Source organism: Urocitellus parryii, unplaced genomic scaffold (assembly GCF_045843805.1).
Source record: "Urocitellus parryii isolate mUroPar1 unplaced genomic scaffold, mUroPar1.hap1 Scaffold_40, whole genome shotgun sequence".
Classification (NCBI taxonomy): Eukaryota; Metazoa; Chordata; class Mammalia; order Rodentia; family Sciuridae; genus Urocitellus; species Urocitellus parryii.
In genome coordinates this window covers 7265534-7409712 of record NW_027553586.1, presented here as the reverse complement: position 1 = coordinate 7409712, position 144179 = coordinate 7265534, and the positions used below count along the sequence as shown (strand labels likewise).

Here is a 144179-nt window from a genome sequence, read left to right as displayed (position 1 = left end):
TTTGTATTCTTTTGAGAAATGTCTGTTCAGATCATTGGTCCAGTTACTGATTGGAATATTTGTTCTTTCTGAAGATTAATTCTTGCTGAGGGCCATTGCCAAGTAGGTATGACGCATCGATATTTCCTTGCCAGCGTACCCCATGTTAAATGGACTTGTCTTGGAAATTTGCTGTGACCTTGCATGTGTGTTTGAGAAAGATGACCCTGCTCAAGGTGATCCAGGGTGGATCCAGGTTTGAGGAAGTATCCTGCAGGTTTGAGGAAGTATCCCGGTCCTTGGGTTTAGACAATAGAGGTTTTAGGGAAGTTGGAGGTTGAAGATTATTGCTGCTGGGATTAGGGTGTTCCTGCTGCTTGTTCCCGTTGAGTTCTCGTGAGATTCAAAGGGGATTTGGAAAAAGCCTCGTGGAGTAGGTGATTTGGGGGCAGTGGCATATTGGAGATTGGACCAGAACGTGTTTGTTGGAGGCTGGTGTGAGTTCGGGAATAAAAATAATAACAAGGACTTTGGAAAATGTTTATTTTTTTTCTCTCTCTTTCTCTGATTGATATAAGAGTCTATCTATGTGTTTATCCATTTATTTATTAACATGTTTGATTGGGGATTGAAAAGGCAATTTGATATTATTTATTTTTATATGACAATGGAGGAAAAAGTCACCTTGTCCTCTACAAAGGACTCCAAGATGGGTGTTCTGTCATGAGAAGTCATCAAGATTTGAACCATTTTCTATTTGGGAACTGAGGCAACTTACTTTTTTTCTGTTTCTATTTCTCTATCTAAAAGGTAGCAATAAATATAGTAGCTTGTTTGTAATTTCCATTAGTTTTAAATAAATGACATGGAGACAAGCTGCCATGTAGACAGTGCTCAACAAAAATAGCAGCAACTCTTGCCGCTGGCATCTATCTTGTGGTCCTTTGTTGTCATATCATAACAGTGCTGAAGTACCAGAGAGATTTGATCCCTGACAGTATCATTAATTCTCTGTGATCTAAATAATGACAGCTAATCTTTCTGGGTTTGGTTTGTCATAAATCAGTTGGTGACGAATGGTTCCTTTTCCACACAGATGTTTGAAAAATTTTATGCATTTTTCATACACTGTTGGGTGACATTCTTGGAACACATTCAACTGCAGCTATTTGAAATGTTATTACTAAGAGCCCCCCCCAATTGTCTTCATGACACCTATCTTCTGTAGCTTTTCCTGTTATTTTCACTTACATCAGAAATTTATTTCTAAAAATATTCACTCTTGTCACATTACTTCAGATGTACCTTTAGGATAAAAATACAAACAAAAAAGAAACTAACATAAATATAATGATAATGAGTTCTTTTTGTTAGTTGGTAAGCTAAACATATTATAGAAGTTCTCTAATTTAGTCCTTCCAGTGATTCTTCAATATGGGTGATTGTTTTCCCAAGTTTAACTGCTGAAGAGACTGGCAGAATAAGATGAATCATGTTTTAGTGGCATGATCTTCTCATTGTTATTGAGACTTAATGAAGAATCTGTCAGTTTATTTTCTCCTTCTTGCAACTTAGAACTTAATATGCTTTTATGCACTGAAAATAAATACTAAAAATAAATTCATGTTGCATATCTTTGTTAAGGGAATAGTATACTAAAAATCCTCAGTATCAGCAGTCAGATATAAGGTAAAAATAAAATTTTTTAAAATATCTGCATCAGTATTTCTGAGAATAATTTGAAAAAGTGATCTAAGGTATTTTAATAGATTTTAATAGATATATTCATAACACATGTCAGTAATTTATGTTCCATTTCAGATTGCAGAGGAGGGATCTGCCATTTCATGTGTGGTGGAACGAACCAGGGGAGCTCTGGATTATGTACATGTTTTTTACGTCATCTCACAGATCAAATCTAATGGCATTAATTACCTTGTTGATGATTTTGCTAATGCCAGTGGAATGATCACATTCCTTCCTTTGCAGAGATCTGAGGTAAACCTTGTCTTCTTTGTTTCTTTGAAAGTGTACTGGAAAGGTTTTTCTGCTGTGTTTGTTCTGGAATTTTGTTGCAGCTTTTTTCTATTTAAGCAACTTAAAATACTTAGGATATGAGGTGTATATCATGGCATATATATTCTAGTATATGTGAAAGAAAAGTTAAGAATTTTGAATAATATATGTTCAGTTTTATTGATTCTTTAATCCCAATATAATAAGAGTGGTATAGCTTGAGAGTATATCGTTGTGAGTATTTTGTTATAACTGATACAGAGAGAAACCATTCAGTTCTTAATGGGACTCTTCCAATCAGCCAATGAGAAATTCTTTTAACTTTAATTTCATTTTATTTACATTAAATTTGGAGAAATGAGATACTTGTTTTGTACTTCAAAAGTGGAAGTTACCTCCAGTTTTATTAAAATAGTCTCACTGCTGAATAGATGCTCCATAAATAAATGATACTTCCTATAATGAAACTGGAATGAAATTTCTTCCTTTATCAGAATTTTAAATATTTGGTTAATATATAATGTTAGAATATTCATATCAGTATAATTTTTTTACATTAAAATATAAATAGCTTATAGTTCATCAGGCATTCATACAAATAACTTAAAGCTTATAATTAATAAATAGTCTTTGAGGAGAGTTTGAGGGACTTAACAAATTAATTGGATAACAAAATTGAGAGATCATTTCAACATTTTTAAAGTAACAAAAGCAGAACAGTAGTCAAATCTATATAATTTGAGAGAAGAAAGAAACGATTTAAATGGTTTATAACAAATGTTTCCTATTATCTGCAAATAGGTGTATGAAAAAGAATTTGCTAATCTTTGGTAAAATGAGGACACCAATAAATTTTCATACAGCTAAAATTATTTGATTTGTAGAATAATATTTTATTCTGTTTTTTTTTTTAATATTGTCTTGGATTTGAACTGTTCTTTCTCTCTCTCTTTTTTTTTTTTTTTTTTTGGTTCTAGGAATTGATCCCCGGAGCACTTAATCACTGAGCCACATCCCTTGGACCCCCTTTTTTTATTTTTTTAAGACACGGTCTAGCTAAGTTACTTAGGGCCTCACATTCTGAGGCTGGGTTTGAACTTGCTATGCTCCTGTTTCAGCCTCCCAAGCTTCTGGGATTATAGGTGTGCACCACCATGACCAGCAAGGTGTTCTTTCTTTATGAAATAAGATAGAGTGTGATAACTTTTTGATGCTTCTATTTGACAAAACAGACTTTATACCCCAGATTTTCTTGTGGAAAATTTACCAGCTACATCCCGTCTGATGATGCATATCTGTAATCCCAGTGACTTGGAAGGCTGAGGCAGAAGGATTGCAAGTTTGAGACCAGCCAGGGGACTTAGCAAGACACTGTTTCAAAATTAAAAAACCAAAGATGTAGCTCAGTGTTTTTGTGTGCTCCTGTGTTCAATCCCCAGTACATGGGAAATTTTTACCAATTATGAGATAAAAATGTAATTGGGAACCATTGTTTTATAACATTCATACACAATTTGGAAGAGATAAAATAGTAAATCAAATTTGGTAAGTAAAATAGTTACAAATGTTTTAGTCAAGAATTATTTAAATATTATGTTTTATAATTTTTAAATTTCTTTTTCCCTAAAGAAAATAACCACATGATTCAAGAATAATGATGATATTTAGGTAATATCTGTCATTTTTAGACTGCTTTTTTAAAAAACACATTGATTATTCCATCTATTAACTGTAATCATAAAAATATGATTTAAATGAGATTAGAAACCAAATTTAGAGCATACCTCAGACCTACTGAATCAAAATCTTTGGAAAAGCATTTTTATAAACAAGTTGTCTGGGGTACTTTTAGGCCAGTTATCAGTGATTGGAAACTGTTTGGATTTGGTTTGTTTTCAGACTGTTGCCCCATTTCTTTCTGGGAGATAGCAGGGAGTCACCCTTCATTCCTCCTTTTCCCTCAGTCCTCATCTATTGCCAATCAGTTCTCAAATCCAGCTATTTTCCTTGTCTTTTCTTACTGCATTGGTTCATAATTCCATCCTTTCAGGTCAGTCATTTCTTAAGGCTTCCTCTTGCATCTCCTTTTGCTCTCTGTCCATGCTATGTACATTGTACTGTGGTCCGCCTCTTAAAGCAGATTTCTCATTTTGTCCATCTTCTGCTTAGGATTCTGAAGTTTACCTCTAATCTCTAATGAAATAAATTCTAAATTATTGATGATAGAAGCATAAATATCTTCTATGTACCAACTCCTGGCCATTCATCTGGCTCTTTTAACTGCTCCAGAATTTATGACCTAATTACCATTCCCAGCACATGCCTTTGCCAATATTTTGTCTTTCTCTTGGAATATCCTTCCTGATTATTATTTTCAACTGTAATAAATCCATTAGGTAGGGCTTACTTCAAATGCCTCTTCTGTAAAACCTTTACCAGGTAGAGTTAGTTGTTTCTTTCTCACTTTGCACACAACTCTATCATGACATTTCTACATTACATTTTAAAGGTTTTTCTATATATCTGTCTCCTACAACAGATTATAAGCTTCTTGGAAAGTGGGTCTGTGTTTAAAATCTGGGACACTAGATATATGCATTAATAAAAACGGAGGAATTTTTATTTGCTGTAAATTTTATGGAACATTGTTGAGTTATGGTTACTTCTTTCATAACATTTTTTGGACTAATTGCTTCTGCCAGACTTCTAATTCTCAATGTAAATCTACTTTCTAAAATACTTATTAGTGGTATTAGACTCTAGACACCTGCATACTGCTCTGTCCTTTCTTACCAGCCTACTACATGCTATCATGTAGTTCCTTCATTAGGAACTCTACCCTGAGACTGGCAATACCGGTGACCTTGGTATGAGGATATGATATGATATTGATATCAATATATCTTACATTACATATTACTGCATGAATAGGATACTTTAAGACAGAAAATTTTACTATGCAGCTCCTTCCTTAGTTTGTTCAGACAGCTATAACAAAATGTCTTATAATGGGAAGTTTAAACAACAGATTTATTGTTCAAAGCTCTGGAGCCTGGGAGGTCCAAGATCAAGGTGCTTGTAGAATTGGTGTCTGGCGAGGATCATTCTCTGCTTCATAGTTATGGCACCTTCTCACCACATCTTCTCTCTCCCTCTTTATATAAAATAAAAATATTTATGTACACATGTATATCTATATTCACACACATATAAAAACATATACACATGTTTGCTTTAATTGTGTAAGCTTATGTAGAAATGTTATATTAAATAGAAATTTCAATTAAATTTAATTTAACTGTTTTATTTTCCTCTGGTAAGTAGTTTATCCATGCCTCATTGCTTAATGCCTTTGGATTTATAAATTTATAGGTCCTGAATATATATGTTCTTGATGATGATATTCCTGAGCTTAATGAGTATTTTCGGGTGACATTGGTTTCTGCAATTCCTGGAGATGGGAAACTAGGTTCAACTCTTACCAGTGGTGCAAGCATAGATCCTGAGAAGGAAACAACAGATATCACCGTCAAAGCTAGTGATCATCCACTTGGTAACTCACCCTGTTCAAAAGATTTTCTTTCTACTCTGTGTGTACTTGGTTTTATTATTTTATTTTTTAAGGAACTTTTTGCAAATGATTGAAGCAGAACTCTTTGAGACCTTCTAACTTCTATGGTCTTTAATTTCTAAACTGCCATTTTGAGAGTGATTATTTATGGGAGAAAATAAAAACAGAATTCTGAATTTAAGTAATATATTTTGGAAAGTTTTTCAGGATATTTTAAAATTAAAAAGCAATTCCAGGGGGCTGGGGATGTGGCTCAAGCGGTAGCGCACTCGCCTGGCATGCGTGCGCCCCGGGTTCGATCCTCAGCACCACATACCAACAAAGATGTGTGTCCGCCGAGAACCAAAAAATGAATATTAAAAATTCCCCCCCTCTCTCTCCCCCCCCTCACTCTCTCAAAAAAAAAGCAATTCCATTTATGCCTATCAGAATTACTTTAATTTAAAAATTAGTATATGGTGATATGTAAACAAATTGAAGTATTTTCTAATTTATGTTTTATTAGCCTTTAAGAAGTGAAGTTATCTCTATTTATATTAATTTAGATCATGTGCCTAAAAGTTATAATTTTTTAATTAGGGAACTATCATAGATATCTGTCCTACTAAATTAAGAATACTTTTATATTGAAAAGTAATATAAATCTAAGTAGAAACCTGGGAAACACTGGTTTTTGTAGTTATTTTTTTTAAGTGTACAAATCCTTTAAGGTCCCACTAATCCTGTTCCACAATGGGTTCAAGAATTAATAAGAGACTCCAGTCAAATAAAAGTATGTGTTTGAAAGTGTATTTTTAAAAAACCCATCAGTGTTCCCTTTTCTGATGTTTCTTTTGGAAAAAAAAAACTTTCTTTGAGTATAGACAAGAGAAATTAGCATTTATACTTTTAACATTATTAAAGCTTATAAACATTTTATATCAAAGCATGTTCATCAAATCTTGGCTAGAATCTTTCTATTTATTTATTTATTTATTTATTTATTTATTTATTTATTTATTTATTTTAGTTTGTTGAGGACCTTTATTTTTTTTTATTTATTTATATATGGTGCTGAGAATCAAACCCAGTGCCTCACACCTGCTAGGCAAGTGCTCTACCACTGAGCCACAACTCCAGTCCTTGCCTAAAATCTTTTCTACATTAAGGCCCTCAGAATTTTGGCCTGGTGATTAAAATGATTGAGCAAGATTGCTTCAAATGAAGGAGGAATTGTCTCTTTGCCTCCTCCAGGCTTGCTGCAGTTCTCCACAGGGCTGCCCCCACAGCCTGAGGACTCCATGAGCCTGCCGGCAAGCAGTGTGCCAAACATCACTGTGCAGGAGGAGGATGGAGAGGTCTGGTTATTGGTCGTCCGTGCACAAGGACTCCTGGGGAGGGTGACTTCGGAATATAGAACAGTGTCCCTGACAGCTTTCAGTCCCAAGGACTACCAGGTATGTCATCCTTTGACGCTCCATTCGTCCTTGTAAAATAACTTCTTTAATAACTAAGGCAGAGAAAAAATAAGGATACTATCCTTGGAGGACTGGAAGGGACTTGCAGAATATACTAAACAAAGAAAATGAATGCTGATAGCCTTTTGACCTTTTAACTTTAGGCAAATTAAGATGCTTTATTGTGTTGAAACCTGACACTTAAATAGCTACTGTACTTTTTTGTATTTATATTTGTCATAGTCTTCTTTCGTATTATTTGTTTTAATGTTGTAGGTTTGGATCAGATACATGTAAGATTTTTGTTTCTTGCCAGGTATGTTAGTGCACACCTCTAATCCCACTGACTCTGGAGGCTGAGGCAGGAAGATCCCAAGTTTGAGGCCAGCCTGGGCAACTTAGTGAGAGACCCTGTTTCAAAAAGAAAAAGAAAAAAGTTTCTTAAATAATATTTCAAATCTTGTTATCTCCATCAGACAGAATCGAGATTGTAAAGAAATTACGTGTCTTTTTAATCATTTTTTTCTTCAAGTGGGGAGTGCCATAAAAAAGCTTCGGATTTAGAATGGACAGAACTGGGATTTAACCTCACCTTTAAATGTGTGGCCTTGGGAGACTTAGTTTTTCCTAAGTTCAGTTTCCTTACCTGTAAAAGTGGAGATATATCATATAGCAGGGTCATTCTGAAGATAAATGGCTATGTTGAAATGCCTTGTATTGTACACGATGCACCTGTAGTAATACCCAGTAACCTACCTCTTCTTATTATTGCCAGGATTCTTATTGAGAAAATGCTTTCGGTTTTGGCAGTTCTCCTTGAGAAAGATTTTTATATCCTTCAACAATTTTGTTTTTCCAAAGATTCCTTTTATTTAAATTTAATGTTCATTTTCTTGTTTTTCACCTTCTTCCTAAAAAGACCCACACAAAGGTGCAATGTTCTGTATTTTGTGTCTGTTTTTCCTCCCAACCCCCAGAATGCTGGCTAATTGAATTCCATTAATTTTAACTACAGTCCAATTAGCTAAGTTGTCCTGAATGTCGTCTTCTTCTAATTCTTTCTTAGGTTATATTCTTTTGCCACTGGCATTTATTGTGCCCTTAGGTGGATATGTAATGTATTCCTCAATCCATCTCATCTTGGCTTAATGTGTTCTCTGCATTCTCTTAAAGCAGTGCTTTAGTCCTCATATCAGTGTTTTTAAATTTCTACTTTGAACCTGCCCACTGCTAGTTGTTTTATCATTTTCTTTAATAATTAAAACAAAATAAAATAAGGAACCATCTGTCCCCATCCTTCACGATATGAGAAAGTTCATGCCCTTGGAGGCATTTTTGAGGATTCTCAGGGTACTTAGCTGCCCTATGTGTTACCTGTCACCACTTTATACTGTTACCTTAATCTGTGATAACCTGATAACTTCTGCTGTCACCACTTATTACAATGTGTCAACTCTTTCTGGTGTGTGTTAGCACAAGAGTAAGATTTCTTAGATGAGGTGTGTAAGTGTTTATGCTTATATTGAGGGAGGGGAGGCGACTGGAGGCATCATGTACAGAAGAGGAAACAACTGAATTTTCAGATATCACTGTTGTTAACTGTATTCTCATGTACCAAGTTACAAGTGATCTGCACTACTCAGGTGCATAGATCTCAGCTATCTGTAGTGATTTTAAACAGATAATTACTGAGTTACAGCTGTGGAAAGTATTCAAGATATGAGATCTGTAAGAGGTGGGTGTTGATGCAGACTGGACAGTGAAGGAAGGCTTTCTACTGATCCCTGAGGTTTATAGAGAAGAAAGACAGACGGAGGGGCAAGAAATGCTTGAGACAGGTAAAATATCTTGAGCAAAGGTGTCAATTAGGGAAGGAGCTGTCAGAGGAAATGAAAGAGGAACAGTGCTTCCACAATGTGGAGAGATAGGTGTGGTGATAAAAGACAAGGTGTACACAGAGTGGTTCATTCAGGGCCTTGCAGATCAGCTAGACTTCTTTGGATTTCTTTTTTCTTAAGAAGGTGAAATACTTGAAAGGTGTTATGCATTCATAAAAGATCACTAGACTGAACCATGGAGAATGGATTAGATGGTACAGATATGGATGCAGAAAGACAAGAGAGGAATCTGTTTCATGGAGCAAGGCAAGAAGTGTTGGAGTCTTGAATCAGGTTGGTGGCAAGGTAAATGAAAAGAAGGAAGTAGGCTCAGGAAATATTTCAGAGTTAAAATGGCAGGGTTTGATGGTAATTTACTTAAAAGAATAGGGCTTCACCATTGAGTGCTATGGACAGAACTGGGTGAAACATAATTTTTAAGGAAAGATCTCATAGAGATTCTCATAGAACTTAAGGAAAATTTTCAAATTTAAGTCTGAATATCAGAGGTTGGAGATGAAATTTGGAAGGTGGGAACATATACATGGTAATAAAAACCTAGAGAATGCCGGACTTATTTAGACAGAAAGTCTAAAGAGTCTAATGAACAATGATTTTTAAAGGTCATAGGATAATGTTAAAATTGGCAATGAACTCTGAAAAGGATGAGGTAAAAAGATAAAAAGGAAAAGCAGAGAGTCTGGTTCTGTGGAATACCAATGAAGAATATTTTCCAGAAGAAAAGTGGCCTGTTGTATAAGAGATTGCCGAGTTCAAATAGAATATTTCCTAGAAAGAAAACAACTTTCAGTTGTGTTGTTAAAAATTGTAGAATTATTCCAGTCTACTAAATTATAGGCAAAATTACTTTCTCACTGAGAAACTATATGTGTTGGATAGTTATTATTATTATTATTATTATTATTATTATTATTATTATTCTATTCCAACTTTTTTTGTTAATGTAATTTTAGGAAATTCCTTCTAGAATGTTCTTCATAGAGACAAAGATTTGTCTTGTTTTTCTCTCCCAAGCAATTGTGCTAGCACATGCTATGTGTTAGATTGTGTGGTAAAAGTGAATAAAATGAGGGATCAAGTGAAATTGGTACTTGGTATTGTGAGCAAGCTATTCTATTAACATACATTGGACACATTTGTATCTTTCTGTAGTGTCAGAATTTATTGAATGACAATTCACAAACCACATCCATGCTTGTATAATTGTATCAAAATGGATTCTGCTATCATGTATAACTAAAAAAAAAACCAATAAATAAGAAAAACCACTACATCACTTTCATCACCATCAATTCACTGAGTATTAATGGTACCCAGGACAATCACAAGTTTTTTTTTATTCCATTTCAAACTTTATTATTAATATCTGTAACACTCAAGTCACATATTACACTTTGCACAGTGCTGTGTATGTTACAGAAAGTCTAAGACAGGGGTTATCAATGGCCTCAGGGTTCTGGAGACTGCACTGAGTGCAAAGGCAAGAGCAGATACAAAGGTAAAAGGGTCACTGCAGGTGCTCAGAAGAGATTAGCACCCCTGGGGAACTTGTTTCAGAGCACAGAACTATTCAGGGAATGAAACTTATTCTGGCCATGGTCTGGATGGCAGGCAGTTTTTAAGAGGTCCACATCATGCAGGGACTTCAAGCTGAGCTGAAACATCAGGGACAGAGTTGAGAGTCCATCATCTGTGGACCTCATCTTGCTTTCCCCACATGATCTGATAAGATGATGAGTACGTGTGGGTGAGTTCTGCCTACTGCTGTCTTAGGTGCTTCTCTTTTACGAGTTTCAGGTTGAGGGGGTTGCGTATGGTGAAATGGATAATCTCAGCACCGAATTTCTCTGATACAGGTTTAATATGACCATATGTACATGTGCTTCTGACTTAATTTGATAAGGTCACATGTGGTCATTTTTTATTAACATGATTAATTTATTTATTGGTTTGTGCCTTATGATTGTGCTGGGAAGCTAGGGTTTATGCTTCCCAATAGGTTCTATATATGGGGGTTATCTTTTTGCCCAGAGAAGTTACCAAGACATTCAACGTTAGCACTTGCACTCAAAATGAGGTACTCATGGCAAACTGATGATTTATAAAATGGAATAGCTTAGAGCTAGGCATTCCTGTTCTATATAACATGGAGTTAACTTAGAGCAGGGTACAACCTGATTTTCATACTAGAGTTCTTCAATTTAACTTTAAAATCATTAATAGCTTCACAAGGTGAAATACAATTGCCTAAAGAAACTAACACAGAAGGATTAAACAACTTTAAAACTTATTCTCATAATTTGAGAGGAAAATATTTGTATGAAATAATGGAAGGAATAAGACTTTGATTTGGAATAACTCTTTCTTTGCAAGTATGTGAACTCTTCTGTTTTGAGATCTACATTATGAATTCCAGTTTCAAGTATAATACAGGAAGGATTATTGCCAAATGGACTAATATATGCTATTGCTTGAGGAGACTCTCAGGATGAAAAATGCCATTACTATTATACATTGAGAATATAAAATTCTCAATTATATAATTTGTAATAATTCTAAATATACTTGATCAAGAGAATTCCTTGCATCTCGTTAAAGTAATTATAGGAATTTGTGAATGTTGCCAATGATTTATCATTTGTCTTGACTACATTTTTGATGAATACACAAATTAAAAAATTAGAAGCCCATCTCCTTTATTTAGTTGAAGAATATGTATTTAGAATTTGCATTGAACACCATTAATATCCAATGAAGTTTTTAAATTTTGCATTTACTTATCTTCTTCTGTTTCAGTATCTAACAAGGTGATATAAAGCAAACATTCTCACTTTTTGATTTCATATACAATGATTATGATTTAATTGATTAGCATTTCATTTGTATTTCAGAATGTTGCTGGCACATTAGAATTTCAACCAGAAGAAAGATGTAAATACATTTTTGTCAACATCACTAATAATTCTATCCCTGAACTGGAAAAATCTTTTAAAGTTGAGTTGTTAAACCTGGAGGGAGGAGGTAAGACTGAAAATTTAAAAAAACATCAAATATATGCTTTTCCACATATTGTGGTGACAGCAGATTCCATTAAAGAAGTTTCTTTGAATTAACCTTACTTTTTTTTTCTTTTAATGAATGAATTACTTTCTCTATGAAATTTTAGTTATTTTATAAATTAATATTCAACTCAATTTTCTGTAACCTTTGGTTAGTTCTCAGTAATATCTCAATTTATTATATATTATATGAATACCACATATTGTATTATTCAGTTCACTTTTATTACGCTTTGATCTTTCCCTAAAGTACATGTGCTTTTAGAACAAAATAGTACACTTATTCTAAATCACCAAGTTATAATTGTCACACTAACTGCCCCTAAAACTACCCTTTTTCTTTCTTCCCTTTTGAATTTTCATAATAGCCCTATTAAAGCTATTTCCACATATAAAGCATATAAAAACAAAGGTCATTAATACCTTATTCTCAATCTGATATTCAGAAAGTTCTAATTTTTCAGAGATTTTTGGAGTTAAAACATATTACATATCATGTGCATCCACGTGAGGCTATTTGTTATATTTAGCTGAGTTATTTACATGCTTCTTTACACAAGTATTAATGTGTGTGATTTTCAGGGGCTGCTAGGGTTGTTATAGAATACATGTGGTATGCATTGTATTACATTTGTAAGTATAAGAAATTGAGATTTGTAGGGTATTCACCAGCACAATCCCTTTCATTACAAAACCTGGTATTGTATCATTATTACCATCATCTGCATCATCTATATGAAGAGAGTCATGTTGTATAAGCTATCCAAAGGTAGAGATTGGGTAGCATAGATATATTAAAATTGTCTTTTTGTATAAATAAGGACTTAGGATAACTATGCAAAACCTTTCCTATGTTCCCAAAGGCCAGGGAAAAGCAACAGAGTCTGAGCCAGTGTTTGGAAGTAAGGCAGTGATTAAATAAACAGTGCCTCAGGTTGGTGAATGCATGAAGTAGTAAAAATGTCCTGGATGACCTCTGGCAGGTGGCATATCAAAATGCCAGCTTTGCTTGCTCTCCAGAGACAAGTCCTCACATCTTCAAATCATTAATAAAAAATAAACAAAAAATATTTGAGAAATTTCCCTTTGAATCATTGAGAATTAGAAATACTCATCTACTTAAAAGAAAGAATGTTAGTGGATGTACCCAATACTAATTAATAATGAAACATCAAATATTCCCCTTCTTTGTGTGCTGAGTCTCAAATCTAGGACCTCGCATGTCAGGCAAGTGCTTTACCATGCATGACTTTCAGCTCCAACCCCAAACATCAGATATTCTTGAGATGATATTTATGATCATATAGATATTTGTGTTTTTCCGTAGAAACTTTCCTTCAGGTCTCTCGAATATATATTGTTACATAGTAATTGAGCAGGAATTCTCATTTGAAAACGAATCTTGAAGTTTCTTAATAAATAATAGTGGCAGGGAATCTACTTTTTCTCAGTGAATTAGGATTGCAGGAAAAGGTATCCAAACAATGACTCCTAGACTCATTCACACTTAGGGACTGCTTACTAATCTATTTGTAAAATAGCTTGTGGAGCTAAATTCTTTCAAAGTTCAGGAAGCAGTTCTTATTCCATACTGTTTTTCTCTCTAAAATGATTCTACATAAGGTAGCCACAGTCAGACTAGATGTTTTATGCTAACCAAAATATATGTGGTGCTGAACTTTATACCTGTTTCTTATGACTCCTATATAATCATGTAGAAGTGAGAGCAAGGCCTAGATAGCTTCTGGGAATCCATTTTGCTTCTTACGTCTGTAAGATGGTTGTAGGTCCTGGGTGCTATAAGTTTCCAACTCTATTGAGAAAAAACAGAGAACAAGGTTGACCTTAAACTTGCCTGTCAACCAAGTATATTGGCAGGAGCACATATGTATAGCTGTGGTTTTGCTTTTCTTATTCTGTTTTTTTTTTATTGCTATTATCACTGCCCTTTCCATCATCTTTGTAAACATTTGGCAAATATAATGGTTGGCATATAAGATGTATTGGATCAAAGGTGTATAACTGCTTAATCTTTATTATGATACTTATATATTGCCAAGGTATTTTATATTTTTATCATGTTTTATATTATTTGATTTTACAATATTTCTATTACTTTACAATATTTCTGTCAAAGACAGGACTTTTTGCAGGTGAGAAAACTGAGATGCCACGGAGTTTAGTGTATTGCTGATGGTTTTAAAATGGGGGTCTTTCACAACCAGGGCTGAAGTAGAATGTTTGTCTATTTATCTAAGGCTCTCTCCACAATGTCAGTGGCAAGAGGGTGAACAAGATTGAGATAGGGATTTGAATGTGTGGAAGCAAAATGTTTGATGCATTTCCCAAATTTTGAATTGGTGGTTCTGAGTGGCAAGATGACTGTCATAGGCATATAGGACAAGATATATGATTACAACACACACACACACACACACACACACACACACACACACTTCCCCCCCACCCCAATACTAGAGATTGAATACAGGGGTGCTCTACCTCGAGCTACATCCCTATCCCTTTTATTTCATTTGGAGACAGGGTCATCCTAAATTACCAAGGGTGGTCTCCAATGTATGTTCTTGCCTCAGCCTCCCAAGTATCTGAGATTATGGGCATGTGCTGCTGAGCCTGGTTAATATTCATATTAATAGTTTTAAAAATGTTAGAAAGCAATTTACATTGTTGTAAATAGGTGAAATTTTAAAAGTAGAATCATTTAAATGGTTGGAAATGGGAAATGCCAATCATAATTTTCATGGAGCATTTCCTGAAACCATGAAAAAAGTTTTGATAATTTGGTAGTATGACAGATGTTACAGCATTATCTTTCAAAATGATCTGTATTCTGTGCAAGAATGACTATCATCAAATGATTGTTACTTCATTTTCCTCTTTGCTTGATATTTTTAAGAGCTCTTATTTTTCTCATTGTGTCAATATGTGTTGTGTGGGTTGTGTCTTTGTGTCTCTCCTGTAAAGTGACTGAACTCTTCAGGGTTGATGGCAGTGGTAGTGGTGATGGGGACATGCAATTCTTCCTTCCAACTATTCACAAACGTGGTAAGCAGCTGTTCCAAGGTTCTTTACTAGTATATATTTTTATTTTCACTCCTTTTTCTCTTTTTGGAAACAAAAATACTAATCACTCCTCCATGCTTTGGTAATGGACACTGAACCCATGGCCTTGTTAATGTTAGGCAAATACTCTACTACTGAACTACAACCCTGGTTCTTTTTAACTTTGATTTTGATATAGAGTTTCACTAGATTGCCCAGGCTGGCCTTGAACTTGCAATCCTCCTGCCTTAGTCTCCCACGTTGCTGGTATTACAGGCATCCACCACTGTGTTTGGTACTACTGAATTCTTTATTGGCACCAACTAAGTATAGGTCCTTCACATATTTTATCTCATTGACTGTCAAAGCATCTTTATGACATGTTATTGGCTCTAGGTTTTAGTTATCCAGCTGGAAAGTGATGTAGTCAGAATCATATCGATGTCTGATTCTGATGCCCAGACTTTCCTCCCTGTATGAACTTACTACAATTTCCTGATTCTGATTGGAGAGTTTTGTTTGAATGTTATTTATAAAAATGATGGTTAAAAAATTTAAGGTAGTTTTTTCCAGGCACACTGGCACATGCCTGTAATTCCAGTGGCTTGTTGAGTTCAAAGTCAGCCTCAGCAACAGTGAGGCCCTAAGCAACTCAGTGAGACCCTGTCTCTAAATGAAATACAAAAAAGGGCTGGGGATATGGCTCAGTGGTAGAGTATCCCTGAGTTCAATCCCCAGTACCAAAAAAAAAGATAGTTTTGAATACCTAAAAAGAGGTAAATAGAACACTTTCATGTTAAATGTATCACATTTACTTTCTGTAAAAAAAAGAACCATGAGTCTTTATATGTAACATTTGATCAAAACAAATGGGAAAAAGAAGTTAGGAAGGAAATAGATAAGGAGAATAAATTAACAACTAATTGGGGATAATTGAAAAGAAGATGTCTTTTCAAGTAGATTCACATATAAACATGATTCAGCTTTTTACCTCAAATATTTTTACATATGTGGATAGATGTTTAGAATAATTTTGTTTAGAATGTTTAGAAAGAGAGCACTTTTTTTAAAGAGAGAGTGAGAGAGGAGAGAGAGAGAGAGAGAGAGAGAGAGAGAGAGAGAATTTTTTTTTTAATATTTATTTTTTAGTTCTCGGCGGACACAACATCTTTGTTGGTATGTGGTGCTGAGGATCGAACCCGGGCCACACGCATGCCAGGCGAGCGCGCTACCGCTTGAGCCACATCCCCAGCCCCAAGAGAGCACTTTCTAACCCTCAAATGTTCATTTTTCCATTGTCAGAACTCATATTCCTTTTCCTCATTTCTAACTTCCATCAATGTATCACATAACCTGTACATATAGCCTTTGTATTATTTTTAGAATTGTTCATTTTCTTGTCTGCAAACATTAATAAAACATAAAGAGTGAAAATGTGTATTAGGAAAACTTTAAATTCTTCCTCAGATTTTAGCATGTTCTATTTGGGATCAGAGAGGCAAATCAATATTATAATATGATGCAAAAAATAGAATCAGAGTTAATGCATATTTGAAACCAAGAATCTGTTTAGTCCAGTTGACTAAAATCATAGTGAAACTACTGTTTCATAAAGGTTAGAGTAATTCTGGTTCATGTTCTTTTGAGGTCAGCAAAGGTCATGAGAGACCTTCCTCATATACACTGTGTGAAAGAATGTTCTCTTTCACAGAGACGAAAAAGTAAAACAAGTTTTCCTTATTTATCTCCAAGAGCTTATGCAGCACTTGTATATCACATTGGTGCCAAAGTAGAGAAAGGTCATAAAACATGAATATGTGTGGCAACCATTTGTGTCTGCCTTTCTTTCTAAAACAAATTATGTGTTCAGTCAAAGCAACAGCTCTTTTATGAAGTTATTTCTTGGCTTTTCCTGTTGTTTGTCAATTACTGATTAACATTCATTTATTTTTGCTTTTCATTGGAACTTGTTCATGCAGCCAGTCTAGGAGTGGCTTCCCAGATTCTAGTGACAATAGCAGCCTCTGACCATGCTCACAGTGTGTTTGAATTTAGCCTGGAGTCACTCTTTGTCAATGGAAGGGAACCAGAAGATGGATATAGCACTGTTATGTTAAATGTGAGTACTCCATTCCTACATACATTCTTTTCTTATAAAAATTGTTTTATTCTCTTATGAAGGTGTGTTTTATGCTTTCTTTTTTGTGTATAGGTAAAAGTGAATGAAGCTATAATGTGGACATTATGAATTGTTAATTGAGTAGTCATTTGGCATTTGTGTTTATGTTTAATTTTTCATAAGACTATTTTTCTGAGATTACCTCACACTTCAAAGAATATAATGGAGTGTACTCCAAGTATTTAACTTGCACAGATTTTAGTATTAGTTCAAGCAGGCTGTGATAACAAACATGTCCAAAATCTTTAGTACAACAAAAATTTATTTTTCACTCATGGTATATGTCCAACTTAAATTGAAAAGGGTCTCTGTCACTTTGGGGACCATGGATTACAGTTGGCTATATACCAACCTTCATAAAAGAGACATGAAATGTGGGTGTTGAGAACTGCATACTGACCTTATAGCTTCTTTGTGAATCGGATTAAATCATTTCTACTTAGATTTATATGGTTAAAGAAGGTGCATGGCCATACCTAATGTCATTGGGTGAAGTGCCTTCTATTTTGTCTCTTACTCAGAAAGAAGGAAAATCCAAAACATTTGTGAATACCAATAATAATAATAACAATTCTATTTTATATGTGTGTATGTCCACTCTGCTTTGTTACAAAGAAATTAGTGTTCTGTTGCTTAATGACTCAGCTTCCTCAGCCTTTGTACAAATAATTAAGCACACTAACTCAAACATGTTTGTTTTTGAGTTATTGTATTTCTTTATTATTGTGGCATGTCTTCATTAAATTTTTGTGGAATTAATTTAGCAAGTTCAGAAATAGAAACTACCTAGGAAAGAAAAAAAATTAAGGGAGTGGATCACATTTTTATAAAACTGCTGTCCAGAATTTAACACTATTTTATCTACATAAACATTATTTGGGGAAATAAGGAATAATTTTTAAGTTTTTGATTTTTAATATATTGATAAAAGCATTTCTTGCCTCTTAAATGTATTGTATTATACTGAGTCAAGCATGTTTTTGTATTTGCTATATCAAAGATGAAAAAAATATGACTTCTCTTAAAAATGAATTTTTTGACTAGTTTTTCAGAAAATTTGCACCCATCTGTGTTATGTACAATGAAGCATACACCATGTTTTGCAGTAAATGTTAAAACTTTCAAGAGGACTTGCTTAAATATAATAAGTTTGTAGTCACATTTCGTTCATTACTGTTATATATTATAACTCCATCTGAGATACAGCTAAAATTTAGGCAGAAGTTAAAAATATTCCATCAATTTGTGATTTCATGTAACAATAACTTTTTAAATACTTTCTGTATGACTCTCTGAGATTCTTCAGAGATGCATAATGTATGGTCCCTGACTTTAGTAATCTTATAATCTTGGGAATTTATGTAAAGTTAAAATTTATTATGCACTTGTCATTACGTACTTGTAAACATCTAGGTCAATGGTTTCAATTTCTCTTTTGAAACATTTTAATACTCTATTTTGCAGGTTATGAGGAGTCATGGAGCCCTGTCTCTAGTGACTTTGCATTGGAACATAGACTCTGTTCCTGATGGGGATCTTGCCTTCACCTCTGGCAACATCACCTTTGAGATTGGTCAGAGGAGTGCCCATATCACAGTGGAAATATTGCTGGATGAAGATCCAGACTGGATAAGGTATTTCTCTGTGTCAATCCTGAGGGTCTCCAATGGTTCTTTGGGAGTTCATACTAGTGCCACATTAACAATTTTGGCTAGTGATGATCCTTATGGGGTATTAAATTTTTCTGAGAAGAATAGACCTATTGAAGTTGAGGAAGCAACCCAGAACATCACATTATCAATAATAAGGCTTATGGGAAAAGTTATGGTCTCTTATGCTACAGTAGATGATATGAAAAAACCTCCTTATTTTCCACCTAATTTAGCCAGAGCAAGTCAAGGAAGAGACTATATATCAGCTTCTGAATTTGCTGTTTTTGGATCTAATCAGACTGAGGCCACAATAACTATTTCAATTTTGGATGATGATGAATCAGAAAGGTCAGAGTCTATGTTTATTGAACTATTCAATTCTACTTTAATGTAGAAAGTGCAGGATCGCCCAAGTAAGTATGCATTAGTGTGCTGCCAAAATAATGAATTTTTAGAATTGGTTATAACAGAAAATTTTATAAAAATAGTAAGCTCTCACTTTGAAAAGATCATCTTATAGAAGTTTATCTGTAAGACAACTGGATGTGGAATATATTTTTTTCTTAGAAATCATGTTTTAGAAGTCAGTTACATTCCAAGATTTTAGAAGCTTCTGTATAATCTGTGTAATCTACTACTACTATTATACTTGTAGTGTCAAAGCATTCTGGAGTCTCTCTGGTGAGTCCAGGGCTAATCCTAGTAACAAGAGCCTGAGATCTCTTCACCTTGATCCACTTTTGGGAAATTCATTAACCCACCAAAGCTCTTTTTATTGACAAGAAACATGTATGAAGGAAGGGAACAGGGCTGTGTAGAGGTAGGAATTGTGAAAATTTGTGGAATAACTTAGGCTAAAATGTAAGATTCTAAGATTAGCATATTGACTTAGCTTAAAATGTAAGATTCAAAGTCAGTATGTAAATCTCTTTACAAGTAAGTTTCTTCCCCTGAGTCTCAGCACCTGTGTGAATGTATTATGTATGGGAAGCCACATTCTTAAACACAATAAATATAATTGTAGTCCAGGGTTATAGAGGAAATTTACAATTGCTAACATTAAATCTTAAAATTACAGCCAAGGTTAAAAATTCTTACACAATACCCCTCACTTTTAAAAAAGCTGGAATAGTTATAATAACAGAGAAATTAAAATAATAATTAGCCTTATTGAGTAAGAATTAGAGAATGCACTCTGGTTTTTGAGCACAAAGGTATCAAAATAGAAATAAAACCAAAAGGGATTATTGCACATCATAGTGGTCAGGAGTTGTGTGTGTTGGTGTCAGATAACTTATTTTTAAATTAAATAAGCTATTGGACATAATCATCTAAAGTCCCAGTTTCCCTATTTATAATACAGATGTGTTATAGGAATTAAATATGAGCAAATACACAAGAATTAATATAATAACTGGCACAAGGTAAACATTATCAATAAATATCAGCAATTATTAATAATAAAGTGTTATATATATGCAGAGTATCTGTGTGCTATGGGAGAGGAGAAACAATCAATGTATATTTTATGTTTTCTCTGTTCCCAGAACCATGCAGCATACTTACACATAGCTATAATGTAGGATAAAGAAAGAACAGTTAAGTGAAAATCTGTGATAGTGACTCATTTTTTTTAATTTTTAAAATTTCATCTTTTTAGTTACACATGACAGTAGGATGTATTTTGATATATCATGCATAATGTCTCTCTCTATCTTTCTCCTCCCTCTCTCTCTCTCTCTCTCTCTCTCTCTCTCTCTCTCTCTCTCTCACACACACACACACACACACACACCCCATGGGGAATTCATTTGTATTGAAGTCATTAGTCTCAATGTTTAAATAACAAATTAGAGCAGATAAGTTTGAGAAGGAATTATGCACTGGTAAATAATGATTTATGTTTTTTAGGGGGAATGGATGTTGTCTTTTCCATATTTCAAAGTTTTTTGGACAAGCCAGTTTCTGGCTGGTGTTTCTTTACTTTGGAAGATTCAGTATATGGTATAATGTTAAGAAAATCATCATTTACTATTTACCGATGGCAAGGGATTTTTATTCCAGTAAAGGTAAACATTGCTTATTTTTTTCCACAGTGTACAAATAAAATATACAAGTAAATGTGAGATACATTATGAGTTAACTGTTTTTTGTAATTCTCATTTTCTAGGATTTAAAGATACAAAATCCTAAAACTTGTGAGGCCTTTAAGATTGGTCTTTCCCCCTACTTTGTAATTACTCATAAAGAAAGAAATGAAGAGAAGTCTTCTGTTAACAGTGTGTATACCTTCACATCTGGATTCCAGTTATTCCTGGTAAAAACAAAATCTTCATTTTATATTGCTTTACCTAAAAGAAATTCAGATTTGTAAGACTGATCTAAATGGATGACAGTGTATATTCTATGTTAATGAGTAACAGGACTTTTTGCAAGTTGATACAAATTGTAGCATGTATCTTAACCTGGGGCTATTTTTGCTGGCTTGAAATGATGTATGCTTATGATATATGCATACCTAGTGACCAGAATAGTTTTAAACATCGAGTCTTAAACATCAAATACTAACTCATTGGTATAATATTTAGTGCCTTTCTGAGTTAAACTCTTTCAATTTTTATTCCCACTTTTCTGTCTTCCTTGCAGGTGCAAACAATCATTATTTCTGAGAGTTCCCAAGTAAGATATTTTACTTCAGACAGTCAAGATTATTTAATTGTTGCAAGTCAAAGAGAGGATTTCGAATTAACTCAGGTTTGAATCTTTGAAAATGAAGATCTCCCCAACTTTTAAAAAAATACTGTAATTGAAAGTTATGAGGTAGGGTCTAGAGATTTGGTATAAAAGAAAACCATAGTTTGTGGTAAAGTAGTAAAGGAGAATATGAATATTGATTGGTCCCAATTAACTTTTAAACAACAGTTATGAATATTATATGTTCTTCAAGAGCCAAAGCAAATGTACTCATAAACATGAACATTTAATCAGAATTTAATTGAGTTGGAAAACATTATGGAGGAAAATCACACAGCTAGACAGATGGTATCACTAAAAATTCATGATTAACATTGCCAATTGGGCACTCAGCATCACCCCAGAAATTTCACATTTTTCTAGCACACTACATCTTATAATCTCCTTATTGCTTAATTGATAATTTTTGTCTCTCATGCTTCTGTACATGCTTCTTATCGCCTCATTTTTCAACTAATGACCTCAGTGAAATGAAAGTCACTAGAGGGAGATTACTTATTTTCCCAACACCAAATTCAAAATCCCACTTAAAAGCCAGTGTTGCCCCTCCCTCCTGCTGCAGCAGAGGAGTGTCCTTCTGGAGAAGCCCTTCCTTTCACATGGCTGCCCCTCAGCCTTCATAAGGTTTAGTTATTCCCTCCATAGCTGGCATTTCTTTCTCCATGAAATTATTACAGTTGGCATAAGTAGTTGAGAATTGTTCAGTTTACAACAAAATCCCTTGATCTCTTCCCTAATTTCTTTTTTTTCATTTATTGTCTCTCCTTTGAGGTAGGACGTTGTGAGAGAAGTGTCAGCTAGCTTTGTCTACTTCTCATGCTCACCTATGGCCACTGGGTTGCCAAATCCAGTGGATATGTTTATCACTGTCATATACAACTTCCCACCAGCATGAGACTTAGTCATACCCAAATCTCAACCCCCTCTACTCTTGCTTTATGATACCACAAGGCTTTCCTTCTTAAGAACTCTGTCTGCTCAGTCTCCATTGCTGGTTCCTCCTCCCTTTTCTGAATCAATATGTCTTAGAGTATTCCATAATTCAGTTTTAATTCATATTTCTTCTTTCTTTTCACATACTCTGGGAAATTTCATCAGTTCTGTAGCTCTTCATAGGAACATTAGGCTAGCTTTACATATCAGCTATAGGCTAATGTCTTTCAAATCATATCTGCAACCTTTCCTCTATAGTCCAGACTTGAATGTCTAACTGCCTATTGATGCATCCACTTAAATATATTTTAGGAGTGTGTTATAATGTATATCAAGCTGAACTGTAATTAATTTTCTCTATGAAACTTGTGTTTGAGTATTTGCTTTTATCTTGGGAAATAGTAACCTCAGAAATGCAAGCGCTCAAGGGAGAATTCTGTGATATATTTTGTTGAATTATCCCCTTTTTTTTCTTTCACATCTAATTGATCATTAAGTGTTTTTGAATCTGTGTCTCCATAATATTTTTGAGTATAGACATTTCTTTCCACCTCAGCTCATCTCTGTCTAAGCCTAGTTCTCATCTTTTCTTACCTGAACTGCTAGTCTCCAAGCTAGTCTCTGAAGTTCTCAGATCTCCTCAGATTCATTCTCTATTGGTAGCGGGAGTAATCTTTTAAAAATATTGATTCATATTACTCATTTAAAAAATTTAGTGATTCCCAATGATAATAAATTTAGCATTAGTTAGTATGCTATATATGTAGGATAACCATATTTCTTCTATAACAGGATAGCACTGGATCATGCCATGTCCTTGTATAATTATTATTAATATTTCAATCTCTAAAGAACCCCTATATGAATGGTAATTGTATGGTCACCCAAGAAAGGATACTTCATGACCTCCCCTTTCCTATCTTGACTGTTCAACCTCTTAGCACTGTCAGCTTTCTGGGCTAGTTTTTATTCAGAGCACCATAACCATCTGTATCTTAGAAACGGTCATGTCATTCCTTCTATCTTCATTCCCCTAATACATACATTTCTTTCATCATATCATCCTGACTTTTGGCTTCAGTACCAGTTTTAATTTATGGTCATCATTTGTTCAGTTATTGCTATGTGAGTTTTTGCCTTTTCCTCATCGTTAATAAGAGTGATAAAGGAGGAGGTCAGTGTACCCAGGCTCCTAGCTTAATGCTTGTGTCAAAAGTCCTAACTGTTGACTGCATAATTATTATTTTTTCTTTTTTAAATTAGAGCTTTATAGTTATGCATAGTAGTTGCATTCATCCTGAAAAACTCATACATGCATGGAAATCTATTTTAGTTCATGATATCCATTTTTCCCTCCTCTTTTTCCCTTCCATCCTCCTTCCCCTCTCCATCCCTTTCCTCCACTCTGCTAGACCTCCTTTCACTTGTCTATTATTTAATATTTGATTCATTTGTATTATCCTTTCCTTACCTCCTCCTTTCCTTATTTTACTCTAGCTTCTGCATATAAACTTTGAGTTTCTGAGTTTGGCTAATTTCACTTAATATGATATTTTCCATTTTCATCCATTTACCACCAAGTGCCATCATTTCATTCTTTTTTATGGCTGAGTAAAACTCCATTGTGTGTGTGTGTATGTATCATAATTGTGATACATATTAAGAATATATATATGTATATGTTTATGTGTGTGTGTGTGTGTGTATATATATGTATATATGTATATATATATATATATGTATATACATATATATATATATATATACATATATTTTCATTCTATTCCAGTCATCTATTTATTGGCATCTGGGTTGATTCCATAAGTTACCTATTGAAATTTTGCTGCTATACACTTTGAGGTGGCTATATCCCTGCAGTGTGTCAATCTTATGTCTCTCTGGAAAAATACCAAGGAGTGGTTTATCTAGGTCATAGGGTGGTTCCATCTCTAGGTTTTTGAGGAATCTCCATATTGCTCTTCAGAGTGGTTTAGTAGTCACACCAACCATGTTCAAGTGTACCTTTCCCTGCCAACATCGCCAGCAATTATTATTCATATTCTTGAGCAGTGCCATTCTGACTGGGTTGAGATTATATTGTATTGCAATTTTGATTTATATTTTCCTGATAGCTGTTGAACATTTTTTTCGTATATTTGTTGGCCATTTGTGTTTCATCTTTTGAGAAGTTTCTGTTCAGATCTTTTGCCCATTTATTGATTGCATTATTATTATTATTATTATATTATATTTGGTGCTAAGTTTTTTTAATCTTCTGGATATTAATCCCCTATCAGAAGAATAGCTGGCCAAGATTCTTTCCCTTTCTGTCATCTCTCTCTTCATGTTCTTAATTGTTTCCTTTGCTGTAGACAAGCTTTTTAGTTTTATGGCATTCATTTATTCTTCATTTTATTTCTTGCACTTTGGGGGTCTTGTCAGCATCTATATGATGGACTATGGAGCCTATGTTTTCTTCTAGTAGTTGTAAAGTTTTTGGTCTAATTCCCGAGTCTTTGATCCATGTTGATTTGGGTTTGTATAGGGTGAAATAGAGGGGTGTGATTCATTTTTCTATACATAGCTATCTAGTTTTCCTAGCACCATTTGTTAAAAAGGCTGTCTTTTGTCTGTCTAAAATATAGTTTTGACAGATTTTTCAAATGTCAGATGGCTGTAAGTATGTGGATTTGTCTCTGCGTCTTCTATTCTGTTTTGTTTTCATGTCTATTTTGATGCCAGTACCATGCTGTTTTTGGTACTATAGCTCTGAAATATAATTTCAGATCAGGTATTGTGATACCTCCTGCTTCTCTTCTCTTGCTTAGTATTGCTTTGGCTATTTTGTTTCTCTTATTATTCCAAATGAATTTAAGAATTGTTTTTTTCTAATTTTGTGAAAAATATCATTGTTATTTAAATGAGATTGCTTTGAATCTCTATATTGCTTTTGGTACTGTGGCCATTTTGACAATATTGATTCTGTCTGTTCAAGAACATGGGATGGTTTTCTTCATTTCTTCCTCAGCTGAATTATGGTTAGAGTGTAAGAAAGCTATTGATTTATGAGTGGTGATCTTGTATTCTCCTTCTTTGCTAAACTTATTTACAAGCTCTAGAAGTGATCTAGTGGAGTTTTTTAGGTCTTCTAGATATAGGATCATATCATTGGCAAACAAATAGTTTGACGTCTTTTTTCCCTATTTGTATACCTTTCATTTCCTTTTGTTGCCTGATTGCTCTGGCTAATGTTTTGAGGACTATATTGAATAGGAGTGGTGAGAGTGGACAGCCTTGTGTTATTCCTGTTTTTAAAGCAAATGCTTTTAGTGTTTCTCCACTGAGTATGATGTTGGCTTTGAGTTTGTCATAAATGGCCTTTATGATGATTAGGTAATTCTTTTGATTCCTAGCTTCTCCAGCATTTATTCATGTGAATTGGTGTTGAATTTTATCAAAGGCCTTTTCTGCATGTATTGAGATGACCAAATGATTTGTGTCCTTAATTCTGTTAAAGGATTAATTACATTTATTGATTTGCCTATGTTGAAACAACTTTGTATTCCTGGAATGAAACCCACTTGATCATGGTGTATTGTCTTTTCTGATGTGTTTTTAAATGGTGTTTGCTAAAATTTTATTAAGGAATTTTGCATCTAGTTTATCAAGGATATTATTCTGTAGTTTTCTTTCCTTGATGCATCTTATCTGGTTTTGGCATCAGGGTTATACTAGCTTCTAAAAATGTATTTAGGAATGTTCCCTCTTTTAATTGCATGGAGTAATTTGAGAAAGAGTGTTAGTTCTTTTTTAAAGATCTAGTAGAATTCAGTTGAGAATCCATCAGGTCCTGGGTTTTCCTTTTTTGAAAGGCTTTTAATTACTGTTTCAGTTTCATTAGTTAGTATTGGTCTATTTAGGTTTTCTACATCTTTCTGATTCAATTTGAGTAGGTCCATATGTGTCTAGAAATTTGTCAGTGTCTTTAAGATTTTCCAGCTTATTGGAGTACAAATTTTCAAAACAGGTTTTGATAACTCTCTGGATTTCAAAAGGGTCTTTGCTGGTATTTCCTTTTTTATCTCAGATCTTGTTGATTTGCTTCTTCTCACTCTTTCTTTTGATTAGTTTGGCTAAGTGTCAATCTTATTTATCTTGTTCCTGACTATTGTTTTCTTATTCTCAGCTTTATTGATTTTGGCTCTGAACTTAATTATTTCCTGTCTTCTACTGGTTTTAGGGTTAGATTGTTCATCTTTTTCTAAGGCCTTGAGGTGAAGCATAAGCATATTTATTTGACAATTCTTTAATTTTATAATGGTGCTATAATTTTCCTCTTAGAACTATTTTAATACTGTCCCAGAGATTCTGATCTATTGTATATTTTTCTCTTTTTTCCTAAGAATTTCTTAATTTCTATTCTTATTTCTTCTTTGATATTTTCTTCATTTAAGAGAGTATTGTTCAATCTCCATCTTTTTTGTGGTTTCTATTATTTTTCTTGCTTTGATTCTAGTTTCATTCCATTATTATCTGATAGGATACATGGGATATGTTGATTTTTTTTTGGTATTTGCTAACATTTGTTTCATGGCCTAGAATATGGTCTATTTTGGAAAAAAATTTGTGTGCAGTGGAGAAGATAAATTTCGCTGTTATAGGGTGGAATATTCTGTAGATGTACATTTGATCCATTTGATTTATAATATTGTTTATGATGCACACATGGAAATAATTTTTTAATACTTTTTATAACTTTATTGAATTTTTTACTGTGGTGCTGAGGATCAAACCCACTGCCTCACCCATGCTAGGCAAGTGCTCTACCACTGAGCTACAGCCCTAGCCCCAGAAAGAATTTTTAAAAATTGTAATGAAGAATGAATAATGAAGGACACTTCTCCATTGAATTAGACAAAATAATTGATGACATTGGGTGGTTTTTGTGTATGTCAACAGTCTTTCTTTTCAATTCTTCTGAGTTGTATACAGATAGAGAGAGCAAAGGGTGGGGTTGTTTAGTCCTTCCTGGTTTTGTGTTGCTCTCTGAGCTGCCACTTGGAACAGCCTAAGATTGAAGCTGTTTGATGTAGTATGTAAGACTCAGCTTCCCTTCTCACTAGTATGAGGTGGGGTGGGTTAGGACAAACTGTCAGCTGGTGCTTTGTCCATCTGGACCAGTTTGGTGCACTCCCAAGGAACTGCCTCTGCAGCATCCTGTGAGGGAAGTTCCAGCAGGTAGGGCTGAGGTCTCATTAGGCCTCCTGGGCTTTGTTGGCTGGGGCTTCTTTGGAAAGACTAGATGGACCCACTTCTAGATTAGACAATAGCCAATGTCATCTGCAGGTCTGGTTCTCAAGACCCTCCAAAAATCCAATCATGGGACAGGGGGTTGCTGACCCTTTACTCACTGCTGCTCAAGAGCACTGTCTTCTCTGGTCTAGTCCTTTAGTGTGTTCACCGTGCCAGCTCAGACTTCAGCTGGTCACATGAGCTTCCTGAGAAAAAGGACAAGTGAATTGGACTCCCTTTGCTCTGGGTGTAGTCACTGTTTTACTCACTTTCCATCTGGCCCAGCCTAGGTCCCCAGAAAGCTATGTGCAGGACATTGTGACTTGCCTCATCTCTCCGTAACCAGTTGAAATATAGAGCATGCTTTTCAAGCATTAGCATACAGTACAGCCTCGGGATCAGTTAAGAATAGGTAGCATTTTTGATTTCAGGTTTCTCTCTATGAAGACTGTGTTCTGTTCCCTCTGTCTGTGGTGACTCTGCATAGGTGGTGGGGCTGCCAGGTCTGCTCCAATGTATTCCTTCTTATTCAGTTACTGTACCCAAATTCCTGAGTCCCTGAGCCACTTCAGTGTCTAATGTTAAATTTTATTGAAATTCCTCTTTTACCCACCTTGTCAAGAAGCTGTACACCTATTGCTTTGGTCCCAGGCCACTGTTGTGGGGATCACACACAGAGACATGACACCAAGGTGGTTAATAAGAGTAATGTTTATTTTGTACCAGGACAGACTGGGTGGATTTTCATCCAAAAGCCAAGCCCCTATTGCAGCAGGGATTTGCCTTATATAGCCACTGCTAGTCTCCCTTTCCCCTGTTACATATTAGTTCCTTTGCTCCCCTATATGGAAAAATACACTTCATGTGGTTATTCTATAAGGAAATTTTGACACAGCTGCACAGGCCCACTGGGGGTGTTGGCAGAGTTGCACATGTGCCCTGAGTGTTAGCAGAGTGGCGTTTGCATGGTCAGTGTGCCACACTGCCTTTCTTTGTTCTGGGGAACACATGCATACCTGGTTACTAAAGGCGCCACATTGTTCAACAGAGTTGCATGTGCACACATCTACTAGTTGTGCTGTGCCTCTTGTCTTTGTTTGAAGAGGGCTCCTACCACACCAGGATGCAGCTTAGGAAGTAGCTTTCCTTTACTTCGTTATCTTCTGTCTCCTCCACCATATTCCATCTCCTGAATAAGTATAATTTGTTGTGAAAGTGCTCAAATTATATAGGAAACCAGGTCGATTATACACTTTCTTTTAATTTTAAATATTATGAACACTTACCCTGAAACCTTGTATGCATTGCCACCATGAGGATGAAAATAGTTTAGGCATTTATCTATATGATGTTGATCAAGATGTTGGAAATGATGTGCAACATCAGAAGATCTTGTACTCACTTCTAAGATTTATTTTCAAATAATTTTTCTTTCATTTATTCTGCATGCATGTGTGTACACACACAGAAATAAAAAAGGGGAGAAGGCATTAGGCTTGGTACTTTCCCACTTAATAAAAGTATCATCCTAACTAAATAAAAGGATACAGGAGAATAGACATGTGACATTGGCTAAATTCTTCCTAGTGCTAAATTCCTAGCCATGAAGGTTTTTATATTTGAACATTTCCTACAGGTCTTCAGATGGAATGGACAGAGCTTTGCATTGCAACAGAATCTTCCTGTCCGGGGTGTTTTGACCATGGCCTTATTCAACAGAGGCAACTCTTTTTTCTTAGCAATTTCCCAGGCTAATGTCAGGCTACACGTCCTTTTATTCAGATGGTCTGACAGCACATTTATTTACTTTGAAGAAGTGCCAGTCAGTGGAACGACACAAATTGAAGCTTTGTCTTCAGGAGATGATATTTACTTAATTTTTGCCAAAAATACCTTTTTAGGTAAGATGACATGGTGTTTATAATGCAACTATATTTATTACCCAAATTGTCTAGCCTTCATAATGTTTGTTTTATATGAACATGCTCTTGTAACAATTTTTTAGGTAATCCATAGACTATTTCTTGAGGGATAATGTTAATTATCAGGTATAAATGTAATTTGAGGAAAAAATAAGCATTATGCCAGTACTTTTGTAGTGCCCTGAACCACAAATTTAAAGTTACGTTAAAATAAAATAAGGGGTGGTTGAGTAGAATAGAATGATTTATGAAGATTTCATAGACAAGTGCAAACAGGTAACTATTTATCTGAATATGTTTGGGGTGTCATGAATAATTTATAGTACTAATAAAAAGTGTTCAGCAACTTTTGACAATATTGTTTCAAAAATGTTTTCTAAATAAGAATATGATTTCTTTTGCTTACCAAAAATTTAGATAAAATTTCAACAATGTTAAAAAAAAGAAAATATTTTGCTTCTTTTCTTTCTTTATGGTTGGGTCATGGACAATAGCTAGCTAGTTAACTAACTATTACCAAAGACATTTGAAACATTATCTAAAAAGTTATGTTTTTGTTGAACTAAATGGATTCATATGAAATTTGTTTCTTAAATTAGAATTACCATTTTGTTATAGTCTTACTAGGCAATTTTGCCATTTTCTTTCTGTAACTTTTACTTCAAGATTTGATTATTACTGTATTGTTGTAGGAGATCAGAATTCCATTGATGTTTTCCTCTGGGAGATAGGACAGTCTTCTTTCAGATATTTCCAATCCCTGGATTTTCTTACCGTTAACAGAATTCATTCCTTCACACCAGCCTCTGGAATAGGTAAGGACTTTTCAACTGCTAACTAGTCATCCTAAAGGCAGTGTGAAACAGGATTATTTGAATCTCATTGAATTAGACACAAAATTGTCACATTCCAGAGCCTGGGTATTTTAAAAAGAGTATAAAATCAATATCTGTACAACAATCTTTCCAGAAGTCCTAGAATTTCAAAAGGCTCCTTGAGAATAAGTGACTAAAATATAGGGGAAAATGTTAATGAAGAAGAAAGATAGGATACTTTTTTTGTCTCTTGTCTCTCTTATTTAGAGAAAATGAAAATGACATTAAATATATATATATATATATATATTTAAATATGAAAGTATATATAAGAAGAGAGGAAACATTAGCATTTAAGGAGTTTTTGAAAAGTCAGAAAGTTGGATATATGTGTAGTATATCTGCTGTCTGGAGGAATCACTTGGGCAGGCTGTAGAGAAAGAGAAGCAGCTGAGTCCAGTTGCCATGTGAGCTGGTCAGGTTGCCTTTAGGGAAGGTGTCAACAGTACAGGGACAACACACAATTGGTGAATCATCATGTATGCTGCTGAGGTGCCCAGAGGAACTTGGAAGCCAAGCACAAGGGGCTACACAGGCTAGTCCAAATGAATCACAGTCCTGCTGTTGGGTTGAGACATACCAATTCCATATGAATGAAACAGCACACTTTTACTAATTAAATAGTATATGTAAGTCATTGTTATGTAGATATGAAGAATTCCCTAACTTCATAGTCTTAATGTCTGAGTAGAGAAGCAATAAAAAATATGAAGACACTATTGAGTAATGGATAGAGAGATTGTTAGAGGGTTGGACTTCAGAGATATTGATTTTTGAGGATAATCTAACTCACAAAAGTTAAAACGTATAAAGTAAAGCATATTGAGAGGACTGGAGGATTTGGTGCAAATATAGGAGACAGTCTATATTTGCAGTTTTTCTTAGGTGCCTGACTGCTTTTTTCTCTGTTAGGCTTTGTGACTGTCACCCTAAGTCACCTCAGCACTGACCAGGAATCACAGCTTATTTACCTCTCATTTCTAATATATATATAATACACACACACACACACACACACACACGTCACTGCATCTCCTTTCCGTGTTTTCCACTTCTTCCTCCTCAGCCCTGCATCCATGATATATTCTCCCAGACCCCGCCACTCTCCATCTGGACTATGGCATGGCTTTCAGGTCTCTAGACTTGTCTTCATTCTGCTGTCAAAATCCTGTGCCTGCCTGTTTTCTCCTTATCCCCTCCTCAGATTATCTCTTTACATTGTCCACACACTGATGCAAGTCCTGTGTTGCTGCACTCTCTTATGATATACAGCTTGATTGATTTTCGTGTTTGCTCAGTATGGATTCACTGAATAAATTATGTTTCTTTCATCATATACTTGTTTGTCTTTTTTCAGTTGTCCCTTAATTTTGTGCCTTTTAATTTTTGCTTCTCTTATACCTCAAGTTTTCAAATGGCTTAACTGTGTCTACTTGAGGCACTTATTATTATTGAAAATAGTTGTCTAATTAATTAAGGATGAAGTGTGCTGCGTGAATGGGCCATTAATTAAAGTTATAGAATTGCCTTTAAAGATTTTTTAAAAATATAATAGGCAAACTTTCTAAGAGAATTTGTGGGAAATTCTGCCAGAGGTTTATTAAGGGACCCATTGTGAGGTCTCTTTATTTCTTTTGTTTCTGTGACTTGAGGTTGTGAAAGTATGAATAGATTGTAGGTAATTATTCAGAGAGGCTTATTATAGATCCCCTGAAAGCTGAAATTATGCATTAAAGAATGTTCGGGGGCTTTCTTATTTTGTATGTGTCAAATATATTATTAAAAACATTAGATTGCTGCCATGACTGTGAGGATCACATATTTTATTCTGATTAATGACTTGACAGAGATTATTGGGTAGTGATTGAGTTCTTTATATGGAAGGGGAAGAATGAATATAACAAAGACTGCAAGGACATATAAACTCATATTCCCCTTTACCCTTCTCTTCTTTATTAGTTAATAGATGTATTTTACATGTCAATTATGTGCCAAGCACAGAGGTAGAACCTAGGGAAACAAGGGTAAGCAAAATTATATAGTCTGTCCTTATCCTGAAGAAGTTTAGCACATAGTAGGGAAGAGAGACATCATATGTAGCACACAATTTTCTATCCATAAACAAATAAAAAGAATGGAATATTGTACTTTCATAATACAAAATGGGGAAAACCTGACCTGGTCTAAAGAGAGAACCAGAAAACTTTATTAGTGAAGAATTATTTAGCCGAGAACTATAGGTTGAGTAAGAGTTCATGAGACAAAGAATTGAGCATGAGATGGGCTCCAGGCAAAGGCAGCAGCATGTACAGAGGTCAGGTGGTGATGGTGAGTGGTGCTTTGAGGGAAGGACCAGGAAGACCAGTGTGACCCAAAACAGGCAAGGAGAAGACAGTAGTGTGGGGTGTAACCAAAGATTAAACAGATAAATCATATGGGGACTTGAAAGAGTTTTGTCTTTCTTCTAGAAGTATTGGGGTACTTTTTATGAGAAGGTGATGAAGAAATGTAGGGAGACAAGTTAGAGAGAGAGGGATGGGGAGGGAGTGAGGGAGAGAGAGAGAGAGAGAGAGAGAGACTGTGTGTTTGTTTTAAAGGGGAGCTTTTTGCTGTCATGGTAGAAAAACTTAGAGTCTACTAAGAAAAAGTATTTGAAGACACTCTGGAGACACATACTTTAGACTAGAGCTAGCTTGGAAAGTGGTAGGTGATGCAGGTGGAAAATAGGTTGGTGATGCAGGTGGAGTAGATTGATTCAGATATCTCATGAGTGAAATCCGGAAGAGTTGATGGTCAGCAAGATGTTTGGGGTAGGTGAGAGAGAGGTTGTCAATAGCCTTCATTTCTGCAGGTAATGGAAACATGATACAACACCTATCATGGAGGTGACATGGGGGAGGACTGCGCCTTTCTGGGACAAAGATAATGAATTTGGTTGGGATATGTTGAGTTTGAGATGCCTTTGAGTAAATATTATTGGTTGGAATTTAGAAGAGAATCCTTAGTCACAGATAAACAATGGAAGTCACTAAGTACAGAGGATCATTTTAGTATAGGCTGAGATAGAATGGTTTAGAAAGAGACTATGTAGTATGAGAAAAAGAACTCAAACTGAACCTTGTTGAACTCCACTTTTTTAAAGGGTTGGTAAGGGATTCAGAACATAAGGAAATCTATAGCCTTTAAAGACTGAATGTTTATTGTGTTCCAAGGCCTAGTTAGCACCCCCCCTTTTAAATCTCACTTAAACCTCAAAGCTCTGTATACTGCTTGAAAGGCCCCTTAACCCTCCTGTCTTAGTCCCCCAACTGTTAGCTTCACCAAAACTATGACCTCTGGACATCATCCTTTTTGAAAATCATCTGGAATAGATGGTTGCTCTCTTCATCTCTATTTAGTCTTCATGAGAAATCCAGTGCACATGGAGGTGAAGAGACTTTCATCCTCATTTGGTCTGTACATCCTGTAGACCACACAAACCCTGATGTCTAGGCCAGATGCCCTGCCCCACCTCCCTCAACTCCCCACATGCTCCCATAAGGCCCTGTGGAACAGATAGATTGTTATCTCAGACCTTCCTCAAAATCTTCCCTTCTACTTATGCTGGAACTCAGTTCTCTCCTGATGTTGCTGCTTCCTTTGTATGTAGCTCTTCCTGGCCACACTGTCTCTTACTGTCTTCATTCTTAAAGTCTCACATCTGTAAATGTTAAGAATACTTACTTTCTACCATTCAGTACTCAAACTTCTCTTTATCTACACATCTTAAACTGTCTTATCTGGTTGCCTTTCTTTGAGATAACTTCTGCTTTTTTATTGTTTTGCTAAATGGAAGAGTATGAGTACTAGTTACACTTCCATGTCCCAGAGTAGAGATGTAAGATTTTTTGTTATCAATTCTCTGACCCAATTTCCTGCTTTTGAAATGTTATAAATGTTTACTTTCTTAGGAACTACTCATTATATGTATATATAGATGGTCCTTGACTTAAAATGGCTGTGCTTAGGATTTTCCGTTTTTGACTTGATGATGGTGTGAAAGTGATATATATTCAGTCAAATCCATACTGTATATTTTGAAATTTGACCTTTTCCAAGGCTAGTGATATGCAGCATGATTGCAATGCTGGGCAGCAGCAAGGAGTGCAGCTTCCAGTTGGCCCCATATTCACGGTACAAACAGCACAGATTGCATTCTGTGTGATGTACTGTAGTCAACTAGTTATATGAGACATTCAGTAGTCAATTATAAAATAGACTCTGTGTTAGATGATTTTGCCCAACTGGAGGCTTTTTCTGAGCACATTTAAAGCAGGTTAATCTAAGCTGTGATGTTCAGTGGGTTAACAGTATTGAGTGCATTTTGACTGATGCTATTCTCTACTTATTATGGATTTATCAGGACATAATTTCATTACAAGTTGAAGAGTATCTGTAAGTAGATTTGAGCACCCATATTTTTAATGTGAACATCTCATTATCAACTTGTTTCCTATTCATACCAATCCAATTGAGAAGTGAATAGGGAATATCTATGAAGGTGGAGAACCAAAATCAGTGGTGCTCAGATCACTCTAGTTTTGATCTTGGTTGAGACTGTGTCAGCTAAATTTGAGGGCTTCCAGATCCATTTGAGTTTTATTTTTTTCTGAATATCTCCAGTTTTATAAAGCTTTATGCAAAATATATGGATAGTTAAAGGTCCATGTGTGTTAATAAGACATTTCTTAGTCTTTTACACAACATTTACAAACTATAATAGTACTTAAATTAATTGCTGTAAACAAATATGGTCAGTAGTTCTTGATATGTAGGAGTTAGGATATGGGGTTTGCCACTATAACTTATGGGCTAACAGTTTAGAAGACCCTCATGATTTCTGGTCCCATGTGCTAATTTAACACTCAATCAGTTTTATTTGGGAATTTATGTTCCATTGAGTTTCTCTAAGTGCTGGAATTTGGATGTTTCTATATGGACCCCCTACCCACCTTGGCCAGTATTAAGCCTCAAGATTGTTTAGTATTATATACAACATGTATGCCCTCTTCCTTCCCAACTTCTGTAGATAAAAATGTGTGCCATTGCTTTGAATTTAATAAAAATACACTTTTCTGATAACATTTCAAAAAGCATTGGCAGAATATACTTTAGGAGTCATGAATTTGTTCATACACTTTGGCCTAATAACCTTGAATAATTTATCTATTGAAATAATAAAAATTCTGTCTTTACTTAATATTGGAAATGAAATGTAAAACAACAGATAGCCAATGTAGGGAAATTATTAAATATATCTTGAAGATCAACCCTACATATTATTATCTATGCATTAAAATTATGAATTTATAGACTACACAACAACATATAAACATATAATCCTGTGTAAAACTATAAATATGGGATAAAATTCTTAATTTAGATTTTTTATACAATTTTTTACTATTTATAACTGTCAGATATAAATTAATATAGTGACCAGAGAGGAAAATATAAAAATTAAAACATTTACTGGTGTGATTATGGATATTTTTTACTTTAAAATTACTTATAGGGGCTGTGGTTGTGGCTCAGTGGTAGAGCACTCGCCTAGCATGTATGAGGCACTGGGTTCCATCCTCACACCACAGAAAAATAAATAAATAAAGATATTGTTTTCAACTACAACTAAAAATATATATATTTTTAAAAAGTACTTTATAGATATTGAGATAGATTTAAGAATACAAAACCCATGTCAGTGCTACCAGACAGTGTTTTCATTTCTCTTAAATGCATGTGGGTGCATTGTCCAGCTGGATTGATTATTCCACAGCACTCATAAATTATTGTTTATATTTAGGTACTTTTAGAAATAGCATTATATTTACTTAATTTGAGATGTCCAAATGGAACTTTGGGAAAAGTTTTGCTTTGGAAATGGGGGAGACAGTGTATGAATGAGTTCACTTTTCACCCCAAGATGCCTTTTCTTTCTTTCTTGCAGTCCACATACTTGTACTTGGCCAAGAAGGGTCTGCTCTTTACTGCTGGAATTCAGAGCTGAATCAGTTCTAATTTGTTCTGGAAGCACCTTCTGCTCAGGATGCATATTCTGTTACAGTAAAGTCCCTTAATTCAAGCAAGAATTTAATTGCTGCTGTGGGAGCTGTCCACTCACACATGTATGAGCTGGCCTACATCTCTAGCCAGTCTGACTTTATTCCTAGGTAGGTCCAACACTTATGCAAGGTGTCTGTATGCTCACTAAAATTTCATATGGCATCAAATTTCTAAGCCTCAATGACTGAGGAATATATAAAATATAACAGCTATTTTTAAGCCAGAAATAGAGATGTTATCCATATCTCTAATATGAATTCTATGAAGTTCTTCAGTACTATATACATAATTTTAATTAAAAATTTACTTATGAAATGTGATTCTTCCAAAACTTTAATATTACTCAGTGTAATGTGTTTCATGAGTAATCTAGTATGTGTGTATTTTAAATTTGTTGTCGTTAACTTATTTTATGTACGCTTCTTATGCTAGTTCAGGTGAACTGATATTTGAACCTGGGGACAGAGAAGCTACAATATCAGTAAATATTCTTGATGATGTAGTTCCAGAAGAAGAAGAATCCTTCAAAGTTCAGCTTAAAAATCCCAAAGGTGGAGCAGAGATTGGTAGCAATGGCTATGTGAAAATAACTATTCTGTCTAATGATGATGCCTATGGAGTTGTTGGATTTGCTCAGGTAATGATACTAAGGATTTTATACTCGCAAGTCAAAGTGATTTTGTTCATTCTCATTTATAAATTAGGACTTTTCTGCACTTGGTGAGTGAGTCATACTCCCTGCAGCCGTTCTCTTTTCCTTTGCCATGGCTTTATCCCCTGTTCTGCATTCTAAGGTGAATTCTGCTGGCATCTTGGAATTTGCTGTCTTACACAATGGGGCCTCTGGATCAACTTGTCCTAATTTTTTTGTAGTTATTCTTTTTATTTCAATTTGAAATTAATTATTCTTGGTCCAGGAGTTTGGCTCTGCTGTTAGCCTTTTTACCAGAGGGCAATGATGAGACAGACTGTTTAATACACTATACACTGTGTTGTGTCATACATATCACATAAAATTTTATTATTGTGGGGAGGATGGAAGAGAGATGTAACTATATGTACATTGCACATAGGCAGATGTCTTGTCTTGAGGAAAACCAGCCATGCTAATCTTTTTAAATATATTCCACACACAGCCTTTATCAGCTTTTGCCAGTGAGCAAAAGAACAGCCATTCATGTTGCATCATGTATTATATTTGCTAGGTGTATTCTGACTTTTGAACTAGAGTTATATCTACAGCTATTATCTCTCTTCCTCTGAAATCTTCTACATATAAGTAAAACTTAATTTATATTAGCTTAAATGTTAAGAGCATGTCCACAGAGAAAGAAGTTGGAGATTGTACTGTGTCAATAGAGGTCCTTTCCCTTTCTCTACTTTGTTAGTTCAAAATGGATCCTTCATTGGTTGTTTGAAAACTGATATTATTATTTGGGCTACTGCTTTTTATTCATGTCCAGTTAGGGACAGAAAGATACTTTATATCCCATTTTGATTAAAGAAGAAATTTCCCAAAGCCTCTCAAAAACTTCTTATCTCTCATTGACCAGAACTGGGCAACAAACCTGATCAGTTGGTTTTTCATTTATTCCATAAATGCAGCAGATATTTAATAAACACTATGTTATGGATATTCTGCCAGATGTTAAAGATGTCAGAGAATGAAACAATAAAAATCTCTACCTTCATTATCCTAGAGGAGATCAAGGAGACACTGTCAATAGGCAAAGATACAATAAAACATGTACTATATTGGGCGGTGCTAGTGCTGTTGAGAAGCATCTGGCAGAGAAGGAATATGGAGCATGAAAGAAGGGGTGTGGGTTGTAGATAGGAAATATAAAATAGAATGGTCAGGAAGGGCTGTATGGAGTTACAGAAGGGCATAGGCCTGGAGGGGTTGAAAATTGAATTATATTGACATCTGGGGTAGTAACAGTTCAGACAGGGACCCATTACCAAGAGGAGAGGCCTGCAGTGCCCTCTTGTCCTTATAGAGCAACAAGGAAGTCACTGGCTACAGTCAGTGTAGGAGGGGGAGATAGGTCCAGGAGGCTAGTCAGGGGCCTGTGATCCCAAGACCATCCATAGTTTTGATGATTCACTGGGAGCACTCATATACTTAGTGTTGAATCATACTCATAGCTATGATTCATGAAAGCAAAGGATACAAACTCAAAATTCTCCATGGGGAAATGCTCATGGGTGAAGTCAGAGGAAACCAGGTGTAAACTGCCAAGAATCCCCTCAAAGCAGAGTCTCACAGGACATACTCATTTCCATAGCATCCAGTTGTTACAACGTGGAATTTTGCCAACCAGAGGCTCACTAGAGACTCAGTTCCCAAGGTTTTAATTGGCAGTTGGTCATGTGGTTACCATCTGCCTGGCACATACCAAAATTCTACACTTCCAGAAGGAAAACAGATATTAGTTAATCACATTATTTGTACAAATAGCTTGGGCACAGGGAGCAACTTGAGACCTCTGGGAATAGAGAAGGGTGTGGTGGTGGATATCGTATCATTCTCTCAGGAGATTAAGGCAGGAAGATCAAAAGACAAAGATTCTCCTGGAGATCCTCTCTAGAAATAAAAAACACAAGGGTTTGGGGCATAGATCAGCGGTAAAGTATCTTCGAGTTCATCCTCCAGTACCAAAAACAGAAGTTCTGAGAATGGTGGGAACCCTCCTGAAATTCATATTCCCAAACACTAGCTGAGGACCAGCCTGTGAGCTGGCCTTTTTAGGGACAACAATCAGGACTGCTATGTCAATATTGTTGTACACAAGTCCCTTATTTAGCATCGTACTGAGTTTGCCCTCTTAGGGGTTAGGGTAGAAGAAATGTGTGAACTGATTCATTGTGAAAAGAATGCTCTGACTATAATATTGAACACATACTGTGAGTGGGAAGGACACACCCACAGGAGTGTGGAGACTATTGCAGTAATTCAGGAGACTATTGCAGTAATTCAGCAAATAAGCAGAGCTATGGGAAGCATGAATTTACCCTTCCCCAAGATATGAACAACTGTGAGAGGAGCAAGTTTGGGGGATGTAAGATGACAAGCTTTGGACATTCTAATGTCCTCAGTCAGTTGTTTGCAAGGGTGCTTCAATGATCATGTCATTGCATGTGGAGGGGTACAGAACATTTCTACAGCCTTTGCAGGACAACAGACAAGTATGTAGAGCAGAGCTGCATTACTGGGACAAGAACCCTCATGTTCTGCAGCATGTGTCCATCTTCTTACCTTGAAGCTGTTCTGCAGATAGAGAGCACAGACTATCCTCAGATAGAGAGCACAGACTATCCTCAATTGTATGGGCACGGTAGATTCCACTTTAGGAACCTTGTTTAAAAATTGTCTAGAGACACTAAATCACTGTGGTGTCACCATGCCAAGGTAAGTACCCTGGATTCCTTTAGTCCTTTCAGAATTTCTCAACACAGCTCTTTTTTGTCTGGACAGTCTCCTTTCAAGATGAGGTGTAGTAGATGACAAGAACATCTTGAATATTTCTGGCTGCATGAAGACCTCATTTAACTAACCTTCCTTTATGGAAAATATAGAGCCAGAGAGGATGTTTTTTCTTTTAAAAAGGCATTGTCTTTTCTGAATAAATTATATGCATATTTTAAAATCAAGGCGTTTTCTTCAGGAATGTTTGCCTTGAGCAAGATTTTATTACTCTGTAACATCTGTAACAATTTGTTAAAATACTGTGTGAAGTATCATTGTAGGATAGGATCTTTACTGAAATTAGCATTCTAAATAGAAGCTTTCATAAGCTTTAAGAAATTAATGGGGGGGGTCTCTTTTCAGATTATCATAGTAAAAAGACATGAAAAATCTTACTGGAAAGAAAAAATCTTTAAAACTCCATATTTTTTTCTTATTACCCTTGAGAAGCCAAGGATATATTGTAAGAAGGGATTATCTAAAATATTCATTTGAAGGAAATTTCATTAAATGGCTGGCAAGAGATCTTCTGTTGTGTGTTCAGTGAAGAATATTAAGTCACAGAGGTACAAATTAATTTGGAAAAATGATAAGAGGCTAGGAAGCATAGGTGAGAAGAAAAAAATTCTAATATAAAGCAAAGGAAGATTTCTGGCTGGTAAAGTAGTTGTAAGGTTTGTTAGGTAGATATGAAACACCATGAACAGAAATAGGTTAGAGGATGTGAATTTAAGCATAAAGTTACATTTGCAAATGATTGGAAGGGGCACCTTCATTCTTATGATGTGCTGCACTGGGGTGGGAGCTGGAGACCTTGTAGGTCCAACACATTTTACCATTAGGAAGAACAGACCTAGAGGGATTGCCAGACCTTACTCTGGGGGAAAGGCTTCTTGCTCACCTGACTCCATGTCCTTTCCATTCTACAAACTTTTTACATGTTATATGTACTATTTTATAAAAGAACATGCTTTCTGATTATCAAATTAATAATATGTTCACTCAACAAAATTTGAAAAATATAGAACAAAAATAAAAATAATTCTATAAAATTAAATCTTTATTGACTAGTATTTTATTTACTTAAACCTGTATGTTTAAAAATAAAATTATAGTCATTCTTACTTTACTATTTTTAACTGTTATTTTAATTTACTATTTCACATTGCTTATTACCATGAAATCTACAAAAGCAAAATAACATGAAATAAAGAAAAGACTATATTTAGGTGATTTCAAGTCAATCCATGTGACTTTTGGTGTATTTTTCAGAATTCATTATTTAAGCAAATAGAAGAAATGGATCAAGATAGCCTGGTAACCTTGAATGTTGAGCGCTGAAAAGGCACATATGGCCTTATAACTGTAGCATGGGAAGCTGATGGAAGTATTGATGACATATTTCCTACCTCGGGAGTGGTATGTAATGTTCAAAAATTGTAGAAGACACATACAAATTATGATTACTGTTGATATATGAGACCAGCTCCTGCCTCAGTGATGAAATGCTATGATTTGTGTTTCTCTCTCTCTCTCTCTCTCTCTCTCTCTCTCTCTCTCTCCTCTCTCCCTCTCTCCCTCTCTCCCCCCTCTCTCCCTCTCTCCCTCTCCCTCCCTCCCTCTCTCTCTCTCTCTTTCCTTCGGTTGACTCATTGTTAAGTGTTGCTTCTATCTGGAGTAGCAATCCTGACAAAAATTCTATAGAGAAAAATGTTTAAGCTGGCATGCCGCCTTCTTTTATTTTTATAGAACTTTACATGTGTTATCTAGCAGATTTTCAGAAAGACTTTGTACACTAAATTAGAAAGAAATATAGGCTCCAGGATATGACAACTTGACTATATGATTTATTAGCTTAGGTTTAGAAATGGTTTACTTTTTCTTTTTCCTACCTTTCTTATTTTTAATGTAAAAGCTTTTTATTTGTATAATAACATATTGTTGCTAAACTCTTTGTTAAATTGTATCATAATTGAAAGAAAATCAAACTTTTTAATATCCTTACTGCAGAGTGATAATGACAGGATAAATAAAATCTTTCTCTAAAATTTTAGATTTCATTTACTGAAGGCCAGGCACTGCCTACAATTACTCTAACTGTTCTTGCTGATGATATACCAGAGTTATCAGAGGTTGTGATCATAACACTAACCCAAATTGCCACAGAACGGGTTGAGGACCCATCAAAAGGTGCTACTATTGATCAGAAAAGAAACAAGTCCGTAATAACTACTCTGCCCAGTGACTCTCCCTATGGCTTCATGGGCTGGCATGCCAAGTCTCTCTTCACCAGAGTAGCAGAGCCTAAAGGTAAATTCAGTTACATATTTTTCAGGCTTTAGTAAAAAATGAATTTACTTTTGATGCTTACAAAAAATGCAAATTTCTATTTTTATATGACTTTTCCAATTTGACAAGTCATAGCCATTTTTGTTCTTCAAATTTTATGATCATGTGACTACTTAGCAATAAGGTTTTTAAAAATACTTTCAATTTTTAAAGATATACTATCATGGTAAAAATGTTAACAGTTTAGTGAAGTCATTGCAATAGAGGTAACTGTTTTTTATTTGAGTTTCTCTTCATTGTTTGTTTTCCTCAACCATATTTTCTCTCTACATTTTTAGTAGTTGTATGGTGCACTGACAACATAGTGAGAAGCACATCACATCAATGTATAAATTGCTTAATCCAAAAGATTAATGAGAAAAAATTTTATCCTGTGAAGTGTACATTGGTCAGTCCTTGTTATTTTTCTTTTAAGTGCTGAAATCTTCACCTAAATAACTATTTGTATTGTTGGATAAATATAATTTTATGGATGAAGGTCATTTGATGTATTTTAAAAAAAGGTTAAACATAATATGTATTTAGAATACACTATGAGATGATTCTAACATTTTCAGATAACAGTGTGGATATCCAACTTTCAAATATCTTTCATTGGAAGAGTTGATGGGAAAAAAAATGACATGTAGTATTTCCTGGGTCTTTATATTTCCATGTGTTCAGAACTGAAACAATACACTTATGATAAAATAAGCCATTTATGTTTTTATTTAACACACATTTTTTAAATACCTAGCAATTGCCAGGAATCTCACTGTGGAATTTGGAAAGAAAGACACAGCATTAGTCATTAGAAATTCATAGACCTGCAGGTGAATATTGACAGGCATTTTTACTGCATTTTATATGACAATTTTTTAAAAATCTAAGAATTGAAATAAAGTGTAGGTGTTGTGAAATAATTTGAACCTTGAGAGAGACACCTCAGTATGTGAACTTTAGTATATGCTCAGAATGAGCATTCCATAGAAACATTGCCTTTACTCTTGAACATCCCATGGATTACTCTTATTCTAATCATTAGTCATTAAATGATGTCCTCATGTATCTCACTATTTATTTTCAAGAATCTTTTAAACATATAACCTCTGTTCAACTTTACATATGCACTTCCCTAAGACTTTCAGCAATTTCAATATGACACGTACAACACAGGAAGCTACGTGTGGAATCAGAGCTGAGGGATTAGACAGAATGCTAGGAATGGATGGTGATTTTCAGCACAACTTTGGGGACAATGGACAGAATACTCCTTGGGAGTATGTACTGTATTTGTTTTACTTGTTTGCTTACCTGTTTAAAAGGATAGTGCAGAACATTCCACTGAGAACTTGAAACAACATTGACAGCAAACAGAAAAGCATACTGACTAGAGGCATGTTTGTCTCATAGAGAACATCACCAATCTGCAGTTGTACGTTGTTCGAGATAAAGGGTTCTTTGGGGACATTGCCATTCACTTGAAGGCGAAACCCAGTTTCTTGCTACACACAAATAATCAAGCTATTGAAAATGAAGATTATGTACTGCAAGAAACAACAATAATAATGAAAGAAAACATAAAAGAAACTCATGTGAATGTTGCCATTTTGCCAGTAAGTATGGATGGCAATAAATATGCTAGAAAAGAAAAGAAAATGCTTTTCAATGTAAAATTGTGATGTTCTTACAGGTAAAAATTATTTTTAATGATCCTTTTAATATAGAAAATGTGAGTAATTTTTTCACCCAAATAAATATTTAATATGAATAAATAAATATTTTATAACTAGCTTACAAAAATGACAAATTTGAGTGAACTTTGAAACATTGTATTTGGATTAATTATTTGCCTGTCTGTACTATTATGTTGATTGTTTAGTTGCTTTAAACTAATATCTGAAAAAATGGAACAATTTAGTTATTTTTATTGTTGGTTTGATAGGGGAATAATTTCATTTCAGGGTACAATTACTTGAATCCAGATTAATATTCAGATGGCTTAGGTCTAGTTTTTGCTCTGTATATCTATATTTACATATTGAAAGAGAGAAAAAAAGAGAGAGAGAGAGAGAGGGGGAGGGAGGGAGGGAGAGAGAGAGAGAGAGAGGGAGAGGGAGGAAGAATCTATAATCATGCACACAAAAAACTGAAAGTGGCAATAGTTGTATTAATGTTATAATTATTGGGGCTGGAAATATAGCTCAGCGGCAGGACACTTGCCTAACATGTGGCAGGTTTGATTCCCAACACTATGCACTTAAATCAACTAAGGTATTAATAAATAGTACATTGTAATATTAATAACACTATATGTTGATTATTATAAATGTCTATATTATTAGTAAATGTCATTAGTTTTCCTGCTAGTAGTGACTTCTGAAGAGGACTGTCTGGGAAAGATACAGGAATAGTGTAGGAAGGTGGTTTCCTTTCCCTTTCTACATGTTTTCTTTTTATGTTTTGAAATTTTATTCCATGTTCAAAAAAAAAACCTTTAATAATGAATTAAATATAGTATTACATCTAGATTTACAGGTCTAGAACTTTGATTTTTAAAGGAAAAGTAAAATTTACTAAACTTCTCTTGGAATATTATATATGAAAGGCATATTCAATACATGTTAAAATTGAGGGATAGGTCAGGCATTTTGGTGCACACCAGTAATCTTAGTAGCTTGGAAGGCCGAGGCAGGAAGATTGCAAATTCAAAGGCAGCCTCAGCAATTTAGTGAGGCCCTAGGCAACTTAGTGAGACCCTGTCTCAAAATTAAAAATTTAAAAAAAAGGGCTGGGGACGTGACTCAATGGTTAAGTGTCCCTGGGTTCATTCCCTGGTACCTCAACAATAAAATTTGTGGGATAGGTTTTGAAAACTTATTTATTTGCTAATGAGAATGAGCATTCCATAGAAACATTGCCTTTAATCTTGAACATCCCATGGATCCTGAAGTTGTCAGTGAGAATGTATACAGTTGAATATGAATCTTTTTGTGTGTGATAGAGCTGCTCATTCATGTAGATGAACTCATTTGTTCCATACTGAATAATATCAAGTTTCCAATGCAAATTAAATATTTTTCTTTCAAAATTAGCTGGGAGTGATGGTTTATTCTTTTTGTAATTTTTTTAAAATAAATGACAGCAGAATGCATTACAATTCTTATTACATATATACAGCATAATTTTTCATATCTCTGATTGTATATAAATTATGTTGACACCAATTCGTGTACTTTGGGTGATGATGTCTATCATATTCTACCATCCTTGTTAATTCTTGTAGTTCCAGCTACAAGGGAGATTGAGGCAGGAAAATTTCTTGGGCCCAGGAGCTCAAGACTAGTATGCTCTACATAGTGAGACCTCACCTCACAAACACAACCGAAAACAGCAAAGCACTTTTTTCTTTTACCCCACCTCCCAGGATGATGCTCCTGAGTTGGAAGAAGGATTTATCATCATCATCACTGAGGTAAACCTGGTGAACTCTGACTTCTCTGCAGAGCAGCCAAGTGTACAGAGACCAGGAATGGAAACAGCTGAGATAACGATTGAGGAAAATGATGATCCCAGAGGAATTTTTATATTTCATGTTACTAGGGTGAGTTGAATTTCATATATTTATAGTAATGTAGAAGCTCATCCCTGATGATTTGTTCAGTTTTTTTTTCTGCAAAAACAATTGGCTTTGCTTGTAGGTATTTTAAAATAGATGAACAGCCAAATTTGTCTTTCAAATTAATTCTTAGTTCTCTTTGACCAGCTCAAATGATTCATCAAGTTTATTTTTTTGTGAAATTTCAGAGTAAAAGTTCTAAAGACCTGTCATGCCTATTTCCGTTCTATTAACTTATAATTTGAAGAGTGAAGTATGAGATATAAGTGGAAGCAAAAAAGTTACAAGATGATGATTTAGGATAGTTGCCCCTTTTGTCTTACTTTTCAACATGTGTTCTTTATTCAAGGATGTTGGTGGAGTTATTACTGCTCATGAGGTGCCTCCACCCTTGAACGTTCTTCAGGTTCCTGTAGTCCGGCTGGCTGGAAGTTTCGAGACAGTAAATGTTTATTGGAAAGCAATACCAGGCACTGCTGGCCTGGAAGATTTTAATCCATCTCAAGGGATTCTTGAATTTGCAGATGGGCAAGTAAGTTTGTCATGAACATGTTAGTATTTTTTGATTCTTCTTCAAGAATTTTATAGGTATCTACCAAATGAGCATGCATTAATGATTGCCAGTTTTATTATAACTCTGAATGTTTCTGTGTCAAGTCAAACACAGATATTATTAATAAATGTGGTCCTAGGAAGAGAAATTTAAGAAGCAAGAATTACAACCTTTTTTTTTTAATACTGGGGATTGAACTCAGGGGCATTTGGCCATTGAGCCATACCTCCAGCTCTTTTATATATATATATATTTTTTAGAGACAGGGTCTCACTGATTTGCTTAGTGCCTCTCTAAGTTGCTGAGGCTGGGTTTGAACTCATGATCCTCCTGTCTCAGCCTCCTGAACCACTGGGATTATAGGCACTGTGCCTAGCTCACCGTTTTTTGAACTTCCCTACCTGATAACTTCCCTACCTGATTCCATTAAAAACCAAAAATTCTAAAACATGATAATGATTGACTTAGAGGTGCCTGCAGTGTATAAAAACCTACATGATGAACTTGAATGTATTTATGATCACAAATGCTTTTATTCTATTTCTTATTTTTAATAAAGGTTAAGGACATTTTTTTTCACAATATCTTTATTTTTATGTGGTGCTGAGGATTGAACCCATATCTAGTGCATGCTAGGCAAGCACTGTACCACTGAGCCACAACCTCACCCTCCCTATTTATTTCCTAATGTTTATAAATGCATATTTTAATTTAGAATTTCCAATAAAAATTTTAAATATTAAATTAATGTCTCAAACTTACTTTATCTTATTAAAACCTGAAAAATGAATGACATTCTAGACTTAGGTCTACCAAGCTTAAAAATTACAAAATATTCCCAAAGTATTATAAATTTTCTAAATTGGGTGTTTTGTAATATATAAGAATGAGATATCTTTATAATATTTTCCATGAAAAGTGGAAAAGGCATATGCACAACCATGAAAATATTAGTAACTTCATATAGCAGAATCTATAGGTAGCTTTATTCTTGCCTTGACAAATCTGCATATTATTCATAAACTTATTGGTTGCCGCTAGAGGCTCAGGAAATTCTGTTAAAAGATAAGCATGCAAATCTACATTTTTCTACACATAGAGACCTATTATAGTTAATGATTTTGAAATCGTGAGTTTTTGTTTTCTATTATCAGATTTAGAACTTTGCATCATTTCCTATTAACATGGAGGAGGAAGTGTTAAGTACATGAGATTTTTACATTAAAAGCAGAAACTAAAAATTGATTTTTCACCAAAGCAACCTTCCAACTTTAGTTACGTCATCAGTAGTAATTCTGAGCACATAGTTGAAGTCTCATCATTTTCCAACATCCTTAGTATCATCCTGATCCTTGAAGTCCACATCAATATAGAAGACAGTCTGTATCCTGCAGTACCAATTTGAGGTGCACACATTTTAATGCGTTTCCATTTTAGCTTTTGATTTTGTTCAAGCTTTCGTTTATCTGAGTGTGACATCCAGATTTCTTGCTTCTCCTTGTTGTTAAATTAAAGGTTTTAGGTAGAAAACTTCATTTTCTGGTAAAGATCTATATCAAAGTATTGGAATTTACCTGTGGCATACAAAAAGAGACTTTAAATATTGAATATATACCTAGTATAGGTTTATGACCACTAGGGAAATCACAAGGTGAACCAAGGTTATTTATAAGTTTATAAAACTTTTAACATAAACTCAGAGAAATGAATTAAATCCTGATTTTTAAAAAATCTTAAAAAAAAAACCCAAAATCAAAGTTGGCCTTTCTTCCTGCTTTTCTTTTCCCCTACATTAAATATATATATATATATATATATATATATATATATATATATATATATATACATATATATTTGAAATCAATAGCATTTATATGAATTGCAGAAGTCAATGATAATTTTTATTGTTTCATTTGCTTTCATGTAATAAAACAAAGCACACTAGGTTTTATGTTTGTACAATAGTTGTTAGAGCATTCATAACACTTATAATATTTTTTCAAGATTAAGAAGTTCTTGTTTTTCTATCTGTAAATATACTATATTTTATTACATTTATAATGTTTTATCTCAAAAATAGCAGACTGTAAATTTCTGACTTTCAACTACTATAAATATCATGATTTTAAAAGTATTACAAATCTAACAGGCAAAATTATTGCTTCTTTCTTTTGTGTCATGTTTCTAAGTTTCTATTGAAATATATATATAATGAAAAATTATTGCAATATTTCTTCCCCTCCTCTCCCTCTCTTCCTTCCTATCTCTATTTTTCTCTTCCTCTCTCCTTTTCTTCCTTTCTTTTGTAGGTTACTGCAATGATACAAATCACCATAATTGATGATGCTGAGGTTGAACTCATGGAGTTGTTCAATATTTCCTTAATCCATGTGGCTGGAGGTGGCAGACTGGGGGATGATGTTGTGGTAACTGTGATTATTCCACAGAATGATTCTCCACTTGGAGTATTTGGATTTGAAAAACAGACTGTAAGTTAAATATATCAGGGGAGTGTGAAATTCTCATATAGTTTTAAGTAGAAAAGTGTCTGTTACTTTTGTTTTGAAATTTTTCATTACTCTTCCTTTACAAATCTCTCTTCAATTATCTTTTGAGTTTGCTGTTAATTTAGGGGCCAATCCTCCCACATATACATACAGCTTGATATAATGTGAGCTCCTAACACCGGACAATTACAGAGGGAATACGATTTCCTATTTATTGAGTATACTAGACCAAGAAGTACTTTTTGCCCATACCTTTTATTTTCTGTCTATTCTACAGATCACCATCCTGGCCACATAACAGGACTGTCATGGCCTGAATGTGGCGTCCCAGGATGGGTTTAGTTGATGAGGGAATTTTCCCTCAGTTCTGATACGCTGTCATGTTCTTCCCTCTCACTTCTCACTTGGCTGTTTTCTTCCAAGACCTGAAAGAGGGAGTTCACTTATTATTGGTTCATCTTCTGAGGGAGGGAAAAAAGCTTCTTATGATTGGTTAATCATAAGAATTAAACATTTGTGTGGCGTAGCTTGGCAACTAATATTAAAGTATCACCACATCTGAAAGTACTATAACTCTATCATAATTATTATTACATGATCTCTGGGCCATAATTATTATGATTTTATCTTTTAAAGGAAATTCCCAGATGAAATATTCATAAAGATCCTTAGCAGCTTTTCTGATTACATATGTCATCACTCCCTTTATTTAATCATTTATATTTGATCATTGTGGATAATTTTCAGTGATTAAACTGCTTGACTGCCCCTTGTCTTTACTGTCCTGAGCATGAAAGGCTAGACATACAACTTACCTCTCAGAGCTGGGCTTTTCATACGCTCCAGAATTAAAATAGAGCTTAATAATTACCTAATGATTTGGTCAATGAAATTTCAATTTCATTAGGAAATAGGAACTATAAAAGGAACAGAGCACAGTTTTGCTGTGGCTCCATGAAACTCTCTTTCTTCCTTGGCAAAAAACTGCACAAGTGTTTCCAAGGAGTGATGGATTGGCAAAAGAATAGCTGTGATTATCTCTCAGATAGCATTAAAGTCTGAAAAAAATAAAAAAAATTTAAAGAGGAGAGTAAAATTTTCCATAATATTAGTATCCTAAGAGAGACAGCATTAATATTTTTGTGTATTTTCAACCACATGGAATTCTTTGCATATTTTAATATCTATGAATAAGTAACTTAATTTTTTAATAAAATTCCTCTATTAGATTATGAGCTTAGGTTAAAATTTCAGGTTTAGTGTTGAAATCTTTAGGTGGTAAAACCTTAATATTTTTGCTTTGGAGTTCATCACACTTTTGGAGTTGGATGTTGGATATTGCGTTTTTAAGTTTCTCTTCCCTATATGGAAAATAAAGTTATGCTACTATTCACAAGTAATTTTTGCTTATTCATTTTATCTTAACTGCTAACATAAACTTTTGTGCTCTAAACCTAATTGAATCATGCCTGGAAATAATATCTTATCGAAATAGCCTTAAATTTCCAATTTGTCTTGAGATTCACAAGTGAGATTCAGGTTATTCAGTCTGCAGTGTATAATTCCTCATAACTGTTATGTGGAGTAAATGAGTTCATGTACCTGGGCTTTCTTTACACTAAGTGTCAGTTGCTATTTTTATTGTGTAGAATGAATAGCTTCTTGGCAGCTCTTTCCAGCTGCTTTCCTTATATCCCATCTTTTTTATTGAGAAAGTCCCCAATAACATGGAGTTTATCTTTTAACATGTTTATAAACATACAACATTGCACACACAGTAAAAATTCTGTTAGCATTAATTGTGCCATAGATTAGACTGAGAACTGAAGAATATTGAGGAAAGATTAGTATTAATGTGTCAAAGTTAATAAGCTGCTCATAGAATAATGCAGTATATATGCCAAGACAATAGGAATATCAGAGATCTACAGAAATCTACATATAAAACCCAAACTAATGCTATATCTGTGGAATCAAAACCATCACAGGTATACAATTGATTTATAATGGATTACTTTCTTTTTTCTTTCTTAGTAAATATCAGTCTAAATATCAAACTACTTTCCAGGCCCCCTTTTTGCCAAATATGCATACACATCTGATTTCTGAGTTTCTGTGAATCTTAAAAAAAGCAAAGTGTATGAAGAACTGACAAATAATGGAAATTCAACACATATCAGTTAGCTCCAAATCTATATTATTGGTTTGATTGAAAAGTCTCATGGAAAACCAACCAACCAACCTATATTTCATGTTTGTTAAGTTTTTATCTGCCTTAAAAATGGAAGCATTGTGTTATTTTGCATTTGCACTGAAGGTGGATATTGTAGGTTCAATTCAGACTTTATTTCACTGAGTTAACGTGTAATTCATTTGAATTACTTATTTTAATAAGGACTTGTGTAAAAAAATACTGGCAAATTAATTTATCGAATCTCCTCTCTTTAAATCAAGTTAAACCTCTTTTAACTAAAAAACCTCTTTTTACGAAAGTAGGTAAACTGCAGATAATTGAGAGGACAGTTTGAAGTCTGTATTATGTGGGGAGTCTGAACACCTTTACAAAAACACCCTAAATCTTAGTTCCTTCCCATAATGTTATTCTTTATACAAGAGTCCTATGCCAGTATTCCTAGTTGGCTAATTGTTATGGATACCTTGTCTTTAACTGATAACTCAGGTATCAGACTCCTTCTATCCTCTCTATTCACCTGACACATGGGAAAAGAGAGAATATGGAGGATTGTGTGGAAGTTTATGGCCAGAGTGTCACCAGCATATGTTGCTCCTAGATATAATCTAGTCACAAGAATTCAGTGGCTCCATCTAGTTGCAAGAGAAGATGGGAAATGCCATGTTGTTGAGTGTCTAAGAAGGATAGGAAGTGGGGTGAAATATTTTTCTCTGCCATGATTGTAACATTTCATGAATAGAATTCTAAATTCGAAAACTGCAGTCATCATGAAAAGAAGATTCTGTTTGTTTCTTCTGTTATTCTTTTTGTGTTACTGGATTTTCTTTCTTTCAGATAATGGTCAATGATTCCCTGTTTTCTGATGACAATTCATATGTGACATTGACAGTTGTCTGGTCCCCAGGGGGAAAGGGCGCCTTCCGACTTCGGTGGACTACAGACGAGAAAGCTAAGGATAATCTCAGTCCTTTAAGTGGGACACTTCATTTTGATGAGGTAATGGCAGCATGAGGACTCCTGTTATATTTCTCTAATTTGATATTTATAATTTGTAGTTTCTCTAATTTTGTCTAATTTCTCTTAGCATAATATTACTGTGAATTTATATGATAGTATTTAATACATCTGGAATATTTTGAAATTCCATACACTGTGGGGAAAAAAATTCTTCTCTGAGGACTGGGGTTGTGGCTCAGTGGTAGATCACTCTCCTAGCATGCATGAGTCACTGGGTTCGATCCTCAACACTACATAAAAATAAAATGAAGATATTGTTTAAAAAATTCTTCTCAGAGAGAAAGAGGGAGAAAACTCCCAATTCTGCTGTCAGATTGTTTAATTCACACTCTATTTCTATCCCACGGCCAACATCTTACAGTTCCTTCTCTGACTGAGGGCAAAGTTCTGAGTATACAAAACTTTTATACTAAGAATAGGTTGATTGTGTCTCATATTAATACAATCTCGTAGATAGTCTCAGCTTTACAAATGCTTTAAATTTTTAACATCCCTGTACACTTTGAGAAAAAGATTGATATTATAGCTGCTCAGAAAACTGAATCAAGATACATAATTTAAGAATGGGAAGCCCATTACAATCCTTCTGTATGTATCTCAGCCCTCTACAACAACAAGTGAAGGTGAAAGGTTCTGTCTACTTTGATGAATGAACAGGATCTCTTTGACCATATGATTGGTTTCTACAACTAGTAGAACCAGAAACTAGGGGTCGTGCTTTGTTTTTTTTTCTTCAGAGCTTTCACAACCAAAGAAAAAAATACAGTATTTTCTTTTGGTTTACTAATAGGTGAATAATAAATTAATTAGTGATGCCCTCTGACAGACTATTGCTCCTTAAATATTACCATTTTTGATGTATTGGTTGCTCTAATGGCATTAAATTTCAGGTGTTGCAGATATAGCATCCCTTTGTTTCTCAGAATCTAATAAGTGGTGAGTCAGGAAACATCTAGGTTGCATACCTTAGCTATGATCTGAAAAATTTCTCACCTAGCATACAAAGAATTTAAAATTTAGAAATGAGTCATGAATTTCTGTGAAGTTTTTCCTTGGTAATAAAGGGCATATTTTTCTAGTTACCAGGTTCTAACTGCTAGATGTACTTCTCAGGTGATTACAAAGGGTTTCTGGTTTTGAACATCTATACCAAATGGCAAATAATGTTATCTTTTCCCCTATTGGGTAAAGCCATTCCTTTTCAGAGCACAGCCTCAAGAAGGATGGATTTATTCCTGGATTTGACCCTATTTGCTAATTGTTTGTCACCAGTCTTAAACAGGTTGAAGGCTGAGTTTCCTTTATGTACAATTGTATAGCAGCACCATTGTTCTTGCATATCTAGTTCTAAGGTATCCATATCTACAGGACAGGGGTTCTAATTTGGTTTTGACAACCCCTGCAGTCTTCTCCTGGTCCTGCTTATGGCTACTACTACACAGGTGGACCTCTAATCCCACAAATAATTCTCACAGCAATGCTCACTTTGACAATTGAGATACTAGTCTACAGGGCAGCCCTAGTGGTACCACAGTTAACTGTATAATAGCTTCCTGGACTGCCTTAAAATGTACCAATGACTGTGAGAGTTACTCTTCCCCCACTTACAGGGAAATTCTCTTTGTGATCTTTTCAGTTCTTTCATGGCACTAGAGAAGTCACGTCTGACTATGTCTTTCTGCATGAAGGATATCTGAGCTCCATATTATTACAGAAGTGTGCGAGCCTCCAGGACTGATGAATGTCCACAGATGATATGTCAGTAGGTCTTTCCTGGTGAGAAAGTTATGAGATGCAGGGCCTAAAGGTTTTGGAGAGAGTACTCCTTAGATCAATATCTGTTCAAGTAGAAGCAGCAGCATTGTGCAGGGTTGAAGGCAAGCTATGATGGAGTATTGAACTGACACTACCACACACTATAGCTTGCCTTCAAAAGGGACTAACAATTCAAAGTTGTCCTGAGTTTTAGAAGCGTTGAGTTTCATATTCTTGTGTTGTGTAAGTCACCACGAGTGAACTATGCCAGAAAGAGGATCTGACCTACAGGAGAGGTATTTCTTCAGATGAGGCAATTTCCAAAGGAGCCTGAGGATGAGAGTTGTCTGCCTGAAATACTCCCAGCACATGGGGTAATGAGTCTTTCTTGAAGGGATAAGATCTCACTGGACATCAGAAAATCTACATGGAGATCTGGGGTAGAGCCATGCTCAAGAAAAGCTTGCTCTGAGATCTCTCCTACTGTTTTCCCTTGGTCTTCTGTGAATAAGAGTAATTTTTCTGCTAATTTTGGTTCTTTTCCCTCTACCCATTCCTGCTTCCTTCCTACCTCTTCAAAAGATTTCAATCCCAAGAATACTATTATTTCTTCCCTATCTTGTATTTCCCTTTAGCTCAATAATTTCCTAGAAACTTTGCTTTCAACGTAGCCTGGAAGAAGTAAAATGGCCCCTGGATAAAGAACAAAGGAAAGGAAACACACAGAGAAACTAAATTTAATGCTCTAAGACATCACTGTGACACACATAATTTTTATCTCCACCTTTTTCTTTGCATTCTGATTTTACAAATCCCAACTTATTCTGTATATCACTGATAAAATTTTCTACAGCTTGGATCCTACTGTTTGTTGCTTCTGGGGAATTTTTGTTTTTGAATTACATTTTTTGACATTGTTATTCTTAAATAACATCTCTTAATTTTCATCTCTTCACTCATGCAGTTCTTGTTAGTGTTACTTGTACCTATTTTGTAATAGATGCACTTTTTTCATTTTTATTTTTTTCTTTTTAGATACACATGACAGCAGAATGTATTTTGACTTATTATACATATATGGAGTATAACTTATTCAGGATCCCATTCTTGTGGTTGTACATAGTGGTGTATTCATGTATGAACATAGGAAATTTACTTCAGATCCAATATATTCACTTTTTAAATGTTGTTAGGACTTCTAGGAAAATGTGCATTCCTGCTTGGGACCTTATTAAGTGTACTCATGTGAAGTGTGCAATTCCTGGGATGTAACACATCACTCCCATCTCATTCACTCTATGCATAATGTGAATTGTAGGATCAGAATTGATGTGAAGAGGAAGAGCTGAGGAGAGTAGGACCACAACAGCTTTGCATTTTATGGCAGCCAGTTATTGTGGTCAGTGTAGTCTCTGTGGCCTGGAGTTCAGAGACCTCAGCAAATGGTCTTAATCCCCTGGTTCTCCATGTTATTTATGTTCAGGCTGGGGAATGTACATGTGCCATTTAGTCAACCCCAGATTGATACCTCTATAAGAGAAAATTATGCCTTGAATTTAGAAACCTTTTCTCAGTTTCTTTTTCCTTTGTTGTCAGTATAGGTCCCTTAAGATGTCTATATGTGCATTTGAAGAAGGCGCATCTCCCCCAATCAGCCTGCTGCCAGTTTAACTTAGAAGTCCCTTCCCTCCATCTTTATATTTTAATTTGTTATAAAAATATGTGTCTTCGTGTAAACCTCAATCAATACAGATGGATGTGAAAAGAGTAAAATCCCCATGAATTCTCCTAGATCTTGCTTTGCTACTTACCAGAGGTAACCACTATTGACAGTTTCTTATATGGAATTCCAATTTTTTTTCTGTGCATATTCAAGCATATGTATCTTATTCTTACACAAATGGAATTTTAGTCTGCAATCTGTTCTGTAACTTGCTCTTTTTACTTTAGAATTTATCTTAAACATTTATTTTTCATACTAACGCAAATTCACTGCACTGAATAATTGGTTATATATTTTCCACTGCATTGATTCCTATCAGTATTTGATACTAACACCTTTCTTTGAGAGTCCTCTGTTTCACCATGGCTTTTATAGTTCTGGTATTTCTTATTTGTTTCTCTGCATTTTACATTTCTTGCTCAGTGTTCTCTTTTCCCTAGTTCCACTTTCTCAAGGATTTATGTGCTGTTGCAGTTTTCTGTCATCTATACTCATCTACTTTACTCACTTTATAGTCTTAATTCTCTTGTGATACTGGGAGTAGCCATCGAAAAAATAAAAACGATGCAGAGTCCATAGCTAGTTAACTTTGATTCAAATCTTCACTCTTCCATTTGCTAGCATGTGATTCCAGGAAAGTTCATTAATTCTTCTCACATTTGGTTTTCTAATGCAAACCAAGGACAAGTAATGCTGAACTTGAATACAGACTATAAGGATTACATGATGTTATGGTTGTAAAGAGGCTAACCAACCCCCTAACACTTAGAAAATGCTTTCCAAAAACCTTTAAAATAGTTTTAAAGTCATTTGGAAAAATTCTAATAAAATATCAAGTTGATACCTCAACTTAATACAGTAAAGGTCAACTTTTTTCTACATTGTATGATCAAAAATTAATCGCTTCAAATTTCAAAAAGCTGAGAAACTGTTTTTGTTTTCCTAATGTAGTTTGTAGTAGCATTTCTTGAACCACTGCTCTGTACTGCTGTTCTGCAGAATAATAATTGCTCTAAAAGATTGAGTGTTCAAATAGAGTTGGGAAACTCCAAACTGAATTAAGAAAGCTTTCCTGGTGCAATTAAAAAAAAATTACTTGCATACATTTTGAATCTCTAATAGAGAAACTCTTCTAAATATATTTCCCCATGAAACTTCCCCATCACCTTTTATCCCAGAACATTTATCTTTTGTAACTAGTGTTCCAAAAACATTGTCATTTGCTACTTGTAATCACCTGTCAGCAGTTTTTCCTATTACTTCTTGTCAATTTTTTTTGAGAAATGGAGATCATACCACATGGAAACTGCCTTATACCTAGAGTAGTAAGGTGGGTGGCAACATAACTGTGTAATGATTCTTGTTGATTCTTATGATGCATGTTGATCATTATCCACAATGCTACATTTGTGAATTTGCCTGTTGACTAAAATTTATTTGTAAATATCCAAATCAGTACTCTTGCTTCTCTCACAGTCATTTGTGAACACACAAATAGTGGTGGAAAATAAGATTCGCCCAATTAGCACATTCCCACCTGAGGTAGAACAAGACGTGACTTTTCTTGTTTCCACTCTCATAATGTAAACAGATGTCTTTGTCATTGTCAATGTATTGCCATTTCATTTCCATTTTAATTTTCTGTTGGTGAATTCACTGTTTTAAATGGCCCCCAAGTGTAGAGCTGAAATCTTCAGTCTTCAACAAGGAGTTTATGATATGTTATAAGGAGAAAATATTGTTTTGTGTTAGATAAGCTATTCAAGTCTGAGTTGCAGTGCTTATTTAAAATGAAAAATATGTTAAAATGACTCAGAGTTTTTGCCAGTGTGCACATCTCTGCAAATGACCATAAAAGTGCCTGAACACTGATTCTGGGGTTACAAAAAAAAAAAAAACTGGTTGAGCAGGCAAATGTGTAAATAGGGATTCCAAAAATTATGAGCGCTAACTATATTTTCAAACAATAGCACCTCAGAGAAATTACTGTAAATACAAAGAAGCATGTAGAAGAATGTTTGTGGTAATATTGTTTACAATATTAATAGTCCTTATTAGATAAATGTTGAAAATATTGTAAATGCAAACAGTGGACTGTCCACACCAATTAAAAGGTTAAATTAAATCTGCATGCAGAAATGTGGATGACTTTAATATTGTATACTGAAAGAAAAATTAAGAAGCAGACACAATGTATTTAAGAGTGAGTGACAGGATGAGGAGGGATTTGACAAATGGTATTTAAAGGGCAGAAGCCAGGTACTTTGGTGAGCACCTGTAATCCCAGCTTCTCTGAAGGCTGAGATGAAAGGAACACTTGAACTCAGAAGACCAGCCTGGGCAAATAGTGAGACCCCAGGTCAGAAACAACAAACAGGGCATGGTGGTGCACAATGATAATCTCAGCTACTTGGGAGCCTGAGGAAGAAGGATCACCAAATTCAAGGCCAGCCTCAGGAACTTAGGAGACCGATTTCTCAAAAATTTAAAAAGCGCTGCTGACATAGCTTAATGGTAAAGTATCCCTGAGTTCAAATCCCCAGTACCCAAAAGCAAAATAAAACGAACAAAAGAAATGGACAGATAAAGGACAAAGACTAAATAGAAATAAAAGGCCATCCATTGTCCAATGGAAATAGTGCTGAAGGCTGAAGACCAGAAGAGGATCAATTCAAAATGTGCTCCTAAGATTCAGGACAAAAAAAGGAATGAAACATAAAATCAGTAATAGTCTGTGCCAAGCATGGTGGTATGCATATGTAGTTCCATCTACTTGGGAAGCTGAGGTGGGAAGTTCTGTTGAACCCAGGAGTTCAAAACTAGACTGGGCAACATAGCAAGACCTTGAAACCTCATCTCAAAAACAAACAAACAAACAAATAGGATTCCTGTGTTTTAACAGCAAGGGGAAAAAAGTATAAGAAAACAGGATGCATTCAGCAAGAAACAAGTGGAACATATAAGAACAAAGGAAAACAAAATCTGAAAGGTGAAGATTAAAAAAAAACATTGAAATGTGTATATAAAATTCCAGGTTCCTGGATGGAAGCACTAGATTTTCCTTATGAATTAGGCTCCTGTATTGCTGCCTGTGGTACTATTGTTAACCAGGAAGGTGCCAGAGATAACTTAACATTGACAATACAGGCCATGAGAAGAATGTCAGTGATAATTAACTACAGCAAGTGTCTCTAGCCTATCGATTGCAGCTGTGACTATAATCTCAGGTCATCCATTGCTTGTTTTTCTTCTTGAATGGAGCCAACTCCCCTTACAGATATTAAATCTTTGACTTTTTACAGTTTACATTACGATGTAACCATTTGTCCTCTAAAAGATTGAACTCCAGTATTGAAATTTTTCAGTAAATTTAGGAGATGAGAGATGAGTTAATTTTTTAAAAATTTTCCTATTAAGAGCATAAATGGAATTTATAGTTAGAGTTGACTTTTTTTGTATAATAATTCTCCCTAGATGCAACCCTTATTCTAGGCAACAGAAAGGATTGAAAAAGTGATTATGCACATAAACCTTATTCTGCTAATAAAAACACTCAAAGTTTGACTTTGGTCAATCTGGAAGATTTATTGTTCTTCTCATTTGCTATAGAAGGAGTCTCAGAAGACTATTGTATTGCATGCACTGCAAGACACCATGCTGGAAAAGGACAGGCATTATACAATTCAGCTGTTACCAATTGATGAGATAGAAATATCTCCCGCAAAAGGTAAGAAAAATTTTGGAAATTAAAAAGTAGATTAAAGCAGATAATTAGTAGTTACAGGGATAGGCAATGTTAGGTTTTCTAATTCCTAAAATTTTGCTAAAACATGAGATGTACTCAGGTAAGTACATTTTTAAATTAACATTATAATACCCGATGTTGGTAAGACTGGTCAGATTTCATACTGCTCAGCTGTGACTTTTTAAATAACAAATTTTTATGAAGCAACATTATAAAATTAATTATGGTAGCTTCCTAAATGATGTGATATTAGGAGACTGGTTAAATGTGGCAGAATGCTATGCAATCATTCAAAATGATGTGGCAGAGAAACAACTACATTGAAAATGAATAACAATTACATGGGTAATTGTTATGGTAATAAAGTAGGTTTCAGAACAACATGCTCAATGTAATCCCATTTTTGTCATGTGCTTTCCTTCCTTCCTTCCTTCCTTCCTTCCCTCCCTCCCTCCCTTTCTGCTGGGAATGAAGCCCAGGGCCTCATGCATGCTCCATATGTGCTCTGATGTGCTTGTCTTATGTAAGTTTGGAATTATTTATTTGAAATATTAATAATGGTTTTGATTTCCTAAATTTTGGAAACATTATTTTTATAATTCAACATTGTTTTAAACTAACACATTATGTTTGATATGTAGTGTTTACCTGTTCTCATCTGAAACTAGAAACTACGTATTTTGACACTTCAGAAACAGGCATCATATGGTTCCTGTGATGACTTGTTGCTTGGATCAGTAGAGAATGTTTCAAGAAAATTTTTGTTGTGTGTTCTATCAACAATAATCACAGTAAAAAAATGGCCCAGAGTTTAATTATAAAAACTTTGTATTGTTACATGTCTTTTTTGCTATAAAAACTCCATCCTATTCATGGGTCTGTGACAAAAAGCAAAATCTGTGGTCAGGAAAATTCTAGCATTACTGTATGTATTTTGGGTAGTTATCCTTTTGTGTTATGTGTCATCATCAACTTAGGTAGTGCATCAATAATCACTCTGGGAGAAACAGGAGCGCCAGGAGAAGTTGGGATAGCTCCATCATCTAGGCATGTCCTCATTGGGGAGCCTTCAGCTAAATATAAGGGTACTGCTATCATCAGGTAAGAGCTTCAAGATTTTTCTTTGCTTCTACGGGGTTATGACATTGTTTAAAGGATTAGTCATAGTACACCATTCTTAGTGCATACACAGTGTTCATGCATCATGATTTTACATAGAGGTAGCATCATTTGGAAATGCTGCACCTTTTAGACTGAGATAGAAATTAGATCCCAAAAAAGTTTCAGACTAATGGATGATTTGCATAACCTACACCAAGGAAAGCTCCTGGCGTTGAGATCAAAAGTCCATGCTTTCAGCCCTATTCTGTAGGTAAATGTGCAATATAGGAGATATATTCCATCTTTGTTAGCATGTTTGCCTTAGCTGAAAACCATCTTTTAAAAAAGCATCAAGGTCAAAGATTTTGATTCTAAGTGTTACAATGTCAGGACTTATCATATAACTAAATTAGTATGATCATAGGAATGTCTGTTTCTCTCAAATTTTCTCATGAGGAATAGAGGTGGCAGCCATCAATGAAGTGGCCAGATTTGACTCAATATTTTATCTTTGTGATAGTTATCCAAAGATGATTATTTATCCTTTTCCATTAGTATGCACATGTATGAAGTGTTTATTATTCTTTGGAGAAGTTTGTTAGGCTATTCATATTTTATGCCCTATATATTAAAAATCTGTAACAACTTCTTTTTATTCCCTCCCACTATTAATGTTCAGTTTTTGCCAATATGCTTGTCATACATTGACACTACACTAGCTCAGTATTTTCTAAGTACTTTCTTGCAGTTTATAATTGATAGACAAGTTTAGTTAAAAGTATTAAGTTCTTGAAATAAATGAAAATTGGTTACTGTTGAAAGATTCAGTAAACATTTAGGAAAAGTACCAGCAATCAAAATGTATTGAATATACATTTGTGTATTGTTGTAGCCTTGTTCACAGCCCAGCGATCTGGGCAGAGGTCACAGTGTTCTGGAGAATCATCCCTCCTTCTGTGGGGGTGTTTGCTCAAATGTCAGGAAAACTGACAATGCGAGATGGACAGTCTTCAGCCATTGTAGTGATACAGGTATCAATGTTGCTGGCTTATTATGCCCTTCACTCTGTGTGTGTGTGTGTGTGTGTGTGTGTGTGTGTGTGTGTGTGTGGTGTTGGGGTGGGCCATGAGGAGGTTGGTAATATTGCAGAATCTGTTGCTGCTTTTTATGTAAAAGGAATGTTTAAGTTTTACAGATTTTACTGTTAATGATTGTTTTCATCCTTCTCTAGGCTTTGAATGATAATATTCCTGAGGAAAAGTCTTTCTATGAGTTTCAGCTCACTGAAGTCAGCGAGGGAGGCGTATTGAGTGACTCCAGAAGCACGGCCAACATCACTGTGGTGGCCAGTGACTTTCCCTATGGCCGATTTTCCTTTTCATAGGAGCAGCTTCGAGTATCAGAGGAAGCACTGGGGGTATGGTGTGACTTACTTAAAAATATTAATATTGTTTTTGTTTTTGATGTTGTGAATGCTCTTTAAAAGTATTCTCTTGTTCATAGTCTAAAGTTTTTCACAAACACATTAAATTGCTCCTAACATTATTTTAACATATAGCATATACTTTATAAATTCATGTTTAATTTCAACATAATCCTGGTAAATAGTCTTTAATTAGTGATAATGTTGTCTGGTAGAATAGACATACAAATCAAATGAGAAAATGCTTTTTGCCTAGGTTAATGTCACGATCATCCGTTCGGGTGGATATTTTGGCCTGGTGAGACTCTGGTACAAGACTGTGAGCGGGACAGCAGATGCTGGCTCAGATTTTGTTTCTGCATCAGGAGAGCTCCTCCTTGAAGCCAGAAAGACGGTGAAGAGTCTGCTTGTTGAAATCCTTGATGACGACCATCCTGAAGGCCCTGAAGAATTTTCTGTAGCAATTCTAAAGGTGGAACTCCAGGGAAGGTAAAGAAGAACAGGAAATGAGTAAAAAAGAGGGAGAGAGAATGAATAAAGCTACATGTGTAGACACCAATACTGAGGCGTACAACTATTCTTTTCTTGCTGTTTTTCAACCTATGTGATGTTCCAACAGCTCATAGAAGGGAAATTATGAAAAAGACTAGGTGTTATTATTTGCACTTTTCTGAATTTTAATTTTTCTCTTGAATGTACAGAGTATGTGGCTCTGGTCTGTGAATTCATTCAGAGAAGGCAGGGAATGAGATGACACTGTGTCTAGTAATCTGGTGAGGAGAGATCCTAACTGTTCTCTAGGTCACAGGTCTGCTGGGGTGGCAGAATTTGCTTCCTGCTATTTCTGTACCTGAGAAATAACTGGATGGAGGGGCATCTTCCATTGTGTGTCTGAAAGCTATATTATATTGTTTTCTTATGGGTGGTGCCCAACATCAGTTTTAAAGTGGGGAAATTTTTGAGTGGAAGATGGTTGGCCATTAATGTGCACTATGTTTTTAGTGAAGATGAAAATTTAACCATCATGAGTCTCTTTCATTCTCTGTTTTCATGGAACTGGCTCAGTTGACGAGATGGAAAACACCCTTAGCACATACTTGAGTACCCATGGTTGAACAGCTCACAGGTTCAGCAGCTTTGCAAGCTCCTCTTCTCTGCACAGCTTACAAAGGACACAAAGGGGGTCCTTCCACTAGAATAGCTTTTGTGTTTATAGGAATCTGGAAGAAATATTTTTTGTATATAAAAATAGTTTTACATTTGCTACATAACTTTGTGCTTTAAAAACTTTTTAAACTAAAATATTTCTCTCTCAGTGCCTTAAGTAGAGGGTACATCATCCTAGCTGGGGGAAAAATGTTTTGTGTTTATTACAATTCAAATCTTTAATTTCCCAGAAATGATTCAGTGACTGGCAATGGGAATGAATTTCTACACATATTAAATATGTTAAAAGTCAAACTGGTCACCCCTTGAATCAAATACGTTCATTTTGGAAGAAATAGCTAATTAAATGTGAGATCATATGTGTGTTATTGATTGATTATAAGGGGACTTAAAGATTTTTGCCTTCTTGGCTTTTTAAAAAAGTAGTTTCTACTTAAGTTTAATTCTGGGAGAGAAGTGTGTCCTTCCAGATAAATTTCTGGACTTCCTTTGATCTGAAAAAGAAAGTAGTATAGCACAGTGTTTTTTCCTTGTTGCCTGCTCACTAGAATTACTACTACTTTGATACTAGTGTATGGTAATCAGCTAATTTACAACCCATCTCAGAGTACTGATAATAGTTACTATTATCATTTAATATTTTAATCCTCAGTTTTCCAATTTTGCCTAATACAAAATATTTATTTACCACTTTTCAATTTTCAGTACAAGGTAGGTTATAAATATCAGGTAAACAGAATTTGAGAATTGTAAGGACTAAAATCATTCACTGTCATTTTTTTATCTTTAGAAAATAAAGTGTCATAGAGCCCTGTAAGTCAAAGCCTGTTCCATGGGAATAACATCTATCTTAAAAAATGTCTTTTGTAGAAATGTTATTATATAAGTAAACTGCCCTCAATATAGTGGAATTATAATTTCATTAAACTATTTTCTTAAATCTTGATGGTTTAACTTGAAATTTAATTAACAAAAAGATACTCCTTATATTTTTTAAAGCAACCCTTGTAACCTAGCAATGTAAACCTCACCCCTACCTGGTTTACTCTCTGAGTGCCCAAGGCTCATTACTATACATGTGCTCAGAAGTGATCTCCAGAGGTTTGTCTTATTTCAGTTGCTTCCAAATTTTCTAATAGATTTACTATGTTCACATTGCCCAAGTTTAGTGATTTTATATTAGTTTTGGTTTCATGAAGGTGCCAGTAATTGGGAGAAGCACAGAAATCTTTTCAAAACATCATTAAAAAAAGGAGTACCTTAGTGTTGAGTATCCTTAAAAGTATTACAATACTTAATAGAGCTAAGTTACAGGAGCTAAAATATCCCAAAGGATCTTTCAATTCATGCTAAGCAATTATGTATTTGTTATTTATTTTTTGTGTTTTAAAATTTTATTTTTTATGACTTTCCAAAGAGGATATGATTTTACCATCCAAGAAAATGGACTTCAGATAGATCAACCTCCTGAAATAGGAAACACCTCTGTTGTTCGAATCATAATAATGAAAAATGATAATGCAGAGGGAATCATTGAATTTGACCCAAAGTATACTACTTTCAAAGGTAAGTCCAAGTGGCTTAGTTGTATGTTTTCCACCATCTTCTCAATTAGAAAGTACCTGAACATAGTATTCAGTTTGAATTTGCATATGTAAAATTTTCTTGGTTTGGTGTGTATGTGTGTGTGCACACACATATATACCTTTATATTTTTATACTTACTAATTTTGAAAATGTTTTTAATTATCAATATGAAGTCTTGAACCATTCTGTGTATGGCAAAGCCAAATGGTTAAAAATAAGTGATTGTAGAAAAAAAAATTATACTTAACCTTAGGATTATTAAAATGTTTCAGTTTTAAACATTTTAATGAAAACTTCTCTAAATTATTTAATTTCCTATGTCATAAGAAATTAGTGAATATTCACTTTTTAGTGAATAATTACCTTTGAAATGACTTTGTTATTGGTGCAGGTGGAGGTAGTGTCTGGATCTTGATCTTATTTTTGGAAATAGTTTGAGTATCAGTTTCCCTTTGTAGAAGTTCCCTTCTATAGAAGAAGAGTACAGAGAATTATGGCTATATCCCTTTCTAGGGAGAAAGAGAAAGCTCCCTTTCTAGGAAATGGTTTTATTCAAAGGAAGAATATAAGGGGAATGAAGGGAAGGGAGGGGAAATGGTAATAGGAATGACAGTAGAATGAATCAGACATAATTTTCTTTTATTCATATATGAAGACACGACCAGTGAAACTCCACATCATGTACAACCACAAAAATGGGATCCTAATTAGAATAAGTTATACTCCGTGTATGTATAACATGTCAAAATACACTCTACTGTCATGTATACCTAAAAATAACAAATAAAAATGCTATTTAATCTGAAAAATTAACATGTTATCTTGCTTGGGCAAGTAATTTATTGGCTCCATTGTTTCTGTCAAAATTCTTTGGTTATCTCGACATTTTTAAAGTTCATCAAAAAATCATTTAAAGAATTGGTTAATAATGACTTTTATGGGTAAATCATGCAAGATATTACAATTTGTGTTGAATTTTTGCATGAAGAAAGAAATAGGATTTTGACTAATTTTTCCATTTCTTAATTTTGATTCACTCTCTTTTTGGGAATCATGGGGTAATACCTCTTTATATATAGTTTTTATGTAAGTGCACTCTTATTTATCCCTAGATATGTGAACTCTATGAAATGATATTTTAATATATTGAGGTTAGTAGAGCTCAAGTAGAAATAAATATTTTAAAATTAATTTTTAAATTGAAATCAAGCATTGAGGTTGCATTTTCATATTCACAGTATATTTTAAAGGACCTGAAACCATAACAGAATTTTTATGTAGATTTTTAAAGTATTCATATAAGTAGCATACATTTTATTTATTTATATTATTATCTTTCAACAATCTATTTAGAACTAATCCATATATAAATTTGTAATCCATATATAAATTTGAAGTTTCTTAAGTCCAGCTAACATTGTCTTATAAACCAAGTCTTTATGTTTGTACATGGTACACAGAGAAGAAATGCCTATGCTAATGACTAAATAGGTTGTGTGGATTCTAACCTTTACTGTTCACTATAACTTTCAGCATCTAGTGAACTACATTATTTCTAAAAAAAAATGAGTCATGAAATTTTCACTAATCGTTTTTAAAGTGATAGCTTGCCTTGTCACATCATGTTTAGTTACCTAGTTTGATTTGTCTGAATCGTATAAAAGTTGGTTGCTTTTTCCGGTGTACCAGTTAACTCCCAGTTCCCCTTACAGTGGAGGAGGATGTTCGAGCAATTGCGATCCCAGTGGTGAGGCTGCATGGAACTTATGGCATTGTGACTGCTGATGCCATCTCCCAGAGCTCCTCTGCTGTTCCAGGGGGCGTCAGTTATATGCTGCACAGCAGTTCAGTCACCTTTCAGCATGGACAGAACTTAAGTTTTATAAATGTCTCCATCACTGATGGCAGTGAAAGGTTGGTAATCCAGGAAAATGTGTGGGCCCACATAAAACATGATATTGAGATCTGACTCTAACATGCACCCATAATACATGTGCCCATTGAGAAAGAGCAGATGAAAGACTTTAGGGGATGTTGGGCATAGGGAAAGGAGTCCCGGGACCATCGTTGTTTATGTCATTTCCTTTCAAATAGAAGAGATAATTTCTATTTCTGGAGACTTAAAAACTCTAATCAGAATGTGGAAACATCCTTCAGTGCACTTCCTTAAGCCTTAAGCAACTGAAAAGAGAGGAGGAAAGTCTAATAACTGTCCCAGGTTATGTAATATTGATGCTGATCATTCATGCTTTCAGTTAAGCACCCTCCTCTTCCATTTGGAGTCTGAATACTGTGCCTTGAATATGTATGATCAATTTGGAAAATGACTAGTTATTTGGATTTTACAAGCATTTTAATATGTTTAGACTCAGAATTGCTCCTTCTCGCTATGCAGTGAATTTGAGGAGCCTTTTGAAATTCTTCTCACTGGAGTTACTGGTGGAGCGATCCTTGGGCGCCACCTAGTGATCAGAATCACCATCAGCAAGAGTGAATCTCCATTTAGCACTATAAGATTTCTCGATCAAAGCAAAATTTCTGTTCCTAACCCCAAATCCACAATGATTTTATCCTTGGTCCTCGAAAGAACTGGAAGACTCTTAGGAAAGATTCAGGTAGAGTTATTCTTTTTTTTTTGGTTTTAAAAATAATTTTTGATAGATTGTATATGATTTGGATTTTCTTCTCCAAATATATATGCTTATTCACAATCAATAAATAGTATTTATTAATTACCTTGTATGGGTAAAATGGTTTCTGGATAAGATGAAGTACATAAAAGTGTATTGGACATACATCTATCCTCAAGGAATTCTTGAGAGCAAGTTAATTATTCTGTTTAAATTTATAACTTCAACAAATATTTTTTTATTTTTATGTTTTTTTTTCCCGGTACCAGGGATTGAACTCAGGGGCACTGAATTGAACCAAGTGCCTCACACATGCAAGGCAAATGCTCTACCAACTGAGCTACTGAGGCCCCAACAACATTTTCTTTTTAATGGGTGAATGGTTAAACTGTAGTGTGTCCATGCCCTGAACCACAACTCAGTAAGAATTAAAAATAATCTATTGATACATATGACAACCAGAGTCACCTCCACATGATCATGCTAAGTGAAAAAAATCCCCAAATTATATACTGTATGATATCATTTATATAATATTCCTAAAATTAAAAAAATCATCGAATTGGAGTTTAGTGGTTTCCAAAGATGAAAGAGGGGGTGGCATAGAGTGCAGACAAAAGTCAACTGAAGGATTCTTTGAGGCTGAGGCAGGAGGATCACAAGTTCAAAGACAGCTTTCAGCAATTTAGCAAGGCCCTATTTCAAAATAAAGAATAAAAAGGGCTGGGAACATGGCTCAGTGGTTAAGTGCCTATGGGTTTAATCCTTGGTACCAAAGAGAAAAAGAAAAAAAAAATGTCTTGATAGTTTTGTCTATATTGATGCCAGTACCCTGGTCATGATTTATATTATAGTTATGCAAGATGCCACCAATAAGGGTTACTAAATAAAGGGTGTAGGAAATCTTTTTATTATTCTTATAACTGCATGCTAATCTACAATTATTGAAAAGTAACAAGTATGATTTTAAAAAATCAAAATATAATTTTACCTCTCTGGTGTTTCATTTCATTTGCATAACTTCCTGTTGTTTCATTGCCCTGCCTTTCTTTCTTTCTGAATTTTAGGCATATTGCTAGAAGATAAAGCTGTGTAATTCTGCTTTCCAAGAACTGGAAAGATGAGAACATAGTAATGAGCCAAGTCACCATTTTGTTATGATGATAATGATTTTCACTTTACTTAGGAGAGATTAATGAAGTTAGAATAGTCACTATAACATCCATATACTTTGTTAGGTCAGCATTCCCATATACATAAATACATTCCCATATACATAAATACAGGCAGCATATATTCTACAATATTTAAGTCTTGATGATATAAAGAAGGAATTTTCCATCCTAATTACTTGAAATAATGAAAAGATCACCCATTCTAGTTAAGCTTCCATTAAATAGGCCTGTAGCTAAACCAAATTTGAAAACAGATTCTAATCATCTATATTTTAAACCAAATTTGAAAACAGATGCTAATCATCTATATATTTGTGCAATAGCTCAGAGTACACAAGTTCAAGAAACATTGTGAATTTACTTTTTATTCTTATAATGCGTGTTTATTCAAATGTTTCTATATTGACTTTCCAATAGCATACTGCTGATTGTGCCACATTTTTATAAATATAAGAACATTTTGATTTTTTTACTTCCTTTAAATATTTGAATTATGAAACAAATTCTACCAGAAAACAGTGGACAAAATGTATATATGCAGTTCATACTAATCAAACACCACCACCTCTGTGAGAAATCCAGCTTTACCAGGAATTTAAAACTAGGGGCCATGAACCCCTCTCTGATATAAGAGGTTATCTTACAGATAACCTCTATTCTGAATTTCATGTTTAACTACTCCATTGCTTTTATCTGTAGTTTTACCACCCACCATATGTTTTTGGGGTCTACCTGTTTAGGAAGTTATGCAAATTAAATTATTGAAATTGTGTTCTGAGGCATCCTTATTTCATTCAACAATGTTTGTTCTGATTTTTGTTATATAATATTCAATGCATATTTATAGTGTAACCATTTAAAATACAAAAGCCAATAAGCTTTTGAGTAGTTTCCTTCAGTAAGGTTTTTGTTCTATCATTGTTCTGCAGATGATTTTAAAAGACTGTCTTCATGGACTGTTAATTTTTTGAAATAGTTGATTACTTCCTCTTCCCGAAGGATGCTGTTCCCTTTGGGTTTCTAGGTTGTGGTACTTTCCTGCTCTTAATATTACCTCACTGGGAGTTCCTCTCTGATGTAAATGTAGGTGATAATGCCTGTTGGAATCTACCCAGACTCACTCTCCAGGCTATACTATGCCGACCTATAAGTGTTACCTGAAAGTTGAGGACTCCCAAATTTTTGTCAATTGCCTCCCCTTTTCCAGACTCATGTATCTGATTTTTCTTACTTGAAATCTTTGCTTCAGTGTCTGAGGCATCCCAGACTTAATATGTATGATAATTGACTCTTGATATCTCCTTCAACAATATTTCCCCTAGCTTTCCATCATTCATGCAGTTACTTATTCATCAAAGCCAACTGCTAGACTTTATCCTCAATTTTCCTTTTCCTTTAACCCAGCATTGAATTCATCATAAAGTCCTCTTAACTCTATATTCAAAATACATTCCCAGTCTGGGTACTTCAAATCTTTCCACTCCTGGGACCCTAAATCAAGCTACCACTATTTCTCACATGAACTATTGCAAAAACGTGTGCCTTCTTCCTGCCTCTGTGCTTATTTCCTGTTAAAAGAACAATAAAGATAACAGCCTGAAAGCTGATGAAAATATTGAATGAAGTGGGCCACTTTCTTGTATTTTCCGTGTTTCCAATCATGTGCCCACCCCAAATGACCCCTTCCACCTCTCATGTGAGCTTCCAGTCACGATGGCCTTCTGGTTTCTTCACTTATACTAAGATGGTTCTTACTTCAGGGACTTTGTGATTGCTCTTCTTCCTGCCTAGAATATTTCTCCTGATATCTAGAATATTTCTGCTGAGATCATCATGTAACCTATTTCTTTACTTCACTGAGGTCTTTTTTAATATCAGCTCAAGAGCTTTTGTAACCAGCATTATCTAAAATTGTGCCCTGACCTTTCCCTTCCCGTACTTCGTCTATTTTTTGTCACAAAACACCATGTATTAATAGATAATTAATTCCATAGCTCTTCTGTTTTCTGTAAGTCTTCACTAGAATAATAGTTCCTATGAGTGACCTGCTCTTTAATTCTGCATCTATATTTTGCAATCCTGGGCTATACTATGAGTTTCACAGTTGTTGGCTCAGTTGTAAATAAATGTGAATTCCTTTCATTCTTCCGTGACTAAGTATTCATGCTTAACTTTCTGAATACTTTTTAATAACCAAACTGAAAACATGAGAGATATATGCACTTAGGACCTTATAACACATTCCTGCATTCCTGTATTTAAGTGTGAGCAAGAGACCAGTTTATTCTTCCTTCTTCTTCCTTCTCTCTGCCTCCTCCTTATCCTCCCTACTTTACAACTACCTCTCCAACAAATTTCCAGGTAGGAATGAAATGTTAATATTTCTTTTGTTCCTTCATATGTATGTTCTCCAGCATGTGTAAGCTAAAGCACAACTTTTAGTGTGTTCACCTGGGAGACATTTATGGGCAAAAAGCAACATTTCTTTTCTAGTTCTCTTCTTTGATATGTTCACTCAAAAGAACCTGTCTTTCCAAACTCCATTACTGTATGATGTATGTTTATCTCTACAAATTATTAATTATTTAACAAAATAGAAATTTATTTTTACAAAATAAAATTTTGTTTATGGCATGTTCAGAGACATCATTGTTTCACTTATATATTATTGTTTCCTTTGCAGGAGTTGAGGAGTGCTGAAACAATTGGTCGTACTCTCATACTGTTACTGGAAAGGATTTTATGAGAAATGAAGGCACATTGGTCTTTGAACCTGGCCAGAGCAACACCATGTTGGATGTCAACCTAACGCCAGATATAGGGTCTTCAAGTCCATTTCCTAAACACTTTCAGATTGTGCTTTTGGGCCCAAAAGGTGGTGCCAGAATTGATAAAGCATACGGTACTGCCAACATTTCTCTTGTCTCTGATGCATAGTCACAGGTGATTTGGGGCCTTGCCGATCAGCTACATCAGCCCCTTGATGAAGACATTCTTAACAGAGTGCTCCACAACATTACCATGAATGTAGCCACAGAGAACATGGACGAACTGCTCAGTGCTGTGGTGCATCTAATAGAAAAGGTAAGAAAAACTTGCAAATGGAAACACTTGGTTTAATAAAACTTGACAAATTAGAAAACCAACACACAAGTCAAATTCTATTATATCACATACATAGAATTGTGATAACACTAAACTTCTAAATATAAGAGTAGAATTCATCATACCTGACAATGAACTTTTGTTAGGATATGAGGGATGCCTGTTTGACTCCCTCAGTATTCAATTTGCATAATCTTGTGCAGCAGAAAAAATAGTTCAAAGTCTAAAAAGGCAGAACAGATGTTGGAAGCTGCAGGCTCTTTCTGATTCTTCAGAAGCTGTTCACTTGTCTTTGGCATTTGATCCTCTATTGTTTTTGCAGTCATAAAAAGAGGACTTGCACCAATGTATAGTCCCACTAGCAATGTATGAGTATGCCCTTTTCCCCACTTGCCAACACTTATATTTGTTTGTATTCTTGGTAACTGCCATTCTGACTGGAGTGAGATGAAATCTTAGAGTAGTTTTGATTTGCATTTCTCTAATTGCTAGAGATGTTGAACATTTTTTCATATGTTTGTTGATTAATTGTATATCCTCTTCTAAGAAGTATCTATTCAGTTCCTTAATCCATTTATTGATTGGGTTATTTGTTTTTTGGTGTTAAGGTTTTTGAGTGCTTTATATATCCTAGAGATTAGTGCTCTATCTGATGTGCTTGTGGTAAAGATTTGCTCCCATTGGAACCACCATTTGACCCAGCTATCCAACTCCTCAATTTATACTCAAAGGACTTAAAAACAGCATTCTACAGGGACACAGTCATCTCAAGGTTTATTATAGCAGCACAATTCACAATAGTTAAATTGTGGAACCAACCCAGATGCCCTTCAGTAGATAAATGGATTGGGAAGCTTTGGTATATATTCATGATGGAATATTACTCAGCATTAAAAGAGAATAAAATCATGGCATTTGCAGGTAAATGCATGGAGCTGGAGAATATAATGCTAGGTGAAGCAAGCCAATCCCCAAAAGCCAAACTGAATGTTTTCTTTGATATGAAGAGGCTTACTCATAATGGTGATGGAGTGGAATATGAGAGGAATGGAGGAAATTTAGAAAGGGCAAAGGAAAGGGATGGGGAGGGAGGGAATAGGTGGGTAGGAATGATGGTGGAATGAATTAGACATCATTACCCTAAGTACATGTATGAAGACACAAATGGTGTGAAAAATACTTTATGTATAATCAGTGACTTGAAAAACTGTGCTCTGTGAATTGCATTCTGCCATCATGTGTAATAAATTAGAATAAATAAATAATTTAGTTTTAAAAAAAGAGGACTTGGAGTAGGTATTCATCCACATAGTGCTTTTAGTTTAAATTCCATGAAACAGAAACAATTATCCACTGCTTGTTCTCTGTTTCTCTTGGGCACTGGAAACTTTCCCAGAAAAGGAAAAGCTATGGGATGGCCAGATAACTTTAGGCATTCAATTTGGCCTGGACGTGGACCAACTAGGTTTTGTTTTAAACCCATTTATTTATTTACACTTCTGAAAATGATGGAGTTAAATGGAGATATGAGCCCAAGGACATACATGAAAATAGATAAATAAAAAGAGTTAGTACTAGAGGAAAACATGAGAATGTGTGTGTGTGATTCTTACCAAGATATTTTATAGTAACACATTTACATATAAGTATAAAAAGTTTTGATCACATATGTATGAATTTATTAATACTATATTTCTAACATAGTGACCTTTAAATATTTAAAATGTTTACAGCAGGGACTTAGAATATCATGTCTATTCTATTTCCCATGATATTTCTTAAAATATAAAGCTCAAAGTATAAAAAAGAAAATTGTTATGTATATAGGTAAGAAGAAGAGCCCATGCCAAGTAGCTTGTAAAGCAGAGAAGTGGTTGTTATTTCACATAGAGAACATTCTAGAAAATAGTGATCTCACTCCAGAAAATAATGTTACTTAAATTTTTTTAAATATTGTTTTTAGTTATACATGGACACAATATCTTTCTTTTGTTTTATTTATTATTTTTATGTGGTGCTGAGGATTGAATCCAGTGCCTCACATGTGTGAAGCATGTGCTCTGCCACTGAGCCATGACCCCAGCCCATGTTACTTAAATTTTCTAATGATGAAATGGCATGGGACATCAGCAAGTTGATTTTTGGCCAAGACAAGGGAAAGCATATATGAGAACAATGTAGGGTAGAGCAGAGAACTTCAGATCAAATGTTTTGTAGAAGATATAAGAAAATTCTGCTGCCCCTTTTCCTCAGTAAGTTATATAAGATGGTTATATACCATTGGTCAAGAATCAACACTGAGGGTTGGGATGTGGCTCAGAGGTAGAGCACTTGCCCAGCATGCATGAATCACTAGGTTTGATATCAGCACCACATAAAATAAAATAAAATGAAATGAAATAAAATAAAGAGATTGTGTTCACTTATAATTAAAAAATAAATATTTTTTTAAAAAGAATCAACACTGATTTAAGTGGTTATCAAATAATATATCTTGATTATTTTGTTATGATTATTTGTGTGCTTTACCAAAAGGAACTTTCTATTTCCTTTTAATATGGGAAAAATTGGGGTACCTCTGAAATTCTTGGGTTATAACTTTTAAAGCTTGTTCTAGATGAATACCTAATGGGTGTTGTGTTCAAACAGAACAAATGGGTTTGGGAACATTTGTTCAAATACCATGTATGGCAGAAATGCTAATTTTAGCATTACTTACGGTAATAACAAAAATTGAAACAAAAAATTGCTATCGAGGGGGGCCTAGTTCAATAAATTCTGGTGTATTGATGAAATACAGCCATGAATGAACCACACAAAAACATTTTAGCCAATAATGGACCACATTATGGTGTTTCCATAAGATTACAAATTCCTATTAGTATTTTTACTGTAGATTTTCTGTGTTTACATTTGCAAATACTACCATGTGTCACCTATAGTATTAAGTACAGTAATATGCTGTACAGATTTGTAGCCTGGGAGCAGTAGGCTAAACCATGTATCCTGCATGTAGGTACTTATCAGATAGTAAGTACTCTGTGATATTCACAAGGACAGAACTATCCACAATGCATTTCCCAGAACATATCTCCCTTGTTAAGTTATGCATGACTATATGCCACAAAATATTTCATTTTTAGACATAGTTATATAATTAGACTACAAGAATAATAAAACAAAGCACTGAAGATATAGATAATCAAATATGGATAAGGTTATAAAACTTAACCAATAAAATTAAAGGATGCCCAGTTAAGTTTGAAATTCAGATAAACAACAACTAAATTTTAAGCATATATACATCATAAAATACTTACTTGCCATACTTATTTAGCAACCAGTTATTATGTGCTCATCTGAAATTCAAGGAATCCTATACTTCATCTAGTAACCTTTCATATATATCATGTTAAACTAACACTTCAACCTCAGCCTCAGAAGTTACAGCCTAAATCTGCCAGGGCTGAATAGAACTTGGTTACATAAAATCTTGTATTGCAGGTAAAACTGTTTCTAAGTTCTAAGTTTCCAAGTTCTTTGAAACAGAACCCGCCCTACATAATGTTTGTTTTATTTTCCATAATGTTTTTTTTACTAAAATCTCAATATCTTAGATAAGATCACACACTCTAGAAGTGTTATTTATTCATGTTTGCATGATACAAATATTGTCCTAAGAAAAAGCAATAGCTTTAAATGATTCATATGAAGACTACTAGATAAAATCCAACAGTGGGGTTGGGCATATTTTTGCAATAACATGATATTCTCGCCTCTGATTTTCCCACGCATGGTACAGTAAAAATAATTTTAAAAGCTGTCAGTTGCCTTAATAACACTATCAGTCTTTTAAAACCCTGCTGGATTTGATATTACAATTTTAATTTTACCAGATTTAGATTTCTTGGCAATTGGAGGTTAATAAAACATGAGTCAGGAGGCCTAATTTTGTGTTCTGGAAAACTTGAAAGAGCATATGAATAATTTGTTTTGTGGAATTTTGGTAGACCATCTCCCATTTCCAATGGTTGCTTCTTTTATTTTTAACCCTGACAGGTTTTTAATTTTTTCCCATGGTTGTTTTAAGTCTTCTGCTTGTTTTTAAGTCAATTTCTATAATTTGGGTGTTTCTTTTGTATCTGTTTATGTAAAATGTCCTTAAAAAGCCAGACTATTTATTTTTTATCACACACACTTTTAATATTATGCATTTGATTCCAAGATTATTTTGTACCTATAATTTATAATAGTACTAACTGGCTTAGATTTCAATCTATATTTTACTGACTGATTTTGTATTTTATAATTGTAATAATTTTAACTAAGTTGTCTGTGACCTGAGTCAATCTATGTTGTTTTTTTGACAAGCCTGTGGGGGATTTGGGCAGTCAGTGCAGGTATCTGTCAGGAACACCTCCTGGGTTTGGCCAGTCACCAACCCTGTGTTTTGGCTGACTTAAGTTATTTTCTTTCTGAATCAGTTTCTTTCCCTGGAAATGAAACAAAGATCATACTAAGACTTTCCTCAGAGGATTCTTGTGAAGATTAAAGAAGTTAACATAAAGTTCTAAGAACTCTGAAGTGCCCACAATAACCAAGCTTTATATAAATGCCCTTTTTGTTTTATTTTTTGCACTCTACTAAAAGGAATTGTTTCCTTTGAACATGGATAACAGTTTGAAAAACTGTAGAAATTTTGGATCATAACTTTTAGTTCTTAAAATTATGTACCTGTGTCTCTGTTGGCTTCTGGCATTTCATTTTCAGAAATGCCTCATGTCAGATTGAATTTTTGTTTCTCTGTTACTATGTTTTATTTTGATGATTTCTAGTATGACTTTTTTTTAATATTTAAAAAAAATCACTCACATATTATATGTCTGGTGTTTTTTGTTTTCTTAATTTCCTCTGATTGAAAGTAATCTCTGAACTTTTAGACAGGAGTGTCTCTTTAGCTTATTAAAGAACTTTGGTATTTTTTTTTCTTGTAACTGTTCTTTCATATGCTTGTGTCTGAGGGATTTGTCCTACTTGTCTGTTACGTTTTCTTTGAGTTCTAGGAGAGTTTCTTGAGCTTATTTTCCATTTGTTATGATAAGTTTGCTTATTTCAGTGTCCAATCAGCTGTTCTTTCATCTTCCTTTGTAATTTCCTCATTCTTAAATTGGTATTCTGTTCCTTTCATTGTATTTCCCCTGTGGATTATTCTGCATTCTCCCTTCCTATCTTTGAGGTGGCTACTATAAATTCAGATCTTGAGTTCTTCTTTGAGTTTGGAATGTTACTAAGTCACACACAAAAAAAATATGGAGAACTCCCTCATGAGCTCCTTTAGCAGGAGAAACGGGTTAGTCATTTCAAGGCTAATATAAGTTTATGTGCAAGTTGATAATGTATGTTGGCAGGAAGAGCATAATGTAGAATATAGAGAAAGTGATGACTTGGAGTTTAAAAAATTAACAGGAACTTATTAGATACATTAAAATAGAACAAAATAAGTCAGTGGCTTCATACCATTGCTTAGGTATTAGTTGAGATGTGGGCTCCTTCATTCTGGCAAGGAAAAACCATGAAGGTGATTTTCCCCACTATTTTTCTTAAGACTACATTTAATGAATAATGTAGTCTTCCAAAGTAGGAAGGGTCATATTTCTGAAAAAGACAAGGATGCCAGGTGGTTTTGAGTCCCAGGACATGCAAAGTTAAAAGAGATGGTTAATACAGACATAAAAAGGTTTGTGGTAGCCTTTTTATCAGGGAGAGCAAGATATAAATAATAACATAAGTGATCTTAACTGTACACCTCTACTCTAGTCTTGACATAGTTTTGCATTAAAGAATATGAGTGGATTATAATATTGAACATTATAATACTGAAATTTATATAAGGTTCAACTTAATCCTCACCAAAGGTTTTATATATATATACACACACACACACACACACACACTATATTTTAATATAGTTCTTTTAAATGTTTTTGTTAGTTCATTGTAACCCATAACAATCAGTTCGTTTTGACAGTCATACATGCATGGAATATAATTTGCTCCACTTTAATCCCCAGTATACCTCCCCGCTTCCCTCCTCCCATTTTCCATCCTCTATTGTACTGGCCTCCCTTCTATTTATTTATTTTTTCATTGGTCACCAGTCTATGATGAAGTATGGACTCACTTCCAGGGCTACTTGACCCCACAGTCCTGCTTTGTAACAACTCCCTTCCAACCTCATGGATCCTAGGTGTTCAGACTTTCATTCCACATGAGTGCCAGTGGGTGACAAGGTTAAGACAAAGAACCAGCAACCTTTTTCCCTGTACTCTTCCTTTAACCTTGCAGGGTGAGTCCCAGTGTTTGAGGTTTTTATTGAAAAATAAGCAAGGTATCAATAACTTCACAGGTGCCTCATTTCAGGAGGCTTCTTCTCTTTACCACTGCTCCTAGATGTCTATCTGAGACCAATGATTACCAGTTCCTTCTTAGTACCTTTGATATATGTCTTTAATCCTGTCTTCAGAAATCTCTGACATGGATTGCTTATTTGTTTAAAGTAAGTTCCCACTTAAGCTACAGAATGTTTCTGTGTGTGTGTGTGTGTGAGAGAGAGAGAGAGAGGTGGGTGGGGGAGGAATCAGATTTGGTATTTTAGAAGCATCATGTTGAAGAGGTTGTTGAAATTAAAGAAGAGGGAAAGCAAGAAATAGGAAAACTAGGTGGTAATTCCAGAGACTTGTAAGGCTGAGGTAGGAGGATGGTAGGTTCCAGTCAAGCCTGGGCAACTTCATGAGACCTGTCTTAAAAAATAAAAAGAAATTAAAAGGAATGAAGGTGTAACTCAGTGGTAGAGTGCCCCTGGGTTCAATCTGATGACTCTACATATTAATTCTCCACCTATAGTCCCCTAGGTGCTAATTTTAAAAGCATGAGTTTTCATTAAAAATAAGAAAAGAAACCCCTCCATATGCATTTCAATAATTCAAATTGTATCATAATTTGACTATTAAGACAAGGGAAAATCAATGCAACTAATTCAGATTTAAATTCAAGATTACACAGTGCAAAATAGGAAATAGTCTTGGAAAGGGAAGTAGAAAAATGTAAGATCCCTCTTAGAGGTCAGAAAAAATAAATTCAAAAATGTGATTTTTTTAAAGGTAGTGTTAACTTGAAGTGGAAAACAAAAAGCAAAAAACCTTTGAAGCAAAGTCATTTGTGTTTACAAGGGCCTTTGAGTTTCTTTAATGTTTTAGTGATTGTGGTTTTTAAAATGTTGATTTGTGGAGGATGGGCACAGGGGATTGAATCTAGGTGCTTAACCACTGATCCACATCACCAGCCCTTTTTTACATTTTTTTTTTATTTTGAGATAGGAAATCCATAAATTACTTAAGGCCTTGCTAAATTGCTGAGGGTGACTCTGAACTCAAGATCCTCCTGCCTCAGCCTCCAGAGCCACTGGGATTACAGTGTGCATCATGAAGCCTGGCCTTAAATGTTGATTTTATAATCCTTTCTTTTTAGCTGATAAGAGAAATTACAAAATACAGAATACTTGCAAACTACAAAATATGGGATACTTACAACTAAAGGTGCTTTGTTCAATGATCAGAGTTTAACTAACGTTTCAACCAGTGACTCTCAAACTGGGAGAGTGATACTAGTCTTATCAAGAGAAGTTTAGAAATGGCTGGGGGCATTTTGTTGTTGTTTCACCATGACTGAGGAAACTACTAACATTTGTTGGCCAGGCCCATAGATAGTATATAACCTTCAGCTAGTAGGAACAGTCCAAACCAAAGTACCAATAGAGTTCTATCAAGAAACCCTGGTGCAAAGAAGTAATCTACCAAGGAAAACACAGTTGCAGTTAAGTAAGAGAACAGAGCAGGTGCCGGGTGCAGTGCTGCATGCCTGTAATCCCAGTGGCTCTGGAGGCTGAGGCAGGAGGATCGTGAGTTCAAAGCCAGCCTCAGCAAAAGTAAGGCCCTAAACAATTCAGTGAGACCTTATCTCTAAATAAAATACAAAATAGGGCTGGAGATGTGACTCAGTGGTCTAGAGCCCTTGAGTTCAATCCCTGTTACCAAAGAAAAATAGACCACCCAGGTGACTTGTTTGTACCAGTAGGTCTACCTAAAACGAAAAGGGATTTTATGCAGTCAAATTGTTTTATTATCCATTTAAATATTATTCTTTATTTCTTTATGTTTGTCAAGAAGTAAATATATTTAAGATAACAACGAAAAATAATAAAAGAATGACAAGTGTAGGAACCTAATGATGACTTACACTTTTTGATTACAGACTTGAGATTCATCTGAAATGACAATGCAATCCCTAGCTATTGCAACAGAAATCTTAACCTCTGAGTGAAAAAAAAAAAAAGAGGGATGTTGAATACCTTCAATCATCTTTTCTCACTTCTGCATAAGTACCAATAGAGGTTGGCCAAAAATATTTTAAAACCTAAAACATACTATTAAAGTTGGCTTTTCTTTAAAATAAGTGCAAGTATATGATATGGCCTAGTGTTAATTTACAATCCCTACTTTCTTATGCTGCGACTGTCTTTAAATGTGCCCAGTTTGAACTGAGATGTGCCATAAGTCAGATATCAAAGACTTATTATGAAGAATGTAAAATAACAGTTATGTTTTTATTTTGATTACAAGTTAAAAGGATGACATTTTGACTATATTGAATTATGTAAAATGTATTATTAAATGAAGCTCATCTGTCCTATTTTTTAAAATATGACTTCTAGAAAATTTAATTTACATGTAGAGTTTATATTTCTATTGGTGGTTCTAAGGGCTTCTAGAAAATTTAATTTACATGTAGAGTTAATATTATATTTCTATTGGTGGTTCTAAGGGATCAGTGAGAAATAAGAGAAAGATCATGTTCAGATTCTCTATTTCATCATTTGCATTTGATGTCATTCACTGATCCTCTTATGTATTCCAAACCATTTCAAATTTCATGTGGATTTGGGTAAGACTGAGCTTTCATACTAATCACAGAGAACTTACTTTCCCATATATGTTTGTTCAGTGTCCCCCACTAAGTATAGTCTTCATAATAGTGTTTATGGTCCTGTTTCTAATTTTATACTGCATGCATAAGTTCAAATGCTGAAGATTCAGGAGGGTTTGCTTTGCTTCAGTGTATGCTCTGGTAGACTATATGTTATCCCGAAGAACATATTTTCTCCTCCACTCTCCCTGTCTCCTCCAAGAGGTGCTTGTGATCTTCCAAGCACACTTTGGGAGGATGTTATCAGCCTTACTTTGTTTCAGTGAGAAGAGAACAGTTTCCAGAGTAGGCACTATCTAAAAATGTCTCCTTAGTGATGAAAGCATTTATTGCCAAGACTTTTGTTGCTTTGTCAATTGTCTATATTGGCTGTAACCACCAGGGTTTTGCTGTTTAATTATTTAAACCACATAAATGGGCAATCTTTCATATATTATTTCATTTTCTTCTTAAAAAATTAATTATAAAATTTTAACTTTGACCCATATTTGTATAGATGAAATATCTGAGACTCAGAAAAGTTAATGATTTTACTATAGTCACACAATTAGACTTCTGACTCTTACTACAATCTTTTTGGCTATATTCCTTACTTCTGCTGCTGTTCTGGTAAGGAAGTAATTTATATTTCTGAAAACTAAATGGATAAAGCCCAACAGAGCACTGTGGAAATTGAGATGTGCAGGCCACAAGTCCCCAATATCTGTTCTGCATTTATTTCAACACACCAAATATTTGACCTCCGTGAAAAGAATGCCAAGGTAAATTAGGCAGAACCAGAAACAGGAACTCATATACATGCCATATATTAGTGGCAATTTCAGATGTTTGAGTTTCTTTCTTTGTACAGTTGAAAGTGGAATAATATTTGTCAGGGCTAGACAAACAGTAGATGCTGGCAGAAGACCTTGCCTTGTATATGACTCACTTCCATTAATACAGTACACTTCAACATGGCTTTTTAATTGTGGGGAGTGCCTCAGCCCTACTGGTCATGCCCAGCCTAAACCTCCATCTTCCCTGGATTTAAGGACAAGATACTTGTTTAAATTCCACTTAAGTTATATGATCCCTTTACTTAAAGTCTAATATTTTATGCATTTTTATTGTATTAAGTCTAAATCTTTATGCTTGATTTTCAAGGAATTTCATAATCTGACCTAAGCACACAAATATGTCATCCTTTATAGAATCCTTTCCTCTTAGCAAAATGAGGTGTCCTTACTTTCTTTAAACATACTTCTTTCTGCTGAGTCTTTCTTATGCTGTTTAATTCACTTGCCTTTTATTCTCTTTTTAGAATCTGAATCCTATGTACTTATCCAGGTCTAGCTCAAATCCCAAGACTCATCTCTTACTTTTAACTCTTTAGTGTTTACAATTTGTACCAAAATATATTTTAGCATTTATTTTGTGGCAGGGTAGGGCCCTTGCCACCCTCCCACTACACTAACTTTTACCAAGGAGGAAACTGGTATTACCAAGAAAGACCTGTTTATTTTTTAGGAGTTCCCATTCTCGAGATTATAATGAGGATCTAGAGTCACCTCCACCCTTGGAGATAGATCCAAGATTGGGGTCCTTCGGCACAGGTGTAAAGGTTGATCCATTGCCTAAACCTCTTACACTGGCACAGAAGATGATGTACACACACACACACACACACACACACACACACACATACACATACACACACACACACACACACACACACACACACGCCAAAACTCAGAAAGGAAGGAAGGAAGGGAGGGAGGGAGGGAAGGAGGGAGGGCAGGGAAAGAAGGAAGGAGACCCTTTGAAATCCATTGAGAAATGATACTGTTCTGGTCAACCTGACAGAAAATGGATATTTGTTGTCATTTTCTGACTTACCATATTGTGACCAAGCATAGTGCTTTTATTTTTATTATTTTTTACTAAGACCTTTACTAGGATTCACCTGGTTTATAACTTTTTCATTTAAATATAACTGAATCTGCTGGAAGGTGGTGGCAGAGTCTGTAATCCCAGATATTCAGGAGGCTGAGGCTGGAGGATCGAAAATTTGAGGTAAACTTGGGGAACTGAGCCAGACTCTGTTTCAAAATAAAAACTAATCTGGGCATGGTGGCACACACCTGTAATCCCAGCAGCTCAGAATGGTGAAACAGGAGAATTGGGATTTCAAAGCCAACCTTAGCAACTTAACGAGGCCCTGAGTAACTCATTGGTACCTATCTCTAAATAAAATACAAAAGAGGGCTGGGGATGTGGCTCAGTGGTTGAGTTCCCAAGAGTTCCATATCTGATAGCAAAAAAAAAAATTAATAATAAATGAATAAATAAAATAAAAAGGGCTGGTGATGTAGCTCAGCAGTGGAGCACCTCTGGATATTTGTTCTAGGGAGTACAAAAAAAAAGAATTTTCAATGCATATTACTTTTTGTCTAGTTTATTTCATTCAGAATCTCTCTGTTTTTGCTATTATCAATAGTTCTTTATTCTTGCTAAGTATGTTTCCAAAATTTATTATCTATTTTCCTATTGATATACATTGGGGATTTTTTTTAAGTAAACCAGGTTATATTTATACAGTGGAAAATTATTAAGCAATGAAAATAAGAAGTACATTCACATCCAACAACTTGGATAAATCTTATAAAAATACATATGGAGCTAAAAAAGCCGCATACCAAAGAACACATGTGTATGATTACACTATATAAAGTAACAAAACAGGCAAAACTAATCCTTGTTATTAGAAGTTAAAATAGTGCCTAACTCTGGGGGAGTGGAGGGAATAATTAGGGGAGCAATGAGAAAGGGCTCATGAAGGTGCATTTGATGTCCAATTTCTTGACCTGGGTTAGGGTTCAGTGGATATGTTTACTTTGTGATAATTCATTGTGCTATACGTGATTTTCTTTTGTCTGTTATATTTAATAAAAGAGAAGCTCTATTAACAGTAAAAAAAATCAATCTCTACATTCATGTAATAGTTAGTAATCCAATGCCTACTATATGGTTAATATGAGTATAAGGGTTCTGAGGCATGTAAGACAGACATGTTCCCACAGTCCAACACTGGGTATTTTTTGACTATTACAAATAAAACCACCATGAATAGTTGTGCACAAGTCTCAGTGTGGATGTATGCTTTTATTTCTCTGGAGTAAATATCTCGACAGATGTGATTTAATTTTTAAAGCAACTGCCAAACAGTTTTCTAACAGTTTGTGCCATTGTTTATACTACATGTTATAGTCTGTAGTTCTAAGAGAGATACCATAGTCTTCATCTTTGTCAACATTTGTTATGATCAGTCTTAAATTTTGTCTATCTTACTGTATGTGTAATAACATTGCAGTTTTGATTTACATTTCAACTTATGTTGGATATCCTTTCATGTGCACATTCACCATATTTGTATCTACTTTGGTGAAGAAAAAAAATCTTCTGCCCATCTTTTCAAATTGGGTGATTTTTCTTATTAATAAGTTGTAAGAATCATTTGTATATCCTAGATATCATTCTCTTGAGAGATATATGTTTTGCCAATACTTTGTCCTAGTCGGTCAGCTTACCTTTCCATTTCCATAACAATGAATATAGAATAGACAAAGTTTGTTGTTGTTGTTGTTGTTGGTACTGGGGATTGAACTCAGGGGCATACCACCACTGAGCCACATCCCCAGTCCTATTTAGTATTTTATTTAGAGACAGGGTCTCACTGAGTTGCTTAGTGCCTCACTTTTGCTGAGGCTGGCTTTGAACTTGCAATCCCCCTGCCTCAGCCTCTTGAGCCACTGGTATTACAGGTATGCACCACCACGCCCAGCATGAGACAAAGTTTTTAAGTCTGATTTATTTCTGAGAGGAGAGAGAGAAAAAAAGAGAGCATGAGGCAGAAAGAGCTAGTTAGTTTTAAAAGTCTCTGCCAAGCAGCTTTTTATATTTTCTTCCAGAAGTTGTATAGGTTTAGCTGCTACATTTAGGTCTGTAGTCTATTCCTACCAGGAGTGTGTGAGGGCTCCCATTGATCCACATCCTTGCCAACTTATTATTATCTTTTTGATTATAACCATCTTAATAGATGTGAAGTAGTATCTCACTGAGGTTGTACATTTCCCTAATGGTGCTGGGTATCCTTTCATTTGCTTATTTGCTTTTGCATATTTTCTTTGGAGAAATGCCTATTCTAATTTCTTGCCATTTGTCTTTTCATATTGAACAATAAGAATTGCTTGTATATTCTAGGTAGTTATATTCTAACTACATGAATTGTAAATATTTTCTTCTATGATTGTGTTTTCACTTTCTTCGATGGTAGCCTTTAAAAGTTTTAAATTTGAAGTTCATTATTTTATTATTTTTTTCTTTTGGTACTTGGGCATTTGGTGTCTTAACTACAAAGTCATTGTCTACTCCAAGATTTATCTATGCTTTCTTACATTTAGTTTTGGTTCTTACATATATATGTGTTGTCTATTTTGAATTCTTACATTTATGTCTGTGGTCCATTTTGAGGTAATTTTTATGTGGGGTAGGGTTTAACTTAATTCTTTTGCATTAAAGACTACATCATTTTGAAATATATTTTCATTTGGAATGCAATTCTAGGATGTCAGTGTTTTTTATTCTTTCAGAACTTGAAAATGTTGATGTACTATTTTCTGGTTTGCATGGTTCTTGAATGAATTTTGATATTTTACTTTCACTCCTTTGTACATAATGGTATCTGTTTTCTGTAGATGCTTTTCAATTTTTTTCTTAGCACTGGTTTTAAGCATTTAGTGTATATTTGTGTCATCCTTATCATTTTTCTTATTAATTGAGCTTTTTGAATCTGAGTGTTCATCAGATATAGAACATTTTTATTTATTATTTCTTCAAATGTGTTTTTCCCATCTCTTTTAGGAACTACCGTAACATATATATTGGACTTGTTGAAGCTATGCATACTGATGCTTTGTTAATTTCAGTCTCTTTCTCCGTGTTTGATTTTGGAGTCTTTATCACTGCATATTCAGTTTGCTGATATTGACTTCTTCAATGTCTTTATCACTGCATATTCAGTTTGCTGATATTGACTTCTTCAATGTCGAATCTGCTGTTAATCTCATTCAGTGTAATTTTCACCTTAGCCATTGTTTTATCTGATTTTATCTAATTTTATCTGTTTTATCTAATTCAGACATTTTTATATCTTCTTTTTTCTCCTTTACATGCTTATGCTTTTCCATAGCATCTTGAACATATGGTATACAACTGTATTAATGTCCTATCACAGTGTAATTAATGATCATTTCTATTAATTTTCTTTTCAACATGGGTTATATTTTCCTACCTCTTCGCATGCCTCATACATTTTTATTGGATTCCAAACATTGTGAATTTACCTTGTTGAGTACTGGATATTTTGTATTCTTTTAAATATTCTTGAGCTGTGTACAGCTTTTTGCTGAATTATCTTGAGCTGTGTACAGCTTTTTTTCTGAACTATCTTGGAAACATTTTTATCTTTTTAAGATTCTGCTAGACAGGAGTTACCTTCAATCTTGGGCTAATTTTTTTTCCTTTTACTGACTATGTTACTTGATGCCCTTTTATTATAGATTTTCCATTCTAGCTGGTGATTACAAAAATTGATCTCCATGCCAACAATCGCCACCACCTTCCATTCTGTTCCTTTCTGAAGGTTCTTTCTCTGGCCTTACATGTGTGCCCATTGTTACATAGCCACAGACTTCAGGGGAACCCTCCATAGATGTCTAGAGAGCTAATGCATGTACACACTCTCCCTCCCTCTGCAGTTCTCTACTCTCTCCTTTATTCTGCTCTGGGACTTCTAGCTGCATCGGTCTCTTCAGACTTTAAAATCCATCTCTTCAACTCTGGAGATTTTCTGTTTGAGTTTCCCTTCTCTGGATGTGGCCTGAAAAATTCTTTCCAGCGAGTAAATTGGGATAATCCTAGCACTCATCTCTCATGCTTAACTTTATCTTAGAGGTCACTCTTATGCTGCTTATTATCTATTATCTGAGAACTGTTTGTATTTTGTCCACTTTTTTTCCAATGTTTCATATTCGAGGGTAAATCTGTTGCCCCTTTTGGAGAGATTTAGTCTTCCATAAATGTTTAACACTATTCTCTGGCACATCATTTACAATAGATGAGGTTCTTCCTGGTAACAGCAGCGTTAGGCAAGTGCCTTCACAAATTTCCAATGGTATATGTTATTATGCTGCCAATTATTTGTTTCAGATATGTTTTTCTTGTATCATTTAGATTGTACTCTGACATTAGGAACCCTTCATATCTTAGAATTTTATGTCCCCTCCACCCAAACTGGTCACATTTACCTTTAACAATTACTCAACCCTTACCCCGTAAGAATTCCCTTTGAGGTATTAAAGAATAATGCACTTGAGATTATTTATCTCCATGCCAGTAATCACCACCACATTCTATCCTGTTCCTTTTCTGAAGGTTTTTAATATAACCTTATATTAAACATCATGTTAAATATCAATGCCACATATTTAAATGCTATGAGTAAAAGTGAATGCTGATTCATCCACTAATTGTATGTATCCTGGTAGAAAGAACTACCACTACCTTATTGTGGCCAGTTGAGAAATTTTCTTCTCATTATCCACCAGACTAGTTAATATGTCTTTAAGGCAATAAGTTTAAAAAATAATACTGATAAATCAAAATATTGAAAACTCTACAAACTAAGCAGCTAGTTCTTCAGTAACTGGAAGCACTGACTATGCATATAAAAGTATATCTGATTATGAGTCAAAGTAAATATCAAGAAGATAATATGCAATTAGATAATTTTGCTCTTCTGATTTTTCCACCAATGAATTATCATTAATTTCTATTCTACAATAAGAAAAATTCTACAACATACCATATTCTATAATAAGAAAAATAAGAAAAAAGTAAAACTAGTTTTAAAAGATCTACTTGAATATTCCAGTATCATGTAACCAAACAACTACTCTCCACACAAGTATGTTTTTATTCAACAACAGACACATTCAGGGTACATTCCTGGAGTTGAGGATGCATGCTGCTGAGAGGTGGACCTTAAATGCCTTGTTCTCATAGCTTATTTCCTCTCAGTACTATTTATATATGGGGGCTTAATAGTTAATATATGTGTTTAGGTTAATAGTGTAGTATATTTATAATATTATTGGAACCATGAGTTTATCCAACAAATCATTTGTTAACTCTCTCATACATTCTAGGCATTTCCCTAGTCACTGATGTAACAGTAGTGAACAAAACAACTAATTTCCTGCTCCTGTTGGAAATTGTGTTTGAGGTTGGGTCAGAGCAGTCAAGTAGAAAAACAAATGTAAGGCAAGTGGTAAGAGAAGTCTAAAGTGGTAAGGCAAGTCTGAAGAGAAAGAAAGGCAGGGTAATGGGCTTGATAGTCATGGCAAGAGGCTCTATTTTGTGTAGGGTGGCCAGGGAAGGCCTTTATCACATGAAATGCCACTGTTACAGAGACATGATAAAGTGAGGGGGTAGTTAGCTAGTCAGATGATTTGGGGAGTTAAGGTTGAGGCAAAGTTGCAAGTGTAAATGCTCTGAAGCAGGGGTGGGATTGGTGTATTTAAATGGAACTAACAGACAAGAGAAGAATGTTAGGAAATGGGGAGAAAAGGATGAGGGGAGTCACATTGAATAAGAACAGTCCATACTAAGGCAGGGCAATCCATAATAAAGTCATGGCTTTTTTTCCTTTTTTTTTCCTGATAACAGAGATTGAACCCCCAGGGGCACTTAAACACTGAGCAACACCCACAGTCCTTTTTAAAATATTTTATTTAGAGATAGGGTCTAACTGAGTTGCTTAGGGACTCACTACATTTCTGAGGCTGGCTTTGAACTCAGGATCCTCCTGACAGCCTCCTGAGCTGCTGGGATTACAGATGAGTATGACCAGGCCTGGCTAAACTCATTGCCTTTCATTTGGAAATGGGAAGCTATAGGAAGATTTTGAGCAGAGAGACACAATCAAATTTATATTTAAGAATATCACTCTAGTTGCCATCAGGACAATAGATATTGGGGAAAATGAGGGCAGAAGCAAGGACAGAAGAAGGCTATGGGAATCATTAAGGTGACTTATGATGTGGGTTTGGCCTGTATATTGGCTTAGCAGATGCAGAGGAGTGGTCAGATTCTGGGCATGTTTCAAATGCTTATTTGGAAAGAAGGAAGTCAGAAAAATAAATAAATAAAATGCTATATAATTTATATCAAATTCTAGAAAATTCAAAACAATCTATAATGACAGGAGATGTTTGGAGACAGCCCAGAAAAAGAGAGGGGAGGGATTACAAAGAAGGATGAAATACTCTTTTGATTTTGGTGTTAGTCTCATAGGTATATTCATGTCAAAACTTATCAAATTGTACACCTTAAATGTGCAATTTATTGTAGGTCAACTATATCTCAATAAAATTGTAAAAATAAAGACATAATATTGTCTAATGGACGGGAGTTGGAATGTGAGAGAAAAGAGATCAAAGATGGTTTGTAAGTTTTGGGCTTTGAGCACCTGGATAATGGGAATAAATTGTCATTCTTATTTCTGAGATAGGGAAGACTGAAAGGAGCAGATTTTGAGAGAAAAATGAATTCAGTTTTCAACATGTTGTTAGAGATGCCTACTAGATACATTTTATAACATAATAAATACATGGTAGAAATGAAATGAAGAATGACTCAGATAGACAGTTTCTCTGTATGATCCACTGGTTCTCCAGAAAGCGCAGAAGTACACTGGACCAACGGGGACCTCTCATGGCCCCTGTAGACAAATGTTTGTGCACACCTCTTTTTCCCATCGTTTTCTTTATTTAACATTATGAACATGGTGGACTACATTCTTTTCTCTAAATTTTAAAGATTCAGTTAATTTGGGGAAACAACTGATGGGTTCATTGTTGGAGGTTGATGAATAACCTTAGCAGAGACTATAGTGACAAGCCCTTGGTCACATACAAACGAGAATGGCTCCACCCAAGATGGGAGCATTGCAGACACTCTTCCTTGGGCTGGCTAGCTTGTGCCTCCCCCCCCCCCTTTAACTGCACATATCAATAATTCAGCTATATTATGATTTAAATCAGATTTTGCTCCTCTTGTCAGAAAGTACAATTGCTTGTTAGTTGATAGGTTGTGATGAAAAGGAGTCTACTCCTTGGGCTTGAAACTTAGCTCCATTACTCACTCCATTACTCACTGCTCAATTTACTCTAAAATAAGGATTGGAATACGACCTACTACTACTGTAAGGTACTATTGTTATGAAGATTAAATTAATTGATATGTATAAAACCTTCAGAATAACAACTGGACATAAATAAAGCATTCAAGAAATGTTAGCTACTAGCTTTCTTCTCTGATAATCGGTTTTGTCAGTTGGTTCCCACTAAGTTGTGGACTTTTTTGGACCAGGACCAGATATCTTGTCTTTTGATTTTCATCCACTCCCACACCATGCTAGGGCTTTGTCCAGCGTCTGGCATGAATGGTAGCACAAAATGAAAGTTAAAAATATGCTGTTGAATTAAATGACTTCTTCCCTTATGGATAAAGATAAGAATCTTAAGATCTTAGCCCAAAGACTAATGTCCATCTCTCTGCCCCCACCTGTCCCTGCCTTAAAAAATAAAGCAGGCCACTGTCTCCAGTTTACACCCTCACTCACAGTTCCATTCACCTTCCCCTTTCCTAATCAGAGGGATCTTGGGGTGGGGCTTCAAGGAACCTCTAGGAGTTTGAAGGGGAGGGAGCTTGGAACCATAGACTAGCTGTGACAAGTCAGGGGTGGGATTTGGTAGTTCAGAAAAGGAGGTACCAGACCAGGAATGAGGGATGGGAGTGATGGTGGAGTGGGCTAGTTCAGGATGGACCAGAAATGAGACGTTGAGGAAAGCCAGAAAGGACCAGTTGGCGGGGGTGGGGGGTGGGTGGGGATGGGTGGGTGACAACTAGAATCACAGGGAGGGTCGCTTGTGAGGGCACAGAAGCAAAGGCAGGTGATTGGACGAGAAGGAGAGTTCTAGTTGCCAAGGCAGCGACTAGAGGAGAAGGTCTTCAGTTGAGGAGAAGGTCTCGACTAGAGAAGGACGGAGCTCCAGCTCCGTGCAGTTCTCCAGTAGAGTCTGTGGATCGACCCCCAGATATCCCTGCTGACGTGTCACCCGGGAAAGGCTTAAGCCTTCCCGGGCGCCACCCCTCCGAGCTTTGCTACCCACCCGCCCCTCGGGCTGGGCTAGGGGGTTGCAGGTTGACGGGTGGGGCGCAGGAGTGACAGAGCCTCGGGACCCTGCGTGTGTCCCCTCCAGCTCTGCTGGCGCCCCAGCCAGCCCTCTCCGGTTGGGGGGGGGGGCTTTGACTCCCACTAGTTGCCAGATTTTTATTTTTCTCTACTGACTGAGGCTGGGGTTGGGAAACACGATTCCCCAGGGACAGCTCTCAGTTTCTTCCCTTCCAGGATTCGCCTAGGATCTCAGTGGGTGATCTGGTTGTGATGGGGTTGTGCACCGCACGCCCGGGGCTCCCCACGCTGTAGCAGAGTGCTTTTCTGCCCCCTCCACAGGGACCTGGGCTGGTGTGGTATAAGGGCAGATGCTCTCCAGGGCTCGGTGGCCCTAATCCCAGCGGCAGGTTGATGGTGGGGCTCCTTGGGAAAGGCTCACTGGCCCCTTCGTCCTTTTGCTGCACTGGGGATTGGGCTGGTTTTGCCTTTTAACAGGGACTAGAGTTTAGGCTTGGGAAGAGCACTGAGTCCAGGCATGCAATGTGTTCCAAGGTCTCGGCCCCGACTCTGCTTCAATCCTGTCATTTCTGTGCATAGAAGCCTCCCTTCATATTTGAGGTAGGGTAGCAGGTGGGCCAATAATCTTTTGCTTTTGAAAGAAGCCAAGGATCTGCACCAGCCACCTGGGAACTGCAGCCTCTTCTGTGCGCAGGAAGCAGACAGAATTGCTTCCCAGTCCTGGATTGGAGGTGGGCGGTGGGGAAGATGTAGCCATTCAGATTCAGATGAAGAGGTTTGTTGCAATAACAATAATAAATACTCCAAGATTTTATAAGCCAATTCAGTTTTAGACTCAGTCGCTAGTGTTGTTGGAACCTCTTTCCTCTATATATTTACTGGCCCAGAATACTTCTTATGGCCTCCCGCTTGGTTTCTAGTAACCTTGCAACTTGATGACCGTGTTGTCCATAAATTGTAAGCAGTACATATTTTAAAATATTCATGCTAAAAAGGCCAAGAAGTTTACCATTGAGCTCTTTATGCCTAAATTGGTGTTACCAAAAACAAATTTTATAATTTGAATTGTTTCTTCCACTCCAATAAAGAAAAAAGATGTCTCCAATATATGTTAAGCAGTTCCTAGAGGTAACCCTAAGGCTGGAGTAAATAAACACTCAGAGAAGCAAAGCAGCTGCCATGATATTTCCTTTCAGTTTTGCTATTCTTTGCTATCGAGCACTATCCTACGTGGGCTACCTGGACAATCTCATCACTGATGCTTACTCAGTACTAAGACATGGTGTTGGTAAGGTTCAGTGAGGTAACATAACTTGAGAAATGGCCTGTGTCCAAACAGATGTGACCAAACACAACAGGTGGGTCTGTGTTGTGTTGTAGGAAGTAGTGAGGTGTGTATGTCAGGTGTCCTTGTGTGCCTTCCAAATAAGTGCTCCAAAAAAAAAAAGAACTAAATAGGTGCTCCATAGTATGCATTATGATGTCACCTAATATATTGCTGATTTGTAAATCCTCTATGACCTAAGGGGGAACAAGAGAAACATTGACATTTCCACTTGTGATGAGAATTCCCCACCTTAAAGTGTCTCTCACCTTCAACTAGGCCTCTTAATTATATATGAATTAGGATGCTGATAGTTCTGAAAATAGTCCTATTTTAGCTTCAAAAAAACAAGTTACCCTCTCCAAATCCGTGTTTGTTCCTCAGACATATATTTTTATAAAACACACATTCTTGTGTATTTTATTGCTAATTGGCTTTTAGAAAAAGTGTTATTTCCATTTCTTTGTGCTTTTTACATACATCTATTGTCCATTTCATCTTAAATCAGAAACTGTGTATTTGGTCAACCAAAAGAAAAATGTTGCTTCTACCAGTTTCTAGATCAATTGTGATTCTAGTCCTGCATTTTAAGCATGAAGGTATTGCCTGACCTTTTCTCGTGGTTAAACTTGTTCCTTGTCAGATAGGATACCCACTTTTGATTTTGTTTATTAAACAAAATACGAATGAGGATGTTTTGAAACAATCTTAATGTTGGATATAGTCAACAATATTTGCTCAGAGAAAATACATTTCCTGGTAATTTACCCAGATCCTGAACACAGAGACAGCAACTCTGCTGCAAATGAAATTGACAGTGTTTACGGCTGCATGGTAGCACTTGCAGCCACTTAAAGGTAATGTCTTTTAGCAGTTAGTTCAAGTTAATTAACCCCTTGGGGGTTCCTGGATATTCTAACCTCTTCCCTATTACCTCTGCATGAAGCCATACTTAAGCCTGTCCGTGTCTACATTTGGATTTACATATTTGCAAAATGAAGCTTTTTATGATTATGAAACAGAAAAAAATTGAGGCCTGCAAGAACCAGGAGTTTCACTGAAACCAGCCATGGTTGGTGGTAGCCACTTTGCTTTTTATTTCTCAGCACAGAGAAAAAATAGAGAAGCTTCCTTTTCCCTTGTCTAATTGCAGGGAATATTGTATTTTATAGCAATAAAATCTCTAAGGATTTTAGATACTTTGAGCAGGTGAATTAAAAATGATTCCAGAGAGTACTGGAAAAACTTGATTTTTGTTCATATTGGGATTCATATTTCCTGATTAGTCAATATGGACTGTGAAAAATCAAATCCTAATGTTTTTTCTTTTTTCAATGTTTATATACAGTGTTAATGTATCGAGGTGAAGCTCTTGAAGATTTCATAGGACCAGATTGTCGTTTTGTGAATTTTAAAAAAGGTGACCCTGTATATGTCTACTATAAACTTGCAGAGGTATCACCAGAACTTTGGGCCGGAAGTGTAAGTAAAAGTTTGACAGGTGTTATATTCTTACTTTTGATGGGTTTTTTAGCAGTGTAGATTTAAATGACTGATTTCTTGGGGTCTTTGTAGAGTTAACCTGACCTCTTTGCCAGGCCCTGTGCTCCTAACACGCCTTAGGCCTGGCACAGCATAGAATGTCAGGAGACTTTCTGAAACAGAACTGAACTGGTTGTGGTTGCTACCCCTCACATCAAGTTCCAGAAGGCTCTACACATCATAAAGGTTGTCATGGTGAAAACCTGACAATTCTTAGCTTTGCTGCTTCGAAAGGGAAGGATTCATGGACATTAGAGTTAATCCTGTAAATTAAGTCTGAGATAGTAACTCAGGCATGCATATTTAAAGTTGATTTTTTGTGTATTTTACCTAATCATTTGTGCTGTTTTTACTCTAAAAAAGCAGAATATTATGTTCATTATGTGCTTTTTTTCACCTTTTTTTTCTTTTTTGCAACTTCTGGGTCATCCATTTCCTGCTTTTCCTATATTCTATGCCTGAAGTTTCCCCCAGGGGTTCTACTTCCAGCCAGTTGTATGGATCTTCTGATGAAAGACATGACATTGTTTATATCATGCTTTGATATTTTAAATGGGGAGATTCACTAGGAGTGACCTCATTGAGAGGCTTATGAGTATTGTCCTTTTCGTTTAAAAAATGTGATATATGGATTGTTTACTTAAAATAGTAGCAAGGGTCTTTGATGACTGTAGGAATGTTCCAGTTTAGAGACATTCCGGGTTGCATCCTTGAAAGTTCTCACCCTAAATAAAACACCACACAGCAGATAATAAGAGTATCCCTATGGGAAAACTAGTTTCATTTTGCTGCCATTTCTGATTCTTAGGGAATGATCTTGAAACATGGTGCCTCTAGGTACAAACTTTATATTTAGACAGAGTCCCAGTTGCAGTACTCCATATAAAGAACCATCTATTGTTTCTTTCAAGTATACCAAATAGGATTGGTAACCTTTAAACTTGGAACTGTTTTTCCATGTACCTAAGTGGCATTTTTCATATAGTAGTCGTCTTTCTCCCCTTCTTTGAGCTTTTGGATAAATGGGCTTGATTTACATTTTCTCCTGTCACATTGTAGCCTGTTAACTATATTCATCCCTAGGACTCTTGCCATTCTGGGTGGCAGCACTCATCCTGTCTTCCCGAGGAGCCCTGCTTTCAGCACCTGACCAGAAAGGATCTTTGCCGACTGATGAGTGTTTGGGTGGCACTTTGTTTGCATTGCTCCTGTGGCATTCATTTGTCTTCTTTGCCTTCAGTCAGGTTGTGTTTTATCTTAGCTCCCTATAAAGTGAAAAACTCAGTTAGGAAAGGACCCCTGTCTAATCCATCTTCCTTTTGAATATTTCCTTTCAGGGCAGTGGCACTTAAGTGCATTTGTTCTGATAGTAGCTTATGCAGAATTTGTTCTCTTGTGGCAGTTCTTTGCTCCCCACCCACAAATCAAATCAACAGCACCTTGGCAGGGATGATGTATGGAAGCAAAATTAGATACAAAAATTATTTCCAGTCATGAGCCTCCATGATTCTGCATCATTTTTTTTTCATATCACAAGAAATGGGATACCACCCAGTGTGTAATTATGGAGCTTTATATAATCTATGGTCTCAACTGACACAGATTAAGAAGAGATAAATGTGTTTCCTTTCTCCATACATCTCTGGTTTCTTTCCCTTTTCCAAATTTAACCTTAATAGAATTTTCATCACAAGGGAAAAGTGTATTTCCCCTCAGACTCTCCTCTCATGTCATGAGCGTTATACTTAAGAAATTAAAAACTCTTTAGTTTTCAAAATGATTCTCCTTTCGAGTTTTTAGTTTTCATTCTGCAATGTTGTTGGTTTTCTAGAGTCTCAGACTTTATCTGCAGTGATGAAGCTTTTAATTGCTCCGTCTTATCTAATCTTCATGGCAGTATTCTACCACTAATTCTGGCTCTCAGATGGTTTCTAGATGTAACAAGAACATTCATGAATGGGGATATTTTAGAGGTAGTGATAAGATGTCTTTTTTAATTTTCTTTTTTGGGCATTTGATTTGCCTATCAGTTTCCTTTAATTATTGGCAAGAATTTTCTGTTCCTTTTAGTCAGTAGTTAGTAATAAGAGTGTCTTTCTCAAGGGGAACTTTATATACCTTTTGTACACTTTATGTAACTTCATATAATTTAGCTGTTGGTGCTGAAAATAAATGGGTTTCTTTTCTGCAGAGGATTTATTTTGGGTGAAACTGAAGCTTGATATGTGGTTTCATATGCATTATATTGTAATTTTATTTTCTCCCCAAGTACTTGTAAAAGTAGATTTGGAAAAAGCTAGGAAAGCATATACTATCAATACATTTGCTATAGTGGTAATACATTTTAGAGATTTTGTATTGTTTTTACTTATTAATTTTTATGACTGTTGTGTATTGGTTAAGAAAGACATAAATATTGGTTTATTGAGCAATGCTACAAAATGTACAGGTAAATTCTTGCTAGAGGGTATTTGGAATTGCATTTATAACCAGCTTTGATTTACATAGTTTTAACCATATAATATACAATAATCTCCTATGCAGATCTTTTATTCAGAAGTCTTAACTTTATATGCTCTGTGTTGAGAATTAAGCTAAATGTAAAAAAGAAAACTTCAGTGGTTGGAAATGTTTTAACTGTTCCGTACTTAATTTTTATTTGGAATAATAATCTCAGTGTAATTTTTATAGCAACTTTCTTTCTTGGTTATACCATATACCTATCTCTTATGTGTATATTTCCTGCCACTTCTGATAAATCTCTTATTTATATTCCTTGTACAGAATTTATTTGATATTTGTCTCTTTTGCACTATAGGTTGGCCGTATTTTTGGATTCTTTCCAAAAGATTTCATCAAGGTAGTTCGTGAATATACTAAAGAAGAGCTACAAATTCCAACAGATGTAAGTTATGGATTTCTTTTTTGTTCTCAATTGTAAACTGGCTTATAAATCCATCAGTTATATTCAGTTAACTGCTTCTGAAAGTTTTATAATGTGTTTGGGGGGCAATCTAACATTTGTGTATCAGATTTTCATTTGAAATCAGACTACCTGTAAAAAAAAAGTTTGAAAGGCATTCAAGGGTGATTATATTATAATCTGAGAGTTGTCTAATATATTGAAACAGATATTCTTGTAGAAGGCTGTTTACTCAACTATAGGGCTTTTCTCTTCTGTTTTATATGTGAAAAATAAATGATTTAATATATTTGCCCTTGGCTATTAAATTTAAGAGGTAAATAATTTCATTTTACAAGAAAAACTCATTGGACAGTTATTAGACATTTTAAGTATATTTAGGTTAAATTAATAAACTCTAACTTTTATACTAGGCTAGAAATATGTACTTACAAAGGTTTTCTTATTCTTAGTCATATATGGGTTCATAGTCATGTTATAGATGTGGAAAAGGGGACCTGAGCGTTTCAGGTGATGTTCAGTCTCAGATCTTTTAAGGCCCCAACTGCTTCCTTTATACAACATTCCTGTATGGTGCTCTGACTTAAATTGATTTTGTGACTGAAAGGATTTCCTGTTCTAGAATTCTCACTTCAGCTGATTATTTTCTAGAGTTTTAAATTGTATAGTAATTGATGCCCACCAACACTGAAACATCTTTGGACAGCTCTTTGTAGAATATGCAAGCTGCTAGGCTAGGACAGTTCTTAGATTAGATGGGCTGAATGGATAAAGTCATCCTGTTTGTTGTTGCTGTTCCTAAAATATCTTCATAATCTCAGGGGTCATAAAATCACTTCTGTTGCTTGTTGGACTTCATTGTTGGTAAAGAGAGTTCTTGGGATTTAAGCTGTGACAGCAGTTCACTGATTACAGAGAACTCATTTGTTTTGAACTCTGCCTTCTCATTATATTTCCCATTACATGCATCCCTCATGGCTTAGAAATGCATGTGATGAGGAGAGGAAATCACTCATCCCTACTACATTGAACTGCCTCCCCCACCCCCGGAACCCCTGCAGAATATTATGAAGATTTAATTAGGAGATGGAAATTTAAAAAAAAAATCCATTCATACTATGGCTCATTTTATATCAATTTGCTTACTAGTGGCAAGAAGGAAGATTAGATAAATATATAGATAGTCCTGAGAGAGATCTTAGTGACTGTGAAACCCTGATGAAGAGAAAGGTGTATACCTTGTTGAATCTTGTTTTCAGTTTGTTCTTGTGGTAATAATAATGTGAGGAGCCTCCTTAATATCATTCTTCATTCCATCAAATGTACTTGTATCTCAGTAAGATACTTTAAAACTGATTCATCTTTCTCAATGCTGCAGGATCTTCCAGCTTCTCCTGAGCAAATGATTAAGAGTTAAATTTCTGAAACATAGATGTAGATATTAAGAGCTGGAGGATCCTATAAGTGATACCTTGCCTTTCCCTACTTACGTTCAGAGCAAATTGAGAGAGACCCAAGAGTCAGGCAGTTGGAGACCAAGTTGTCACCATTTTTACTCATTATGCTTTTTAAAGAATATGACCCATGTTAAAAAAAGAAAGAAAGAAAGAAAGACTAGACTTTCTAACACTGTAGTCTAGAAAAAGACAGATTTACTCAGCCATAGATGGAGTTAGCCAATGGGGGTTGGAGAAAGGTAATCTGGTTGACCCCAAAGATTCTTTAGAACCAATCCTGAATTTGGGAGCGTGGATGAGTTTGCTTTTGTGACACTTTGTTATTGACACACTAATGGTTTTCTTTTCCTTACAGGAGACAGATTTTGTGTGTTTTGATGTTGGAATAGATGATTTTGATAATTATAATGTAAAAGAACTTCTAGGATTTTTGGAATTGTATGATTCTGCAAATGAAGATTCTGAGAAAGCTATAGAAAAAGTGGAACAATTTCCTGAAGTCTCCCAGGATGTTGAACCTGAACCTAAACCAGTAGAAGCGAACTCACAACAAATTGAAAGTGCATTCTCAGAAAACACTTTGGATCTTGAGGAACAATTTTTGGCTCCGAAGAACCATCCTCATGCAGATAGTCAAACAGATAATGCTCAGGGTGAACAAACCTCATTTGAGCTTTTTGAAGAAATACTACCAGATAAATTGAAAGTGCCAGAAAGTGAAAAAAAACAAAACCAGCAACATTTCTCAGGTCTCAAACGAACAGAAGACTCATGCTTATAAACTTTTGAAAAAAGAAATGACATTAGACTTGAAAACCAAATTTGGCTCTACTGCTGATGCACTTGTGTCTGATGATGAGATGCCCAGACTGGTGACTTCATTAGAAGATGATTTTGATGACAAGGAATTGGATGCTGATTATTATGCATTTGATAAGGAAGAAGAGGAGACTGAGGAAAGCTTTGGGGAGCTCCCATTACTAACCTTTATAAATGAAGAAGACATGAAATTCACAGTGGAGTTTGGAGTGGAGAAAGATTCAATAGGTAAAGAGCAGAATTCAAATGAAGAAGATAAGGTTGAGGTAACTCTGCCCCCGGGCATCAAAGATGATGATAAAAATATACTGACAACCTTGGAGGATACTTTATTTATTGGCACAGGTGGTGATAAGAAAACAGATATGATGGATTTGGAGAATTCTTATTCAGAAGAAGAAAAAGAAGATGAGGAAGCTTTAGTCCCAGATAAAAAACAGAAGAAACCACAAGCAGCAACAGATTATATTTATCCCGAAAGTGCAGAATATGGTATTTTTGTGGAAACCTCTAAGACAGATAATGATGAAGAGCCAAAAGTGGACATCGAACTTCATATTAGAGGAAAAGAAACAGATGTTCAGGAGCCTAAGAAGCACCTGATGCAAGATGTTTCAGAATTAGAGGATGAGAAGGTAGAAGGGATGATTGCATATACTTCTCCTCAAAGCAATAAGCTCAGCTCATTACCAGCTGTTGAAAAGAGCAAGTATACATTAAAATCAATCTTTGAAAACAAAGAAGCAGTTATCCATACCTCAAAAGACTCAAAAGAAGTGAATGAAGAACTCTCTTCACCTGGAGAGAAGATTTTGGAAGATAGCTTTGAGATTCTGACGACCCAAGAACAGAGTAAACCACCAGAATCCTTGGGTATTACAACATTCCTGGGAGATAATCAAAATGATGCATCCAAAGATGGAATGGACAATCCACGTTCAGTAAATACATCAACCCTGCACATAGACTCAGTGGAGCATCAACCTCAGGAAATTAAAGAGGGACTAGTTCTGAAAACTGAAAATCAATCTAGATTCTCCTCTCCAGATGGAATTGGTTTGTTAAGAGAACTGGAAGAAGAGGTCCCCAGTCCTGGAAAAAATCTATCTTGGCAACAAGAAAGAGATGTGATTGTTACAGTTAGTCAAGTAAATGAGAAGATAGGGCTTTCCAAGGATGAGGGTAAAGAGCAGTCCTCGGCTGAAGAATTGATTCAGCATAAGGCAACACAGGGGACTCAGGAAATAAAAAAAAACAGAGCAAACTGAAGAGGTAGAAGTACTGGGTCACCATACCAAAAGGCCAGCAGCAGTAGAGGAGGATTATTATCCCCCTGAAGAACTACTAGAGGATGAAAATGCTGTAAGTGCAAAACAGTCAAAAGAAAAACATTCTGGGATTCAGAATGTTAACCATCAAGTTCTTGAGAAAGCAATTTTAGAGACTATCAATCCTGATCTAGAAACCAAAGAAAACAAACAAGAAATGAGTATAATTTGGGAGATTTTTAAGAAAACAGAAACCACAGCCAAAAGGGTAGACATGATGGACAAGGAACGAGGTGATATGGAAATGGGAAAGGAGGAAAGTCCTCTGGCAGATGAGGAAGCCCAGGGACTCTTTGACAGAAGTGACGAGGAAAACACTCAGACTTCAGGGATAAGTGAAGTATTTCAGGATAAAGATTCTGACGATCTTGAAAAAGACAACCATAAGGAACATCTGAACACTTTAGGGTCTACACAAAACGCTACTGGAAAAGAAATCTCAAAAGAGGACCTTGAGGACATAGGGCATATCACAGACACAAAAAGCCAGGGTCCTGCTTCTGCAGACCTTGAAGATGATATATTCCCACAGAGTCCACATATAGCCCTAAAGCCAGAGCTTAGCGATCAGGAGGAAGACTTGCCCATAATCCGCGGCTTCTTTATAGAACAAAAGTCCTTGCAACGCTTCCTGAAGTACTTTGATGTCCAAGAACTGGAAGCCATGTTGCAAGAAATGTCTTTAAAGCTGAAGTCAGCACAGCAGGAGAGCCTGCCCTATAATGTGGAAAAAGTTCTAGATAAGGTCTTCCATGCCTCTGAGTCACACATTTTGAGCGTAGCAGAGCAAATGCTTGATAATCGTGTGAATGATAATACAGACACAGAAATAAAACAAAGTAACATATTTGAAGAGGCTGCAGTGCTTAATGATATCCAAGACTTGATCTATTTTGTGAGGTACAAGCACTCCACAGTGGAGGAGACTGCTCCTTTGATAATAGCGCCGCCTCTAGAGGAAATCTGGGCTAAAGCTGAAGGTAAATACCTGCCTGCGGCTTGGGCTGGAGAAAAGGAGTTGTTCTTCCAGATGTTTTCGTGTATTATTGTAAAGTTCTGTTCAGTTTCCATGTGCCTAAAGGAGAAAGAAGGCTGATTCAGGAGCCCCATATGTTCCTTTATTCATTCTTTTGGGCTACAGCATCAAAGGATATTGCTTATTCTTTTTTTTCCTTTAGGACAGTTGGGATTGGTTAGCATGTTCAATAAGAAATTTTATAAAAACTAAAGAGAAAGATTAAATGAGAAACTAATGCACAAAAGTAGACCTGTTAACAGTACACATTTTATGTTAAAATTATAAAAGGGCTTTATTAAACATAATTTCTTAATCATAAAATACCTGTACTAGATCATGTGCGTGTGGAGTGACTAGCATAACCTTTTTTTTTTTTAGTATTTAATCTCTTTTTATGTGGTGCTGAGGATCGAACCCAGTGCCTTACCTGTACTAGGCAAGTGCTCTACCACTCAACCCTAGCCCTAGAATAACTTTTAATGGATAGCTTGCCTGAATTCCCCTCCCCAGCATTTATCTTTTGTGGATACCATGCTATTTCCAGTCTCTTGGGGGAGAGGTCACTTATTCTGGTTTTACTCCACTGGGTTCTAAGGTCCTTACATTCATATTAATCAAGGATGGAACCAGGATGACAAGCCTTGTAATGTAGTGCTTGACACATAGAAGCCTTTCAATTAAATATTTGTCAAACTGACAATGAGCCAATATCCTGATAAAAGCTTTGTTTCCTGGTTTCATATTTGATCATCTCTATCCATTGTTTTTCAAAATGAAATATTTCAACTGAGAGTATATGATAAGAATTCCAGAAGGACATAAAGCCATTGGAAAATTTACTTCCCAAGAGTGCTGATTTTACCTGATAATTGGGGGAAGAAAACAGTTGTACATTTAATCAAAGCAGATATATTTTGGATAAGAATGCAAAGTGCAAGTGAATGTTCAGGGTAGAATATGAAGCTGTAAAGAGATAATCTTTGCTCTGGATCCTATTGGTCTATGTCCTGAGCTCAGGAAGGAGATAGGTTCACCATTTGGCTCCTAGGTCACTTTGAACATATTTGAAAGGCACATTAAGCAAGCTAGACTTATGGAATTCCCTTCTCTATACTGGTTCGTTGAGACCAGCACACTTGTAGATGAAAGAGTTCCTGTTATTTCTGAGCAGAATAGACATTTCACACTTTTGTTCTGGACCAGAATTCTCTTCTCCACATTTATTCATGTGGGTGTATGTTGGTTTGCCAAGGGAAGGTAAGTTATTGAAGCCTCTATCATAAATGTATTTGTTTATGAAATACTTTGGATTAAAGGCTTCTTTATAAATTTGACTGTATAGTTCAGTCATCCTTTAAATGGGATGAAAACAATTAACCCTCCCGTATCCTTGCCCAGTTGTTCTCGTGGGCGCATGCCAGGACATGGAGGGCAGTGTTGAGGTATCTGGAGCTGTGTGCTGAGGGGGAGTGTGATCATTGGGCTTAAGTGGGGGTAGATAGTGTCATCCATCTGGCTCAATGCATTCTTCTCCCTTGTAGAGATGCAGCCACCCCATGAAGATGATTTTCCTAAAGAGAACACAAATCGTCTTAATAGAAATCTTCATGAAGAGCCTCCCCTCCTGAGTCATCATTTTAATATGAACCATCCTGAAGAGCCCAGCCTCTTGAATCAACCTGTGACTGAGGACATGGGTGTTTCAGAAGTGTCTAAGATCCCAAATACTGAGAAAGTAGACCCAGGTAAAGCTTGCCAATTTTTCTCTACAAAGCAGAGGCATTATCATAATGAAGGCTTTCAAGGACATTTGTTGCCAAAGGTACGAAATAGAGCAGAGCGTGATATAGGTACATGTGAGTTCAAAAAAAAATCTCTTAAGTGAGAGAAAAGCAAGAATAAAGATGAACAGAAATCAAAAATAGGCCAGAGACTGTAACTCACCTAAAAGCAAATGTTTAGCTTTGACTAGCTTGTGTAAACCATTTACAACTAAAATATTATTCTTCAAAGGCCTTATGCTCTAAAACTGTAGTTTTCAACCAGACCAACAGCACCAGAAACTCTGGGGGTGGGACCCACAATCTGTGTTTAGCAGGCCTTCCAGGAAAGTCTGGCCTGGTACAAGTTAGCTTGAATAATCACTGTTCATAGTCTCATAAATTCTGTGTTTTTCTCTTTTCTTCTAAATGGAATATAATATAGCTCAAGTCCTGTTTTGACTTGCTTCCTGGACATGGTAATTACACTTTTTCAAATTCAGTCAATGGTCCAGATCTTTATACTACATACTTACAGGAAACAGTACAGAACTGCAATCCATTTTAGATTTACACTTATGAATACTTCATCATAGTGCACAGTATCTAGTGGGAGATGAGAAACAATTTTTCAAAAAAAATCCCCAATAATGGCATCAACAGAATTCTACTTTTGTGTTGCTCACTCTCATTTTATCAGTAAATTAGATGATGACTAATTGTTTTATTTTATCCATCCAGTATGGTTCTATGAAGCCGTAATTACTGTATTTTGTGTTTTTAAAGGTTCTGGTCTGTAAGCATAGCTATAAGCATTATCCTGCACCAGTGCAGGGCTTGGCAGCACTGATCTGAACCCCCCCACCATCTGCACACACAGAGTGTAGGAGAACTCATAGCGGGGGGGGGATTCAGTTAATTTGAGAAGGAATAACATATCAGTTCTCCCATTTTCAAGAAGACATTACATCCATATATGAACACTACTGACTTCTGAACTGTCTTTAACTCCATAAGGTTCTGAAAATGAATCACGCACCATTAAGATTTGTTATTTTCATGCTCCAAAACTTTCAAGATTAGGGAAAACTTGGGTTACAAAATTAAGAATGAATTATTTCCCTGGCCTTTTAGGTTCCACCACAAAATGATGTCAATGACCATTAATAGGTAAAATCTTCCCAAATGTCATTTAATGTGTCTCAGGTGCTGAGATGCTGAGCCAATGGGGCAGACTTCACCAGCAGTCAAATTCATAGACCAATAGTGAATGGAGGGTCTGGGGTTGTAGCTCAGTGGTAGAGCGCTTGTCTAACATATGAGGCACTGGGTTTGATTCTCAGCACTGCATACAAATAAATAAAATAAAGGTCTATCAAAAACTAAAAAAAAATTAGGCAAAAGCTTAAAAAAATAGTAGTGAATAGAATCTCAGGGTTGAGAAAGACCTTAGAGGCAACTGGTCCAACTTCTTAATAACTGCATGTTGGACTCCTGCTGTTTTATCAAACATACCCCAGGCTCATGTAACTCATACTGAAATTCCACCCCTACAAGCTCTCAGGTCTAACTGGAATTCTACCTCATTCACAGAGCCTCAATGCAGGTCTGTTCCCAATTCCCTTTAGTCTCTCTTGGTATTACTGTGTTCTTTTTAAATAGCTGTCATCTGTCCGTTCAATAAATAATTGTTGAGTATCTCTGCCAGGTGCCAGATACTGTGTTAAGCCTTGGCTCATTCCACCTGCAAATCTGCAAACCAAGATTCCCTCTCTTTCAGCTTTCCTAAAATTTTAAACACAAAGTTTCACCAGCACTAAATCCATGTTTTTTGAATGTGATCCTGTCTATATATCTCTGGTTTAAAAATTTTCCTTGAGTAAATATTGTTCTGGTAGCAGTTGTATGGCCATGGAAGTAGTGGAGAGTAGACTGGAGATTGTTCATTTTATAATTGAAGGGTCTGACAGCTCTAATTAGGATTTTGAAGTTTTCTTCTCTGTGTTAATTGTCTTTAGGAGAGCCACATATTCCAGGCACTGTGACTCATATATTTAGTGAAATACTCGATGAATATTGAAACTGAAGAGAGACAATTTGTATTCTATAGCATAAAATAAAATAGCCATTTCCTCTTTCAATTTTAGAGCTATTTATAACAGAAGGTACTCCTGTTGATGCTGCTGATACAGAAAACCAACTAGAGATAAATGTGGAAGAGCCAGAAGATGCCACCCTTTTGGACAGCATACTTTTCTTGTTATATTCATTCTTGCTTTATTTGTCTAAGATGGTAAGTTTGACATAGTTTCTTCAATTAAAATGTTGATTATTTATTAGTTTTTAAGTGGCTTCTGGTCATGAAGTGAAGAACTTAAAATGTCTTTATGAAAATGACTCCTGACCCTTTGAGTAGATAGCTCCTGAAACAAAAGCCATAGGGGTGTGGCTTTAATGGCTACTTGGTTTAGCACATGAGGAAGATTTGCTGTCTACCAAGGCTGGACATTTGCACACCTGTAAAAACTTGGTTCTTCCCCTCAGAACCTTTCATTCTGGCAGGGAGATAACAGCATTCACTTGAAACACAGTAAGATAATGGCAGAAAGAGAGGTATTTATTTGATGGTAGAACATTATTGTCCATAAATGCATTTATTATGGTTGGAAGGGTGATCAATAAGGTCAGAAAGTAGTTGAGATGTGTTTGAAGCACAGGCAAAGGGCAAACAGGAGTTTGACATGTGGTTTGTTGTTGATTAGACAGGCTGGGGTGGAGGACGGTGGGGGAAGCTGGCAGTCAGAAGAAATGTGTTCAGAGAAATGGAAACATGAAGAAAAGGATATTCTGGGAGGGCAGGAGAATGTGAATAGTTGGTGTTGTAAAGTGTGAAGTTGGAGGGGGATGGGCCTGTTGGAGAGGCCAGCAAATCTTAAAGGAAGTCATGAGCCAAAGTAGCATTAGACCATTAATAGTGGGGATCCTTAGAAATTTTAAGAATGAAAGGAATTAGGTTAGATCTGTTTCTTAGAAAGAGTCACTTAAGGCTGATCTTTCTAAAGAAAATCATGATCCAAACAAGATATTTAATCTGTCTAGAAGCTTATCTAAGCATTTTAGGGCTTACCTCCCCCCATTGGTATTTGTTGATATTGGACTTTTAGAGTTTAATTATAGGAATGAGAAAGCTTTTAGAGGTTGGAGGATAAGATGGTCCTAGGGCCATTGTGACAGTAATCCTCCTCAACTGAAGTTGTTTCCTGTAGATTGTTTTATTTCAAGGCTTGTGTAAGAAAGATGATGATGTTGTTTTCCTTGTAAAATGTATAAATGTTGTAGCCAGGTAGATCTGGTTTCAAATCCCAAGGTTACCATTTAGAAGTTTGGGCAAATAACTAAACTTTTGAAAAAAGTTTTCCTCATCTGAAAAATGTAGATAATGCTTACTCCAATCATAAGAATTTAATGATTTGACAAGGTAAAGTGTCTGGTGCGGTGTCTGGCACTTTGAAGGGTTTTACCCCCACGAACCCCCTAATTCTCATGTAGGCAGTCAGAAGGTGATATAAAGACAATGAATATACCTGGGGAGGAAAGACCACCAGGGTGGAATAGATGTGGTGGGGAGAAACAAATCATTTTTGAGTTGGCTCCATGTTTGTTCATGATGGTGGCAGCCACCTGAGTAAGAGGTATATACAAGCCAGGCAGTTAGAATAATGATATTTCCAGTGATTAAAGCAGTCTTCCACAGTCATAGTTTGATTATCAGAATGAATCAGCATCACTTGGAAAGTTAACAGCCTCTCGATATGGGAAGGATTACTTTATTCATATTTTTAGGTATGCACAGAGCCCTCCTCTAGGTCTAGGTCGGGTGACACGAATGTGGTGCAGGTATGGTCAGTGATTGTAAGGTGATAGGTAAGACATAGATGTGAGTGGTAAAGAAGAGGCACAATGTTAGGAGACTGATTTGAAAGGAGATTTCAAAAAGGCATTTTGATGGCCCAGTATGTACAGGACATTGTGTGAGGACTAAAAGAGTCTAACAGGTGTAAGGCATGATTGTGATTTTTGAAAGCCTTAAGAAAGGGACTTAATAAATATATGCAAAAATTATGAACAAGTCAATGTAAAATCTTAATCAAGTAGTATGATATCTGATAGGACTGGAGAGTAATAGGCTCTGATGTGTTTGGGAGATGTGCACCAATCAGATTCATTGATCAATGGAATCTTAGTAGAATCTTAGTGTTAGAAGAAACCTTGGAAGGCTGCTAGTCTAGTTTCTCATTCATTGCTGTAATTTTCTTTACTGTGGCCCTGACGAGTAGTTATGAGGCCTGTACACCAGTATTTCCTAGCATGAGTCACTCTCTTACAAGGCTATATGATCTTCTGTTGTCTAGTTCATCCTTGTATTGACTCCAAATTTTCCTTCACATGATTTCCTCTATAAAATTGAATTCTTTTCTACATAGAAATCCTTTAAATATTTGAAGTTATATCTTAATTTAAAAATTATTTTTAGTATTTTTATCATAGAAACTTTCAAATAAGAGCAGAGAGAATAGTAGGGGACTATAGGTAACCATAACATACTGTACATTTCAGAATACTAGAAGAAAAGATTGTGAAAGTTTTACCATAGAGAAATGATGTTTGAGGAGGTAGATATATTTAACCTGAATTAAACATTACATAGTGTATACATGCATCAAAATGTCGTGTTACCTACTTCAATAATTGTAGTGTTTGTTTCTTTGTACTAGTTAAAGAATAAATTTAATTAGAAAAGCTTTAAAGAAAAGCATAGAGAATAGTATAATGAACCCACGGGCCATCACCCAACTTAACAGTAATTCCTTGATAGCCAATATCAGTGAGTTTTTTTTTAAATTTGTTCTAATTGGTTATACATGGTAGCAGAATGCATTTCAATTCATTGTATATAAATGGAACAAAACTTTTCCTAGTTGTACACAACACATGTGTAGTCCTACATGTACCTCGGGTAATCAGGTTCATCTCATTCTACCATCTTTCCTATCCCTATGCCCCCTCACCCTTCCTACCTCCCCTCTGCCCAGTCAAAGTTCCTCCATTCTTCCATGCCCCTTTCCACCCACCTCACCCCCATTATGGTTCAGCATCCACTTTCAGAGAGAACATACAGCTTTTGGTTTTGGGGATTGGCTTACTTCCTTTAACCTGATATTCCCATTCACCCACAGATGCCATAATTTTTTCTCTTTTAATGCTATAAGTAATATTCCATTTCATATATGTACCACAGTTTCTTTATCCATTCATCTGTTGAAGGGTTGGTTCCACAAAACTATGGAATGCTTCACAAATGTGGGTGTCATCCTTGCTCAGGGACCATGCTAATTTTTTTCTGTATTGTTCCAATTTTAGAATATGTGCTGCCAAAGCAAGCACACTCTTGAGTTTTAACAAATGTAGATACCCATATAAAAACTACCATAATCAAGATATAGAACAGTTTTTTCACTAGAAAAGGGGTTTCCTTGGGATCCTTCCCAGTGAGTTCCTTCACCACCTGTTTCAGGCAACCACTGATAAGTTTTTTTTTAACTATAGATTCATTTTTCCTACAGTACTATTTCATATATATGCCACTATAAGTGGACTCATATCTAGGAGTGCAATTGCCTCCTACGTTTAATGTATGTTTTTATCTTATGTGATACTGTCAAGCCATGCTAAAAATGACTACAATCATTTTATACTTCCACCAGCAATTTAGGAGACTTCCACTTGACTTCATCTTCACTAGCACTTGGGCCATTCTAGTGGGTATGTCTTTGTGAGTTTATTTCCTGATAATTAATGATATTGAGTGAACTTTTTTTTTCTTTTGAGATAGGGTCTCACTAACTTGCTTAGGTCCTTGATAAGTTGCCAGCCTCAAACTTGGGATCCTCCTGCCTCAACCTTCTGAGTTGCTGGGATTACAGACATGTGCCATGATGCCTGGATCAAATACTTCTTCATGAGCTTGTTGACCATACTGTTTTTGTATGTCAACTCTCTCTGGCTAGCTGGAATCCAGACTTCTCTCAGCTCAGTGCCAACTGTGGGACTGGTTAGCTTATAGTTGTTCTTGGCCCTCGCAGGTACTGCTTAGAATGTAGCCCTAAACTGAAGACCACCTCCATGCGGATTTCTGGAACTCTTTTTCTTGTGGCTCCCATCTTTCTGGTAGTTTTCTCTACATATTTTTGGCTGCTTAATCTCCTGGAACTCTGGTCTCTCTCTCCTCAGTGAGACTGTTATGCCCCATTTGGGTTCCCCTTCCCAAACTGAGTTCTAGAGGGTGCCTCCAGGTAGAATGCTCACCTATTTGTTCTCCTGCTCTTAGGGGTGACAGTTGCATGTCCCTTGTGGCTTTCTATCTGAAAAATAGCTCTTTAAAAATATATTTTGACTGGGCATGGTGGCACATGCCTTAATCCTAGCGGCTCGGGAGGCTGAGACAGGAGGATCACGAGTTCAAAGCCAAAAGTGAGGTGCTAAGTAACTCAGTGAGACCCTGTCTCTAAATAAAATACAAAATGGGGTTGAGACTAGGGATGTGGCTCAGTGATCAAGTGCTCCTGAGTTCAATCCCTGGTACCAATATAACTTTTTGCAATAATTGAAAAAAATATGTTTGTGGGACTTCTAGGATATATTATAGTTTTGGTGAATAAATGACATCCCCTGGTACAACAATTTAACCTGTTTTCTCTATTGCCTTTTTTTTTTTTTTTTGGGTGGTGCTGGGGATTGAACCTCAGGCTCCATGCATTCTAGGCAAGTGCTGAGCTAACAACCTCAGCCTCTGTCTGTTGCTTTATATTTCTTGCAAATTGGTAGTCAGGTTTAGGTTCAATTCAGAATAGTAAGGTATTCTTCTAGCATTATCAAATGATACGCAAAGGGGCTTGAAATCTTTTAAACTTTTATTTGTCAATATGATTATCATGCATTTAAAAATATTTGGTGTGTTTAATCCAATTAGGAATAGTAATTGTTCTTACCTGATGCTCCATTTCTCCCCCCTTTTGCCTTGTAGAAGCCTCTTTATCTTGGCTCCTGGGACCCTTTGCCACCACCTAGTGGTCATTGTTACCTATTTCCCTTGCTTTTGAAGTATGAGATGTTCCAAGTTCATCTTAAACATTTCCTGTCCAGACCTTGAAGGAACTATTTCTCTAAAATAACTTTGGTTCCTTTCAATAGGAAGTCATATTTAGAGGCTACATTCCAAGTACTAGGATTCCTTATTGCTCAAATTGACTGTCATTTGTAGGCCTTTTTAGTGAACAAAGCTCAGAAATATGTGGGGGTTTTTCATCATGTCATTTAGATAATTCCCATGAAAATTCAGGATGCTAGAGATTTTACTTCACTTCATCTATCTTAGATTTGTGTTTTCTTTCTCTGATGTTGGAGTTCTAGTTTTCAATGACATCAATATAATTGTTTACAGTATTGTGCCACTTAATGACATTTTGGTCATTAGTGCATAATAATGGAGCTAAAAAATTCTTGTCACCTAGTATTTTTAATATCTTTTCTGTGTTTGATATGTTTAGATATATAAACATTTACAATGTTACAATTGTCTACAGTATTCAGTATAATAATATCTTATAGGTTTTTATCCTCAAAGCAATGATATACCATATATGAATACCTACGTGTGGAAATGACTATATTTTCTAGGTTTGTATAAGTATACTCAATGATGTTTGCACACTGAAATTGCCTACGATGTGTTTTTCAGAATTTATTCCCATCATTAAGCAACATACGACTATATTTATGTTATTTAAAATACTTTCAGAAATGTATTCCTGAAATGAAATGAAATTATCTTGTCTTTAAGCTATATCCCACTAAGGTGTGTTTGAAATAACTCATTTCTGTGGTTTGTCACCAACTTCATATCACAGGTTGTTTCATTTTTGCTTTCAATATTTAGGTATTACTTTTTAAGATTTTTAAATTTATTTTACAATTATTTAAATATTTAGAAGAGCCAAAGTTAATTTTTAAAAATAAGTTGTTTCTGTTTTTTTGTACTGGTGATTGAACCCAGGGCTCCTATCCACTGAGCCACATACCTTGCCTCTTTATATTTATTTAGAGATAGTTCTCACTAAGTTGCATAGGGACTTGCTAAGTTGCTGAGGCTAGCTTTGAACTTGTGATTCTCCTGCCTGATTTTGAAAGAACTTGATGTTACTCTCTTTTATAGTTAACTTTAAAAATTTATTTTATTATGTATTCTGCTATTAAAAAAATAAGCAATTGAGAAAAGGGATATGTAGCTCAGTGGTAGAGCACTTGCCTACCATATAAGAGGCCATGTGTTCAATCCCTAGCACCATAAAAAGAAAAAGAAAAGCAAATGATTTTTACATCTAGCTATGATAGGTTTATATAGGTACTGGCTTCACCTTCCCAACTGAAACAACTAAAATAAATATGAAAAAAAACCCACAAACATAAAATTTGAAGATCAAGCAACATTGGAGATCAAGCAACAAAGAATGGTTCTGGAAACATAAGGAGCAAATGCTATGAGCTCTATAGTTGTCCCAGCTTTTACTATGTTAAGAGATTCCCAAGCCATGACAAAGAAGGGGAAGTCAGGCAGAACCAGAGGATACCATGAATTGAGAGATGGTGCTGAGATTCCAGGAAAACCAAAGTGACTAGAATTCACAGGGTGGAGTAACAAAAGAAGGTTCCTACATTGAGAGACAATTCTGGAAATTTGTGAAAGGCTCCCTGAGTGTTCAGCAGGGTATTGATCAGCACATAAGTGTGATGAAACTGCTTAGCAAGTCAGAGAAACAATCTTAAGTGATTAGAAGGAACAGGTCCTAACACAGGGACCAGAATAGCACCTGAAAAAAACTATCTAAGGAAGTTGGGTAGAATAATCAGAAGGGTGTTACCTCGGACTGACTGTTATAATTTATGTCATACCTAACAAATATTCAGACCCAAGAGACTCAAATTGTTTCCAGTAATTTAACTGTATACAAAATATTAAGAAAAGTAATTCGTAATGTATGGCATCGAATCAAAGCTTACCAGGCATGCAAAGAAGCAAGAAAAATACAATCCACAATGATGAGGAGAAGAATCATCCAATCAAAGCCAACTGAGAACTGGCGGAGATGTTAGAATGAGGTAATGGCATTTTTTTTAAAGTTATGACTATTATATTTCGTGTGTTAAAAAGGTAAAAAGAGATATAGAAGATATATTTTAAGAAAATCAGACTTGTAGAGTTGAAAATATATGATAAATACAGTGGATGAGATTAATGCCAGAATAAGCATTGCAATGAAATTGTTAGTGAACTTGAAGACAAAGCAAGAGAAGTACCCCGAATGAAACACAGAATATAGTGGAGTGATACCTTTAATATATTTGAAGAGCAATAATGTTGGCCGATAATATCGTGCCCAGTGAAATATCTTTCTAAAATGAAGACTTGTACTGACATACAAGCTGAAAGACAGCAGACGGAAATAATGGAATAAAGGAGTAAAGAAAATGGTTACTGTGTGCATAAATGTTTAAAATAATTTTTCTTATTTGAACATTTTAAAAAGTCATTGACGGTTTAAAGACAAATATCAGTGTAGTATGGGACTTAGAAAACATGTAAAGTAAAATACATGACAACATTATAAATCTCAGAAGGGTAGTAATTATTTTAACTTTCTTATTGAATATGTGAAGTAATATAGTATCATCTGAAGGTAGATTGTGACAAATTAAAGATGTATATTCTAAACTCTGAAGCACTAAGATTAGAAAACAGAGTTATAGCCAATAGAGGAATAATAAGCCAATAGAGAAATCACTAAAGCATACCGATAGTGGTATTTCTGCAAAAGAAGACAGAAAGAAAGAAAAGAAAAAGAACAAAGAACAGAAGGAACAAATAGAAGATTATATTAAGATTACACCTATGTACAGCAGTAATCCGGGGACAGGTGAGCGTCTTTCCTTCTGGAGTCCTTTCATTTGGACTCTTCCGCTTGGCTCTCCTTGTGCTGTCCCCCGCTGGGCTCCGCAGTTGGTTCTTTCCGATCCCAGCCCCACCCCTCAGCATCCTCCATCTGCTCACTGCAGTCCGCCCAGTGGCTTCCTCTGATGACGCATTTTACATGCTTTGGGCAAAAAGCGCCTGCGGTGGAGGAAGGCAAAGTTCACTCCCAGTACGCGCCCCCTGTGCTGGGTCCTCCCAAAGTAGGAAACAGTGAAAGACAGGGTCCTGTGCTGTTCTGCAGGGAAGCATCACTTCCGCTCAGCTGTCCCTACACCATGGACTCACAGTACCTGCCACTGTGCTTCCCCGGGGGACCCGGAGCTCCTGGGACCCCTGTTGATGCTCTACGCAGCCCTCATAGCCAAGCTACTGGAGGTGATGGTCCCATTCCCAGGGAGGGACCCCAGCTCTGGCAGGCGGCGGGTGGCTGAGTTCTGGCTGAGTGGGTGCACTGACTGTCGCTGCGACGGAGAAATGGAGTGTGTCAGGCCCAAGGCAGGCAGGACGTGACTGTATTGTTAAGCGAGGCCAGTAAGAGTGGACTTGAGCTTTCCCCACTTGCACTTTTTTTTTTTTTTTGACGGAATAGAGGTGACAACCTCATGGTATGTTCCCAAATGCAGCCAACAATCCAAACAGCTAACGTTACTACAGGTTTTTTCCCTAGGGAGACTGCTGGGGAATTGGGCCCAAATGACAGTTATCTGGTATTACCTGTAGAGGGCAGTGAAAACGGAAGAGTAGGCAGGTGTTTACTACACTGCCTTTGAGCAACCATTTAAAATTAGGCTTTGAATTTTATAGAAGGATGTTAAATTCAGAGAAGTTTATCTAAGCCAGTTTTCAAGAGTTGTCTGAAATTACATGTCACTTATCTGTATATATAAGAGTGGAATGGAAGTAAGATTTAAAATCTTATACATACATCATCATTGTTTTTATTTGTTGCCATAAAATTAATTAGTTCTTTCATATATTTAAGTTTTTGTCTTAAATGAATTTTTTAAATTCTAAAAACCAGGTTATCAGAGAAAAGAATGATCCAGAGGGATTCTAGCCAGGTGTTAGACAATGTGATGATATAGGGCCTGTTACAAACTGGAAATGTATGCTCAATTTAAAGTATTTAGATTCGGGCTGGGGTTGTGGTTCAGTGGTAGAGTGCTTGCCTAGCATACATGAGGCACTGGGTTCGATCCTCAGCACCATATAAAAACAAAACAATGTGTCCACCCTAAAACTAAAGATACATAAATAAATATTTTTTTAAAAGTATTTAGATTCATTATACTTGAAAACACTGCAAGAGAACAAAAAGTATGAGACTGCCAGTATCCTCTCTCTTGAAGAAGCTATTGGAAAATATTGAGGAGGTGGTTTTCTGATGAGGAGGTTGGTTTAGAATTGCCATGATTCTTTGTGACTGTTTTGTTATAAATTTAAGGTTTCCCATTTTTTCTAATTTGTCTGTTTCAGCTGTTTACTACATTTCCTGATGATACTCAACCTGGGCCTGATTTTTATGGACTACCATGGAAGCCTGTTGTACTTTATATGAGAGGGAAAAAAAAGAGAAGATCACTCTAAGAAATTTTTAGAAATTCTCAAAGTCAGGTCAATATGCCAAAAGTTAAATAACTGAAAACTAATTGTTGAAAGCCAATTAACCCCTTGATGAATTGATGAACTATGAATTGGCTTAGTTCTTAAGCTTCTTGCGGACAAGGCCAAATATAATCAATTCTGTATCCATAATTCCTAATTTAGTGCCCAGCTGAATGGCTATTTAATATATGGTCTCTCCAGTAGAATTTAATCACTACTCTTCTTATGTTCCAACATCAGTTATTTTCTTTTTCATTTCAGTACCACTTTCCAACAGTGCCAGTTTAGAAGCAGGGTCAGTGTTATGAAGGAATAATAAAAACATTTTGGAAATCAAGTAGGAGATTCTCTGCCTGTAATCCCAGCAATTTGGGAGGCTGAGGCAGGAGGATTGCAAGTTAAAGGCTAGCTTCAGCAATTTAGCAGGGCTCTAAGCAAGTTAGCGAGACCCTGTCTCAAAATTAAAAAAAATTAAAAAAGGGCTGGGGATGTGGCTCAGGGGTTAAGTACCCTTTGGTTTAATCTCTAGTAACAAAAACGAACACAAGCAAACAAACAACAACAACAACAACAACAAAACTGAGGCAGTTTCTGTATCTCTTCTTTTTATATGATTCCCACTTCTGCCCATATAAATTGCAATTCCTAAAAATCCTAAAGCCCAGGAGGACTTTCTGAGATCTTTTGTGTGGTTACCATTTCTGGAAAAAAACATTGCCCTGTCGTCCCTATGTTGGGCAGGTTTTTCCCAGTCTATCCTCCATCTAGGGTTCTGACAAAATACCGTCCAGAGAAAGCAAAATAATAAGTTTCAAAATATGGAAAAATAACCAAAGATAATAATGAGAGAATGGAGAAATGTTAGAACATCCTTAAAGGAACAATATCAACACAGAAAAACTGTTCTGACTAAAAGAATGTTTGTAATCTAAAGATTATTTACAATGTTCATTGCACAGTATGTTATAGAGCTACCTAAATGCTATAATTGTATCATATTTTCATCATGACTGTCTTCTAAGATGACAATATGATATTTACTCTTTAGCATCATTAAGACAGTTTAATAAAATTAGTGTTTAAAAATCCAAAGTGTTCCATCTAAAGCAGAGATGATATGCTATACCAGGTGTTTTTAAAGATGACCCACAGGGAATGTCACAGATGAATAAGTTTTGTACAGTTACTTGTTGATTCATTATTTTACTGTCCTTTTTTACTGTCCTTTGTCCAACAAAGAAAATCCTGGATCATTTATTTAATGTGTGATGGGAACTTTCACTTCCAGCTAGAGAAATCAGAGAAGACCACTGCAGGAGGTAGTAATGAGTTTCAAACTTAGAAGGACAACACAAATTTCAACACGTGTGTATCTTAAAAGCATGTTATGAAAGAGATGTTCAAATGCACAATGCCCAGAAATTGAAAGGCCAATTTGGGTATCAAATCTTCGGTGCATATCGGTGAAGAGAAACAGGAAGATATCTGCAATAAAATTATAAAGGCCTTTGTGTGTAAAGTTGAGCCATTTGAATTGGTCTTGGTAGGTAAAGAAAGGGCTGATGTGAAGAATCTTGTTGACTAAGTGAGTAGAGTTGATCAGTTATATTCTTAAACTGATGAACCAAAAAGCACATGGATATTATTCTACTGCTATAAAAGTTGTCACACACTTTAGTATCCTAAAACAACATAAATTCATTGTCGTGTAATTTTGTAAGTCAGAGTCTGATGGAGGGCTCATTGGACTAAAAGCAAAGTGACAGCAGGGTTGTGTTCCTTTTTGGAGGCTGTGGAGGAGGATCTGTTTCCTTGAATTTTCTGGTACTAAAGGCTGTCTACATTCCTTGTTTAATGATCACCTTCCTCCATTTTTAAAGCCAGCAATGTTGCAATTTTCTGATTTTCTTTGGGTTTTTATTTACATTTCTCTTTGATCATATGAGGAAAGATTCTCCAATTTTAACAAATTATGATTAGGTTGAGCCCACTCGAATAATCCCTAACCACCTCATTTCAAGATTCTTAATCATAAGCATATCTTTTCCCATCACAGTGACAAACATAGGTTTTGGTGGTTAGGACTGGGAGATCTTGGGGGCCATTATTCTGCCTTCCACGATGGAGATAGATGGAAATTAGGTGGAGATGTGTCTTGAGCAACTAATGTTTTGGCTTCTGATCTGGTCAAATTAATAGGCAGTATAGAATTGAGCCGGGACAGAGATAGTGAGAATGTAAATAGGAGGTTCATGCAAGGTTGGTGATATAAAGGAATAAGAAACTAAGTGAAAGTTTCTGTATATTGAAAATTGATACGAATAGAAATAGGAGTGTCAGGACAAGGACAAGAGTTGGAAAGAAAAATTGCGAACTCATTTTCAGTTTGTTGAGATTGATGTGCCAATGAGTTAGACAAAAAAATTCAACAGGCAGTTGAAACATGCATCTGAATCTTGGGAGATAGTTTGAAGCCTAGAAATATTATTGTAAAGATATATTGATACCTGTGTCCAAGGATTAAATCTGCTCCAAATGGTTTATCAACTTAGATAAAACATCCTTGTATAATTGTTGTTATAAAAATACAGAAACCTGTTGCATCTTATCAAATCAATACAATTAAGGGGGCAAAACTGGTACCCCATTTTTAATTCTAACTTATAATATATAATCATTTTATATTTTAAGTGTTTATATTGAAATGTAAAAGTAGGATTTGGCACTTAACATTTCCCCCTACACTTCATTTTGTTTAGTAGATTTCTTTGGCATTTTAAAAACATGACTATATTTATTTAAAAATAACTGTCCAAAATAACAAGGATTGTTATTTCAGGCTAACATCAAAGTATTAAGATTTACTTCTCAAAAATATTAACAGTTGACCCAGAATCGTCTGCATTTAATTTGGGGACTGAGCCACCTGTTTCCTGGCCCTTTGCCTGAGTTGTTCTGCCACTAACTACTGATGTTGCACTGAAGTTAACAAAACATCAGGTTATGTTTTATAGGAAGAATTCTGCACTATTAGGTGTTTTAAAATTTTTTATGGTTTGTTCCCGGGTTTTGGCACCAAAAAAAAAAAATTGTTCAGTAACCATCAAAAGAACAATTAGTAGGCATATTAATGCTAGAAAAAGAATGTACTATTTAAAAATGTAACACTAACTTTATAAATATTTTCCTCTCTTTTCAATATTTGGTTACAAGGAGTAACTTTAGGCATTATGTCAGTTAATTCTAACCACAATGAATATTAGGATCCCTATTCTTCATGTGGGGAAACTGAGGGTAAGAAAATTAAATTATAATTTAATTAAAATAATCCAACTAAAATGTGATTTAATTGATACACAATGCAGATTCTGAGTCTAAAATTATTGCTCTTTACATTGTACTAGAGTTATCTCTCAGTTTTAAGAAGCATTTTAAAACAATGTGTAGAACAATGCTATTGGTTGTTTGTCTGTTGTCTGTGTTCCTCATAGGAAGGGTAAGATCCTAAGCACCAGGAAATATGACTACAGTGTTTACTACTCTACTCCCAGGTCTTAGGGGATTTCCTGTGTGTCAGGTAAAGGTGTTTAGTGTTTGTTTAGTGAATAGTAAATGAATACTTGGGTAGTTGTTATGGTTTGGATGTGAGGTATCTCCAAAAAGCTCACGTGTGAAACAATGCAAGAAGGTTTTGAGGAGAAATGATTGGGTTATACCCTTAACCTACTCAGTGAATTAATCTCCAGTGGGATTAACTGAGTGGTAACTGAAGTGATAGGGTATGGCTGGAGGAGGTGGGAATTGGGGTGTGCCTTTGGGGTATATATTTATATCTGGCAAATGAAGCCCTTTAACTCTGCTTTTTGATCATTATGTGAGCTGCTTCCCTCTTCCATACTCTTCCTCCATGACGTTCTGCCTCACCTAAAGCCCTGTGAAATGGAGCCAGCCTTCTCTGAAACCATGAGCCTTCAAATAAACCTTTCCTCCTCTACAATTGTTCTGCTTGGATCTTTTAATCACAGCAGCAAAAAAAAAAAAAAGCTAATACAGTAGTGAACATTCATTCTTTCAGGTATAGGACAGTTTCAAAGCAGGCCTTTAGATGCTATTAGGTACATGGTGACTGTATCAGGAGACAGTTGGCAGAAAGCTCACAAACTAGTGTTAAACTCATAATGAGTGAGAGGCCCTGCATAGATTTCTATAACGTGTTTGATGACACTCAAAGAATTTTGACATGTTAGCATTGCACAGCTAAAGAAATGAGGGCCAGATGCCTTAAAGAACTAAAGCAAATTGCAGGGGATAGAAAAATTGGAAGACAAACTAGGGTCTTCTAAGGTTAGTGAAGGGTTCTGGGATATGTTGGCATCTCTGAAGTAGAGAATCAAGTCTTTGTTTTTCCATTTAAATTCATAGTATCTTTTATTTTTTTATTTTTTCTTTTACATGACAATAGAATGCAATTTTACATATTCTCATGGTCATACATAATGTGGAGTTATGCTGGTTGTGTATTCATGTATGAATGTAGGAGAGTAATGTTCAATTAATTCTGCTGTCTTTCCTATTCTAATAGTTATCTTTGTGTCATACTTTGTATAATACTTTGTATGAATGGTATGGCTGGGCAGGGTCATAGTCAGCAAGAATGGTTGCAAAAGCGTTTGGAAAATTTACCTTTAGTTGCACAAATTCCTAATCATAAGTTTTATCACTTAGATTTCCAAGAGCCTCTTGAAGGTTTTTATTCTCTCCTGTGTGTCTGAGTTTTTAAGTCTTCAGCTTCCTTAACTATTTCTTTTATATAACTTTAGGACCTCACTGGAATTTCTCATTAACAGTAAATTGTTCTAATGATGATAATTTGAAATAAATAGTGATGATTTTAAAATAATTGGAAAATTATAAACTAAAAATTAGGTTTGCAAATTCACTGATCCTAAATCTTTAACATGTGTTTGTAAGCTTGCATGGTAAGTGCATGTTTTCTACATTATTTTGTGCCAGCTACAGAATGAATAAACATCCAAGAAAAAGAAGGAATTATTTTGTAATTTTAAATATTACTTGTTACACAAATTAATACATAGCTATTTATTTGATTTCCTGAAAGAAATAAACACAGCATGTTACTAAATATTAATATTTCTTAAGAAGGAAATTATTATTATTTCTCAGAAGAGGAAACTGTTCTAATACTGGTCTTTTAATTTTTTTTCTTATAAGTCATTTTTACATTAAATTAAACATTACTGTTCCTTGAAAACTGACTCTTGTGGTCTTTAAAAATAGGTACTATTAAAATATGAATCGCCTGTGACAAGGATTGGGAGAGCCAAAGGAAGACTTGTAATCTGGCATTATCTATTGATCCATTTTCCAAAGTGTAAAAATAGAGAAAATAATAAATAAGAGAAGCCAAGGATCTAAGTTGACTAAATAGAAATAAGTGAAAGCAATCCAAAGACTGACTGGAGATTAACATCAGTTATCAAGTGTTGACTTCTTACACAAGTTTTGCTGGGCTGCTAGAGGCTGAAAAACCCCAAGAAGAAATTGCTGTGTTTTTGTTCATTGGTGGTCCTCGTAACTAATATGAAATTCTATATTACTGTGCCTGTATAACTTGCAATTTATAATCTTCATGGAGACTGGTTATAAATGTTATGACACTAGGAAGATGCAGCTCTTCCTAGCTCTTTAGACATGTTTTAAAACAGTAAATTTAAAAGACTCTACAGGAAACCTTAGTTAAGTAAAGACTGACAAAATAGATTGAGAAAACTAATTTGTTGTAGTACTAAAAGCAAACTTGACAACTTAAGAAAGATCTGGAGGTGGTTTCTGCATCCACTATTATAGGCTAATCTATACTGGAATTCTGAACTGGTTACAATTTTGCCAACCAGGAATTTTGGGTAGTGTCAGTAGACATTTTTTTTGTTATTGCTGATGGTTAAAGACTGGAGATATTGCTGAATATCCTACAATACACAGGACATCCTTCCTGTACAACAAAGGATTATCCAGCTCAAAATATCAATTATGTGATGTTGAGTAACTCTGGTCTATACTAACCAGAGAGCTGGACAAGAGTCTCTCTGTCTTTCCCTCCTTTCCTCCCTTCTTCATTTTAAAACAATATTATCTTTTGTCCAAATGAAGTATTTCTTGAAACGTAAAGGATACCTATCTGTTCTGGAGTCTTGGCATTCCACTAGCTCTTCTTCCCATTACCATTTGAGATGGACCCTAACTCTTAAGCATACCTGAAGAATGCAATTTAAAAAGTATTGCTCTTGGACATGTGTGGCACCATTCTACCCCTCCCCCTATAATAATGACAAGAGGAGGAGGGGTTTCTTGTCGTGGTACATGTACCTCAGGAGTTCCAATATTCTTGGCCAATATTCTTGGGTTAAAGTGCTTGTCAGGAATACAGCTTTTCTTATATCCATCATGGGCAGAGGAGAAAATCCTACCTCAGCTAAGAAGAGTTGCAGTAATATAAATGATTTCTAAGGACAGTTGCAAAACATCTGTGGTTGAAGGATAGATATGAATAGAGAATTCAAGGAATCCAAGGGAAGAGGAATGGGAACAATGGAAATTCCACCAGCTTCTCTGGTAGCACACACAATGTCTAGATAGACTGTATTTCAGACCTAATTTATTTAAGAAGCTAAAATTGATTGAATACATACTACGTGGCAGATATTATTCTAAATGCTTACCATGATTGACTATTGAATATTTATATTCTATTGTGGAAGTTAAAAATGTTAAAGAAAATATAAAAACATCAATATAAAAATATCATTGTGGGGCTGGGGAAGTGGCTCAAGTAGTGGCATGAGCGGGGCACTGGGTTCGATCCTCAACACCACATAAAAATAAAAATAAAAATAAAAATAAAGATGTTGTGTCCACCGAAAACTAAAAAATAAATTCAAAAAAAATTTTCTCTCTCTCTAAAAAAAAAATCATTGTGTGAATGGTAATAAACTGCAATGAACATGATCTTGCCAGAAAATATATAAAAACCTACTAAAAGGAAAAAAAGATTAAAGCACTTGGTGGTGACTGAGCAACAAACAATGATAAAGACACTGGAAATAAACAAAGGAAAATGACACATGATAAATATGAGATCACAAATGAAAAAAAAGTGTGTAGTTTGAAAAGTGACTTGGGAAAAAATGAATAGCTATTTGTGAAAAAATATATGAAATCTCTGCACCATTCCTCATATGAAAATATATCACAAATAGATAAAAATATACTTATGCAAATCATAACAAAAATACCAAAGAATGTTAAAAGTTATCATTTTGGACTGAAATACAAACACTGTTAATAAAGGTACAATTGACTCTGAGAAGGCAGGACAGGTTTGGGGTGAAGTGAGACCTCCAGGGCTCACACTGGAGCAGGTAACCTGAGACTATTGCTTAAAATGCTGGCTTTGAGCAATTCATTCACCTCCTCTGATTCTTGGCCTGGGAGGATGGGGACTCTGCTTTCAATTTCCTATTTTTCAACTGTTTGGATGATTTGCCATGAGAATATAAAAGCAATTTTGGTTAAAAAGAAAAAAATTACTTGATAAAATTGAAGAATAGGAAATTCACAGCAAAAAAGGATAAAAGGATGGAGGTGATATATAAGCACCTTAAAACTAGATCACAGTAAAACTACCATAAATATTGCTACAAATTGGATTTTAAATTTCAATAGAAAATATACTAAAATAACAAAAACCCAGGACTGTATCTCTAGATAAGTAAATAAATGTTTAAAAAAATTGGGAGGGACAATAAGATAGGTACTCACAGCAGAAAAATAAAGACAGAAATAAAGTAGATTAGTATTTTAAATGTCAGAGGGTGGGGAAAATTGAAATTTAAAAATTGGAAACTTAAGGTTCTTTTTATTTAGTGGAAGTGCAATCCATGCTGCAAATGACCACTAAGAGTAACAAAAGAAGAGCTTCAAAATCGATCAAGCAAAAATTGTTATGCTTACCAGGATTTTACTTATTTATTTATTTTGCTATGCTGGGGATTTAACCCTGGGTTATGCAAGTGCTTTACCACTGAGATAAAACCCCAACCCTTACTAGGACTAAAAAAGACTGTTTTGTAGAAAATTCTTCCATATCTCTAGTAATCTTTGATGGGCCAAATATGTGCATAGATAAATGTATATGTAAGTGTGTGTATATATATTCATAAAAGAATATACAAAATGACTTGGATAATATACTAATAATGTTTAAACACATTAAAATACAAAATATTCAGTTTTCTTTCAACCCTCTGTGAAAAGTTTTAAATTAAAATTTAAAATCTAGTTGTATATTAAGTTACAAAGAAAATATCAATAAAATCCCACAATTAGAAAGTGTAAATGCCAGACCATTTGACTACAATGCAATAAAACTAGAAATGATGTGCATTTGATTAGATAAAACTAATTAGGATTCTTTGAAAATTAAAAAAAAAAAAACCTACACCAGAAATCTTAGGCTAGGTAAACAGAAATCTACACGTATGGAAAGTTTATAAAATAGAAAAAAATGAGAACAATAATTCCCCAAATTTTGTTGATTGCAGATAAAGCTGTAAAGGAAGGAAAGATTCATGTTAAATGGTTTTATTATTTTAAAAAAGGAGAAATGAAAATAATTTCTAATCTCAACTCATAGAGTTCGGATAAAATAACAAAACACACCCAAAAAAGGAATGAAGAATGATATGATGAGGAATGAAAATAAGAATAAATTTTTAAAAAATGAAATCACAATTGAAAAATGCAATAGTAAACCCTTTAAAGCCAAATCTCTTATAAGTAAATTATGAAGAAGATACGACACAAATTTCAAAAAGAGGAATTAGTAGGGCTGGGACTGTGGCACAGCGGTGGAGCGCTTGCCTAGCATGTGTGGGGCGCTGGGTTCAATCTTCAGCCACATAAAGTAAAATAAAGATATTGCTTCCAACTAAAAAGAGGAATTAGAAAACTGATCACAAAAGTATAGACAAAATACATTACAAAATATATTATGTACTATTTTATGAAATATGTTAGAAAATTTCAATGAAGTAGATTATTTTTCTGATAAAATAATTAATTAAAAGCATGGATTTCTTTCAAACAACAAGTAAAAGTTTTTCTTTGAAAAGCTTTAGAGCAATATGGCTTTACTGTTGAGAATTATGTCAAACTTAAAAAAATAGATAATTTGAATTCTACATAAAACTTCTTCGATATGGAAAAAGCCAATTAATATTAATTTTTCTAAAGAAATTTGTTAAATATAGCATTTGAAAAGCTATATACTTTAAGAGAAGGAAAAGACAAGTCACCTATTGGGGAACATGTTTGTAAAACACATATTTGTTTAAAACAATTATATTGAAAATATACAAAGCATCTTTTAAAACTCAAAAACAAATAACCCAGTTAAAGTAGGTGAAAGATATAAATAGATTCCTCACCAAGAAGGATTTACAGATAGCAAATAAGCCTAGGCAAACATGCTCAATGTCATATGTCTTTAATACATTGCAAAATAAAACAACAGTGAGATATTGCTACCCACTTATTTGGAGGGCTCAAATTCAAAACACCAACAACACTAAATGCTGACCAGGATGTAGAGCAAAAGGAACTCACATTCTTTGCTGGTGGGATCAGGAAATGTACAATCACTTTCTGAGACACTTTGGTACTTTCTTACCATATGATCCAGCAAGCATGGTTCTTGGTATTTACCCAAACAAGTTGAAAATTCATGTCCTTACAAAATCCTGTACATGGATGGTTAGAGCAATTATATTCATAATGATCAAACCTGGAAACAAACAGGATGTACTTTAATAAGTAAATGGTAAACAGATCATCTAATCCATACAAAAAAACATTATTAAGTGATTAAAGAAAAAAGAGATGAGCTATCAGGCCTTGAAACATCAGGGAGCAAGCAAACTTAAATGCATTGGTAAGTGAAAGTAGTCAGTCTGCAGAGGTCATGTACTATATAATTTTAACCTTGGTTGCCAGAGGTTTAAGTAGATAGAGGGTTTGGAATGAGTAGGCAAGCAAAGAATTTTTAGGGCAGTAAAACTATTGGGTTGATAGTTGAATAGTGAATTACAAAACAGTACTAATTTGCTAAAATCCATAGAACTGAATAACAGAGAGTTATCTCTAATGTAAACTATGAACTTCAGTTAATAATTTTTGAATATTGCTTCATCAATTGTATCAAATATACCACATTAATGTTAGATGTTAACAATAGAGGAATCAGTGGGAGAAGAGGTATGTGGGAGCTCTCTGCTCTAAAAAATAAAGGAGGATGAGGAGGACGACGACGACAACGATGAGGAGGAGGAGAAAAAACTACATATGTAGAAAGTATTCCCATAAATAGAATTTCAAAAATCTCAAATCATTGATGAGCAACCCAATTGATAATTTTTTTAAGAAATCATTTAAGAAGCATTGTTACTTGAAATGCATACCCAAATTCACATACATAGCAACATCATATAGCTTAATTTTATTTATAATAGTTTCAATTAATTGGCACAACTTCATTTTGAGGAAAACATGGACATTTTGCCCAAAAGAAATGAAACAGAAATATATTTCCCCCAAATAAAAATATAAATCAAGACTCAGTATCATAGTTAATCGTATTTTTCATGGTGTGATACACAATATTGATTTCAAGAGATTTTACACAGGCTATGCTTGGTTGTCACCCCAACTAATAAAAATTCCTTGAAGACAGGCCTAGAAACACCATCCCTTGAGACATGAAGATGAGCCTTCAGGTATTATGTCTACCATCTGCTCCTGACCATTGTTGATTGATCCAGGAATGGATATTTAACCACAGTGTAGGCAATCAGATTTCCTCTCTTGAGAAGTTGAAATGTGGGATTGAGGGAGAGACCACAGAGTAGTTGGAGGTCAGTTACTTGGCAGCACTTGACAGAGAGGCTTCCAGTATTCTTTCTTTCTCAAGTCTCAGTTATCAGCTCTTTGGATTGCAGTACATTCCTCTTTCTGCTTAAATATGTGATTTTTTTTTCTTGGCAGATACTTTAAAAAGACTAGCACTCCACAGAGCATGCTTTGGGAAATACTTTCTTGGTGGTATTCCCAATAACCAGTATCATCATCATGATTGAATATGGTTCTGCAAAGTCTTGGATAATGTAATAAGATATGGAAATCAGGCATAATCAGAGGAAAGGGGGAGTAAAAAATTGTCACCACATACAATGTATATTTATAAAATCTTAGGGTATCATCTGGAATCCTTTGAATCTATGGTTTGGTAATGAGGACAAGTACAATATAATAATCAAATTCAACTATAATAATATACGATGTACAACACTCTTTTTACATCTGTAATTGGGGTGGGGGATGGAATTTACTCCACCATAGCAGCAGCAACAGCCAATACCAATAAAAACACAAGAGTGCTTAGCTTTTATAAAATTATGAGCTGGTGAATTTATTGAGCGAAGTATTTATTCATTATTGTGCCCTAGGAAGAGTAACTCACTCATGATGGATCCCCATAAATAAGTAGATATTTGCTTTTAATTTCCTTGGGATTAAAATAATCAATAGCTAGTATCTATTATTTAAATCATATTATTCTGGAAGATGTGATGCCATTGAAGAGGCTAATCATATATCAGGTGATTTTTACCATTCACTTGCTCTTAGAAAGTTGTATTATAAACAAGACACAAAAAGAGACACCTTATCTAGTCACATTACCTTTATTCTATTGTCACCACCAGTGAAAAGAGGAAGAAAGAGATGCTGCTTCAGAGATGTGGGGCCTGAGTCAGGCATCTTCTTTCAGCCCTCCCCTGTACCACTTCCAAGCTCCATTGTTTTGTGACAGAATCACCCACATTTCTGAAGATGCCTATTCATCCACAAGGTTATCAAGACTGCTGTAATTATGGAAAATATAATTCCAGTCCAAAATAGCATAGCCTAGCCATATTAGATTTTAAATTTTAATGGGGGCTTGCCTCCTGTTTGAAGTTGCTGAGGGCCATTGCCAAATAGGAACTGCTTGCAGAACTTGCTTGGACTATATATCACTTGTATGCATTGTGAACTATCGTTTGGTGCAGCGAATTGTGATACTGCTGGCATATCTTTGCTGATGGTGTCACCAGTGATGCAATTTCCTTGCCAGCGCACCCCATGTTAATTGTGGTAGTGCTGGCATATCTTTGCTGATGGTGTCACCAGTGATGCAATTTTTCCAAAGGAGCTGTCAATTGGCATGGTGTCATGGCATTTCTGTATCCGCCTACCTTCTACTAGTATGGTCTAAAATTTGGGGGCCAACAGAGGTGAGGCAAAGAACCTCACCCCCCCACTGGTGCATAGGCCTATCCACAAGTATGGCTGAATGCTGGACCAGTAGTCAGTGATGGTTTGATCCGATTGCAGTGGTATCAACCTAAGACAGGAGGCTGATGCCTAGAGGTCAGTTTTCCCATGACGGGTAAGAACCATATGTTGAATTGTACAACCTACCAGGCACGGTCCTTAAGCCACATTGCTTGTTGTTTAATTAATCAGAAGGGGGGGAAATGCTGAGGGCCATTGCCAAATAGGAATGACGCATAGAAATTTCCTTGCCAGAGTACCCCATGTTAAATGGACTTGCCTTGAAAATTCACTGTGACATTGCATGTGTGTTTGAGAAAAGTGACCCTGCTCAAGGACCAGGGTGGATCCAGGTTTAGGGTGTATCCTGCAGGTTTTAGGAAGTATCTCACTCCTTGGGTTTAAGGCGTTCCCAGTTTAAGACAAGTTTAGGGCGTTCCCAGTTTAAGACAATCTGGATTTAGGGCAGTTCAAGGTTTAAGGTTAATCCTGCTGGGAATAGGGATAAAAAGCCTCGTGGAGTACGTGAATTGCCGGCGGCAGAAATTGGATTTCCCCAGAACGTGTTTGTACAGGGCTGGTGTGAGTTCGGGAATAAAGAATTGCTGTTTGAATCTACAAGGTGTGTGGTGGCTCGTGATTCTGTGCCCAGCCAAGACTGCAGCATTAAGTGTCTATTCTCTGGGATTCAGGATAAAGAAGGGGGGGGGGGGTGAGGAAGAAAATTAGGGGAGAGGGAGGAGGAGACACAGAGACAGAGAATATGAAACTCTAGAACAATTGAAACCATATTTTCTATCATAAGACAAGGTCTGGAGAAACACAGATGCTGGTTTGTTGAAAGAAAATGATGGCAGAGAGGAACTGAGTAGTGAGTTAGAAATGGGTTTCTAAGGTTGTTCAAGTTTTTCTTATATTATTCCTGGATACAGACCTATTCCTTTCTTTTTGTTCTGGGAGACATTCTCATGTTCTTAGGATAGAGATTCACACTAGCTTTCTGTCTCACCTAACCAGAATCCTGACATAGAAAATTTGAAATAATTAAGATTTTTATAACATTCTTCAAAGCTGGATTTGAGAAAATTTGAAATAATTAAGTTTATTATAACGTTCTTCAAAGCTGGATTTGAATAAAACCTAAGAGCAGAATATCTAAACTCTTGTGAGTATTAGTGCCTCCCTGCAATAGTGCATGTACACCTACTTTGATTTTGTGAAGGATCCTAAGAAAGATCAAACCGGGTAACTAAAAAGTTTAATTACTTGTAAGACATCAACATCTAGGTAGAAACCAAGAGTCTCTGTGTTTTCCCTTGCAATGCACCTTAGCAATGTTTAGACCAGCTCCTTCCAGTGGTTTCTACATGTTGTTACTAGTTCTCCTAAATAGAAGGGAGGGATCATGTTCTAAAGGAATGGTGTTAAATCAATTGTGTGCTAATCACCATTCCATTTTTATATGTTTATTAAAATATTTACTATATTATTGGTTAATACAAAAAAAGAAAAATGTGTGCAGCGTTTCCATAGCACAATTGCCATGTGATCCCTCTTCTATTGAGAGTATTTGGAAAATGCTGTTTTAGAAGAAAAAAACAGACTGAGTCCTCCTGTTCTAAAACTCATCTTCAAAAGAAGTTATGACTCATCTTTATAAAAATAATTTTTAAAAGCAGCGGCAAGATATTTGAGTTTGAAATGAAGAATCTACCAAGAATGAGTGTGAAGCCAATATTACCAAAAAGGTCCAATATCTAGTTTGGACTACAACACTTAATAGAATATAAGTTTAAAAATTCTGTGCTTCCAGAAAAAGCAAAGCAGACTCAACCACACTGACCTAAACAGGTAGGTTATTTGAGAAGTCCCTGTGTTGATAAATATTGATAAATGTTAGAAGAAATGAGAGCATCACTGACAAGCAAAAGGGATATTCAACATCAGTATAGATCTAAAATCTAAAGGAAACAGCAAATAAAACGTCTGCAGATACATTTCCCCCTTCTCGATATTTGTCAAAAGTGTTATTGTTTTGCCAAGTAAAATTAATATGGTATGCAGTATATAAGGGTAAAAAAAATAACATGATTTTAGAGAATTTTGTTTTAAAAATGAAACCTAAAATCCTTGAATTATATAAGATATCCTTAACTCTTAAATATCACAAGGACTTCTCCTAAAACAACACTAAAGATTTCATGGTTATAATGTTATATTTAATATCTTATTCCTATATCTTTCTTCCTTGCTGAATGTCCATGAATCACTGAACTATTATATTGTAACTTAACTACAGTGCTTCTTACTAATCCAAATCAAAGGTCAGATTTTCCTAGGAAAATAGCTGCTAGAATTCTATGTGTGAACAATATTGACTATCTCATAAGGTAACTTTTACTTGACAATATTTTTTACCAAACAAGATAAGTGCCTTTTTTTCTTTTAAATTTGAAATAATTAATAGGAACTAAAAAGAATATATATACTATATTATTGTGTATATATATATATATATATATATATATATATACACACACACACACACACACACATACACACACACAAATCCAAAATGTACAAATATATTTATATATTCTTGGGCAGTTGAAGTAGAAACATTCACCAATAAAGATAAGCTTTATTAATAATGTTTCCCATTATCTACAGAAGCATATGGATTGTGCACAATTAACCATGAAGCCAATATATTGACAAATGGTGAGAAAAAATGCATATGTATCAGTTTTCTTGTATCTACTGTGATCCAGCTCAAGCCTTCATTTGAAACAAAAGTAAAAATTCCATTCCAAATTGCCAAAGTAACTGTTTGGCAAACAGTTTCCATTAGTGTAAAATTATCCATTTAATGCACCCCACAAAGGACTAAGAACAAATACCAATATCAAATACAATGGAGAAAAGAAATCTTTGAAGTGGCTGTTTTGAACAGACTATTAAGAACATGAAATTTAGCTCAAATGTAACCAACCAGATGCTAGTGCTTGAATAAATTTCTCCTCTATGTCACTTAGTGTTACCAAGAGACTCACACAGGAAGATACTGATTTTCTGTGAATCTTTTCTAATTATTTTTATTTTCTGTGGTCCATTTAATTTTAGTGATGTTTTGGTGGTGTTTTGGTTGAATTTAGTGGAATGAAAAATTTCATCCGTAAAGTCCATGTAATCTGGGCCCTTGAATTTGGTGGAAAAAAAGGAAAAGAACTAAGAATACAATGCAAATATTAAAGTATAGAAATTGCTTCTGCTGGAAAAAGAATTAAAGATATTGCTCTTTCATTGCTCACATAATTCCTTTTAGATGCCTGCAATCTCTCCAATGATTTGGAAATTAATCTTTGAGCACAGGATTTAGGGCACTGACATTATTATGTGTAATACTATAATGGTAGATGCATGCTGTTATATATGTGTCAAAATCCATAGAATGTGTAATACAAATTGTGAGATTTAATTGAGAAACTGTAGTTAATCATAATGTATCAATAATCATAATATACAAACATCAACTCATCAATTGTAACAAACGCAGAATACTAATAAAAGATGTTAAAGTTGGGGCATCTAAGAAGGAAAGGCAAGAATATATATGGGGATGTTGTATTTTCTGCATATATTAAACTTCTTAAAAGATAAAGTCCATTAATTTTAAAAATGTATTTTGCTTGTTAGTTGATGTACAGTTTGATGTACACAATAAAATCAAACAACATATATTCACAATTGTGTGGCTTTAGTGAGCATAAAACTTCATAATTGTAATTTAATTGAAAAACACTAGATTTTATTCTGATAAAAGATGCATATTATTAGGTAATTCAGTGTGCATTTTTATATCAAATTTCTAAACATTATTTCAAGGTCAAGTTGCAATGCTTTTCTCAATTATAATATATAAATATTACACTTACTATAAAATACCATAGTTTATGCATGGAACCCCAACTCCCAACGTGACAATATTTAGAGATGGGCCTTTGGAAAGTAATTAGGTATAGATAAGTCATGACGATAGGACACATATGATGGGGTTAGCGTCCTTATGAGAAAGACACCAGATGATGTCTCTCTCTCTCTGCTAAGTTAGAAAATAGCAGGAAGACATTTATCTGCAAGCCAGGTAGAAAACTTTCATCAGAACCTCATCATGCTGGCCCCCTATTCTTAGATTTCCAGACTTTTTCTTTTCTAGAGAAAATAAATTTCTGATGTTTAAATCATCAGGTCTATAATATTTTAATGAAAGAATCGAAGCTGGCTCTGACAAGCCTTGAGTTTAGCATACACCAAAAGGACTTAAGGGAAAGAAAACTGAGTGAGGATTCCACATGTATTGAAATATAGGTTCTTTCTTGAACTAAACCATTTAAAAAAAAACAACTATTTGTCCTATCACTTTGAACTTAAATATTCCTATGTTTAAAGTGAGAAGGTTTCATTGCCCAATCTATCACTGGTCCTTTCTGTTCAAGCTAGACTTGCCAGATAAAAATATAAGATATTGCATTACATTTTAATTTTAGACAAGCAATTAATGTGTTTTTTTCTAATAATATCCCATGCACTATGTAGAACATGGTTATATTAAACTTTTATTTGTTATTGTTCTGAAATTTGTGTGATGTCCTTCTTGTGTTGCTCCTAATGCATGTGTAATAGTAATGGATTTGTGGTGCCCAAAGTTTAGAGTGAATATAAATAACATGGAGGGCTGGATACAACACAGACTACTGGATACCGTCCTCAGAATTTCTGATATCATTAAGTCACAGAGAGGTCAAAGAATTTGTATTTTTTCAAGTTTCCCAGGACTTCTGATACTTATAGAACCTGGATAAGATAAGGCCCAATCGCCAAAATGTCTCTTCAAACTTTTAAGGTGCTGCCACTCTATTATTCTACATTTTGCTACTTGTGAATAATATTTTGTTTCTCATGATTATCAAGTCATCCAATAAAATTTTAGCTTCTTATATTTGAAAAATATTTTGTTAAACTATTTCATGATTATACAGCATAGTTTTGAATATACTCTAATTATAATGATTTCTGATTAAAAAGTATAACACTCATAAATTTGTATGTTTCACTAATGTAGCCACCAAGTTAGGCCCCATATAATATTAAATGTGTTTTATAAATAAACTTTGTCTCTAACCTTGACACAGTATTACTTTTTCTCCTTTTCCTTTGAGTCCAAACTTTCTAATGAACTTTGGAGTTATGTATCTTCTGTAGTTTAATGATTCCAGAAGAATCAAGTAGCTTTGGTGATAAAATAGCCTTAAGCTATTTTGCCTTTTCAATATATTTGTTTGTTGAAAATATTGTGCCTTGGTTGAAAGCTTCTATATCTCTTTCAGTTTCGCAAGTGTATAATTCATTTATCCTAACCCTCTATTTAGCCTTATCTTGAATCTCCTTGTCATAGGCATGCTTGTTAGAAAAGTATTTTATGTGTTATATTTTGTGGCTTCCTATCAGTTTCTACCCAGTAGAAACATGAATAAGATCCAATGTTATCTTTATCCAAAAGGAGAACCAACTAATATGTTTTTCTCCTTTTCAAACACAATTAATATCTTTTTATTTTTTCAGAGTTCCCCATCCCCAGCAGTGATCATAGATACAAGATATAAGCAAAATACCTCTATTTTAAGACCTATGGTGGCAAAATTAATGCAACAAATTAGTTCATAGATTTATAAATTTCACAACATAACTAAGAGGAGAATATGTAAACATAAAATTAAACCAATAATTGTAAAAATGTTGGAAATTCTGAAATATTAAATCATAAAATTAAATTACCCACAAGTTTTTCTGAATAATGTCTATAATATTTGCTCAAATGTTAATATAATTATTTTATAAAAACCAAATAATTACTTTTATGAAAACATATTTAATCTTTAAGAAAACCCTATGAGGAAATACATAATGTTGGCTTCATCCTAAGGATAACAAAAGCAAGTTTCTTTAGAAAAGTCAATTAAGTTTTCCAAAACAACATCTTAGGGAAGAGAAACACAGTTTTAGAATTTAGATCCTTTAGTTTCTGGCCTCTTAATTTCTAGGATAAACAACCTATATTAGTCAAGTTTTCTCAAAGAAATAGAACAATTTGTGTGTGTGTGTGTGTGTGTGTGTGTCTTTGTGTGTATGAAAGAAGAGCCAACTAACAACAAATGACATATATATGCATATGTATATATATGAGAGATCATATATAATGTATTGTATACAAAAGGATTTATTTACATATAAATATAAAAAAGGTTATGAGGAATTGTCTCATGTGAGCATGAAGGCTATGAAATTCTACTATCAGATGTGTGCTATCTAGGGACTCAGGAAAGCTTGTAATGTTACTCTAGTCAGTTCTGACACCTTGAAGGGCAGGGTACTTGATGAAGTAAAGAACATTCCAACTGCTAGAGAGGACTGATGTCCCAGCTCAAGTAGCTGGAATAGAACAAAGAAGAGTCAATTCATCCTTCCTCGCCTTTGGTTCTGTTCTTCAGTCCCTCAACAGACTAGATGATGTCCACCTAACTTGAGGACAACCAACTCTACCAGATGCATGAATTTGATTGTTACTGTCATCTGAAAACATTCTTGGAGTTCAAACACACTCAGAAATGATTAATTTAAGCACTCATTAGCCCCATCATGTTGACACATTGAAATTAACCCTCACCACTCTGCACAGAAGCCAGGCCCACAGAGGGCCCAGGTCCTTCCTGCCACCAGCAAAAAACCACCAAAGCTCAGGCTATAGCACAGGACAGCCTCTTCTTAGCAGCAGACCACCACAGGAGCTCATGAATGGCCGAGAGCCACCCACACCAACCTAACTGGGACCCAGGCCTCGGGTAGGTCTGAATTCACCACCACCCCCCCGCAACCTGGGAGCCCAAGCCTAACCCACTTCCATCTTGGGACACTGCAGATATTGCCATATTCTTCCTTACCCAGTGACCTCCCATCTTGTTGATAATAGACAGGGCCTAGAAGAAGCTGCATCTCAGAGCAAGCATCTCAAATATGGTTTAAGGCCCATCCTTCCAGCCCCATCTCTGTAAGACATTGCATTCATATTGGGGCACCTCCACTATTATCTCAAGTTACCTTGGTTATTACTGCCACCAGATTTAGTTGCAGTGGCATTCATTGAGGAACACCATAGGGTCTGGAAGCCCAACATCAACGTAAAGTACAGACAATCTGTATGGGTACTACAAGAATATAGGAAAGAAATTGTAATATCTCAATCCACACTGCAAGTAAGGAAGACACAAAGACAGCATGAAAAAAAAAAAACAAGGGAGGAAAGTACCCCAAACAAACCAGAATACTACAATAACAGAACCCATGGACAGTGAAGTTGATGAAATGTCAGAGAAGAAGTTCAGAAGGTTCATAATTATAATGACCTGTGAATTAAAAAATGACATGAATGAGCAAATATAAGCAAAAATTGATCACTCCAACAAAGAGAAAAGAGAGAAAATACAGGTAGCAAATGATTATTTCAAGAAACAGATAGAGACTCTGAAAAAAAAAAAGCCAGAAATCCTTGAAATGAAGAAAACAATAAGCCAGATTTAAAAACTCAATAAAAAGCATAAGGAACAGATTAGATCACTTGGAAGAAAAAACATCAGATAATGAAGACAAAGTATACAATTTGAAAAATAAAAGTTGATCACATAGTGAAGATAGTGAGAAAACATGAACTGAACATCTAAGAATAATAGGACAGCATCAAAATACCAAATCTAAGGGTAATTGGGATATAGGAAGGCACAGAGTTTCAAACCAAAGGAATACACAATCTCTTCAATGAGATAGTATTAGAAAATTTCCCATACATGGAGAATGAATTGGAAAATCAAATACAAGAGGCTTACAGGATACCAAGTGTACAAAATGAGAACAGATCTCTACCAAGTCACTTTATAAGGAAAATGCATAGCATATAGAATAAGGATAGAATCTTAAGAGCCCCAAGAGAGAGGAATCAGGTCACATATAGGGGAGACTAATTTTTATCTCCATAGATTTTTTAACCCAGACCCTTAAAGCCAGGAGATCACGGAACAACATATACCAAGAACTGAAAGAAAAATAGATGCCAACCAAGAATCTTATATCCAACCAAGAATCCTATATCCAGCAAAATCACTTTAGACTCTGTGATGAAATTAAAAAAAAAACAACTCCATGATAAACAAAAGTTAAAAGAATCTACAATTAGAAATCCTGCACTAAAGAACATCCTTGGCAAAATATTCCATGAAGAGGCAATGAAAAATAATGATGAAAATCAGCAGAGGGAGGTATAACACTAAAGGAAAAACTAATCAGAGGAGAAACCAAGTCAAGTTAAATACAGAAAATAAACAAAAATAGCTGGGAAAACAAATAATGTCTCAATAATAACCCTCAATATAATGACCTAAACTCACCAAAACACATAGACTAGCAGATTGGATCAAAAAAAAAAAAAAAGATCCAACAATGTGCTGCCTTCAAAGGACTCATCTCCTAAGAAAAGACATTCACAGACTGAAGGTGAAAGGCTGGGGACAATCATACCACTCACATGGACTGCAGAAGCAAGCAGGGGTTTTCATCCTCATATCAATTAAAATAAACTTCAAGCTAAAGTTAATTAAGAGGGATAAAGAAGGACACTATCTACTGCTCAAGGGAACTATACGCCAAAAAGACTTAACAATTATAAATATGTATGCCCAAAACAATGCAGCAGCTATGTTCATTAAGCAAACTTTTCTCAAGTTCAAATTTGGCAGTACTGGGTTTTGAACCCAGGATCACTCTACTGCTGAGCTATATTGCCTAGCCCTTTTATTTATTTATTTATTTGTTTTTATTTTGAGAAATAGTCTCTCACTATGATACCCAGGATAGCCCTGAACTTTTGATCCTCCTGCCTCAGCCTTCATAGTAACTGAGATTACAGGAATGTGCTACCATGTTCTGGGCCATATTTTTTAGTTTAAAATATTTTCAAATTAAGAGCACTGATTTTTCTTCTTTCTTGTTATATATTATTAGTTTAATTTACCAACATATCAAGCCTCTTGACTTCAAAGCGCTTTTCCTTTTGCTTTGAATTGAAAATTATTATATATCTAAGGCAAAATCTTCTTTAATTTCTGTGACATATCTGTGTAGTTCCAGAAGCACAAAAGTATATTAGTTGTGATGTTGACAAGACCAATTTTATCTCACTGTCAAAACTGACATATATGTGTATAGCCTCATTCCAATTAAGAATGAGGTGAGAATCTCTAAAAGAACAAACTTGAAATATTGTTGGGAACTAAAATAATGCAGAGTAAGAGACACCGGCAACTAGACTGGCAAAAACTATTTGCAATAATTGCACAGGATACCATTTTAAAAATTTTTGTCTGTTTGCAGAAAAATTGATGAAAAATGGTCTCAAGGGATGAAGTATGATTTTAAATCTTCAGCTAAGCCGAACCAGCAAAAAACAATATGATATGCACCTGGATGAATCCAAGATAAAAAAGAATGGTGAGTTCTCTTTTCCTTTTCCATGCACTGGGGTAAACTCCCAATAAAGCACTGTATGAATGACTCTACAAAGATGTAAGTAGAAGTCTCAGGACCAGAAAAAGGAAACAGACATAGACATGAAAATGGTGAACAGGTTTGAGAATAAATATCATTCACCTTTTCAGATGTCAGAGAGATAATTGTGTCTTTGTACCTTAAGGTATTAGAGCCATTAAACAATATTGAGCCCTAGGTACTTTTTTCCTAAAATGTAATAGTAACCAGAATTCAATATTATACATATTCAGAAGAAATGGGGTAAATAAATTTAGTTTGCCAATTCTTTTGTAATTCTTTAAACAGGAGGTAAAACAAGGTAACTAATACATAGGGAGTGAATTTTCACAGTGATTTAAAATTTATCATGAGATAAACTGTTACTTGGATAGGATTGTCCAGGATAGATTTTCATTTTTTTGTTGTTTTTATCCTTTGTATTACTGTTTTTGATTAAAGGAGTTGAAAAATCAACCTCAAGAGTAGTATGAGAGCACATAGTTCAGCCAAAATGCATTTTACTCACAAGTCTGCCTATGAAAAATGCTCTATGTAGAAATCTCTATATTATAACTTCCCCCAAACTAAATTAAAACTAAATGAATTTGACCATATCTGCATAGTCTTTTTTACAGAGATCTTCAGAAGAGCCTAAAGGTATAAGTAGGATCCAGACAGTATACATATGGCTTCACCTATAGATTTCTTCCAATGAAGTAACAAGGTACCCCCCCTCTCTTTAATTCAAAGTTTATCACACTCCTTTCATCCCAAGGAAACTGTTTATAGTTTTATAGTTTTCTCAACCTGTCAGGTTTAGCTTATTCCTGAGACAGACTTAGATCTGTCAGTTATATGATTTGCTACTCTACTCTTTTTTGTTTATACCGTGAAAAGTACTTTGAATTTTAAAAGCAGCCATGTGAAGTAATTTGAAAAGTAATTGTTTATTTTAAAAGTTAATAATTTTGAGGCATATGTCACTTATACAATTATATATAGACAAGTAGAGGAGTGGATGCTGCCAAAATCAGAATTAAATCCAAATCAAAGTACGATTTGTATTGTATTTTTCCATTTCAGAAATCCTACATTCTTTGTATCTTCTCTTTTCATATATCATCCACCTATTCATTAAATGTCAAAAGGAAACAAACACTGAAATGATCAGCAGCATCATTGTTTCATGCTTTTCCCAGATCAGCTAAAGAGGCATCTAATAAACACTCTAGTTTAAATGACAATAAATTAAATTTGTAGTAAAACAATTATGTTAAAGAGACCAAAGAAAACTTTGAGACTTCTTAAAATATGTAAAGTTTTGAATATACAGGAAACATGAAATGAATAACAACCTATGACAGAATTGGGTCAGAATTCAAAAGGCCTTTAAATAAAAATGATCAAACCACTGATGTCTTAAGTAGCACCAGATATGAATAAAGTTATTTGCTATCTTCAGGATTTCATTGCTTACAAGGGAAAAAGGGATAATTAAACCATGTTATTAAATGCTATCAAATTCACTACAGGTCAGAAAACATTCACAAACCAGAACAAAAGCATATATTAGAATTCATAAAGATGCATAAGTAGATAGCAATTTTCCAGTTTTCATGTTTTCCCCATGGTATAAAAGGGTTGTACATTTTTGGACCTCTTATCAGTATTCCCCAAATCTATCCTATGGGACTACAATATCCTTCTGTATCACCAAGTTTACTCTTTTTTTTTTCCTCTGTGGATGTAACAGCTTATGTTTGTAGTTAGTAAGTATCCAGGGTGGGCAACAGAAATGTGGACAATTAAGGTAATCTAAATAAAACCATGTGGGATCTGATATAAAGAGTTGGATTTGGTAGTAAACAAGTTAATTAAGAAATACAACAAACAAAAACAAATTTAAATATTGAAGTAACTTTTGCAATCATGGCCAGAAGTAGGGGGACTGTATTAGTTTGTTTAAGGTACTATAACAAAATGCCATAGACTGAATGGCTTGAACAACAGAAATTTATTTTCTTATAGTTCTGGATTCTGGAAATGGCCAATTTGTATTCATATGACCCTTCCTAGGTGAGAAAGCTCTCTGGTATTTCTTCTTATAAGTTCAGTGAGCCCCTTGAATCCATGAGTTCCAGTTCACAGATTCATTCATCCAACAGTAGTTTGAAAACATTTGCAAAAATATTGCATATATTCTGAATAAATATACACTGTTTCTTATAATTATTCACTAAAGAAAGCAGTATGACAACTGTTTATACAGACTTTATATTTTGTTAGGTATTATAAGTAATGTACAGATGGCTTAAAGTACAGGGAAGGATGTTTATTGATGATATCTCCAAACTATGACATTTTCTATAAGGAATTTGAGCATATGCAAATTTTGATATCCACATGGGGTCCTGGAACCAATCCCCCACAGATGTTAAGGGATAACCATACACTAAGATGGAGAGAAAAAAAATGTAGTAATAAAAAACTGAGTGTCAAAATGAGCATCAGAATGATTTCTGAAAGAAACGTTACTTTTTCTAATTTGATTTAGTTGATTTTGTCTAGTCATGTCTATTGTTGATATTATAAGAATGACTGAATCAGAGACCTCAGAAGAGAGAAACATAAGAAGGAAAACTACATTTTGAATTTATAGTAACTTTGCAGAGAAATCAGGAAAATATCTAAAATGAAACACAAAAACAAATCAAAACAATAACCAAACAAACATGTAAGCTTTATAGTAATTTAAAGTGTTTCAGCATAAGATATTGAGTAGAAGGCAAATTTTTATCTTTTTTTTCAAAAATTTTAGGATTGCTGTATCTCTATGCTTCTATTAGTTGATGCTGTTTACATTCAACACCTTCAAAGCATTTTCTTTGACATGATCACAAATGTGATCCACAAAATTCTTTCACTATACCTACCAGGTATGGTAGTTTTAAAAAATAAATTCTGGTTCTTGAACTGTTTGTAAATTTCCTCTATATTTTACTTTCTATTTCAAAGTAAAAAAATCAAACCTGAGTTAAGTAATATAAACCACTTAATTTTATCTTACTTTTTTTCTTTTTGCAAAAAGAGATACATGACAGAATAAATATATACGACAAATAGGCAATGCTTTTCTTATAAATAAATTTTCCTTGTTATTTAATCTTCCTAATAATGTTTAAGCCTTCTGAAGGATATTTCCTGGTGAAGTTGTTTTTGTTGTTGTTGTTGTTTGTTTGTTTTGTATTTTTGCACTCTAAAATTATTGTTCTGCTTCCTCTTTGATTTCTATTGTTTCATATGAGTGATATTCTGTCCTGTTTTCCCCATGTAGTTAAAATAACATTTTTCCCTGGATGCTTTAAATATTTGCTTATTATTTAGTTTATAGAAGTTTAATTATAGTGTCCATTGGCATGGATATCTTTGGGTTTATTCTTTTTTTTTTATTATTGGTCGTTCATAACATTACATAGTTCTTAATACATCATATTACATGGTTGATTCACGTGGATTATGAACTCCCGCTTTTACCCCGTATACAAATTGCTTGGAATTTCACCTAGCTCATTGGGTTGTAGGTTTGTGTATGTTACCAGTTTGGGGAAATTTTCAGCCATTATTTCTCTTAGTGTTTCTCCTCGTCGTCAAATACTCTGAGAACATGATTATTACATATTTTGTTGCATTCCTACAAGTTAACAACTTTTTTCTAAAAAAATGAATACAGAAATGTGCAAAACAAAAAATGTATTATATTCTAATAAAAAAAAAGGCCAAGTGAAAATTCCATCTATTGAACTGACCACTATTTTATTAGTATACATTATACTTTTTTTGTTTGGTGCATTCCTTGTGTTCAATTTCTTTTGAGTTGTTTATTAAGTCTTAATATTTAGCATTAGAAAATATCACTTAACCCAGAACATAAAATCTTTACTATATTGCTTCCCTGTAGATACTTTGTATGTTTAACATTTCTAGAAAATCATTAATGGCATTAATATACCTAATCTTGTCCTATGTCATGGACATAGTTTAAAGAGTTTATCATAATGATATTTTTGTCTGAGCAAATACAGTGACCACCTTTGTGTTAGAAATGAAAAGATGATGTAATTATATTTTGCACTTAAAAACAAGGAGGGGCAGAATAAAGAAAGAAAAGAAGAAAAAGAAAGTGGGAACACTGTTCTTCTCTGTCGATGAGATCTATCTTTTTTAAAATTTTATTTCAAGGCTTAGATCTCAAGTCAATGCTTGAGAAGATTTGTTAGAATAAACTATGGGAAGTGTCATTGTCTGGTGTTAAAATAATGTTATATTATCAACCTACTATGATCTAATTCACTATTGATTCTTCCATATTTTTAGATTGTGTAAATGTTATCAATCTGACTTCTCAAAAAAAGTCAGATATTCCCCAGAAACTCTAGATGAATAAGCAAAAACATTTTAAGTGTTTTTTTTTTTACTTGTGCTTTATAGACTACATAAAGGTGGAATTCATTGTGGAATGTTCATCTTTATACATAGCATAATTTGGTTTATTTTTGAGGGAAACCTGACTTCTTGAAATATAGTTAGAACCACAGATGTTGCAAAGGTAAAAGTGATATTTGACATATGTAATTACCCTCAACAATTCAAAATGCATACCTAACTGCACTAGATAACAAGTGATGGTACCCTGTTTGAACATCAGTTTTTAAACCCAGGAAGAAAGTTAAATGTATATTAAAATAGAACTTTTCACATAACTGTACGGTATTCAATTAACCCTGATCCTTTTGCTTGGTCTCAAGGTACGTATTCTAAAATTATTTAAACATAGCCACTTGAGGGGAATAAAAAATGTGCAACCATCCTCACTTTTTGTAAATCAAAAATTGGGTATTACCAAACATATAATTGTGAAATTTTTATTATTTTGTGTAAGTACCATTATTAAGATATACACCATGCATGCTATCATATGTACAAACATACACACACATGCCCATTATAAAGCCAATCTAAAGTTTGAAACCATCGTGAAACATCCACTTACATTGAATCCTTTAGAACATTGAGGAACTCAGGGGATTCCTATAGAGGAAATTTCATTGTCATGAGAAATGTTATCCTTGTCTTCATGTGTTTTTCATGTGTGTATGTGTGTTTTCAACACTGCAGATTTTTTTCCCTTGAACTGTCCATAAACCCTGTGTGGAGTAAAAAATAAAATCAAAGATCATACAGATTTATTGGCTAAAACTTGCATTCTTGTTACATGTGTGCCTATTTCCAATTGAATATAGTGTGTTATGAAGTGTCATCAACTTGTATTTGAAGGTTTTGTTCTGCTAGTTTCTCTATTGGACTTAGCAACATCAGCAAGGACTGGGTAGGTACTGAAAAAGATTCAGCAAAATTGGAACTTTCATTACATGTATGCTATGATAGATATCAATTTTATGTATCATAGTAATGAAATATATTTCTAATTGATTAAAACTGATTAAAAAGTCATTTCAACATCTAACTCATGCTTTCATTCTTTAGATTACATGCATTTAAGATGAAAAATATGTACTGCACAAAAAGATACTGGGACTCTGAAATGGTTAAATGCATTTAAGTGTTCAGTAGTAAAAATGTTGTCAATGTCAGTAATAAATACTCTGCCCACACGTTTATAAATGCAATGAAGAGAAAAGATTCTCATTTGAAACTGAGGACACTCTGGAAAGAGACTTTATTCTCCTTTTCTGAAAACAAAAACACAATGTTGTAAAGTAAAAGTGAACCAAAAGGAAGAAAGAATAGAAGGAAGGAATAAAATGCAGGAATGGAGAAAATGGGGGAGGAAAGGAGATGAGAAAAAAAAATGTAGTGCAAAATGAAGCAACATTTTTTTTTAAAAAATTGTTTTCTTTTGAAATATAAGCCTTGCTAAATTTTTGAGGCTGGCCTTGAACTTGGAATCCTCCTGCTTCCTCATCTCCCTCAAGAGAGCAAGCTTTAATTCTTTCTGTTGGTTGATATTTCTTGGGTCATCAACTGCAAGCTACAATTTTCTATTACATGACTGCAAAGCAATATATACACACAAAGATTTAAGATGCTAAAACTTTCCCCCAGAAGTTAGTGGTCAATTTTAAAAGCATATAATTATTAATAAAAGTAGTATTTGTATTTTTATTCCTACAGCAGAAATTTATGAAGAAAATATTTTAATTTTTCATTGTTTTTAGTTCAAATCTATACAAATTTTCTGTCATATTTCAAGCAAGAATATATCAATTGCTAATCTAAGATGACTAGCAAAATTTAAGTTAGCACTAACAAGCAATGAATGAAATTTGTATTTAATACATGTGGAATCTTTTAATTTATGCATTTCACTGTAGTTCCCTTGTACCAATCATAAATTAATAGAAAAATGCATCCCTTCAATATTTATGTGGTAAAAATGAATAGTTTAAAAAATTAACAACAATAAGTTTTTACATATGTTTGTACCACTGCCATCGTAATGCAGCAGGACTAACAGTATATATGAACAAATATATTGATAACAACATGCATTCTTTCAGAAGACATCCTTCAATGAGCCTAATGAAGAAGATAATTGCAAAGTACTTACAAACTAAGAATCTATTCAATAACCATGACTAACAAATAGAAACCATATTTCTTTTAATAAGGTATCTGACATTTATGTGATTTTATATTTTATTTTATTTTTTTGTTTTTTATTGGTTATTTTTTGTTGTTTATATATGACACTAGAATCCATTTTGACATAATTACAAAAGCATGGAATGTATCTTGTTCTAGTTCAGTTCCCAGTATCTCCCCTTGCCTCACAGCCTGCATCCTTCCTCTGCTGATCTTTCTGCAATTTATCATAGTTATTTTTAATATTAATTTCTCATGGATGTACACAATGGTTAGATTTTATATTTTAAAAGCAATTTGAAGGTACATTAGTTGAAGATCTCCAGAGTGTGAGGGTGGAAGGGGAAGAGACCAATAGCTTATATAAAGAAGTTTTCTAATTTCTATGTCTTATGAACTTCTCTTTTA

The 144179-nt window shown here is 35.0% G+C and overlaps 1 non-coding gene and 1 pseudogene across 1 annotated transcript; one reads left to right on the top strand and one right to left on the bottom strand.

Annotated features, from left to right (window-relative positions):
* The first annotated feature begins 34743 nt into the window (after positions 1–34743).
* On the top strand, positions 34744–115010 carry LOC144252332 (transport and Golgi organization protein 1 homolog; annotated as a pseudogene).
* LOC144252343 (U6 spliceosomal RNA) lies at positions 108674–108781 on the bottom strand. The gene has a single exon (XR_013342959.1). It is a non-coding gene; the product is annotated as a U6 spliceosomal RNA (small nuclear RNA).
* Positions 115011–144179: the final 29169 nt, after the last annotated feature.